General features: G+C 39.0%; 2 protein-coding genes across 4 annotated transcripts; both read left to right on the top strand.

Annotated features, from left to right (window-relative positions):
- The first annotated feature begins 36,329 nt into the window (after positions 1 to 36,329).
- On the top strand, positions 36,330 to 107,551 carry runx1 (RUNX family transcription factor 1). Of its 3 annotated transcripts, none has more exons than XM_085802639.1 (8): positions 36,330 to 36,465; positions 78,332 to 78,483; positions 79,260 to 79,370; positions 89,516 to 89,672; positions 96,086 to 96,190; positions 99,134 to 99,352; positions 104,718 to 104,864; positions 106,982 to 107,544. In XM_085802639.1, exons 1-8 carry the CDS (start codon positions 36,408 to 36,410, stop codon positions 107,539 to 107,541), a joined length of 1,509 nt encoding a protein of 502 aa, XP_085658765.1. In that variant the 5' UTR covers positions 36,330 to 36,407; the 3' UTR covers positions 107,542 to 107,544. The 3 variants fall into 3 exon arrangements, with proteins under 3 accessions (XP_085658765.1, XP_085658773.1, XP_085658782.1); XM_085802647.1 differs by lacking the exon at positions 36,330 to 36,465 and adding an exon at positions 71,438 to 71,539; XM_085802656.1 differs by lacking the exon at positions 36,330 to 36,465 and adding an exon at positions 75,806 to 76,201 and having other exon boundaries at positions 106,982 to 107,551.
- A 7,347-nt stretch (positions 107,552 to 114,898) lies between these two features.
- Positions 114,899 to 134,291, top strand: donson (DNA replication fork stabilization factor DONSON). The gene is made up of 11 exons (XM_085803635.1): positions 114,899 to 115,411; positions 117,295 to 117,369; positions 119,078 to 119,278; positions 121,518 to 121,696; positions 125,263 to 125,338; positions 126,074 to 126,176; positions 127,343 to 127,451; positions 129,116 to 129,259; positions 131,880 to 132,078; positions 132,752 to 132,821; positions 133,973 to 134,291. Exons 1-11 carry the CDS (start codon positions 114,899 to 114,901, stop codon positions 134,266 to 134,268), a joined length of 1,965 nt encoding a protein of 654 aa, XP_085659761.1. The 3' UTR covers positions 134,269 to 134,291.
- The last annotated feature ends 9,888 nt before the right edge of the window (positions 134,292 to 144,179 follow it).

Here is a 144,179-nt window from a genome sequence, read left to right as displayed (position 1 = left end):
AATAAGACAAATATTCTTGGAAAGATATTGAGTTTTTGCAGTGTAGCCTGCATGGTCAAACCCAGGCGAACCGGCCAGCGACTTTGCACATCTGTCTGGAAAAAGCCCTGAAAACTGGGCAACCAATCAGAAACAGTTGTTTTTTTTGTCTTTTTACATAAGTTGGCTTAACGCAATGACGACAAAGAAGGCACATCTAGCCGCAACATCATGGCGGCCACCGCTATCAAAGAGCAGCTATCGTTTTATGAGCCAGATGCAAACAAAAATTAGCATTATCATTGCTTTTATTAGCATTATCATTGCGTTTTCCTTCGCTCTACTTTGCGGTTCCGTATAGAAGAAGCCGTTGAGGCAACTTCCAATTGCCGGAAGAATGGGGAACCAATCAGAAACAGGTTGTTTTATTTTACATACGCAGGCTTAAATGACTACAGAAAAGAAACATCTAGCAGCAAAAACATGGCTACCGCTACCGCTACCGCTTGCTACTTCTACTTTTACTCCGTTTAGGATTGTTCTTATCAAGTTGTTGTGCTGTGCACTGTGACATTGTTCTATATCACTGTTTTATTTCTGAACTGAACCGAACCAAAGAGCAGCTATCGTTCGATGAGCCTGTCGCAAACAAAAATTAGCATTAGCGTTGCATTTTCCGTCGCTTTGCATATGACATCTGACTCGTTGCTGAAGTCTCGCCAATTGAATTAGCTTTACTGCTATGGCTGTCGGTTGCCGCGAAACGCAGATAGCGACGGGCTAATTTCTGTTAGCCTGTCTATGGAGTTTTACATTATACGTTAGCATTAAGCTAGCGGACTTTATGCTTAGTTGTGATACTGGCTAACATCTAAACATCTCTGACAATATGTTGCCTCAAATACGTTGTTGACTTAACTTAGAACAGATGTAGACATCCTTGTTAAGTTTATCCAGGTTTAGTTGGTGTTGTGGTCTACTGCATAACTTTATCCAGAGCAGACACTTCTCTCGGTTGAGATGTGGCTTAGGAAAAGGTTAAAAAATCCCCCCCGTGACCTCTCAGGATACCTAGTGTTGGAGTTGCATGTACCCCATGAACACCGTTTGACCACTTTAAACTTAAAATGTCAAGAAAAAACATATAAAAACGAATGAAAACTGACTAACTGCAATGCATTTCAATGGACGTGGAAGCAGAGAATGTCCCAGGCTAGCTATGCGCACTGTGATTGGCTCATCGCGTTTGGGGGCGTGGCTTAGCCATAGGACAATTGCGTACAGAGTTCGATCTACGTCCGTCGGTCACGCCTTTTGGAGTACCCATACTGGATTTAAAATGAGAATGCGACGTGGTCTAGCGTTAGCTAGGCTAGCAACTTCCTACAGAGGCCAAAAAAATCATGCTAAGCTAACATTGGTCTATAGGACGAATCTCCTTGTTGTTTACAACTACTTCCTGGTAGAAAACCAGCATGAGAACAATAGTGACGGACGAGAGTTTCGCTAATTTTTCATGTCACTATATCGCCGTTTAGACTAATCTGATGTTTGTAAAGTTTATAAAACCAATGATTGGACAAACATTACTATTTCTGTGTGCACATGTTTGTAATAGGCGGGTACATATATGAAAAAAAACCACCTAACCCTAAAAAAATTCTAACAAAAGGTTTCTCAGCTGTTTTTTATAGTATTAGATGTCCTTAATAACATACTAAAAGTTTACCAAAATTTGACCACTAGAAAGGTGTTATTTTCAAGATGGCGTCCAAGATAGATAGGAAGCCTGAGGAGACACCACAGGTGAATAGGGTAAAATTTTTAACTAACAGATATCACCATGAAACTTCCCAAGTTTATCACTTACATTAAGACAAATATTTTTTGTATTACAAGTTTTGTCAAATTGTATGTTTAAATATGTAAATTAGGCAATATCTCATTAAATATGCGCTAATTTGCATATCCGGAATCTGAACAATGGATAAAAGCCACTTTCAAAATTCTTGTTTTATTTTGTTGACATACTAGAGTCAGAAGTTTTTACAGAGGGGATTTTGGATATCTCTCTTTATCACTCTGTAAATGAGAAAATACTGTCACCAGCCCTAAAAATTCAAGTTGGTCGTGTTTTTAGGAGTAAAATGTTGTATAAATCAGGCTATGAATGATATATCAACAATCCCCTCTGTAAAAACCTTCAGAATATAGAAAGGGATCAAACTGGAAGGTTTGGTGTCTGTAAGTGCTGCTGAAGTGGAGATTTCGGGCTCTTATACAACATTTTACTCCTAAAAACACGACGATATTTGAATTTTTAGGGCTATAGTATTTTCTCATTTACAGAGTGATAAAGAGAGATATCCAAAATCCCCTCTGTAAAAACTTCTGACTCTAGTATGTCAACAAAATAAAACAAGAATTTTGAAAGTGGCTTTTATCCATTGTTCAGATTTTGGATATGCAAATTAGCGCATATTTAATGAGATATTGCCTAATTTACATATTTAAACATACAATTTGACAAAACTTGTAATACAAAAAATATTTGTCTTAATGTACGTGATAAACTTGGGAAGTTTCATGGTGATATCTGTTAGTTAAAAATTTTACCCTATTCACCTGTGGTGTCTCCTCAGGCTTCCTATCCATCTTGGACGCCATCTTGAAAATAACACCTTTCTAGTGGTCAAATTTTGGTAAACTTTTAGTATGTTATTAAGGACATCTAATACTATAAAAAACAACTGAGAAACCTTTTGTTAGAATTTTTTTAGGGTCAAGTCATATTTGTACCTGACTATAATTAGTCATGGTTATCATAGATTAGCCGGGCTAACGGTTAGCTACCTGTTTAACTTTATAACTCAGTGACTCAATAAACGCTCCATGAAAAAATATTTTCTCCAGCGGATATCTGAGTTCCAACATGACTGAGCTAACTGGAGTAGTTTCATGTGGTGTCCCACAACGGGAGGGTTTTAACAGCTGACGTCCTGCTGGTAGCTTAGCTACCGTTAGCTTAGCTACCGTTAGCTTAGCTACCGCCGTTAGCTTAGCTACCGTTAGCTTAGCTACCGTTAGCTGTCCCTGTCAGCTGAGCCACTGATGCTTTCTAGACACTGTGATTCCCCCAAACTGAATAAATCCAACACATAGCAACACAAAACACACACACAGAAATAGTAATGTTTCTTCAATCATTTCAGATTTGTCTAAACGGTGATAGGGCGTGAAAAATATGATATATAGCTAAACTCTCGTTCGTTACTATTGATCTCATTCAAATTACAGCTGGTTTTCTACCAGGAAGTAGAATGTAAACAACAAGGAGATTCGGTCTATTGATGACAATGTAGAAGGGTTAGAATCACATGACTCTGTTAAACCAGATTAAAGAAAGAATGCGCTGCAACCTTGGGATAAGTTTCAAAAACATAATGGCATCAACTTTGAGCCACGCAAGCTGTCCTCTGATTTCCTCTGCAACAGAGCAGCTCCTTTTCCGTCTGTTATGAAAATGATCCTGATTCAGCACAACGCCGCCCCATCTTAACGTATCTGTGTGTGTGTGTGTGTGTGTGTGTGTGTGTGTTTGCTCGATATGTTTGCTCAAACTAATTAAGAGCAGGGCGTCGGCGTGGCGTGGATGGATGTGTTTTTAATGATGTGTGCCCGCCAGAGCAGCGGCTTGATGGCGACGACTTGATTACCTGATTGATTTTTGATCCAAAGTGGCATCAGATATGAATAAATATTCACACATTAGTATGAGGGTGAGAGGGTGAGGGGGTGGGGGGGTCAGAGGAGGAAGATGCAGAGGTGTGTGATGATCCATGTGTTTCTATCTCTATAGGAACCAGACTAAACATAATAAAGTGTCGTCTGGTTTCACACATGTTTAAATGAACACATGTGGAAGTTGTATTTTTAAAATCGGATTTTGCTTTTGGGTAGATATCTAATTTGAGTTAGATAAAAAAAAAATTTACACAAGCAACATACACATCTCTGCTACAAATGAACACTGGAAGTTTGTTTCTAAAACTTACCATTCTTTTACAATTTCACCACATATGGAGGAAGTGAAACGGTACAACCTACCCCACTGGTGGAGTTAATTGTAACAGGGGGGGGTGTTAGTTGTAACGCATGCCAGAAAGATTTGTTTAAACAATTAATTCAGTATAATTTTATCTTAAGACTGATTGTTTATCCATCTATGATACTAACAGACACTCTGTAAGAAAAACATTGGTATTTAAAATAAAAGATGAAGAGGACTTTCAAAAAAAAATTTAAAAATTAATATAATTTGCGTTAATCAGTCATTAGTTCAGTTAGTTTATTGTTTATTTGAAGAGAACAGTGCATATTGATTTTTATTGTAATTAATAATAATATTTCATTGTAAATATGCCAAATTTATTAATGTTATAAGGGTGTTTGCTCAGTTTTTTCTTGTTCTAAACTGTATTCGCTTTAATATCATTGTTAATTGTATATTGGCAATAAAGGAGGACGAAAAAAACTGAAAAAAAGATGACAACAATGCAAAGAAAGGTGACAAAAATACAATATTATGGACACTAATGATCCATCTAGCATTTAAAAACGGCTATTTTCACCAAAAAGTGACAAGTTTAATGTCGCCCTAAGTTATAACTAACCCCTCATGTAGCCTGCTAGCTAGCACTGGCTACGAGCTAGCTATAGCTTTAGCATGGTACCATTTTTTAACTTTTTACTTTTTTAGCGTTTAAAGAAAACGCTGAAAAAGATGATACTGTATAAGAATGGTTTTGGTGACTTGCACACGTGCTTCAGTAGCCTAACCAAAAAACTAGCGGAAAAATTAAATGGTGATAAAACACACTTCTTCGAATATTTTTGTGAAATCGCCGTCAAATCTTCTGAAATTTCGTTAGTTTGTTCCCCGCGCTCCCCTAACTTATATTATAATGAGATGTTTTTAAATTCCTACAGTATCTATGAGTTTGATTCCAGTGCGATGCATTCAAGTTCAATTCTAAAGTGTGGGAATCAGACTGCACGAGGGCATTTTAACAGTAAAGCCTCATTTATTTGAACTGGATCAAATGAAACATGATGTAAGTGTGAGAAGTGGGTCTGTAAGAGGAAGTGTGTGTGCATTTGTGTGTGTGTGTGAGTGTGTGGTAAGCTGCAGCCGTTTTGTGTGAAACCTCAACTTCTGCAAACCGGCCGATAGAACGCATCACACACATGCAAATATATGTGTGTGTGCTGAGATGTTGAGCTGCAGCTGATTGAACATAACACTTCATTTGAATATAATAATCAATGTTTTTGTTGTAATAAACTGTTTTCATGACAATGTAAATTCTGTAAATGTTATTACAAGTGATCGGGGATTTTCCTTCTCATTTCTGTAAAAACGAAACAGTTGGAAAAGTGATGAGAGAAATTGAAAGTAAAGTAAGAAAAAAACAAGAAGGGCATGTGACGCAAATTTAAAAATTCAGTAGAAGTGTCACCGTCGCTCTCACTCTCATTGTCGTCACTTCAGAATAATGTGCGTCTTTATTTAGAGGCAGGTGCCATGTTTTTACTGTAAATAGAGGATATTCATGTTCCACTCAGGATGAACCATTAGCACTTTTCAATAATTACACCAACTCTGAATCATTAGCATGTTAGCTGACATTAAAGGGATAGTAGCATTTTTTTTAAAAGTGGGGTTGTATGATCTACAAATAGCCCCTAAGTACTTTAATTGCAGTAGAAGACTCTCTGCACTCCTCCCGTTAGCAACGCCAGCCCATAATAGCCCTGCCCAGAGATTTACAACATACAGTGTTGTGAACAGACCCAAAGAAACGGCCTATTTTCACGGCCTAAAAGAGGTTTTACCTGAAAAATAATACACAGTTCCATTGTTAGCTATAATATAATTTTTTCCAGCCCTTCAAAGTGCAGGAAAAACACAGTTTTTATTTGGACCTAACCAACTCACGTATCCCTCCGCCCAGGGTTAGCGCCCGCCGATCAGCAGTTGGTTCGGTCCAAATAAAAACTGTGTTTTTCCTGGAAAAAATTATATTATAGTGAACAATGGAACTGTGTATTTTTTTTCAGGTAAAACCTCTTTTAGGCCGTGAAAATAGGCCGTTTCTTTGGGTCTGTTCACAACACTGTATGTTGTAAATCTCTGGGCAGGGCTATTATGGGCTGGCGTTGCTAACGGGAGGAGTGCAGAGAGTCTTCTACTGCAATTAAAGTACTTAGGGGCTATTTGGAGATCATACAACCACACTTTTAAAAAAATGCTACTATCCCTTTAAGATATAAAATAAGTCTAGTGTCCTCACTAGAATAAGTAATTATTCATTTTTTTTTTTTTTTTTTTTTTTTAATATTTACATAACACATGATAATGAAATGATACCAGAATCCATCAGTGTGAGGTGTGTTGCATTTCAGAGTTGTCCAGCAGAGGGCAGCGTACGCCTGTCAATACTGAAGATGTCATTATAGAGAGAGAGTAGGAAAATAAAACTATAAAAACATGTACTTTAGCTCGTATCATTTGTAATTATCCTACGATAGCTTCCACACTGACTGCACTTTAAAAACTGACTGCTGCACTTTAGAGACTGTTGTGCAATATTGAATTTTATTGTCTAATTGTTGTTGATTGTGTGTCTTTCTTTCTTTTTTTTTTTATCTTCATTGATGTTTTTAACCACATGGAGGTTTATACCTTGGTATGAATGACAATAAAGGAATTCAGTTCAATATAATTCATAATATATTATATTATTATTTATATTATTTATAACAATCTGTAATGCATTTGTAAGATATAAGAGTTTATTACTAGCACTGTCAGCACTTTTAAATCCAGGTTAAAAACATTTCTCTTTTCACGTGCTTCTAGCTGAGAACTTAAAACTTTATCTACTTTCTTTTATTTTACTTATATTTGCTCTTGCTTTTACGTGCTTGTTTTTAGTGTTTTGTTTGTTTTTATTCTGTCTTATGCTTCTTCTTTTTTTTAATGTTTAGTCTTTATGTAAAGCACATTGAGTTGCCTTGGTATGAAATGCGCTGCTATATAAATAAAGATGCCTTGCCTTATAACTGCGTAAACCTTGAATATTTACATTGTTATCAATTTATTTAATGTAACACACACTCTCACACACACACACACACACACACACACACACACACACACACCCCCCTCAGCCCCTCCTCACCCTCCACTGCTTGGTAATCCAATGCTGAAATATGTATCTAAGGATATTTAATAAATTATGTATCTGTTATTTACTAATGGCCGTATCGACTGGAGCGAGGGAGGGAGAGAAAGAGAGAGAAAGAGAAAGAGAGATAGAAAGAGAGAGAGAGAGTGTTTAAAAGGGTTGTGGTCGTCCCACAGGGAGGACAGAGTGATGCCATCAGTCTCTCCTCCTCTCCTCCTCTTCTCTTCGTCTTCTTTCCTCTGTCACTTCTGAGGAAAGACAGCGAACGCCTCACAGCTGATTTACAGTAGGAGGAGTGAGAGATCGACACCGTCTCACCCTCTAATCGGCCCACACTGATGACATCACAGCAGGACCGGCCCCTGGCATAAACCCTCTATGTGGTTGTTTAGGGCCACAGCCGTTAGGTGGGGGGCCACATGATCAGAAAGGTACCGGGGTTCATCAAGTCATTTAAACATCCTGAGGTCTGCACGTGCAGCTATGAGCTTTATATGTAATGTGAAGTCAATATTCAGCTTCTTTTATCTCACATTTGAGACATTTGGTGAAAATAGAACGGCAGAATGACAACATTTGTGCTCAAAAAACAATCTGACAAAATGTCATTTTAGACTTGTTTTCTACACGTATCTATTACTGTATTCATATCCTATTTCAAGCACCAGAACAGTTCATTCTCATGACTGAAGGAGTGTTTTCACAAGGGATTGGACATTTTTCAAAAAGCAGACCTCAAATTTCCAGCATTTGTCCTAAATTATTTCTTTCTACAGTGTTCTAGGACAAACTGGCCTCAGTGTGCTTACAGCGGAGGTTCTAATATTTAGACATAAAACACCTGAGTATTGTTACATCTGCAAGTATCTTAAAAAGATACATTTAAGAAAATATGTAAAAGTTGAGAAAATGGCCTCAAACCTCACACAGTAGCTAGAAGAGTTGAGGGCTGAAGTACGGAGCCCCCGAGACGTCAAAACACACACACACACATGCAAAAATACTGACGACAGTGTTGGTATGTCAACGCCCAGAGGAACGAAAGGTGATGAACTGGACTGCACTGCAAAAACTCAAATATCTTATTTGTCTTATTTCTAGTCAAAACAAATCTCATTCTACTTAAAATAAGACTCATCATATTAAAAGCAGCTTGTTTTTAGACACTTTTTACTTATTTCTAGCAGATTCTCACTTGAAATAAGTAGAAAAATCTGATAGTGGAGCAAGTTTTTCTTCCTTATTACAAACACAAAAAACTTACTTTCACTGGCAGATTTTTCTACTTATTTCAAGTGAAAATTTGTTTGAAACAAGTGAAAATGATCTAAAAATACAGGTAAATACAGAGACTGATGATGAAAAACTGTCCCTGAAGGCAACGTGCATCAGCGGTTTTGCATGAATTTCCCTCTACAACAACTCTGTGTGGTAACGTTGTGTTATTATCTCATAGCGTGGTGAATGTGCAGCTCACAACTTGTCCACCAGAGCGTTGTGGAGTTGTTGGATTGTGTATTTGATGAGTTTGATGAGGGAAACCAATTAAGAAATCCCATAATGAGCCTCCATTAGTAGCGTAGCTCTGAGCAGCTCACGGCTCTGCTCCGCCGTTCTAAAAACAGCTTGCACCGACAATTAAAGGTAACGAACCTACTGCTATGACTATAGGGATTATGGCAATGGCAATTAAACACAGATTCCCTTCTGCTTGTCTTTGTATTGGAGTCAATGGGGAACAGGGATGTGGATGTTTTCTCCTTTGCATTTCATATTTTTTACAGCAGCAAGTTACATTTAGTTTTGTTTTTTTTATACATAAAGCTAATATAAGCTCTGTTTCAGGTTAGTTGTGAAACATTTTTGTAGAAATAAAACATTTGATGGTTTTGTATTGAATCTTTTCATAATATAAAATGATGCTAATAATAGAAATGAACAGGATAAAGATAAATACACTGAGATTTACGTTACAAATCCTCTTCTTCTTCCATAAGACCGACAACGTCAGAGCTTATGAACGATTAGATAAACTGCAACTACAGCTGGAGTCTGTGTGTCTGTCCTGTGTGTGTGTGTGTGTGTGTGTGTGTGTGTGTGTGTGTGTGTGTGTGTGTGTGTGTTTCTTATCTGTGCTGGACTCGTGGCTCCGAACCTGGGATCAATGGACCAGCAGACGCAGATGTTGTGCGCCTGTACAATCTGTCAATGTTTGTGTGTGTGTGTTTCTATATGTGTGTTTATATATTATATTTGAATGTGTGTGTATGTTTGTGTGTGTGTGTGTGTGTGTGTGTGTGTGTGTGTGTGTGTGTGTGTGTGTGTGTGTGTGTGTCCACAGTGGAGCCAGTGTGTGACCAGATAATGTTGCACTGGGCCAGTTGTAGAGAACTCAACCAATACACAATCTCAAGTGTATGACAAGACTCGTGTGTGTGTGTGTGTGTGTGTGTGTGTGTGTGTGTGTGTGTGTGTGTGTGTGTGTGTGTGTGTGTGTGTGTGTGTGTGTGTGTGTGTGTGTTGGTCAATATATTTGATTGTTCCAGTAGCTGTATTAGTGGGGAAAAAAAATAGATAATAGAATAGAATTTATTTGAGGTGCAGCAGAGAAGCAGACAGACTGTCTGTGGCTGCACGCACACACACACACACACACACACACACACACACACACACACACACACACACACACACACACACACACACACACACACACACACACACACACACACACACACTTTCTGTTTGTTTTGCAGCATCATATAACTGTCAGAGCTACAATAGGCCCAGTCGGCCCAGTCGGCCGCTCGCTGCTGCAGTCGTTCACCTCTTCCTGGCTGAACTGAGACTCTCAGGTCAGAGGTCAAAGGTCAAAGGTCGACTACATGTAGAGCAGCACGGTCGAGGAACAGGTTAAAGAGCCCAGTGATGCTAAAAACAAAAGTTAATATCCACCGATTCTTTAATGTCAGTTCAACACTTAGTGGTAATTGTATGGGGGTCAGCCCCATGTTCCCTCATTTGTAAGAAAAAAAATTTCACAGAAAATTTTGAAAATTAGGCCCTATGTTCCCTCAGACCTATGTTCCCTCAGCCCTATGTTCCCACAGTCCTATGTTCCCACAGGTTTATGTTGACTCATTTCTAAGATTTTTCTTATTTCTAAGAATTTTCTCAAAATGAAACAAAGTCAAGACATTTTTATTTTAAAGGGATGATCCAGGGTCTAAACTATCTTAAATTACCCCACTAATAATGTCTGGAATTCCTGGTGTACTTACTGTACAAACTTTCTAATGCTTTGTTTACTACTACTAACACTATTTGTACTACTGTAGAAGTTTGTTGTCTAAATTCTCATGGAGGTGGGTTTAAGTTCGGTATAAGGGTTCATCACTCAACCCTATGTTGGAGTAGCGGTGTTGGAAGGGGTCAGCCCTGTGTTCCCAGATTTAGCTAAAAGCTACATTACATCTGTAGTCAACTGCTACTGGATAACAGGTTGGGTGTAATTGACGACCAAATTGGGAGAAATGGGGATAAAATCTGATGCAAATTGATCATAAAGGAAATGTGGGAACATAGGGCCTAATTTTGGAAAGAAAAAAAACCTTAGAAATGGGAACATAGGCACGCTCCCATTGTATGTATCATCAGGGCTGTTGCTAGGAATTCTGGGCCCCCTTAAAGAATACTAAAGTGGGCCCCTCCCCCTACGTATGTATTATCATTTTTTATTTAGCCTACTTTGTTTTGATGCTAATGCAGCATTACTATGAGTATTAGTCAGGGTCTAATGCAGAATAATTCAGTCATACAAAGATTAGACTACTGGGGTTTTTATGGGCTCCACTGGGCGCTGGGCCCCTAGAGTTATTATCACCTTTCTCCCCTATACACCTTTTTCCAAATGTCAAAAACGTAGCCTGTTTTGCCGGTTTTGCTCTTCCGGTGGAATTTTATGTTTACGTTTCCATGGTTTCGGTAGTCGCGGTAAATGCATGGATTTTTTTTTTTTCAATGAAAATGTGCATGGATCATCACAGCAGCTTTTATCAACGGATATCACACACATTGACATCCGTGTTAAAAGCCAGCGTTAACTGATCCATGCGTTTACTATGACAACGACTGAAAACCATGGAAACGTAACATACAATTCCACCAAAACCGGCAAAACCGGCTCTGACCATAGATCACGTTCGGAAACTTGTGGATATAACGGCCCTGTGTATCATTTACACACTGTAAAAAAAAAAAAGGAACTTAACAGTTTCATTATTTTACAGTAATTTTTTTTTTTTAATGAAGAAAAGCCCAAGTGGCCCGGGTTCAAATCCAACTTTTTGGAGCATATCATATCATCCCCTACCTCTTATATCGTCCTGTCACAATAAATGCCACAAAAAAAAAATCTGTAGTCATTTTACCATTCTTATTAATGCTTTTTCTTTTTTTTTTTTTTTTACAGTGCAAAACTAATTTAGACATAAATTCAAGGAGTTTACAGATTACCCTGAGATACTGCTTCTCAAAAATACAATTGTTATCAACATTAAGTCAGTTAAGTTAATTACAATGTACCCAGAAAGGCCCCGGTCCTGGGAATCGAACCCACAACCTGCTTGTTAGGGCACCACGTACTGTATTTCCTATCCCACATTTATCATCTGTTTAACCTGAAGTTTGAGCTGCTGTTCCCTCTCTGACCTGTAGTGGTCACTGTAAACCTGACCCACACTGCTGATGTGAGTCACAGGATGTTTCTCATGGTTTGACTCAACACACACACACAGTTAAAGTGTATTCAGCTGTGTAATTCCACCACTTGGCTGCCATTAAAGTCCAAATGTTTGTGTGTGTTTCTCTCTCCTTCCCTCTGCTGGTGTGTGTCATTTAATAATTAGCCGGTAGCAGCTAACGTTACGTGATATTGAGAACAGATGTTCCAGATTACTCACAACAACTGGCTGTTCCAGTAACACATAAAATAAAGTTCCTTTTCCTGGATTCAGGAAATACAAAACAACTTCAGCATCTCAACACAACACAAGACAGAGGTCCCTGAACCTCACACGGACTCACACTGATTATTAGCAAATGTACCGGAATAAGAAGTAAAAACATCCCCAGAATGAGCATCCAGAAAACAACAGGCCAATATTTTTAGAAATATTTTTTCATTGTGACATCCTGGCTGAATAATCATGTGCAGGGCCGGTCCTAGGATGTTGGTGGCCCCCTGAACAAGGTTTTTGTTTGTGGCCCTGCACTCTAAGCACAAACACCAAATCACTGGTTAAAACTGAATACAGACGTGTTTATCCCTCTGAGGTTTGAGGCCATTTTCTCAACTTTTACATATTTTCTTAAAGTGATCTTTTTAAGATACTTGCAGATGTAACAATACTCAAGTGTTTTATGTCTAAATATTAGAACCTCCGCTGTAAGCACACTGAGGCCAGTTTGTCCTAGAACACTGTAGAAAGAAATAATTTAGGACAAATGTTGGAAATTTGAGGTCTGCTTTTTGGAAAAAAATGTCCAATCCCTTGTGAAAACACTCCTTCAGTCATGAGAATGAACTGTTTTGGTGCTTAAAATAGGATATGTATAGACCGAATCTCCTTGTTGTTTACATTCTACTTCCGGGTAGAAAACCAGCACGTAATTTGAATGAGATTAATAGTAACGAACCAGAGTTTAGCTATATATCATATTTTTCACGCCCTATCACCGTTTAGACAAATCTGAAATGATTGAAGAAACATTACTATTTCTGTGTGTGTGTTTTGTGTTGCTATGTGTTGTATTTATTCAGTTTGGGGGAATCACAGTGTCTAGAAAGCATCAGTGGCTCAGCTGACAGGGACATCTAACGGTAGCTAAGCTAACGGTAGCTAAGCTAACGGTAGCTAAGCTAACAGCAGGACGTCAGCTGTTAAAACCCTCCCGTTGTGGGACACCACATGAAACTACTCCAGTTAGCTCAGTCATGTTGGAACTCAGATATCCGCTGGAGAAAATATTTTTTCATGGAGCGTTTATTGAGTCACTGAGTTATTAAAGTTAAACAGGTAGCTAACCGTTAGCCCGGCTAATCTATGATAACCATGACTAATTACAAAAATGTGCACACGTAAATAGTAATGTTTGTCCAATCATTGGTTTTATAGACTTTACAAACATCAGATTAGTCTAAACGGTGATATAATGACATGAAAAAGTAGATATATATAGAGAAACTCTCGTCCGTCACTATTGTTCTCATGCTGGTTTTCTACCAGGAAGTAGTTGTAAACAACAAGGAGATTCGTCCTATACAGTAGGCTAATAGATACGTGTAGAAAACAAGTCTAAAATGAAGTTTTGTCAGATTGCTTTTTGAACACAAATGTTGTCATTCTGCCGTTCTATTTTCACCAAATGTCTCAAATGTGAGATAAAAGAAGCTGAATATTGACTTCACATTACATATAAAGCTCATAGCTGCACGTGCAGACCTCAGGATGTTTAAATGACTTGATGAACCCCGGTACCTTTCTGATCATGTGGCCCCCCACCTGTGGCCCTAAACAACCACAGAGAGGGTTTATGCCAGCGGTTTATGCCCTGATCATGTTGACTAGTTCCATAAAAAATGTTTTATGTTTCATTATGATGATGCATCACACTGGCAGAACAATACATCCCATATTGGCTCCACTAAGTCGAACAACCACAGTCAGACTGAGTCTTTTCCCCCATGACCACAATTGTTCCTAACCTCAACCACATCCAATTACAATAAACATCCACTGACCTTTACAAAACGCTTCACTTATATTAACCAAAACCTTTCTGCTGCCGCTCTAACTAAACCTTTACCATGTGTCTGACACATCGCACATTTTCTTCTTACACTAAAGTCAACGCTGCCAATTTGTTTTTGTATATAATTTTGTACATCACATTTTATTTTATTTGCTATTTTATTATGTATAGTTTGTTCTTTATATTTTACTATTTTATTATGTATAGTTAGGGCCACGGGCAATCGCACCGGGCACTGGTCCCAACAGCTATGAAATAGCTGCAGGGACCAGTGCCCGGGCGAAGCCCGGGCACTACTGTTATTGTGTGGATTTTTTCCTAGTTTTTATTATTATTATTTTTCCACTTCCGGCCGACTTTCGGTTCGCTACTAGTCCTGCAACTCGAAGAGTTGCAGGACATATTATATATCAGAACGTGCGGCTTGATCGGGATCGGTGTGCTATTACGTTTCTCAACAGTGTACGAATTTTTCGCGACGCAAGTCGCGAAAAACTGCGCAAAAATTTTGCATGTAAGTCAATGGGACGGGCGAAAAAAAAAGACCGAAAAAGACCAATCATTGGAGTTTAACAAAAGTCTACTGCTCAGGCATACTTTCACCTAGAGACTCCATTTAAACTTTAAACAGTAGACACAAGTCTTGTGTATTGTCGCATTACTCCACGTTTTGATAGGTCATATAGTTTTTGATCAATCCCTGATCAATGACCATGATCATTTTTGGAGAAATTATGAGTTTATAATGGGTGTGTATTGCATAGAATGTTCGTGTCAGAGTGCGTGACATCATCGGTTAGAGTGGGAGAGAGTGAAGAAACATTCTGTATTTTTTCTGGATAAATTGCCACCACGGCCACAATTTACACTCTACAGACATAATTTTTTCAGAATTTGTAAGACAAACTTGTTATCTCTCATGTCATGTGCTCAAAATATCAGAGAGACTTACAGAACTTACAGAATCAGCCTCTGAGTGCGGCCACGTCTGTCCCTGCTCCTCATTGAGTCCAATACAAATATTTTCTGAGAGGAGCAGAACGGCCTGATGTTTTAAAACTGCCAGCGTCGCCAAAATATTTACTGTAGAAACACCAAATCGTACCGAAATTTTCAGTAAGTCCTTAGAGCAACGTTGATCTGTGTTTTGTTCTGATAGGAGTTACCGTTTTGTCATGCTAAGCCTAATTGTGAGGCCGGTTTAGAGGCAGAAAATGGCTGTTTTTCTCCACGTTTCTGTCTGTCTCAGCCTGCGGGGGCCCCTATCGCCGTGGTAACCTCTTTGATCCTCAGGCCAGGGCTCGTTAACTTCATAAACAATCCACCTGGCGCTCGTTTAAATGTTTATAAACACAGACACAGCTAAATCAGACTGACACAGGATGCAGCTACTAACTAACTATGTGTCAAGTCAGTCACACACACACACACACAGACTCTAGAGCCAGCTTCATGTGATTACAGTTACACACACACACACACACACACACACACACACACACACACACACACACACAGGTAACCTAATGTGGTTACAGCTCCTCCATATCAGTGCTTATAGAAAGATGATCATGTGTCTGTCTGATCAGCTCTGTCTTGACCTTAAGATCGTGGGTTTGATTCCCATGTTGACAGAGATGGCACAACCCGCAGTAGCTCCCGTGGCCCATTCAAAATTTCCCGAGAGGAAATTTTCTAGTTTATATTCTTATTCTTTATATTCTTATACTATATGTTGTTATCGTCACTGTGTGTAATGATGCTGCTGCTGCTGCACTGTCATTTCCCAGATTGGGATCAATAAAGTCTATCTATCTATCTATCTATCTATCTATCTATCTATCTATCTATCTATCTATCTATCTATCTATCTATCTATCTATCTATCTATCTACTTATACAACTTCAACAGTCTCTATTATACAGTATATGGGGCTCACAGCATCACACTCAATCCAGTGTGGTTAAGTTGGATGACTTGCTGTTATAGGGTTGCAAAAGGGTGGAAAATTTCCAGTAAATTTCCGTAACATTTCCAGAAACTTTCCATGGGAAGTTACAGTTTTTCTCAGTCGCTTTGGTGCTTTTCTCACATCACTCTTAACATTTGCACAACAGTTAGTGCATTTCTCAGAACAATTATCACAAACTGCAAAACCTAGTGGATGACCTGCAAAAGCGCGTCACTTGCTCAAAATGGATTGTCCATCCCTCAAAAGCAAGTACTCATGTCAATGAAACTGTCAGTGTCGTCAAAATGAGAAGTCCTGACACCATCGTTTATGAACAAGATAGTCAAATGGCTTTGTCATGTTTTCATTAGGACACTTTATTCTCTAAGTGTTTTCCAATGCAAAAAGTGATGATACTACCTGCAAATGCTCAAGACAGCACTATACACTACTTGTAGCCATGTGAAAACTACAGTAAAGTTACACATTACTGTATTTAGTGGAGATACTGAATATGTATGTTTCACATTTCTACTGCATATGCTCTTTGCAATTCTGATTTGTTCACAGCATTGTTCAAAGGAAAAATACACTACAGTCATCTACAACAAACATATAGTAACTGAACCTATAGAGTACTGTAAATCATTCCTGCACATCCAGACGTTCCAGTCACATTTTCATCTACATCACTCTGTCAATTGTAGCGATTGAAACAGATTCAATATTCCCAAAGATACAGTAATGTCATCCTTACATTGTATCTCTTTCAACCTTATGCCATTGTTTGTAATGGGCTCAGTCTCTTCCACCTCTGTGAGGTTGTCTTGTAATCCTATGTGATGCAGAGTAAAATTACAGTAATGTACAGTACATGTACTGCATCAACCATTATTACTGTAGTGTACAATACTGTAAAAGTGCTTCCTACTTGTAAAATGCTGTAGTACAGTACCGTACTGTAAAGATGGGAAATCTTTACTGTGGTTGCTGTAATACATTACAACACAGTAAATCTGTTCTCTAGTGAAGCTGTAAGTCTAACTGTAAATGTAAAAAAGTTCTTGTCCCACTGTATCTTACAGTAATGCCTGACACAATGACAGCAGTGCAGATTGTTTAGTGCTGAATTACTGTCCAATACCATACATACCTATTGTTCCTTACTGTAAATGTTTGAATAATTGAATTCACAGTGCTTCTCCCAAAATTTAAAACTAGTTTGACAGATTTTGAAAACTAGTTCAAGAATTTTGTATGTAATGACTCAAGCAATGAAATGAGGACTATTAGTTTTATAGGGAAAGACCATTCAGCGTTCAAAAGTATAGTTCATTTTGACTGACATGACATAAACAAACGATAATGTTGTAAAACAGCAGAGAATTGTATGAGAGCAACTGATACATGTCCAAAAGCATTTGCAATTTGTTCAGAGGAAGGAGAAACTGCTACTATGATGTGGACAAATGACTACATGTTGTGGAGGTTGAACTAATAGTTATGAGAACTTTCATTCTGATCTGAGAATAGCACCAAAGCGACTGAGAAAAACTGTAAACTGGGGAATTTTAGAAATATTCCAAACTGGAAACTTTCCTTGGGAATTTATGGGAATTATTGGGAATAAACTGGGAATTAACTGGAAATTGGGGGTAATTTAAACAAACTGTATCATATCCAAACATAAATGCAAATATTTTGTTTTGTCATAAGCAGACATCCATGCAAAATAATACAATTAAAAAACATTTCAACTGATTTATTTGTGAGTAGAACTTTATCAAGTTTTAATTCTTGTATGGACAATCAATTCTTTTAGCCAAGATTATGCTATAATATATTTCCCCCAACTATATTTAAGTTCCCTGTTAAGAGCCAACCTTAAATTTTTGTAATTTTCGGATTTATTCACGTTTATTCCCATATATTCCCGTTAATTCCCATAAATTCCCATGGAAAGTTTCCAACTTTGAAAATGACCAGAATTTTGCAACCCTACTTGCTGTCAACTTGTTTTTACATTGATCATCTACTAGGATCTGCAAATAATAAACCTACACATTGTTGGCCACGCAGGCATGAGCAATCGAATATTAAAGTTGGAAAAATGTGCGATTAATAGAATGAAAGGAGAATACAACGTTTATTAACTTGACGTTAGATGGTAGAATTGTTTTTCTATTGCAGGTGATACATTTAACTCACTTTTATCCTGCTCATCTAAAAATATATAATTTTCCAAGTATTTTTATCTTATTTTTTAAAGTCTTATTCAATGTTCTAAACTGGGGAGTGGTGAGGCCACGCCCTCGTGCCCTTATTGGCCAGCCACCATCGATCAGAATCTGAATCAGAAGAGCTTTATCAATCCCAAAGGGTATTACTGTAAAAACCTTCAGAATAAAAGACAAAGTATGAATATGAATAAGTGTAAAAATAAAAAAGTCTATGAATAAAAGTAGTACAGGTTTTTTTTTATAGTGTATATTAACCATTATTCCACTATGGCAGTGGTTCTCAACGTGGGGTCTGGGGACCCCTAGGGGTCCTTGAGAGATTTGAAGGGGGTCCCCGATTTTTTCTTGAAACTTTACCACTTTTTTCTAGAAGTTTTTTTTTATTTTTTAATTTTACTACTTTTTCTAGAAGTTTTTTTTAACTTTTTTGTTTTAGAAATTTTACCGCTTTTTTCTAGAAATTTTTACTTTTTTTTTTTTATTTTGAACATTTTTTATGAGAAATTTTACCTCTTTTTTACTTTTTTTTATTTTTTACTCTTTTTTTTGAGAATTTTTACCACTTCTTCCTAGAAATGTTTAAATGTTTTTGGAGAAATTGGACCACTTTTTTTTTCCAGAAATTTCTCTATAATATTTCCAAAAATTCACGCCATTGGCCCTAATTTAAATGTATAAAAAAGTAATGTTCTTCAGTCTCAGAACAAATATTTGTGTATTTCTGGTCTTTACTTCTAAATTTGGTCCAATGGGGGTCCGTGGTCTAATTTGTCTCAATTTAGGGGTCCTTGATGTAAAAAAGCTTGAGAACCACTGCACTATGGTAACCTCTGAATCTAGAATTTTGGGTGATTCCTTCAAAACTTTATTGATTAAATTGAAAAAATGGCTCAACATGTGTGGTGCAGAGACCATGAACGCACCTTGAGGTCCAGTCCACATCATAGTTTAGCACATTACACCACAAAGATCAGTTAAATGAAGCCGATACGACAGAGGAACGGGACCGGGTGGTGTCTGATGACAAGATGCTGCTGGACCAGGTCCAACCAGAGGACGAGTGTTTTGCATTTGAAAAACTGTTAAAGCGCACACACATACAGTTGTGTTGAAAAGAGGAAGAGCACTTCTTCATTCTGGCTCGGGTTTAATACCGTGTGTGTGTGTGTGTGTGTGTGTGTGTGTGTGTGTGTGTGTGTGTGTGTGTGTGTGTGTGTGTGTGTGTGTGTGTGTGGCTTGGTCCAACATTGTGGCCAGCCACTCACCACAGACTTCTTGGCAGTCGCACCGTGACCTCAAAAGCCCTTTCACCACTGTGTTTGTGAACAGCAGTGTTTTTCTTTTACTGGGTTAGTGTGGGTGTGTGTGTGTGTGTGTGTGTGTCTTTTACATCCTCACACTGGTGTTGTGTTGTTTTAATGCTAAGCTAAAGCTAACCCCTCAGAAAGCGGTGCAGAAGCAGCTGTAGATGCAAATGAGCGGTGGAACAGTCCTGTGCAGGGATTCAAATGAGGAGAGAAATGGAATTATGGGAAGACTTAGTCATCGTATAACTTGGATCAGTTGATATTAGACTCATTATTGTGGATTCAGTGAATGTGTTACATCTCATATCCTGCTATGAAATAAATTATGCAGAAAAAATCTACAAAATATGACTTTTATATGTTAAACCTACTTATTTTTCATACATTTAAAGCAAAGTTGTGATAAAACTGTCCCGAGGCTGATGTTTTTGATATTGCTAACTGTCCAACAAGCTAGCTTTAGTCCTTTTTTTAAATTTGATTTTTTTTTAAATACAATAAACTTACATGTTTCTAAATTATGAAGACTGGACACTTCCTTTCTTCTCTGATTTTTTTTCTTTTTGTACAATATGTTTTATTGTGCATCAACATTACGGTAAAAGGTAAAAGACATTAAACAGTGCTCATATTTTCAAATTGTTTGAAAAATGGGAAAAAGAAGAAACCCCCATCCCTCCCCAACATCTCAATAATATTTATTTTTGGGGCTTTTATTGTGGTAGGACAGAACAACACTTACAGTGCGTTCAAACGGGGCGCGAGTAAAATATTCGCCTCGCTCTACTCGCTCGAGTTTTCCCGCTGGAATATTTGTTTTTACTCGCGGCATTCATTCATGCAAATATTTCGCTTGAGTTCAATATTTTGAACTTGCGCGAACTGGCGAATTTCGCGTGTTTGCTTCATTCGCGTTGCGCCATTCGCGTAATTTGCGCCACCGGCACAAATTCGCGTCCATTCGCGTCTTTACATTGACTTTGTATGTAATCTTATCGCGCGAAAAATTCGCCTTGCGCCCGGTGTGAACGCACTATTACAGTAATACACTCAATAAAGAGATTATATAAACTATATAATAATGTGATACAATATACCAATATGATACAAACAGATAATTATTGTAATTTCCTGAGATCTGTATGTAATATAATGAAGAAAGCAGAAAAATACTATAAAAATAATACAGTATTGAGTATTACAATGCTTGAAAAACATTAATTCACTGATGACTCGTGTAGTTTTACAGGCTTTATGCACTTCTTTTTACAGAAAATTAGGTGCAGTATGTAAAAGCAAAATTATGATTTTCTTTTTTACAGTGTAGTTTTTGTGAGAGGTTTTCACTTGTGTATGTGAGAGTATCAATTTTCAGGTGTGATTGCGCGTGTGTGTGTGATTGTGTGTGTGTGTGTGTGTGTGTGTGTGTGTGTGTGTGTGTGTGTGTGAGAGAGGAAGGGGTTTCAGTATAGGATGTGAATGAGTATAGTTTCATATGTGCCAATGCATGGTAATTCTATAATGCCTTTGTGCGTGCATGTGTGTGTGTGTGTGTGTGTGTGTGTGTGCATGTGTGTGTGTCTGTGTGTGTGTGTGTGTGTGTGCATGTGTGTGTGTCTGTGTGTGTGTGTGTTATATCAAGTCATCACATTTAAAGGAGCAACATTAAACCCCGGCAGACAGCTGCTCACAGCTTCAGTGTTTGAGTCCCTCAGGTGTGTTTAGAGGCGTGTATGATATTACAACCACCTGCTGCTGCTTATATTAGCTCCTCTTACCTGTAATTACACAGTGTGTGTGTGTGTGTGTGTGTGTGTGTGTGTGTGTGTGTGTGTGTGTGTGTGTGTGTGTGTGTGTGTGCTGATATCATTTTGGAGTTCAAGTTAGCGTGGTGGCAGCCTTTTGTCAGAAAACAACCTGCAATTAACACGCCAATGATCAGGTTGCTGCACGTGTGTGTGTACATGTGTGTGTGTGTGTGTGTGTGTGTGTGTGTGTGTGTGTGTGTGTGTGTGTGTGTGTGTGGTGCTTGGTAATTAGTCGGAGCATCAGAAATAGCTTTGATGTGGGACGACAGCGTGGACAGACGCACGAGGTGTTTTCAACGCCAAGCAGTGGTCGGCGTGTGTGTTATTGTTTGAGTGTGTGTGTGTGTGTGTGTGTGTGTGTGTGTGTGTGTGTGTGTGTGTGTGTGTGTGTGTGTGTGTGTGTGTTTGGGGTAATTACTCTACATCTGGTTGTTGCTTCTATCCATCTATCTGTTTGTCTGTCTGTATTTCTGTGTGTGTGTGTTGTAAAATCATTAGACCATTTGTGATCAGTAATAGTATAATAGTTGGCTCGTTTAAAGGGATAGTTCAACATTTTGGCAAATTGTTCCCATTGCCATAATCCCTATAGTCATAGCAGTAGGTTCGTTACCTTTAATTGTCGGCGCAAGCTGTTTTTAGAACGGTGGAGCAGAGCCGTGAGCTGCTCAGAGCTACGCTATGGAGGCTCATTATGGGATTTCTTAATTGGTTTCCCTCATCATCAAACTCATCAAATACACAATCCAACAACTCCACAACGCTCTGGTGGACAAGTTGTGAGCTGCACATTCACCACGCTATGAGATAATAACACAACGTTACCACACAGAGTTGTTTTAGAGGGAAATTCATGCAAAACCGCTGATGCGCGTTGCCTTCAGGGACAGTTTTTCATCAACAGTCTCTGTATTTCCCTCTAAAACAACTCTGTGTGGTAACGTTGTGTTATTATCTCATAGCGTGGTGAATGTGCAGCTCACAACTTGTCCACCAGAGCGTTGTGGAGTTGTTGGATTGTGTATTTGATGAGTTTGATGATGTGGGAAACCAAGAAATCCCATAATGAGCCTCTGTTGGTAGTGTAGCTCTGAGCAGCTCATGGCTCTGCTCCGCCGTTCTAAAAACAGCCAATTTGCCAAAATGTTGAACTATCCCTTACTTACATTAAGTCATAATGTGGTTTGAAGCTACTACACACACACACAGATTCTCCCAATATAAGTGGTTGTTACAGTAATGGAGTCATTAACATCCAGTGTGTTATGTCATAAAGACACACACGCTGCACCGTAAAGCGAGTCGTTACGTCGTAACTTTTACGCACAAACGCCTCTTAAATTTAGTCGTCTCGTCATAAACGTCAAAACGCGGAGTGTGTGCGCTCGTCAAGAGGCTCATCAGCAGCGTTAGGCCTCGTTACTAACGGGGGGGGGCCACGTGGGTCAGGGGTCGTAGATCCATGATGGATATACGACCGCCGGGCCCCCGGGGGCCGTAAGAGCCCGGCAGAGGAAACTACTACTGTACTTTCTACAAGAGTCAATAAAGATTTAAACTTCTGAATGAACGACATCAGCAGTGTGAGACTCAAGGGAATCGTTTTGGCAGTTAGATAGATAGATAGATAGATAGATAGATAGATAGATAGATAGATAGATAGATAGATAGATAGATAGATAGATAGATTCAATTCAATTTTAATTTATTTAAAAGGGACAATGTACAGTTAAAACATAAATGTTGCCATTTGATGCACTATACCAGATTGTAGCTTTAAGCTAATTTGCATCTGTAGTCCCTTGGCAGGTCACAAAAATACAATACAGTAACAAGACAAATAGATAGATAGATAGATAGATAGATAGATAGATAGATAGATAGATAGATAGATAGATAGATAGATAGATAGATAGATAGATAGATAGATAGATACAGAGGGGGGCGGGGAGAAAGAAAGAAAGGTAAAAGACAGATGGGGGTAGATAGAAAGAAAGAAAAAAGAAAGAAAGAAGTAAAAAGACAAAGAAACGGGGTAGAAAGAAAGAAAGAAAGAAAGAAAGAAAGGAGGTAAAGAAGAAGATACAGAGAGGGGGAGGAAGAAAGAAAGAAAGAAAGAAAGAAAGAAAGAAAGAAAGAAAGAAAGAAAGAAAGGTAAAAGACAGATGGGGTAGATAGAAAGAAAGACAAAAGAAAGAAAGAAGTAAAAAGACAAAGAAACGGGGTAGAAAGAAAGAAAGAAAGAAAGAAAGAAAGAAAGAAAAAGAAAGAAAGAAAGAGAGGGGGTAAAGAAGAAGATACAGAGAGGGGAAAGAAAGAAAGAAAGAAAGAAAGAAAGAAAGAAAGAAAGAAAGAAAGAAAGAAAGAAAGAAAGAAAGAAAGAAAGAAAGAAAGAAAGAAAGAAAGAAAGGTAAAAGACAGATAGGGGGTAGATAGAAAGAAAGAAAGAAAGAAAGAAAGAAAGAAAGAAGTAAAAAGATAAAGAAACAGGGTAGATAGAAAGAAAGAAAGAAAGAAAGAAAGAAAGAAAGAGAGGGGATAAAGAAAGAACTTGGCGTTTGTTAGCCTAGCGTTCATACAGTAGTAGATAGATAGATAGATAGATAGATAGATAGATAGATAGATAGATAGATAGATAGATAGATAGATAGATAGATAGATAGATAGATAGATAGATAGATAGATAGATAGATAGATAGATAGATAGATTAAATTACATAAATGAAAATAAAATCTAAATAGTTAAAGTAAAGGATTCAGAATCAGGATGCACACAGGACAGTTTCACTCTTTACTCCTTTATCTGATTGAACCGTCTGTCCACTGTTATTGTTTCCTCACATAAAGGGATGATTCACAGCTTATTAAAGACCAGAGCGTCTTATTCAAAGTGGCTGTGACTCATCACTTTACAGTAAAAACTGAAGACAGAACTCACTGCCAACAGAAAATTCATAAAAACATTTCCTTTCCTTTAAAAACACAACTTTTTTTTCCCGATCTGGATCTTATTTTTTCCCCCCAAGAACTTCTACATTCTGATTGGTCCCTAGGAATTACCTTGACCTCATATCTTATCAACATCCATCCATCCAGTCTATTGTCATTGTTATGAAAAATCAATGAGATAGCATTGGAGCATTTTTATACACACATTGTAGGCTACATCTTTATTGTCGAATACGAAAATTTACCCCAATACAACTTCCTTATCTTAATTTAACTCAATTTACCTTAACTCAGGTTAACTTAACTTTAACTTAAAGGGATAGTATCATTTTTTTTAAAAGTGGGGTTGTATGATCTACAAATAGCCACTATTGTGAATGGACCCAAAGAAACGGCCTATTTGGAAAAAATTATATTATAGCGAACAATGGAACTGTGTATTTTTTTTCAGGTAAAACCTCTTTTAGGCCGTGAAAATAGGCCGTTTCTTTGGGTCTGTTCACAACACTGTATGTTGTAAATCTCTGGGCAGGGCTATTATGGGCTGGCGTTGCTAACGGGAGGAGTGCAGAGAGTCTTACTGCAATTAAAGTACTTAGGGGCTATTTGGAGATCATACAACCCCACTTTTTTAAAAAATGATACTATCCCTTTAACTTATTGCAATTGTTTCTAAGGCGAAAGAAAGTCCACTTCTACTGAAAGCAAAACAAACAAACAAATAAAACATTCAACACACACGTACACACACACACACACACACACACTGCTGCTCATAACCACTTGGGACCAATTATCACATTGGCCATGGTCTGTTTGCCAGCCCCAAATCTAAGTACTGACAGAAAGAGGGGGGGGGGGGGGGGTACAGTGAACGTTCAGGCTGTCATCACCTTATTAGCCCTAAATGGCATAAAGCCTCTGTGTGTGTGTGTGTGTGTGTGTCTGTGTGTGTGTGTGAGGGACTTCCTTAGGCCATGTTAAAATTAATATATTAACATTTTGACGAAAACAAAATAAAATGAACAAGTATTTTTTTACAGTGTTGTGTTAACCCTTCACATTTTGTAATGGACAGTGTTTTTTGAGTTATGCTTCATCTCTGTGTGTTTTAACCTAAGTCTTCATCCCAGCTGATAGAAATCACTGTTGTCATAGAAACGGATTGGACCCTATTTATTTTAAAGGTACATTGTGTAGGAATTCCCTCCCATCTAGCGTTGCGGTTGTACAATATATCACAAGCAACTCAATGGTATTTTTCATGCTGCATTCACCTGAAATTGGGCGGACAGCAGACGGACGATTACTGATTAATGAAAAACAGACTTTTGAATCAAATAATCGATTTTCCAGGAGAAGTTACACAATGTCCCTTTAAGTATTAATCATGATCTATACTGTTTGTGAATTGTTGCTGCATATCTTCATGTCTGTGTTCGGTGTGCAGCTGTCCGTCTGAACAATGACGACATTTGTCGGTGTGTGTGTGTGTGTGTCTGTGGAGCTGTGTGTGACTCAGAGTGTGTGTGTGTGTAACATATTCCAACGAATCACTGCTGAACTTTCATGTATATAATATGTGTGTGTGTGTGTGCAGGGGGAGGTGTTTTACTGGTAGAATCCCCCTCCTGGCATCGCCCTCACATTGCTATGTGAAACACACAATCACACAACTCCTTTATGCCTCATCTTCACACACACACACACACACACACACACACAGATAATCTTTCTCTGATTATCGCGTGTGATTGACAAACACACACTCTGCTGTTTGTCGTACCACTCTGATGATGCCTCATCACTGACATCTGTTAGACTGACGCACACAAATATGTATCAGTTATTATCACATGTGATAGAAGGAAATGCACTTTCAAAATAAAAGCAAATCTGCAATTAAATCTAATTTCTTTTGATCCAAAAAAAAACTTGTGTAAAATGTGTCAAATGTCCAGGTCTGATTTACAGTCTGATAATCCACATTCAATGTCGTGAAGCTAGTGACTCGCTATCGGAAAATGAGAAGACAAGCCAGGGTTAGCTACCATGCTAACTTCAGTAGAAGATAAAAACGTGACTAAAATTAACATATTGTTGGTGTTATTTTACTCTGATGATGCCTCATCATTGACATCTGTTAGACTGACACACACAAATATGTACAACTTGTCTGGTAATCCACATTCAATGTCGTGAAGCTAGTGACTCGCTATCGGAAAATGAAGAGACAAGCCAGGGTTAGCTACCATGCTAACTTCAGTAGATGATAAAAACGTGATATAGACTAAAATTAACATATTGTTGGTGTTATTTTACTCTGATGATGCCGCATCATTAACATCTGTTAGACTGACACGTATCAGTTATTATCACATATGATAGAAGGAAATGCACTCCTGCTACTCAGGTGTTTCAAAATAAAAGCAAATGTACAGTTAAATCTAATTTCTTTTTAGCCAAAACAAAGAAGGAAAAAAACAAACTTCATCAAGAAAATGTGTCAAATGTCCAGGTCTGATTTACAGTCTGATAATCCACATTCAATGTCGTGAAGCTAGTGACTCGCTATCGGAAAATGAGGAGACAAGCCAGGGTTAGCTACCATGCTAACTCCAGTAGAAGATAAAAACGTGATATAGACTAAAGTTAACATGTTGTTGGTGTTTTTTTACTCTGATGATGCCTCATCATTGACATCTGTTAGACTGACACACACAAATATGTACAACTTGTCTGGTAATCCACATTCAGTGTCATGAAGCTAGTGACTCGCTATCGGAAAATGAGGTTAGCTATTTACCATGCTAACATAAGTAGCAGATAAAAAAATGATATAGACTAAAGTTAACATATTGTTGGTGTTATTTTACTCTGATGATGCCTCATCATTGACATCTGTTAGACTGACACACAAATATGTATCAGTTATTATCACATATGATAGAAGGAAATGCACTTTCAAAATAAAAGCAAATGTACAGTTAAATCTAATTTCTTTTTAGCCAAAAAATAGAGGAAAAAAAAAAACTTTGTCAAGAAAATGTGTCAAATGTCCAGGCCTGATTTACAGTCTGGTAATCCACATTCAATGTCGTGAAACTAGTGACTCGCTATCGGAAAATGAGGAGACAAGCCAGGGTTAGCTACCATGCTAACTTCAGTAGAAGATAAAAACATGATATAGACTAAAGTTAACATATCGTTGGTGTTATTTTACTCTGATGATGCCTCATCACTGACATCTGTTAGACTGACACACACATAACTTATCTGGAAATCCACATTCAATGTCATATCGGAAAATGAGGAGACAAGCCAGGGTTAGCTACCGTGCTAACTTAAGTAGAAGATAAAAACGTGATATAGACTAAAGTTAACATATTGTTGCTCTTTTTTTTACTCTGATGATGCCTCATCATTGACATCTGTTAGACTGACACACACAACTTGTCTGGTAATCCACATTCAATGTTGTGAAGCTAGTGACTCGCTATCGGAAAATGAGGAGACAAGCCAGGGTTAGCTACCATGCTAACTCGAGTAGAAAATAAAAACGTGATATAGACTAAAGTTAACATATTGTTGGTGTTTTTTTTTATCTGTAGACTAATTTTGGGGAGTAAAGGAATAAAGTTTGATGGAACGTAAACACTTCTTTTAAGGTGGTATTATTGATACGTAAAGGATGTTACAGTCATTCCACTGACCTCATGGCTTTTTGTCTCCCCAGACCTTTATTTTGAAGTTGTTCCAAAGTTCTCCGACAGATGTTCAGGAGTCATATTGTTCAGTTTTATAGAGCCCAGATCGACCAGAAGGCCCTGTCATCCTGACGCTAGAGGACTCAGTGTTATGACTCAGAGTCTGCTCATGTGGACCTTCAGTCTGTCCTGCAGCTGAATGGAGGAAGCCTGGCTGCCATTGGACGACATCCAGCCTGTTGCTTTAAATGCACTTTGTTGTTTGCTGATAAATTCAAAGGCCACTTCAACTGTTGTATTTTAGCAGCTGGTAAGAAGAACACACACAGCGATGCACCCACCCACACACACACACACACACACACACACACACACACACACACTTTAGCAGGGTCTAGACAGGGTTTGATGTCGTGGGAGCTCTGTGGGGTGTAGAGAGGGATGGAAGGAGGGAGGAGGAGGGATGGAGGGATGGAGGGAAAGAGATGAAACTGGGCCAACTCCATAGTTTATTTCTTTCATCACTTGTTTAACATTATTTATTCAAATGTAGTCATGTTTGTAGCACCTTTAAAGCAACAGAGATGATGAAGCTTTAACCACCAGGACAAACAAACACAACAAGAGACAAAAAGAGAGAAAAAGAGAGAAGAATAAATATAAAAACAGAAACTGGATGCAGAAATCGAAAGGGATAGTTCAACATTTTGACAAATTGGCCCATCACCATAACCCCTATAGTCATAGCAGTAGGTTTGTTACCTTTAATTGTCGGTGCAAGCTATTTTTAGAACGGCGGAGCAGAGCCGTGAGCTACGCTACGGAGGCTCATTATGGGATTTCTTGGTTTCCCTCATCAAACTCATCAAATACACAATCCAACAACTCCACAACCCTCTGGTGGACAAGTTGTGAGCTGCACATTCACCACGCTATGAGATAATAAAGCAACGTTACCACACAGAGTTGTTTTAGAGGGAAATACAGAGACTGATGATGAAAAACTGCCCCAGATGGGAACACACATCAGCTGTTTACCTCTAAAACAACTCTGTCTGGTAACATTGTGTTGTTATCTCATAGCGTGGTGAATGTGCAGGTCACAACTTGTCCACCAGTATTATTTTCTCCCTGGTTTGGACCACATGAACAGGACTGCAAGTCTGAAGGAGCCGGGAGAGTCTGCTAGCTAGCCATGCCTGCTGCTAGCTCTGTGACACTGTACAAGACATAGCCATGCTTTTAGCTAGTTGCTAACATTAGCATATGTACTAACATGAGTAGAGTTGCAATGCTAAAAGCAGATCTATTCACCATGTTCACATTCTAGTTTAACATCTTAGCCTGCTAGCCAGGGCCGTTGCTAGGAATTCTGGGCCCCCTTAAAGAATACTAAAGTGGGCCCCTGCCCCCTAACTTTTCCTTTTTTTTTTTCTTTGACTACCTATGTATAATCATTTTTTATTTAGCCTACTCTGTTTTGATGCTAATGCAGCATTACTATGAGTATTAGTCAGGGTCTTATCCAGAATAATTCAGTCATACAAAGATTAGACTACTGGGGTTTTTTGTGGGCCCCACTGGGCGCTGGGCCCCTAGAATTATCATCACCTTTCTCCCCTATACAACGGCCCTGTTGCTAGCATTTGTTAATTTGCAGTGAACACACACATATCAGAGGTGGCTGATGGGAATTAACTAGCTTGGCAGGAGTTTGGTCAATATAAAACCAAGAATTGGCGGACAAAAATATGAATTCATCCTGGGCGTTTGAAACTTGGTGAGACGGTTTCTACTGAAAAACCTGTGGAGACTCTGAAGTGATCCGGATGCACACTGTGGGGACAATGACTCTGTGTCTTGCTGGTCTGGTGGTCCGTCTGCTGGTCTGTCCCGTCCTGACTCAGCCCTGCGTCAGCGTCTGACCCAGGAAGTTGCAGCTGGAGGTCATGTTGTGTCTGGCAGGGGTCAGCTTCTCTCTCAGGACACACAGCAGGGGGTCTGCTGGTCCGTCCACCAACTGGTCCTGAGTCTGGTCCACGCTTCTGTGATTCAACCCCGCATTAGAAAAGAATAATTACATACTAAAAGCTGTAACTTAGCACCGATCGGCAGTGCATAAAACCAAAACAATGACGATGTGTCAACAGTAGGGATGTCACGATTACTTGTTTTCACAATTAATCGCGGTATTAAACGCCACAATGAATTGATCGTAAAGATTCCTAAATACCGTCACTTTCCAAAAAAAGATGATGTATGAACCATGTTGGCAGATGTGCACCAAAGTAAAGGTAAATGCAAAGATACTGGTCCATACGTAACGTTGAATTGGTAGGAATTTAAATGCTAGAGTCAGTGTCATTTGTAATAATAAAAAAAAGATTAAAATTAACTTAAACATTCGGTATAGATGACAATGGCTAATATATTTCAAACACTTTAATAATTGGTCATATTTTAATAGATACTTTGTGGAAATAATTAGTAATGTAATTATAAATTGACTGTATTTGATTTTACACATTAATAGTCTTTGAAATGAATAATCATGATAATCGTAGCACCATGATTATTTCTCTGACAATAATCGTACCTAGAAAATCTGTAATCGTGACGTCCCTAGTCAACAGAGACAAGAACTTCAAGGACTTACCCGCGCCATCTCCATGAGGACCGGGTTCAGGTTCGATTTGGGGGTCAGAAACCTAAACCTGCTGAGGTGTGGCAGCAGCTGTCCTGGCTTTGTGTGTCTGTGTGTGTGTTGAGGCGGCAGAGGTGGAGTTAAGGAGGGGTTGAAGTGTGTCACTGCAGGTGTTGGGGGTGTAAAGAGGCGTGGCCTTCGGGATCAAGTTGCCTGGGGGCGTGTGTGTGTGTGTGTGTGTGTGTTTGCACCCCGCCAACCTGGCAACCACACTGACTCTAGGTTTAGTTCTGAAAATGTTTTTGGTTGAAGTGCCAGAAATACAACACAATCAGTCTGGACTCTAACAATAAAATCATCAATGGCCAACTCCAATCAGAAAACCAGTCAGATGATTTTTGACATATAACTAGAGAATGCATTTCCTGAAGGAAATACGGGTGAATGGTGACAGCTGGAAGCTGAATGAGCTGAATAAATTGTTGAAACAATGCTAAATTAAGTTAAGAAAAGTTCTGAATCATAAACAATAAAATCATCAATGGCCAACTCTAGTCAGAAAAACCTGTCATATGATTTTTGACATATAATAAAAGCGTCCCACCAAGTTCAATACTTTTTAAAGAAAGGATTGTGTATCTTGTTAAATGTGACTGGATCTGTAAGCCTGGGATGTAGTGTTAATTTTGATCAGTCACTCACCAAAGACTGGATTTAGATAAAGTCACATTTTAGTCTTTTAGTTTAGTTTTGGTTAAAATTTAGTCTGTGGAAATCAGATTTAGCTTTAGTCTAATTTTAGTCTTTTGATGTAATTTGATAGGTTATACTGTAATAGATTTTGCAAAATGATGTTTGCCATGGTAGTAAAAACTCCATTGTAAGCATACCTTTAGCATACTATTTAGTCACTTAAACTAAGAATTAAGTAATTGAGTAATTTGGACCAAACAGTACAACAAGTATTTTAGTGATGTAGTTTCAGTGTCTCTTCAGGGTCTTGAGGATTGAGCAGGAACTTGATGTCCAAAGGAGTCAGCTGAGGGATACAGGGTTAGAGAATCCCTTCCTGGGGGTCTTCCAAGCTTGTCCAACAAGTAGGCGACCTCGGATCAACCCAGAACATACTAGAGAAAATATGTATCTAATCTTTCCTGGGAATACCTCAGGATGCCAAGAAGGTATGGATGGGTGGACAACACAGCTTAGGAATGGCCCCGTGGGTCCTTCCCATTCTCATGGACATGATATCTGGGTAATGTCTTGACAGAAGTTCTTAAAATAGGGGCCAAACATTCAGTTTGTAATCAAGGATGTACTGGGAAGATTCTAGTGGTCAAACATCAGGGGTGTGGTGACCTTACAAGACACATACCGGCCTTGTATCTTCAGAATTCCTGCAAATTTTGCGCGAAGAACTCGAGGACCTTCTGGCTGGGCAAAGATCAAAGGGTACACAGCAAATATGACAAACACCAAACAAATGGTTGTTATTTTGTAATCTGAAACTAGTCGTAGTAGATGCCTGTGCAGGTTCTCAGTCGTCCAAAGCATCGTAGTCTTTGAGCAAAGACGACTTCACTTCTTTTTGGTTTCTTGAAGACATTTTACCTTCCATCTGACGGGATTCCCAGGTGAACACTTTGGAGTGGGGCCTGAGGTCCAGTTGCCTTTGCTTCAGCACTCAAAAACCAGTCTGTGATTCTATTCTGATTCAGTTTTAAAGATCTTTGGGCGTCAAGTGTAGAGTCGCATCCATCCTTTAAAGGGACAACGAGGAGTTTCTATCTGGTTATAAAAAAGTCTGATATTAATGTGGATGAATCTACGTTACCACTTGTTAATGGTCCATTTTAGATAAATCTATGGTTTTGTCTCTATGGTTATTTTGTTATTATTAGTGGTGGTGGAAATGCTGGGCGAGCCGACCAGCGTTTCTTTACTTTCGGTTTCGTGGCGAGTCATGAGAATAACGCCGCCGAATCTCCGTTTATGGTGGGAACTACGACGGTATGTGATCGTCTTCCAACCTCTGACTTAAATTCTTGATGAATGAAAACATGAGTCTGTCTTGCACCGGTCAAAGAATTTCACGGTGCGGAGGCTCATAAATGTAGTGTGGAGACATTTTACCTTCCATCTGACGGGATTCCCAGGTGAACACTTTGGAGTGGGGCCTGAAGTCCAGTTGCCTTTGCTTCAGCACTCAAAAACTAGTCTGTGATTCTATTCTGATTCAGTTTTAAAGATCTTTGGGCGTCAAGTGTAGAGTCGCAGCCATCCTTTAAGGAGCAGATCAACTTGAAGACATTTTACCTTTCATCTGACAGGATTCCCAGGTGAACAATTTGGAGGTGGGCCTGAAGTCCAGTTGCCTTTGCTTCAGCACTCAAAAACTAGTCTGTGACTCTATTCTGATTCAGTTGTCACTGTGTGCATTGTTGCCACATTTTGAGATGTCTTATAGGCGTGTAACTTGTTTACATTGTAATGTTGAACCTTTGTTACCTACCTCTAGTGTTCAAAACCATGCTCAGGCTGAAATATTGCACTTTGTTGTTACTATTCTGTGCTACTTTTACCTCTGGAGTTCCCATCCAACGATTCAGCCACACTTTTTTTTGGTCCATGTCTAAAAATAAATACATTGATATGTGATTTTGATGTTCTGTTTTTTTGCCAGTGTCATAAAGCCACAATGCTTGGGGATTTGTAGTCTTGAATATTAACCGTTGAATCGAATCGTATCGTTCGGAATCGAATCGAATCGAATCGAATCGAATCGAATCGGTCTGTAATAAAAGGATATTGTTTTTGAATCGAATCGTAACCTGTGTATCTAGATGCATATCGAATCGTTTATCAGAAGTCCAGTTGGGCCTGAAGTCCAGTTGCCTTTCCTTCAGCACTCAAAAACTATTCTGCGATTCGATTCTGATTCAGTTTTAAAGATCTTTGGGCGTCAAGTGTAGAGTTGCATCCATCCTTTAAGGAGCAGATCAACTGAAAACCACATACACACACTGAAAGGTCACAGTGGTCTCGGACCTGCAGGGAGCCCTGGCAAAGCAGCGGTGATCCACACTCTCGCTCTCTCTCTAACCCCGATTCTACACACACCAAACCACAACTGCTGCATATTGTTGTTCAGAAACACACATCACAACGCCCTCTCCCTCCGTTTGACTCACTCTAACCACAGCTACTTCCTCAGTGAGAACTGTTGTTGGCTGTGAGGGCAGGTGGTTTGTCTGATTACACACACACACACACACACATACACACATCTATATGCCAAAGCCACAATGCCAGATTAATAGAAACCAAAAACTAGGAGGCTGGTTGATATGGACAGAAAGACGATCTGTTTACGCTGAATGTCAACCCAGCGCAGAAAAGTCATCAGCAGGGGGATTTGGAGAACCACAAACCAAGACCAGAGAGAGCGAGGCAGTCGTAGCACATAGCGAGCGCTCAGAGATAAAGGAAGATGAGGCGGAAGCAGAGGAGCTGTGAGTGAGTGAGTGAGTGAGTGAGTGAAGAAACCTCTGGCAGAAGAAAGAGAAAGGAGGAGAGCGAAAGGGCGGTTTGTGGATTATCGACTTTTCTGAGTCACTGGGGGACCTGGTTTTCTCGGACCTCGGCTTTGGGGGGTAAGAGCAGCACAACCAGCTCCTTCCTTCACCTGTCTCATCTTTAATCACAAAGATTCACTTCTGTGATAAATCATCCAGCTCGTAGTAAAAAAAATTAGACCTTGAGCATCCATTCAGTCGTTGCTGTCAAACTAAACTTCTGACTTTCAAAGTTGTGGGTGAGACTGAGTGTTTCCCACGGCAACAGCTGATTGAGGAAGTGTTGCTATGGGGTGCTTTGTCCTCTTCTGTGGTGCTGACTTTGCCGTGCAGCTGTTACTTTGAAGCACGAGCTACTATTACTCTGTTTGTAACTAGATTTCAGAAGCTAGCACGCTAGGCTAACTAACTCCGAGTCAGGAAGCAAAGGCTAGTTAGCCTAGCTTGCTAGCAGCACTGATTCAGGCCAGTTGTTATCTATCTATCTATCTATCTATCTATCTATCTATCTATCTATCTATCTATCTATCTATCTATCTATCTATCTATCTATCTATCTATCTATCTATCTCTTTCTTTGTCTTTTTACTTCCTTCTTTCTTTCTTTCTTTCTTTCTTTCTTTCTTTCTTTCTACCCCTTTCTCTGTCTTTTACTTATTTCTTTCTTTCTTTTTTCTACCCCACTCTATCTCTATCTACCTCTTTCTATCACCCCCTCTTCTCTGTCTCTTTTTTCTCTCTTTCTTTCTTTCTTTCTTTCTTTCTTTCTTTCCGTCTACCCCTCTCTATCTCTTTCAATCTAGCCCTTTTTATCCATCATACCTTCTATCTATCTATCTATCTATCTATCTATCTATCTATCTATCTATCTATCTATCTATCTATCTATCTATCTATCTATCTATCTATTTCTTTCTTTGTCTTTTTACTTCTTTCTTTCTTTCTTTCTGTCTTTTTTCTACCCCACTCTATCTCTATCTACCTCTTTCTATCACCCCCTCTTCTCTGTCTTTTTTCTATCTTTCTTTCTTTCTTTCTTTCTTTCTTCCTACCCCCTTTCTTCCACCTTTCTCTGTCTTTTTACTTCTTTCTTTCCGTCTACCCCTCTCTATCTCTTTCAATCTAGCCCTTTTTATCCATCATACCTTCTATCTATCTATCTATCTATCTATCTATCTATCTATCTATCTATCTATCTATCTATCTATCTATCTATCTATCTATCTCTTTCTTTGTCTTTTTACTTATTTCTTTCTTTCTTTTTTCTACCCCACTCTATCTCTATCTACCTCTTTCTATCACCCCCTCTTCTCTGTCTCTTTTCTCTCTTTCTTTCTTTCTTTCTTTCTTTCTTTCTTTCTTTCTTTCTTTCTTCCTACCCCCTTTCTCTGCAGTTTTACTTCTTTCTTTCTTCCACCTTTCTCTGTCTTTTTACTTCTTTCTTTCCGTCTACCCCCCTCATCTATCTATCTATCTATCTATCTATCTATCTATCTATCTATCTATCTATCTATCTATCTATCTATCTATCTATCTATCTATCTATCTATCTAAAACCTTTTATAACAATTCTTGTCCCACTTGTCCTTCCTGTCCCAACCCAGTAATGTCATGAATGAATAGGCCACATAAAAATATCCATTTATTCATTCATTCATTTAATATTATTGATTAAATGCACATAAAATGTCATGGTTTATAGTTCCTGCTTTATTTTGAAATTTCTGTGCCTTGTCTTCCTGTCCTCCCTCCTGTGATTACCTCATGTGTCTCACCTGTGTTTGTCACACTTGTGTCTCACTTTGCGTATTTAAAAAAAACAAAAACAATATTTGTTAAAAGTATAATAAAAAGATTTTTTTTATTGTGTACAGTCCAGTAAGTGACATTATATAGCTACAGATAAGTGATGGTCTCACATCTTAATCACTTCTTATCTTATGGAGGAGTGACTTCTAGCTACATCATGTGTTGGTGTGGAGCATCAATGATGAGTTACACACACACACACACACACAAACACACACACTCCCACACAAGACAGATGTGGTTTGTGGTTTGCAGATTGGTCATGAATGTTGGAGGATCTCTACTTGACCTTGCATTGTGTGTGTGTGCGCGCATGTGTGTGTGTGTGTGTGTGTGTGTGTAGCCTACAGATTACAAAAATCTGGAGATCTTTGATGGAATCCAACGGCATCTTTGAGTGTCTGACTTCGTATCCGTCGGCTTTTATACGAGGTGAGTGTAGTTTTCTGTGTGTTTCATGTACTGGTTTGCTCTGGTGGCTCCATGTTTTCATTCATAGGTTCATTTAGTGGTGATTTTTTCACAGTTTTCAGGATTTAATCATTAGCGGTCCAGTTTTTTTTTGTAAATTCTGGACTGGGAACAGAAGACAAGAGCTCCATATGAAACAGTCTGTATCAGCAATCCCCGATCCTCCAGGTCTAAAGGGAGGATGACAACATTCCTTCCTCCTTGATCAGGCAGCAGCTGTGAGGATGACTGTACACTCCTGCTTCACTTTCCCAGCACTGTCTGCGTTAGTCATGACCCACAGTTTCCCACGAGTAGTCCTAGTCCTAGTCCTAGACCTGGACCTGGACTGCTACCTGGCCTGTGTCTAACAGATATCACGCGGGTCAGGTGGCGGTGGGATGAATGTGAGCTTCAGTCCGCGTCTCTTCTCTGGAAGAGCAACGGGGATTTGCATTGGATTTGAATACAAACGTGTGTGTGTCTGTGGTTGTGTAGATTGAGCTCATGTGTAGACGACGCAGCTGTTTTGGTTCGGCTTCATGACCTTCAGGAGCATTTAGCAATTTTTACCTATGCTAACGTGTCACCTATAGCAGAGCTGTCGGGTTAAGCTACTAGCTTAGCATACTAACCCAGACAAAACACCTACGTCATGCTAATGATAGCCATAGTTTATCAAAATAGCGATTTCGCAAGTTCTGCAACAGCTAATAGTCATACAATAAACAAATAACCAACGATAATCAATCTAGCTAGTATAGTTAGTGGGCATTAAAATTACATGTTTCGCAAATAGTAAATGATTCCTAAATATTTTATGTAGGCTAACTGAAACTGAAATTGCTAACGTGTTACCTATAGCAGAGCCGTCGTGTTAAACTCGCATAGGCCTACTAACCCAGACAAAACACATACGTCATGACAGCTGTACATGTCAAAATAGCGATTTCGCAAGCTCTGCAACAGCTAATAGTCATAAAACAAACAAATAACCAACGAAAATCTATCAATTTGTTAGCTAGCTAGTAGCCTATAGTTAGTCGGTATTAAAATTACATGTTCCACAAATAGTAAATGATTTCTAAATATTTTATGTAACTGAAACAGAAGTCGGCTTCAAATACCATCATGATATGCAGTTAAATAATTTAATTGATTAATTAATTAATTGATTAACTGTTAAATTAATTAAAAACAGTGTGTTTATTAATTTTCACACTACAACACAGGTGGAAAACAACTATCACAGTTAAGCTCATCTTCAATAAGCTGAATATGACAGGGCAGTCCATTCAACATCTTCATTTTTGCAACAGTTGGTCTTTCATTCCCACTGTCAGTAATATAATACAGGTCAGAATGTATAGAAACAGCACTATTACAGCATTGCTTTGAGTAATGATCCTCTTTTTGCATTAGGGTTAGAGCAGTTACAGCAGCATGCTAGCATTGTCTTTAGCATAAAGCAGACGAGATAGGGACAGAATATCATAACTGTCACTGCTTGGTGTGCGTGTGTGTGTGTGTGTGCCGTTGCAGGCCTATCTCGCTCTGCAGCAGCTGTAACAGTGTCCGTCCCACATCAGATCACATGTTTCCCGCCGCTGCGCTGGGTTTTATTCTATCATCTGCAGCGCGACACAGATCCTCTCCTGTCAGCGGCCACCGGACCTCAGGCCTCGTTAGCGTTGTGTAGTGTAAAGTTAGGGTTGTGTAGTGTAAAGTTAGCGTTGTGTAAAGTTGTGTATGCGTGTGCGACGTGTATGTATGTGGTCAGAATCAATGTGACTCTCTCACCTCTGATTGGTTAACTCCCATCCAATCATCTGCACCCACAAATCTGTATGCACGTGTGTGTGTATCTATTTGGGCGTCCACCAGACAAACACTGCCGTCTTATCAATGTGTGTGTTTTTTTAATTATTGACACGATCTGCTTTGACTGACCTGAGCTCAGAACTGTCTAGAGCGAACGTAAATAAACTGATCTGAGCTCAGTTTACCAGACATGTCACAGTGTCACATACAGACAGGGCTGTTGCTAGGAATTCTGGGGCCCCTGAAAGAATACTAAAGTGGGCCCCTCCCCCCTGACTTTTCCACTTTTTTTTCTTAGACTACGTACGTATTATCATTTTTTATTTAGTGTTGTGGTATTTTTTTTTTCTTTTGCTTTGTTCTGAAGTGAATTAAAGACAACTCTACTTGAAGATTCATCTTTTCCAGCGTCGTGTTTTGAGTTTTTGAGTTTATTTTACTGAAATGGAGAAGGAAAAGTAAAGGCCCAAACAGGACAATATATACGTTCTATATATGTTATTTTTCTTCTACATTAGCCTACTTTGTTTTGATGCTAATGCAGCATTACTATGAGTATTAGTCAGGGTCTTATGCAGAATAAATCAGTCATACAAAGATTAGACTACTGGGGTTTTTTTGGGGGGGCCCCACTGGGCGCTGGGCCCCTAGAATTATCATCACCTTTTTCTTCTATACGGCCCTGCACAAATCTGAGAGAAAAACAAAATGATCATATTATTGATTATTTTTTATTAATTATATCTCTCTCTGGACCAAAATGTGTTTTTCTCCATCTCTTAACTCTCCTCCATCTCCTCCATCGACCTCCCTCCCTCCCTCCCTCCCCTCCTTCCCCTCCTCCTCCATCACTCCTTTCCCAGTCAATATATCTCACATGTTGTTTTTGTGTGTTTGTGCAACTGTTGCGTTTGCATTGTTTCCTTCCTTCTCTTCATATATCATCAACCCTGGCTGTGTGAAACTTGTTTTCTCCACTTCTGAATTTACACCACCCATCACTCCTCCATCGGCCTCCTTCCACTTCACCACATTGTTTTGCCTCCGTCCGTCGGCTTGTCGGCGGCTGATTCTGGTTATCTGGGGGTTACACCTGCTGCAACGGAGCGCTGTTGTGTATGTATGTGTGCGTTATGTGTGTGTATGTGTGTGTGTGTGTGTGTTATCAGGAGAAGGCAAAAGTTGAAGAGAGGAAACTTGGCAGGTCTGCTTCAGGCTGATTCTAGAAGAGGTGATGCTGAGTCTGAAGGAACACTTGAATATTCTCACATTCATCACTCTGGGCTGCATGTAGCTGGACCTCGATGTGGCCGACTGCATCCAGGGAACAAGTGGTCACACAACCCCCCCCGGGACCCAGCTTGAATATTAACTCACATTCATATTACTCATTTCTTTGAAATTGATGAATTTACCGAAAGTGGAAAACCCCTCAACACAAGTTCCCAAGATGATGCAACTTCAAAGCTAAACTTAGCTTAGTTAGCTAAGTTAAGATATCCTTTTTTTTTTATAACAGATTTGGAAATGACTATGTCACGGCTGCATATAACATACAATATCAGTATAAAAATAAAAATACATAGTAAAATAGAAATAAAAATTTGAATAAGAATATGCAGTATATAAAATATAAAAATTAGTATGTAGACTAAATAAAAGAATGCTATAAAATCTTCTTAATCCAGGAAAATTAGTATTTTAATTATTTCAATTCTTACTTTTTTTTGTTGTTTGTGGTATTTGGTCTAAATCCTCATGATTCTGTGGTCTGTGCTGTTGTTATGCCAACAAGTGTTTCTAATGTTGTAAAGGTTAACGCTCAACAAAAGCACATGACAAGTGCATTAGGATTTTAGCAAAACTACCAATAATAATAAGAAGAATGAGAATAATGAATGAACTGATCGACTGTCTTGGAGGTTTGTGTTAGATCATTGTTTTCATATATTATTCAGTAAGTGAAACTTGACTGGATGATTGTGGGAAACGCTTCACGCATCAAAGTTGAAAAATCAAAGTTGCTCTGCATCATGTAAAACGTAATCAACCACTTTGTTTCTATGAAGGCTAACGCCTTTTAAGGAACAGTCCAAATAAACTACTACTGTATTATTTTGCAAAATATGCAGTTTGGTAAAGTAATTAAAAAGTTAAAAACAGAGTTGAGTTACATAATCAGTGCAGAAATAGGAGTTCTCTGATGTACGGTTGCATAGAGGATGAATAAAAGTGCTGAAAAATATAAATCATTTTTACGCACTAATATTGCACTGTAAAAACTCAACATCTTTCCAAGAACATTTGTCTTTTTTCTTGTCCAAATGTCTAATTTCTAGTCAAAACTAATCTCTTTCCACTCAAAATAAGACTCATCACCAAAAAATTTACTTGTTTCTAGATCATTTTCACTTGTTTCAAACAAATTTTCACTTGAAATAAGTAGAAAAATCAGCCAGTGAAAACATGTTTTTTGTGCTTTTTCCCCACTATCAGATTATTTCAAGTGAAAATCTGCTTGAAAGAAGTAAAAAGTGTCTAAAATCAAGCTGCTTTTAATATGATGAGTCTTATTTTAAGTAGAATGAGATTTGTTTTGACTAGAAATAAGACAAATATTCTTGGTAAGATTTTGAGTTTTTGCAGTGTATGCAGAATAAATCAGTAATACAAAGACTACTGGGGTTTTTTGTGCTTGTAATAAGAAAGAAAAACTTACTCCACTATCAGATTTTTCTACTTATTTCAAGTAAAAATCTGCTTGAAAGAAGTAAAAAGTGTCTAAAAACAAGCTGCTTTTTAATGTGAAGAGTCTTATTTTAGGTAGAATGAGATTTGTTTTGAAATTAGAAATAACATTTTGACTAGATTTTGAGTTTTTGCTGTGTGGATCCAAGATCAGGAGATAAAAACAAGTACAAGAACTCATGCATATTTGTTAGAGAAGCCATAGGTCAGTTGAACATTGATCCTGAGGTGTGAAGTGTTTTTGCAGAGTTCTCATAAAAAAAAATACAGAGGATGAACCAATTAGGGGAAAAAAAAAAAAGAAAAAGTAAATGGTGGATGAAACATGACCACAAACTGAACTGAACTGTGCAGTTTACCCAACACTGCTCAACTCACACAGGCTGTTTCACTATTTCAAAATGTCTGTTGGCTCTGTGTGTGTGTGTGTGTGTGTGTGTGTGTGTGTGTGTGTGTGTGTGTGTGTGTGTGTGTGTAACAGAGAAGATAGTGAGGGAAGAAGGAAACGAGGAGGATGCGTGTGACAGAGCATCCGTTAGAAAGACAAGGGCTCACATTCAAAACACACACACACACACACACACACACACACAGCTGCTGTTAACTTGTTAAAGGAGAAACACTAAGGTATCAATGCAAATATTTTGTGTTTTGACTACGAAAAAATATTCTAATGTGTGTGTGGTATCTACTATCTACTATCCAGGTTTGCTGGTTTTGCATTTACTGTGCCTTTGGTTAGCCATGTTGGTAAACCACACACACACAAACACACAGTCCAGTCAGCCTCTCTTGTGGTTATATATTGTAAAACTCAGCTTGGCTTGTGGCTTTGGTGTGTGTGCGCGTGCATGTGTGTGTGTGTGTGTGTGTGTGTGTGTGTGAGGAGAGGAACAGAAATCGTTATTTTAGTCGTCTGGTAACAGGAAGGAAGAAGGAGGAACAAACATGAGAGGACACAACGACAGAAGGAGAGAGGAGAGAGGAGAGAAGGGGGGATGAGCACCACTAAATACTGTCATTATAGGAATAAAAGTAAAATGTTATAGTCTACTTGCCAGCCAATAGGGCCCCATTGTGAACCCGGAAATGTTGAGTACCCCAAAGTTTTATGTTAGAAATATATAGTATGGGTCCCCAGTATTCAGAAACTGCCGGATGCTAATTTATATATATTGGGCAATTAGCACAATTGCCATAATTAGCATAAATTAGCATAATTTCCTATATGGGCAATATTTCAACAAAATTGACTTGGCTGATCTGGGCAATATTGGAGTGGTTTTAGGGGTTATTGATGATGCTGAATCCATTTCTGACATTTTCAAAATTCAAAATGGCTGTCTAAACCGGTAGTGACCAGATTTAAACCGCCAGTGGGCCGATTTTGATGGATTTCATCTGGTCCCTTCCGGTTTAGACAGCCATTTTGAATTTTGAAAATGTCAGAAATGGATTCAGCATCATCAATAACCCCTAAAACCACTCCAATATTGTCCAGATCAGCCAAGTCAATTTTGCTGAAATATTGCCCATATAGGCAACTATGCTAATTTATGCTAATTATGTCAATTGTGCTAATTGCCCAATATATATAAGTTAGCATCCGGCAGTTTCTGAATACTGGAGACCCATACTATATATTTCTAACATAAAACTTTGGGGTACTCAACATTTCCGGGTACTCATTGTTGGCAAGTAGACTATTATGTCATATATATTCACGTCATACCAACAGGGCCGTATAGGGGAGAACGGTGATGATAATTCGGGAGCGTGCCTATGTTCCCTCAGCCCTATGTTCCCTCATTTCTAAGTTTTTTTTTTTTCTTTCCAAAATTAGGCCCTATATGTTCCCACATTTCCTTTATGATCAATTTGCATCAGATTTTATCCCCATTTCTCCCAATTTGGTCGTCAATTCCACCCAACCTGTTATCCAGTAGCAGTTGACTAGGGGAGAGTGGGGTCAAGTGTAACACTTTTGACTATTTTCTGAATTTCTCTGGGACTGATTCAACTAGATAAGTCATTTTTTGCTATGTTGTAGTTACACAAGTCTACTACTGTCTCATAAATTTATTCAGCCCCATATATTACACAAAGAGTTCAATGTTGATTTATTTCAGAGAAGTCAAATGTTACTGTTGAGCCGCAGGGTGGACGGTCATGTGTTAACACACTACAAAACAACCACAAATAAGAAAATAACTAAAGTTTTATTACAGAAAGTATTAATTCAAAACATTTTCTTATCTTAAGTAATCATATTAGCTCATGTAAATTTGATAATATAACGGTGTAATGAATTCTAGCTAGTGAGTTTGAAAGCTAAATGAATTCTAGCTAACGTTAGCAGTGAAGCCCACTGTTGTTGTCCCTCAGGTAGCCTAAACTTCTGCTAGTTAGTCCATAGAGTATCTATACTATGTACTAAAACACTGAGTAGGTTTGCTTCATTAAAAACAAGTAAAAACTGCATTGTGATGCAAATTGTCATTACTGAAAACAGGGTTGTCCAGGTGTTACACTTCACCCAGCCTTGTCAGATAGCGTAAACCCCAATGTGCTAGCTAGTAGAAGGCAATGAATCAGATGGCACTCATTCAGGCTGTTAGCTAAGACATCAGGCATCAAAATGATTTAACTTGAGGTTCATTGCCTCAAGAACTCAGGACACCAGTTAAAATTTACAGCGATTTTGAAAAACTTTCGACTTTCTTACCCCAAAAACAGTGTTTTCTTGATAAAACCTGATGGGGATCAGAGAATGGGCTGATTTCTTCCAGGTAGGCAGAGGACCATAGTGAGCATGTGCAGAGTGAATATCATGACTCTAGCTTGTTTCTGACTGGGTGAAAGTGAGGTGTTACATTTGACCCTCCGTTACACTTGACCCCACTCTCCCCTACAGATGTAATGTAGCTTTTAGCTAAATCTGGGAACACAGGGCCCTGGGAACACAGGGCTGACCCCTTCCAACACCGCTACTCCAACATAGGGTTGAGTGACGAACCCTTATACCGAAAATAAACCCACCTCCATGAGTTAGTGCAATTTAGACAACAAACTTCTACAGTAGTACAAATAGTGTTAGTAGTAGTAAACAAAGCATTAGAAAGTGTGTAGGTCATGGTGCAAAGGACCCTAGTTTGAAATTACTCCGAATCACCCCTTTAAAATAAAAATGACTTGACTTAGTTTCATTTTGAGAAAATTCTTAGAAATAAGAAAAATCTTAGAAATGAGGCAACATAAACCTGAGGCAACATAAACCTGAGGGAACATAGGGCCCACTTTAGTATTCTTTCAGGGGCCCCAGAATTCCTAGCAACGGCCCTGTTCATACCAACAACATGACATTATTAAACTGACACCATCTGCTATGACTGTGTATGTCAAGGCTGAAACTCAATGTGCCACATTTACAAATACAGATAAATGTAGTGAGGTTATTTTCCGCAAATAATCACGCATTCATTTATAATTAATAGAAATCCCGTTACATTACATGCTGTCATTCCAACAACATCCCACTATTCCGATAAGGAAAGTTGCATTACTCAACAGGTCACTCCCTCCTATGGACTCTCTCTATCTGGACTGTCTAGCCTCTACCTGGTGTTTTTACTAAACTTAAAGCAGATAACAGCGGCACGGCCGTTTCGGCTAATGCTGTGTTCAAGGCAGGCTTTTGAAACCGTAAGTTACAGCTTCAAGTCACAACTACGGCTTGGTAGCGTTCCAGGTAACCCGTAGCTCGTGTTTTTACCGTCCTGTTGTCTGTGAAAGTTCCCTATAACGGCCACTCGTAACTTCCGACCCGTGAACTCGTACCAGATCGAACTGGTATGACTTCACAGGAAGGAAAAACACAAAGTACGAGTTTCCTTGAACGCACCATGAGTTAGCGGCCCCCGCCCTTGTCAGGCATCAATTGGTCCTCGTGCTACGTCACCACATTCACGCGCATCCCTTGGCTGCACACACAGCCCTTCATGCCGTTCTCTCCCCTCATTGGATAACACTTGTATCCCACAAGGAAAATTTTCTCCTCGGGTTACAGCAGAGCAGAGTGACGGAGAGACTCGTGTTTAGGCTGAAATACTTCATGTAAGTGATTGCTGACGGAAAATAGGACTATTTAGGACTTATATTAACAAAAACATTCCACTGATATCTGCTTTAACCAACTCCTTTCTTCATTGCCTAAACCCAACCAGTGCAAAATGTTTTTTTGGGGGGGAAATACGCTATTAAAGCCCCAGTATGTAACTTATTTGGCTTTTTATTAGAAAAAATCAAATCTGTCTTTCATAAATGCGTATTTGACTGAAGGTGAATCACACCCTCATCCAAAGTAAAGCTTTCTGGTTCCTTAGAATGAGTTGTTACAAGTCGTTACAAATACAGAAGTGGGCGACGCACCGAACCGAGGCGGCCATGTTGCATCGTGACCGTAGGTAACCACGGAAACGGCCTGTTATAAGGGTGTAGTGTGAGGAAGGACGGAGGCACCGGTGTTGCATTCAGGTGCAGTCAGGCAGACGGACGTCTAGTTGGCAAACCAACCGGATGTCATTTTACTAAAACAATACCACATCACCATGACAACATGTTGTCAGGCCTGTATTGTTTTTGCCTCGTGCTGGCGGACCACTTGTTTATCCTGTTACATGCAGCGTCTGTTGTCTGTCTGACGTCTGCCCCATTTCACCTGAATGCAACATCAAGAATACGTTCAGATATGTAACCGCACCGCTAGATGGGGGGAATTCCTACGTACTATACCTTTAACCTTCCAAGTCTGAGTTGTTTAAATGACAGAAATCTGTTTTGATGAATGTAAATCAGCCTTAACCTTGGATTGACTTAATCCATTATAATTAAACAAGATTTTATAGCCGATACATAAAAAACAAAGAAAAAAAAGGTTTGTTTTCACTTTAAAGTTTAAAATTGTCTACAAAACAAATGAGACAGATAAAGCTGCAAAACTATAAAATAACCACTGCATTCAAAACAAAAACCCATAGACGCTTGTTTATCCTGTTACATGCAGCGTCTGTTGTCTGTCTGACGTCTGCCTGATTTCAAGTGAATGCAACATCAAGAATACGTTCAGATATGCTGCTGCACCGCTAGATGGGGGCAATTCCTACATACTATACCTTTAAAGGAATTGTCAAAGGCAAGATGTTTAAAAAAAAAAGGCAAAAATGGTCAGAATGACGGGACATTTGATAGAAAATTGTATGTCGGGCTGGTGGGATGTCGGAGTGGCGGTTGCCCCCCAAATCCCACATTCCAGGAAGCATCAAGCTAAACTCGATTAGGATGAATCAATAGGATTGAAGATTCAAAAAGAAGCCATGATATAGTTTGAGCATCAATCCATAGTTAATCATGAACTTTGTCTTCACCACACTGATCTAAAGCTAGATAGAGATACTTCAACTTTTTAATTTAGCGGTTCAAATTTAAAGGAGCTGTATGTAAGAATTTGCTGCAGTCAAATTCAAAACACTCTCTTTCCTTCCGTTTTTACAATTTTAAACAGAACAATCTGACAGTTGTTGTGGACATTTCTTTTAACTTGTGAGAGAGAAAATCAAAAGTCCAGCAAAATGAGGTTTCACTTTAAAGCTATAGTGAGTAACTTCTATCGCCCCCTAGAGGATTTCTGCGTTATTACAACGATACGTCCGGCACCTCAATATGGCGTATGGCCCGGTGTGACACAAAAGTCTGTTCGAGAGTGCAATGCACACTGAGATTCGGTTGCATCTGGTTACATAGACACAAGAGCGAGAAGGAGAAACATTGTCCAATAACATTATTGCATTCTTGCAGAATAAGTTTAGATAGCATCAACTCGTAGGAAGAGAGTGGTTGTCTGTAACTGAAGGTTTGTTGTGGTTGTTTCACACCTCAGCATGTTGACGTCTCATGGTGGTTTTGGATATGGAGACGGCTGCTTGGTTTTTAGCGTAATCATCACAAAATAACAGGAACCAAGTCGCACACCTGCATATTACCCCGTACACAGCAGAAAAGTGCAACTTGCGCTTTCCTCGAAGTTCACCTAAAGTTCACGAGCACACATCTTCAAGGTTCAATCAAGGGTCATAAACATAAAAAAATCCTGGTTTTGTTTCTGCTTTTGTCGATACGTTTTTGAGAGTCATAGTGAGTTCTTTTAATGTAGTAACGTCAGACATAATCCACAAGCTGCAGCTCAGTGATGCAAATAACATTTTTAAATGCAAATATTCCGGCTGTATTATTGTTGTCAGTTTGATCAGTATTTCAAATTAACGTGATTCCTTCTTCTCTGGTGACTATTGGGTGATTTTATCATTACTTGCCATATTTTTTTTTTTTTACATATAGCTCCTTTAAGTCAGGGTACATCTTTTTTTTTTTTAATTTCAAAAAAATTATTTGAAATTTACAGCCACGAACCAAACTATGTGACTTAAAGGGATACGCCAACATTTCTTTTTGTGTCTTGCCTCACTCCCGAGTCCATGACCAGCAGATAGACACCATCCTTTCCACTGTGCGTGCAGTAACAAGGGAGATAGAGCCGTATCGCCGTAATTAGCTTAGCTCAAACACTGGAAGTGTATGGGTAGTGTTAGCCTAGCTTAGCTCAAATGCTGGAAGTGTATGGGTAGTGTTAGCCTGCCTCCTACCTGAGCCGAAATCAGAAGTCAGAAGCTGATTTCATTTTAGCTCTAAACTCTGTAAATATATCACTTTATCCACATTTCAAACATGTTTAGGTGAGAAAGTAGCCGTTTAGATCAGCAGTGTGTCGTTAATTTGTCTAAATACCAGCTGTTTACTATTTTGTTGAATTCGGCGCTACTCAAGCTAGCCGTTGTGACCAACGCACTTCCGGTTACTTTCACAAAATAAAACACCCGTTGCCCTTTACATACAGAAAACCATGACGATAGAATTTGTGCTTTTACTTTGAAACAGGAAGCTAAACTACCCTCAATGTAGCTAGCTTGAACCAAAATAAAGCGTCTTAGCTTGAACCCTCCGTTTTGACCGATCTGGTCCCGTTAGCGGCATTTGACCGCTCAAGATGCCTTACCGGAGAGTTTTGTCAGCTCTGAGACCAAGATGGGTCCGTTTAGAGTTGCTGAAGAGTTTCTCTGATGACTTTAGGTGGAGGCAGGCTAACACTACCCATACACTTCCAGTGTTTGAGCTAAGCTAATCAGCTACTTTAGGTGGAGGCAGGCTAACACTACCCATACACTTCCAGTGTTTGAGCTAAGCTAATTACGGGCGATACGGCTCTATCTCCCTTATTACTGCACGCACAGTGGAAAGGATGGTGTCTATCTGCTGGTCATGGACTCGGGAGTGAGGCAAGACACGTAAAAAAAAAAAGTTGGCGTATCCCTTTAAGTGCAATATGTTGATTTTTAAAAACAGGACAATACACGTGAATATCCCAGTAAATAAAACAATGACTGAATGACATACAATACAAATACCAACTGTATTTTTATCATGTTTGAGCAAAATTTTATGCAATTTTTTCCATTCACTAGCTTACAAATGTAAATTAACACCAAAGCAAAACATCATCAGTCTTTCCCTCTCCACTACGTCGTACCACACACTTCCTCTCCGCTGGCACTGAACGTGTTTATAATTCTAATGTTCCATTAAAGTGTGAATCCAGGTGGAAATTCACAGTGAAACAAACACCCAGATGAGACGTGGATTTTTCCATTGAGCTGCTGCTGCTGCTGCTGCTGCCGATTTTGGGAAGTCAGTGAGACCAATGGAAAAAAGGGATGGATGGACAATTTATGAGAAGTTATAGCGGCGTTGTTTTACCAGAAACTCGTCCTCCTTCTTTCCCTCAGTTCACTGTGTTTCTCAGTGGATTATGGCTCCTCTCCAACAGCTACTTGTTGTTCCTGTGGGAGAATTAAGGATTGGTTTATATTTGACTGGTGTATTTCAAAATAAGAGTCCTTTCTGCCGTCTATGAAAAACTGTCAGGATTTGAAACCTGGCCTGCGCCATGAATCTGGTTCTGTTTTTAATTATCTCAGCCAGTACACTACAAAACACACACACCGTGTAGGACTGTGCAGTCTTGATGCTGGTTAAGGAGGGTTTATGGTTCTCAGTGATAGAAGTGCCAATGAGAGGCCAATCAGAGGCCTCGTTTCCCTATGAGGACCCCGAGTATTAGCCAAGGGGTCCACACATACCAGGCCAGACTCACCAGGTCGTTAAAATAAAATGTGCTAATCTGCCCCTTCAGTTATTACGACGGAGTATTAGGGCCACATTGACTTAAATCTTCAATTTACGACTTTATTCTCGTAATGTTTTGACTTTTTTCTCGTAGGAAATGTACGACTTTATCCTCGTAAATTTACGCCTTTATTTCTCGTAATGTTATGACTTGTTCCTCGTGGGACATGTGCAACTTTATTCTCGTAAATTTACGACTTTATTCTCGTAATGTTATGACTTTATTCTTGTAAATTTACGACTTTATTCTTGTAAATTTACGACTTTATTCTCGTAATGTTATGACTTTTTTCTCGTAGGACATGTACGACTTTATTCTCGTAAATTTATGACTTTATTCTCGTAATGTTATGACTTTTTTCTTGTAGGAAATGTACAACTTTATTCTCGTAAATTTACGACTTTATTCTCGTAAATATACAACTTTATTCTTGTTATGTTATGACTCTTTTCTCGTAGGAAATGTACGACTTTATTCTCGTAAATTTACGACTTTATTCTCGTAACGTTATGACTTTTTTCCTCGTAGGAAATGTACGACTTTATTCTCGTAAATGTACGACTTTATTCTCGTAAATGTACGACTTTATTCTCGTAAATGTATGCCGTTATTCTCGAAGTCTGTTTTGTTTTGTTTTCTTCTCAATGTGGCCCTAATACTCCGTCATAAGTTATAAATGATGTTGTCTGGTGTTTTATTGTGAAGGTGTCACCACAGGAAGCGCTTGTGGTTTAACTAAAACAAAAAGGATCAATCCTCTGGGGACCAGGAACGTGCTCAGGAAGCTTCACGACAATCTGGCCTGGAGATGTTGTGAAAGGAGAGGGGTCAAAGGTCGTCAGCGTTATTAGGCTCAACCCTCTGGGGACCACGAATGTCCTCATGATCACTTGACCAGCAGCTGCTTTGTAATAATTACAGCTCTTATTTTGGAGGGAAGTTTCCCGTTTCCTGCCAACAGCTGCAGGAATAAACAGATGGAAATTAGAAAGAAAGAAAGAAAGAAAGAAAGAAAGAAAGAAAGAAAGAAAGAAAGAAAGAAAGAAAGAAAGAAAGACCTCCTGCTGGCAAACTATTAAAGACTCAGGTTTTATACCGGTCTCACTTAGGGGCTGTCTGCTCCAATCATTATGATTCACACACACACTCACCTAACTCGCACTAACACGGCCTTACACTGCAAAAATTCAAAATCTTACCAAGAATATTTGTCTTATTTCTAGTCAAAATGTCATTTCTAGTCAAAACAAATCTCATTCTACTTAAAATAAGACTCATCACATTTAAAAAGTAGCTTGTTTTCAGACAATTTTTACTTCTTTCAAGCTAATTTTCCACTTTAAATAAGTAGAAAAATCTGACAGTGGATCAAGTTTTTCTTTCTTATTAAAATCACAAAAAACCTGCTTTGACTGGCAGATTTTTCTACTTATTTCAAGTGAAGATTTGTTTGAAACAAGTGAAAATGATCTGAAAACAAGTTAATTTTTAGGTGATGAGTCTTATTTTAAGTGGAAAGAGATTAGTTTTGACTAGAAATGAGACATTTGGACAAGAAATAAGACAAATATTCTTGGAAAGATGTTGAGTTTTTGCAGTGTAGAGGACTAGTTGGACTACAGCTAGTGTAATATCTGTGTGTGTGTGTGTGTGTGTGTGTGTGTGTGTGTGTGTGTGTGTGTGTGTGTGGTGGATCATTTGTGCAGCTGTGATCCCTGGCACTCATCCTGAAGCCTGGGAATAGCTCAGAATTCCTTCTATGGATTCATCTCCTTCTGTTTGTCTGTCTTTTTCTTCCACACACACACACACACACACACACACACACACACACACACACACACACACACACACACACACACACAGTGGCTCCCATGTGGAGATCTGGCCACACATCACACGACTCAGCTCAGCTGTTTGATCTCTGCACCTCCCACTGTAAAAGATGTCGACACTCGGCTGCTGCTTTTACCTCAAGTTCTCACTGTTCACAGCTTCATCACATCTGTGTCACAAGCTTAAACTATAGACACATTTACATCTTTTAAACATTGATTATCCAGTATCAATTGATGACCAAAAATATGACATACCGTATATTAACATGTTAGCTTTATTATGAGATGAGATAAGATAGGATAAATTGAGAAAAGATAAGATAAACTAGGATAAATTGAGCTAACCTACATGTTAGCTTTATTATGAGATAAGATAATCTAGGATAAATTGAGCTAAGGTAAGATCAGATAAGCTAGGATAAATTGAGCTAAGCTACATATTAACATGTTAGCTTTATTATGAGATAAAATAAGCTAGGATAAATTGAGCAAAGGTAAGATAAGCTAGGATAAATTGAGCTAAGCTATATTAGCTTTATTATGAGATATGATAAGCTAGGATAAATTGAGCTAAGCTACATATTAACATATGTATGTTAGCTTCAATCAATCAATCAATCAATTTGTTTATTTCGGGCATGTCAATTTAAATCATCATCATCACACTTCATCTTAGTTCAAATAATACAATACACATGGCCAAAAGGGAAAGCGAGAGAAGCAAAAGCTGATCTAGTCCCGCCCCCATTACCCACAGAATAAAAATCTTTATCATAATCTTTCAATAGCTTTACTATGAGATAAAATAATCTAGGATAAATTGAGCGAAGGTAAGATAAGATAGGATAAATTGAGCTAAGCTACATATTAACATGTTAGCTTTATTATGAGATATAATAAGCTAGGATAAATTGAGCTAAAATAAGATAAACTAAACTAAGATAAGATAAGACAAGACAGACTTTATTAATCCCAGCCTGGGAAATTACTGTATCACACCAGAGAAAGAATAAAGATAGAAACAATTTTGAAATAAATACATCACACATACAGTAATTTAAATAATGTAAAGAAAAGCATGTACAAATGCTACATTATATAGTGTTGTTACTGTACATTACTGCATTTCTGATTAATTTGATGTAAACACTGGCATGTAGTCAAATTCACCATCCGATGACTCTAGGCTGCTTTTTTCCCCCAATGCTTACAATATTCCTTCTTTTCCACATTTGTCATTACTTGCCTCTGAAAAAATGATATTGAATTGTTTCGCCAAACATTTTCAATTGTCTTCCCTCCTCTGTTATTCCATTATTCCTCACTTGCTCTGCTGGCCACTGTGCCTTCTATCCTTTCTCTCTCTTTCCCTCTCTTCTCTTTCTTTTTCTTTTTTTTGCCTCTCCTCCTCTCTCTCCTGGAACTCCTTGAGGAATGTGAACTAAACTGACTCACGCCTCCTCTTTGCTGCTCGTCTCTCAGGAGGCACATAGGTGGAAATCCCCCTCTCCCTGGTGCTTATTTCCCTGGTGTCCCATGTGTCACTGTAAATCTATGTCCTCTAAGTAATAACATGTATTTGAAGTTTGAAATTGTGAAATTTAAGATCTGTTGATCTATTTATCACACTTGGTTCAGTGTATGAATTTTTTTTGGTACCCCCTGAAACACAACATGCATATTTGCCATGCGTTTTTGTTGTGAGTTTCTCCATCTAATGTGGAATTAATTGGAAAAAATCAAATTAATTTAGTTTTTATCATTGATGTCTACATGTCTTTCATTAATTGCAGTGGGACAAGTTATGCAAGTGATATAAATGCACCTGCTCTTACCCTTCCAATTCACATGACTAGAGGGAAATACAAGAGTATATACTATTTACTGTACAATATACTGTTATAGACAAACGCAGCAATGTCATTTTTTACAGTGTCTCATCTCACTGTCCTCATCCATCAGCTGCGACAGGAAGAGGGAGCTCCTATAAAGATCCCTTCATTTCCTCCCCTCTTTTTCATCTCTCCTCCTCCATCTCCACCCTCTCTGTCCCTCACTTCCTCCACGCTGCTGTTTAATTGCTTCAGTGTTTTAATATCAGCGTCATGGTGGACAGTAAGACTTCACCACTGGACCGACACAGTTTCGCGCATAGGCCTACTTGTTTCTCGTAGAGTTTTGGTCTCAAAATTTAAAGTGATACGCCAACATTTTTTTTTCCGTGTCTTGCCTCACTCCTGAGTCCATGACCAGCAGATAGACACCATCCTTTCCACTGTGCGTGCAGTAACAAGGGAGATAGAGCCGTATCGCCGTAATTAGCTTAGCTCAAACACTGGAAGTGTATGGGTAGTGGTAGCCTGCCTCCACCTAAAGTCGCTAATTAGCTTAGCTCAAACACTGGAAGTGTATGGGTAGTGTTAGCCTGCCTCCTACCTGAGCTGAAATCAGCAGTCAGAAGCTGATTTCATTTTAGCTCTAAACTCTGTAAATATATCACTTTATCAACATTTCAAACATGTTTAGGTGAGAAAGTAGCCGTTTAGATCAGCAGTGTGTCGTTAATTTGTCTAAATACCAGCTGTTTACTATTTTGTTCGGACGAATTCGGCGCTACTCAAGCTAGCTGTTGTGACCAACGCACTTCTGGTTACTTTCACAAAATAAAACACCCGTTGCCCTTTACATACAGAAAACCATGACGATAGAATTTGTGCTTTTACTTTGAAACAGGAAGCTAACCTACCCTCGATGTAGCTAGCTTGAACCAAAATAAAGCGTCTTTGCTTGAACCCTCCGTTTTGACCGATCTGGTCCCGTTAGCGGCATTTGACCGCTCAAGATGCCTTACCGGAGAGTTTTGTAGCTCTGAGACCAAGATCGGTCCGTTTAGAGTTGCTGAAGAGTTTCTCTGATGACTTTAGGTGGAGGCAGGCTAACACTACCCATACACTTCCAGTGTTTGAGCTAAGCTAGGCTAACACTACCCATACACTTCCAGTGTTTGAGCTAAGCTAATTACGGGCGATACGGCTCTATCTCCCTTGTTACTGCACGCACAGTAGAAAGGATGGTGTCTATCTGCTGGTCATGGACTCGGGAGTGAGGCAAGACACGAAAAAGAAAATGTTGGTGAATCCCTTTAATTTTTCGCTGGATCTTTCCTGGTCCACTCATGAAGTTGAGGTTAAATCAGATCATTCTAGTCACTTCACGCATGAATACGATGATGAGCAGTTTCAACCATAGACCTATTGTTTTTCTTTCTGTCTATGTGTGTGTGTGTGTGATACACTGACTGTGGTAGTTTGAGGGGAACCACTAGTTTAACTTCACCACAGTGTTCACCAAATCCAAAATGGTGCACAACAACTGTACTTTGGTCAATGCCAAACGTACAGTAGTGTGTATGTGCGTGTCTGTGTGTGTGTGCAGTGGTTACATTTATTTTTCCAGTTGGGTTAGTGTTGTAGTGTTAAACCAACAATATCACATTATCTGATATTTTCTTCATCATTTTTCTAATGATTATGTATTTGTTTCATACAATCAAACATAACCATTTGCGGATATTGGCATAGATAGCCTACACAAAAAAAACTATAGACTATTATTCTCTCTGGATTTAAAGGGTGATTCCAAGTTGCCTACATATTTTCGCTACACTTCCCCGCTGACTTTAACCTCCCGTGAAGTTTCGCAAAAGCCACTGACAGCAAAGAGCCATCTGACGATCGATGGATGGAGCGCTCGGTTCACGCCGACTTTTTTCTTTCTCGGCGTCTCTCTCGTCTCTCCTGACCGCATCGGTTCCCCTTGTAAAGCCTTTAATGGGGCGGGAACTCTGGTGGGACGAGGCGAAGCGAGGTCCCTTCAATCCTGTGGTTAACGAAGAAGTCATGCAAAAAGTCATCTCGCCCATTTCCCAACTCCTCCTCGCCCTCTTTTCCTCCCTTCGTACCCATTTGTCGCCACATTGTGGTTAACAAGTGACTGCAAACTCCTTCCCCATGTATGTGTGTATGTGTGTATGTGTGAAGCGTACCCATTAGCGCTCCTCTATTCACTATTGTAAATTCCAACCTTCTGATTTATTCATTAGCTCATTTGGGACTGCATGTGTCCTCGTGTGGTTGGGCTTCGGGGTGTCTGATTGGCTAATCCCACCAGCTCCTTCCACTTTGATGATCCATTTGTGTTCTCCAGAACCTCCAACATTAACTTGGCACACACACACACACATACATACACACATGCACATGCAAGCTCCAAAAGAAAAAGACAAAATACCCAAAGCTTTTGTGTGTGTGAATAGTTAATTAGTTGATTGGACTGACAGGCCGTGGAATAGGCTCATTGATTTTTGTGGCGGTCGATAGATAGTGACTGTTCAAAGCCTCGTGTTTATCCTTTAGAATGCAAAGAAATCAGGAAATGTCCCTTTATTCACAATAAGAGAGATAGTTTAGGTTATTCCGCATGGAGTGTAGAAGGTCGTCACGCATCGTTTTTACGGGGTCAGCCCTATGTTGCCTCATTTCTGAGATTCTTCTCAAAATGAAACTCTAAGTCAAGTCATTTTTATTTTTATACCGCATTTAAAGGGATAGTTCAGAGTAATTTCAACCTAGGGTCCTTTGCACCTCGAACCACCTCGAATTTCTTGTCAAAATGTCTCATTTCTAGTCAAAACTAATCTTTTTCCACTTAAAATAAGACTCATCACCTAAAAATGAACTTGTTTTTAGATCATTTTCACTTGTTTCAAACTAATTTTCAATTGAAATAAGTAGAAAAATCTGCCAGTGAAAGTAAGTTTTTTCAGCTTGTAATAAGGAAGAAAAACTTGCTCCACTATCAGATTTTTCTACTTATTTCAAGTGAAAATCTGCTTGAAAGAAGTAAAAAGTGTCTAAAAACAAGCTGCTTTTTAATGTGATGAGTCTTATTTAAGTATAATGAGATTTGTTTTGAAATTAGAAATGAAAAATGAAAAATTTTGACTAGAAATAAGACAAATATTCTTGGTAAGATTTTGAGTTTTTGCAGAGTCTGCGTCCAGTCCGCAAGAGAACAGTTTTCATCATAAAACAGGACAGTTGCTGCAAAATTCCTTAAAGCCTCTGTGAAGAAAATACTGCAAAAGTTGCACTTATATTAACATTTGTGTGTACGCACCTTAAGACATACTTTGTTAATAGAGCTGTAATAGGTTGAAGCAACTGATTCCCACAGAAACAGAAAGCAGACTGCAAAAACTCAAAATCTTACCAAGAATATTTGTCTTATTTCTAGTCAAAATGTCATTTCTAGTCAAAACAAATCTCATTATACTTAAAATAGAAATCAACACATTAAAAAGTAGCTTGTTTTTAACACTTTTTACTTCTTTCAAGCAGATTTTCACTTGAAATAAGTAGAAAAATCTGCCAGTGGAGCAAGTTTTTCTTTCTTATTACAAGCACAAAAACATGTTTTCACTCGCAGATTTTTCTACTTATTTCAAGTGAAAATTTGTTTGAAACAAGTGAAAATGATCTAAAAACAAGTTAATTTTTAGGTGATGAGTCTTATTTTAAGTGGAAAGAGATTAGTTTTGACTAGAAATGAGACATTTGGACAAGAAATAAGACAAATATTCTTGGAAAGATTTTGAGTTTTTGCAGTGCAGAGCTTGGGAGAGTTGGGATCAACACATACGTCACCGTGGAAACAGCAACAAACTGTGTGACTTGTGTATATAATAGCACCGATCACTACAATGGAAAATAACGGTCTAATCAGAGCTGTGTATGTAAATGATACTCATGCAACACAGCCATTAGAGGCCAGCTGCCTGCTGCTTAGTTTAGGTTTTAACCGGTCTAGATCTGTGGTTTACAGCTTTAATGGTTTGATAGCTATCGCAAAAGATGAATGAAAAACTTTCACTTTTCTATCGTCCTTTCCTCAATCCCTTGTTTCCTCAGGGATCTCCCTCTCAATCCTCCTTCTCATCCTCCTCTTCCTCCCCTCAGGGTCTGGATTCATCTCAGTGTCGACACACCACCACACCATCCATCCATCCATCCATCTTTCCTTTACCACCGTCACCCTGGTAACTACTACAGTTAGGGGTTAGCACAGTGTTCTTCAACCTTGGGGTCGGGACCCCACGTGGGGTCACCTGGAATGTCTAGTAATTGATAAATAAATAAAAAAGACTGATAAAAATATTTTTAAAACTAATTATTATTATTTTTAAACGTATCATTAAAAACCCCACAGGCAATCAAAGTGCAGGAAAAACACAGTTTTTATTTGGACCTAACCAACTGCTGATCGGCGGGCGCTAACCCTGGGCGGAGGGATACGTGAGTTGGTTAGGTCCAAATAAAAACTGTGTTTTTCCTGCACTTTGAAGGGCTGGAAAAAATTATATTATAGCGAACAATGGAACTGTGTTTTTTTTTTTTCAGGTAAAACCTCTTTTAGGCCGTGAAAATAGGTCGTTTCTTTGGGTCTGTTCACAACACTGTATGTTGTAAATCTCTGGGCAGGGCTATTATGGGCTGGCGTTGCTAACGGGAGGAGTGCAGAGAGTCTTCTACTGCAATTAAAGTACTTAGGGGCTATTTGGAGATCATACAACCACACTTTAAAAAAAATGCTACTATCCCTTTAAACAACTGTATTCTTTACTTTCACTTTCTCAAATATAAATCGAGTTCATATAAATGCAGGATATAAAATCTGAGCTGGCACATCTTGATTGACGCGGGTCGCCAGAAATTTGTGAAAATGGGGTCACGAGCCAAAAAAGGTTGGGAACCACTGGGTTAGGGATATGGTTGGATAGTTTGGACCAGTCCTGTGATCAGGATGTCTTCACTTTATGCTGGGCTTACACCAAACGATAAACGTGTTTGATATTATCACAAGTCGCAGTGACGTAGACGATCAACAACCAATAGATTAGCAGTGACAAAAGCCGAAACAGGAAACTAGACAGTCAATAACAAACATGGACCAGAGCGACTGATAGAACAGCCAGATAATAACATAACAGCTGGCTATCGGTTGCCGTGAATGCTAATTTCTGTTAGCCCGTCTGTGAGATTTTACATTATACGTTAGCATTAAGCTAACAGACTTTATGTTTAGTTGTGATACTGACTGTGTGTTTTCAAACTATGTGGGTTTGATTGAACATCTTTGCTTAAATATATATATTCCTGCTTAATATATTGCTTTACTACTCTTTTTATTTTATGTAGGCCTATGCCATTTTTCCTGTAGGGCAGGCTAATCTTCAATTCGGAGTGACAAATAAAACCTTGAAGCAAGAAGATTTTGCCTTTTGTTTGAGAACTTTGATACAGAAATTCAGTAACAGTTGTAAATATACCTTTATACGGTTTATTTTTTAATATTTTACTGTTCAAAAGCAAGCTCACTACTGTCTGAAGAACATGACAGCAGCTGATTCTCCTTTTTATAAAATTTCTGCTGTGCATGATGGGGAAAATCTAGTTGTAGTCTTGTAAATAGTGACCCTATAAGATTCACGGTCTTTGTAAAAATTTTAGTCTGAGACTATTCTGGGACTAAAACCTCTAAACAACAGTCTTTAGATGTGAGCTGATAGTCTTTTAGAGTCTTTTCTAAATCTTTTCAAAGTCTTCTGGTGTGTGGGTAGGCTCCGTTGACACGTTCAACAGGGATGACACCCAGGGGAGGGCAGGTTTTACAGATGGGACCCTGGTCTGGGATCACCTGTGGATTCACAAAGAGCTGCAGGATCTCACCTGGTTAGGTATCAGACTCAGCTTTAACCGGGTACATGTGATACGGCAACATGTCTCTATGGTTTTAATCCAATAACTAATAAATAGACAAAATGACCAAAAGAGTAAAGCACATGGACTTCAGGATGGTGGGTGGGCAAGACCTGCTTGGCTGTGTGTGTGTGTGTGTGTGTGTGTGTGTGTGTGTGTGTGTGTGTGTGATAGATAAGAATTTCTGCTCTAATGCATCTGCTCAGCCATTCAAACTGCACTAAACACAGCCTGGGGCTTTTTTCATACTTCTCTCTGTCTTTCTGTCTGACTTGTCCTCTCTCCCTCTCTCTCTGTCTTTCTGTCTTTCTCTCTCTCCCTGTCTCTCCTTCTTTCTATTTTCTTTCCATCTCTGCATCAGTGTGAACATTTTACTAACTTGAAACGTTAACGTGTTTGATCAGGTACACTCCTCTCTTTCCTCTTTTCCTCTCTCTCTCTCTCTTCATTTCATTTCTTGTGTCAGAAAATCAATGTTGAGTTTAACCGTGATAAGACAGTCTTCTCTCATCGCAGCGGCTGGCTGAATAATTCACAACACACACACACACACACACACACTGGTCTTTGTATAGCTGTGAGGACGCCTAAATCTTAAACTTGACTTTAACCGGAACTAAACCAGGTTTTAACTCAAATTATTAAACGGCAATTTCTCAAAAAAAAACAAAAAATTCAATAAATAGCCTAATAATAAAAGGAAACTAGAAAATGCATTTCCTGAAGGAAATACGAGAGAATGCTGAAAGCTATAAGCTGAATGAGCTATGAGGGTGAGTAGATAATGAGTGAAATTTGAATTTTGGGTGAACTATCACTTTAAGTCACAGAATTACCCAACCCTTAACCCAACAAATGGGTTACTCACTGAAAAATAACCCAATTACTTGCACAACCCAGGAATTGGGTTAAATTCATAGCCCTATAACCCTGAAAATGGGTTATACTCTGGAAAAATAACCCAAAAATTTAACTCAACACCAATAACTCAGAAATTGGGTTACAGAGATAACCCAACATTTTTTAGCGTGTATATACAGTATATCTAAGTTTTCATGTATCTATATCGCCGTTTAGACTAATCTGATGTTTGTAAAGTCTATAAAACCAATGATTGGACAAACATTACTATTTATGTGTGCACAATAAATAATAATGAGTGAAATTTCAATTTTGAGTGAACTATCCCTTTAATACTTATCTGGGTTTGGTATCTTATCTGACGTTATTTGGGTTAATTATTTTTGCTGTACTTAGCTGCAATCTCCTGGAAATTATTTGGTGACATAATGGCATACAAAACAAATGATTTATTGCAGAATTTATGTTCATGATACACATCTATTTACTCAAATGTCACAAATTATTAGAATTTTTTTTACCTTGAAGTCTGGAAAAAGTAAGGAATTTAGTAATTTCAAATGAGTAGGGACCCTGTATAAACCAGACTGAAAACTGAAACTATGATCACAACTCAAGTTCCTTTCACAAATGAACAGTTGTGCACTTTGAGCAGTGGAAGATGATCCATTGCACAGATTCATTATAATCTGAATAACAAGTGATACAAGTTCATACGGCAAAAGTGGTCAAAAGTGCAACTGGAAGATGGTTGCTGCTCACACTCACTCAATTGTATTCTTATTTTCTTACCTCAACCTATATTTAGACCAATATATTTTGTAACATATTTTATATATAGCCTATAAAAAAAAATGCTATGAGAAGCCAGTGATGTAGAAGCTATAGTGGTCATAGAAAATATCATAGATGGACACAGATTTGTAAATGTATTTAGTTTGTTATATATAAATCAGGCCAATATGTAGATAAGAACATGGAATAACTGTATGAAACACATTGATTTCTGATTTCTGATCAGGATAGATTTAGCCTGCTTTTGAACAACCGACTTGAGGCTAAATTCAGCAGGATAACCAACATATCCCGGCTTCATTTTCTTTTTTTTTACCTTGAAGTCTGGAAAATGTCTGGAATTTAGAAATTTTAAATGTGTAGGAAGTTGAACTCTGTATAAACCTTAGTTGTTTCTATATTTACATGGGTCTGCGCTGGTAAACCTCTACTTTAGCTAAGAACTGTGGGACATTTCTTCTTATCTTTAATAAAGGGTTAGGGTTAGAGAGCTGAAGCAGCGTTTATCTGAGCTGCTGAACCACAGACCAGCATCAGGAGAACAAAGCAGCAGCACCAAGAACAACAGGAAGTTGTTGTGTTGTTGTGTTGTTGACTCAGTGTGTTGATTTGTTTCCTGGAACCGTTAGTCTGAGAAGTATTTATTATTATTTATGCCGTATAGATTTGCGGTTAGCCCACAGTGACCTTTGGTGACCCCCGGCAACCTTTGCTGACCATCAGCTTGTCTCCTCTTCCTCCATCTGGCTTCACAGCAGGGCCGGCCCCAGCCTCTATGGGGCCCTAAGGTGCCCCCCTATTACTGATAATAATACGTTTCATTTTTTATTAATCATCATATCCTGGCAGGTTTTTACCCAGCTATGGTTTGGCACCAAATTCAGCTAAAAGTGCAGTTTGATTTACATTTAATCTTCAAATTGATATAATACTGAATGTCGACTAAAAGTAACAAAATAAACCAACAGACAATGCATTTACTGTAAACACATCATCTGCTTTTTAAAATTTTTGGTTTTAAATATACTGCAACAGAAAAGTGCAACAACAATTTGAAATACAACAATAATAAAAGTTTTTTGTAATAACGCAGTGTTTTTTTTTTTTAAAAGTTACTTGCCTTTTGGGGCCCCCCCAATATTTACCAAGAGGGTCTGGCTGCAGACCTCCACTGTGAGGACGGAAGTTGATTCGAAGCTTTTCAAAATAAAAGCGAATAAACCGGAAGCATGTATTTGTGAAGTTTTTTTTTATTTAAACATGAAGAATAAGAAAAAGTGGTCAATAATGGCAGGGTTTCCTCTACATGTAATTGGTCGTGGCCCACCGCCACGGCAAAATAAAAGCCGCCACACCTTCAGAATGATGATTTATTTTTATTTTTATGTTAAAACAATGTAAAGCAGTGTTTCCACAACCAGTTACCATTTCCTACTTTGCACCCCTTTCCACTACACAGTTACAACTTACAACTGGCCCGTGACTCATGCACAAAATAGACCAAACGCCGAAACTCACTCACCGTTAAAAGACGTGGTAACCAATGTGCAGAGTGCCCGTTGACCTTTTGGCGAAATGGTTAGCATCGTCGCCCGCGGTGTTGGAGACCCGGGTTCGAAACCCGTTCAGGGCAGGGCACAGAACAATTGATATATACTTTATTTTTTGGGGCTTTATTTTATATAATGTAGGTAAATATCATTTAAAAGCGAGTATACCAGGAGGAACCTATATATTCTCTAGTTTACCATATGACCATACTTTATTTCTTGGGGCTTAATAATGTAAATATGATTTATGTGTTCAATCAACTTCCGTCCTCACAGTGGAGGTGGCCTCACAGTGGAGGTCTGCAGCCAGACCCCCCCCCAACAGTCTCGGGGGCCCTAGCAGGTGCTTAGTTGGCTTACGCCTTGGGCCGGCCCTGCTTTACAGCCACTGATGTTGCGAAGCTGCTGTAAAACGATTCAACAGACGAGCCGAAGAGTGTTCGCAAAGTCTCCTCCTCCGCGGAATGATAGCTTCGGTCAGTCCGCGCACATACAAAACAGATACAGCCATGTGTGTGTGTGTGTGTGTGTGTGTGTGTGTGTGTGTGTGTGTGTGTCATTTGGTGCTGTTGCTAACTGATATGTCAGAAAATCAATTAATTACTTTTAAGCGGCAGTTAACTGCATCCGCACAATACAGCTCATGAATTATTGACAAGGTGTGTGTGTGTGTGTGTGTGTGCGCGCGTGTGTGTGTGTGTGTGTGTGTGTGTGTGTGTGTGTGTGTGTGTGTGTGTGTGCATACGAGAGAGAGAGAGAGAATAACTAGAGACAATTGGTAACTCTCCTGTCACTGATCAATTGATGAGAACGCTTCAATACAAATACACTGAACTGACTCGACCACTTCCCGTTTTAAATTATTAATGGAATTTATCTGAAATATTTAATTGGATTTTATTATAATAACATCAGATTAATAACATTGATTTAATATCAAACTATATAATTTACTAATAAAAGAAATATAAGATGTTTATCCACTATAATAACCAGTATGTGATGCTTTACGGACATGTGTGATGTATCTAACACAACTCTCCTCTATCGATCCTGCAATAGTGTGTGTGTGTGAGTGTGTGTGTGTGTGTGTGTGTGTGTGTGTGTGTGTGGTATCGATCCTCGCCATGCCACTGTCCCTGGCCTCGGGGTGGCCCGAGCTCAGGGGACGTTGGGGACAGACAGCCGCTGGCACAGACACAGGGACAGTTTCCTCTTCAGCCGCTTCGTCCACTTTTAGATCATTAGATACTGTAGGACTATGTCATCACATGAAATCCAAGAACTAAAACAACTCACATGCAAAACAAGTTATTTAACAGACATTTATAAAATGTAAAGGTTCTGAAATCCGGCGATCTGATTGGTTGTTAACCGTGGTATAGACCGAATCTCCTTGTTGTTTACATTCTACTTCCTGGTAGAAAACCAGCTGTAATTTGAATGAGATCAATAGTAACGAACGAGAGTTTAGCTATATATCATGTTTTTCACGCCCTATCACCGTTTAGACAAATCTGAAATGATTGAAGAAACATTACTATTTCTGTGTGTGTGTTTTGTGTTGCTATGTGTTGTATTTATTCAGTTTGGGGGAATCACAGTGTCTAGAAAGCACCAGTGGCTCAGCTGACAGGGACAGCTAACGGTAGCTAAGCTAACGGTAGCTAAGCTAACGGTAGCTAAGCTAACAGCAGGACGTCAGCTGTTAAAACCCTCCCGTTGTGGGACACCACATGAAACTACTCCAGTTAGCTCAGTCATGTTGGAACTCAGATATCCGCTGGAGAAAATATTTGTTCATGGAGCGTTTATTGAGTCACTGAGTTATTAAAGTTAAACAGGTAGCTAACCGTTAGCCCGGCTAATCTATGATAACCATGACTAATTACAAAAATGTGCACACGTAAATAGTAATGTTTGTCCAATCACTGGTTTTATAAACTTTACAAACATCAGATTAGTCTAAACGGTGAAATAGTGACATGAAAAATTAGATAAATATAGCGAAACTCTCGTCCGTCACTATTGTTCTCATGCTGGTTTTCTACCAGGAAGTAGTTGTAAACAACAAGGAGATTCGCCCTATACCACGGCTACTATTGTAAAGCCTTATCACAGCGTAGGCTATCACTCCGCCTCAGGCACGTATGACTGGTATGAATGGAAGTTGTTGTCATGTATCCATGACAACGATGTTAAAAAACGGACTAAAGTAGTTGAATTCACATGTTTGAGGTTGACTTTCACCTCCGGGGAGGATTAACAACGGTAGAGTGGATTGAGCAGTGACATTAACCTGAAAAAAAGCGGAGGAAAAGACCAGATGCAGAGCTACTTGGAGCTAACGTCTGGAGAGGTGGGACAATTTTTTTCACAGTGAGGCTATTTTATTGGATAATATGTATTTCTGGTTGAATAAAACTACATGAAATTGATTGCGTATCCCTCTTTCATATTGCTTTTATTGGTAACCGTTTTATAAAAGCAATATATCACTCCAGTCCGTGGTCTATGCTCATTATACCACGGCTAAGGGGCGTTGTTCGGCCCGACGCGAAGCGGATATACCACGGCCTGTCGTGATATATTGCTTAATTATAAAACGTAAAGGTGAAATCCAGCGATCTGATTGGTTGTTAACCGTGGTACAATCATAGACTGTAAAAAGAATGGACGTAGCGTCCGTGACGTCACCCATTGGTTTGGGGGAGTCTGTTTTGTGCCGCTACTACGGGGGTTTGAGCTGCGCCATGTTGGATTCTACTTGCGCCGGCCGAGAACCCGCCCACTGGCCTCGTAGCAGCGGTCGCCGGACCTGTCACTCAACGGTTCTGCGCCCTAATTGGCCAGAACTTTAAACCTAATAACAGTAAAACGGTAGAGTTTAAAAAAAATTCACCCCCCTCAGAGTGTGTGCGGGGGTAGAAACTATCGGTTGAGACCAAAACAATAAAATGTACCAGGCTGTAAATATGTTTTTTAAAGCTGTAAAATCGGCTATTTTAACATGGGGCTCAATTGGAGTTGCTCCCTTCTGGAGCCAGCCCCCAGCGACAGCCGAGGGGATTGCAGCTTTTTGAACGCGGAAGTGAGCTTCACTTCTCAGAACGACAACTGCCCCCTTGGGTACAATGAGCAGTTACCACGGCTACTATTCTAAAGCCTTATCACAGCGTAGGCTATCACTCCGCCTCAGGCACGTATGACTGGTATGAATGGAAGTTGTTGTCATGTATCCATGACAACGGACTGTTGCAGTCCGTAGCAAAAGACAGTCGATGTTTTTAGGATGTTAAAAATGTAGTAAAGTAGTGTAATTGACATGTTGAAGGTGAACTTTGACCTCCAGAGGGTTAACAATGGTAGAGGGGACTGAGCAGTGACAGAGCTACTTGGAGCTAACGTCTGGAGAGGTGGGACTAGTTTTTTCACAGTGAGGCTATTTTATTGGATAATATGTATTTCTGGTTGAATAAAACTACATGAAATTGATGTGTATTCCTCTTTCATATTGTCATTATTGGTAACTGTTTTATAAAAGCAATATATCCCTCCAGTCCGTGGTCTATGCTCATTCTACCACTCTAAGGAGGAACAACGCCCCTTAGCCGTGGTATAATGAGCATAGACCACGGACTGGAGTGATATATTGCTTAAACATTCGTCGCATTTCATTTGACAGACATACATTCATCACATTCATCGCATTTCTTAATAAAACCTTAATTATCGTATATGATTTTTATGTTTTTTTTTACTCTTCATTCAGGTGGCAGGTCCTGTGTCTCCATTTCTGGATCGAGCATCCAATTCAGGTTGTGGCCAGAACGTGTGTGTGTGTGTGTGTGTGTGTGTGTGGTTTCCTGTTTGTGTTGCCATGTTCATTTTAACTAGGAAGAACTGTATCACACATATCTAAACTTACAATTAATGTTAAACCGGCTGAACGGTACAATATAGTGCAAATATTCCTACATAAAACATATATTTAAAAAAATAATAATAATTTAAGAGTGTAATTCGCAGCCATAATAACTTTTACAATACATACGCTCAGATTTAGATTCTGAAAGAAAAAAAATAAGAAGAATTTGCTGAGCTAAAACTGTACGCTTGTAAGCTTGGGATCTGTTTAAAATTTAAATGACATTTCTAGGCCAAAGAATGGTGATGATGATATTGACTTCATGAGAAGAGACAGTTTTTGAGTATTTGAACATTGTCTCCATTCATTTTTATGGGATGTTAATGGCAAAGAAACAAAGTGCACGAGTAAAAGTATATAAAAGTAACTATTTTTTGCTGTTCCATGAGTTTGAAATTCAACTACAGGGTTTATACAGCAATGTTGAAGTTAATTTTAACACCTTTTTAAGACTTTTTCAAAACCTTCTCAGCATTTTTTAACACCTCACCGCCACTTCAAGCTGTAACCATTTACATCAGTGACACTTTTAACGTACTAACAGGTTTAGTTTGTGATAAAGACTAAAGACCACTAGATACAACAGAATTCAAAATAGGTTAGGTAGGTTAGATAATAAATCAAAGACAAATTTTATCAAAAAACAAAACAAAAAAACATTGCTCCACTCTCAAAAAACCAAAACAACAATCTTCTTTTCTTTTTTTATGTACCGGTTCATCTTTGTTTTTTAATAAAATGAATAAATTCACACACTTAAACAATGTTTTTTAGGACTCAAACTCTTGGACAGCTAATTCAGAAAAAATACCTTCAAAATTTAAGACTTTATAAAGCCGTGAAAATACTTTTTAATACTTTTTAAGGGTCTTAAATTTTCCAAAATTGATTTATCACCTTTTAATACTTTTCAAGACCCCGCGGATACCCTGAACTAGATATTATGTAGTGAGGACACAGTGAACAGAGCTTCATCAGCAAGAACAACCCTTTGTAGACTTGGTTCGCTCCAGTGTGAACAACCACTGTGGCACACCATAATAACCCAGACACACACACACACACACACACACACACACACACACACACACACACACACACACACACACACAGGGAGAGTTGTGGTGATGGCAGAAGCCAGAGTTCCTCTGGGAGAGCGGCTGTGGGAAGCTCAGTGTCCACCAGTTTCATCTGTGTCGTCGTGGTCACCTTGAGGTCTGGTCGTCATGGCGTCTTGTGTTTATAGTTTTGACCGACGCACAACGACGCTAATGTACAGTTGTGTACCTCAGATTCCTGTGGATGTTGTTATGTTACAGGGACATTTTGCTGTCATTTTTTAACTTTTCATTTCATTTCATCTCATCATAATTATGACGTGTTTTAATTAGGGCTGGGTATCGTTAAAAAAATTTCGATACCAGTACCAATACCAGTACCCTTAACACGATACTGATACCAAGTGAGTACTTCATTCGATACTTTTTTTCAACTTCCTTCCATACTAATCATGTGAAAAGAAAGCAATCGGTTACATGAATGTCACCACTCCTCCACATTCAAAAGATTTTTTACTAGGGATGAGCAATGAATAGTCATTCAATTAAAAAAAAAAAAAATCAAATAGTTTTGAGACAATCGTCTTGTCTGAAAAAATGTAAATGTTTCCTTTTCACTGGTGCAGAAGGAGAAACATGGAAAGACTCAACAGAAAGTTCTGTGTGAAACTCTGTCAAATAAAAAACTAATGAAACTGAGGTGCAGCTCAAACTCCTCAAGGTGCCGATTCGGATTAGAAGCGGCCGGAAAATACTGACGTTTTACACCGGGAGAGAAGACTTCCTGGTTTAGATTGCGTGCAAAACCATAGAAACAGTCATTTTTTTCTTGATCTGAGTACAAAAAGTATCGATTGACAGGCGCAGTTTCGATACTACTTGGTACTGGGTTGTTTCGGTCGATACCTGAAAAGTATTGAGTACCGATACCCAGCCCTAGTTTTAACTGATATTTAGTTTTTCAATGAGTGTTTCTGAAATAGTGGTGTTCATGCTCCCAAAAAGCTGTGTGTGTGTGTGTGTTCCTGTGTGCTTTGAGAGACTGCCAGCAAGGTTACTCATCATCAGTCTTCATGCTTGACACAGTTTATTATATGTAGCAGGAAAACAAGCTGCTCTGTGGTCAGTTCTTGTTCCGTTTAACCATTTAAAATCACTGTTTTACCTTTAGTTTGCAAACATTACACATTATTTTTCATGGTTATATGCTGTCATAACGACATCCCACCATTCCGACCAGTCGGGACCAGGCAGGATATTTAAAAAAAGAAAAAAATACCGTCATTCCGGCCATAGGAGGCAAACATTGTCAGAATAATGGGACATTTAATAGACAATTAGAGGCCTATGTCGGACTGGTGACGGTTGCCCCCCACAGTCTTCATGCTTGAAACATGTAGCAGGATAACAAGCTGCTCTGTGGTCAGTTCTTGTTCTGTTTAACCATTTAAAATCACTGTTTTACCTTTAATCTGCAAACATTACACATTATTTTTCATGTGATATTTCGCAAATGTAGAAATGTGTGAAATTAGCCCCCAGAGACTGCTTAAAAATGAGTTATAAAGTTAGCCTTGAATTGTGAAAGCTAACAGTGTTAGCAGCATCGTAGCTAGGCAGTGTTGCCTTGACTCCTCAATAAGGAAAGTCGCTAGAAGTCGCTAAATTACGTCATTAGATTTGTCGCTAGTAGCTTTTGACAAAAAAAAAAGTCGCCAAGAGGGTTTGGAAAGTCGCCAAGTTGGCAACACTGTAGCTAGTAGCCTAATGTGGTCACTTAGTTCAGTGGTTGTCAAGCTTTTTTACATCAAGGACCCTAAATTGACCCAAATTAGACCACGGACCCCCATTGGACAAAATTTTGAAGCAAACGCCAGAAATACACGATTATTTGTTCCGAGACTGAATACATTTTTGTACATTCAAATTAGGGCCAATGGTTTGAATTTTTGGAATTATTATAGAGAAATTTCTGGAAAAAAGTGGTACAATTTCTCCGAAAACATTTCTAGAAAGAAGTGGTAAAATTATCCCAAAAAAAAAAAAAAGTTAAAATTTTTCTAGAAAAAAAGTGGTAAAATCTTCTCGGAAAAAAAAGTTAAAAAACCAAATATAGAAAAGGTGATAAAATTTCTAAAAATAGAAAAAGAATTCTCAAAAAAAAGAAAAAGTTTAACAATTCTAGAAAAAAATCAGTACCATGATAGGTGGCAAACTTTTCACGCAATGAGATTACAAACAAAACAAATGCGAATTTGTGCCGGCGGCTCAAACGACAGCTAACGGCGCAATGATGCGAAATCTGCGCGGAATTCTGCGAAAATTTGTGTGATGCCTCGCTGGGACAACCACCTATCAGCAGTGAGATTCTCCTGACCCAAAACCAAGGTGGTGACAGCCAAACCGCAAACTTTTAAAGCCTCAATACGGCAGTTCGCAAACCAGTCCGTACTACTTCCTGAGTGAATCTCTGAACATCATCCATTGAATTATAAATTGTAGGTTGTTTTGGCGGGAGCGTGCCTTTGTTCCCTCATTTCTAAGGTTTTTTTTCTTTCCAAAATTAGGCCCTATGTTCCCACATTTCCTTTATCATCAATTTGCATCAGATTTTATCCCCATTTCTCCCAATTTGGTCGTCAATTACATCCAACCTGTTATCCAGTAGCAGTTGACTACAGATGTAATGTAGCTTTTAGCTAAATCTGGGAACACAGGGCTGACCCCTTCCAACACCGCTACTCCAACGTAGGGTTGAGTGATGAACCCTTATACCGAAATTAAACTCACCTCCATGAGTTGGTGCAATTTAAACAACAAACTTCTACAGTAGTACAAATAGTGTTAGTAGTAGTAAACAAAGCATTAGAAAGTTTGTACAGTAAGTAGCTACACCAGGAATTCCGGACATTATTGGGGTACACTGCAAAAACTCAAAATCTTTCCAAGAATATTTGTCTTATTTCTTGTCAAAATGTCTCAATTTTAGTCAAAACTAATCTCTTTCCACTTAAAATAAGACTAAACACCTAAAAATTAACTTGTTTTTAGACAGTTTTCACTTGTTTCAAACAAATTTTCAATTGAAATAAGTAGAAAAATCTGCCAGTGAAAGCAGGTTTTTTGTGCTTGTAATAAGAAAGAAAAACTTGATCCACTGTCAGATTTTTCTACTTATTTAAAGTGGAAAATTTGCTTGAAAAAAGTAAAAAGTGTCTGAAAACAAGCTACTTTTTAAATGTGATGAGTCTTATTTTAAGTATAATGAGATTTATTTTGACTAGAAACGACATTTTGACTAGAAATAAGGCAAATATTCTTGGTAAGATATTGAATTTTTGCAGTGTAATTTAAGATAGCTGCTTGGTAACGTTAGCGCCATGCATTTAATAGCGGTAACTCGACAAGGGAAAACAAGCTTCTGGGGCGGGCGTTTGGCTCGAGGTCATAGTGCAAAGGACCCTAGGTTGAAATTACTCTGAATCATCCCTTTAAATGCGGTATAAAAATAAAAAAAGACTTGACTTAGAGTTTCATTTTGAGAAAATTCTTAGAAATAAGAAAAATCTTAGAAATGAGGGAACATAGGGCTGTGGGAACATAGGACTGACCCCGTTTTGGCCCTGTGCGAATGTCCGCAAACGAGAATCCGCATCATCATGTTTCGAACCAGGAAGTGGCTCGGTTATGAAATGAAACATTTGACACATATAACTGAAAGGCTGTCGGGGAGTTCAGTTCAGCGTGACCTTGATTTTTCAGATAGAAACTTCCAAACTGTGAGGTAGAGAAGGGAGGAAGAGGGAGGAAGAGGAGGGGGGAAGAGGAAGGATGAAGAGCAGCTAAATGAAATTAGCAGCTTTAAAGAGCCCGAGGGCAAAGTGGAGTGGTGTCCCCCATGGCTACGCTTTAGAGAGGGAGGGAATGAATCAAGCTTGACTGAATCCTCTCCTCCTCCTCGCACTTTTATATGTTTTTTTACAAATATGTAACGGGACGTGAGCGGAGGGAGGGGGCTGAAGAGATAAAGAATCAGGGTATAAAAGCAGATCGTAGAGGTGAAGACAGGCTGGAGCTCCTTCTTTGTCGACTCCAAATTTTACGCTTTTTTTTCCTTTCTTTTCTCTTATAATTTTCCCCGTTATTATTATTATTATTATTATTATTATTATGATTTTCCCTTGACGCCGCTCTGTTGGAAGTTTGGCCCCCATACATAGCTGTTGCCACCTTTTTGCATCCAGGACTGAAGGATGAACCCCGGGGCGTTTTCCAGCTCGGGCCCCTTGTCCTGGGCCATGTACCTGATGAGGAAAGGCCGCACAGGGAACAACAGACTCTTTGGTAAAAACAGTTGTTTTTTTTAATTAAATTCACATCATCACAGTCATCGTCACTTCTCATCTCTTCATCGTGTGTTTTCAACCACTCCGCACAGCAAAAACTCAAAATCTTTCCAAGAATATTTGTCTTATTTCTTGTCAAAATGTCTCATTTCTATTCAAACTAATCTCTTTCCACTTAAAACAAGACTCGTCACCTAAAAATTAACTTGTTTTTAGATCATTTTCACTTGTTTCAAACTAATTTTCACTTGAAATAAGTAGAAAAATCTGCCAGTGAAAGCAGGTTTTTTGTGCTTGTAATAAGACAGAAAAACTGTCAGATTTTTCTACTTATTTCAAGTGAAAATATGTTTGAAAGAAGTAAAAAATGTCTTAAAAACAAGCTACTTTTTAATATGATGAGTCTTATTTTAGGTATAATGAGATTTGTTTTGATTAGAAATGACATTTTGACTAGAAATAAGACAAATATACTTGGTAAGACATTTGAGTTTTTGCAGTGCGAAAACAGTTATGTTTGCGAACTATTCACCATACTCCCATTTTCATTCCTGTGGGTGCGTCGTTCCGCAAAAATTTCATCTCACCTTGTTCACCTGGCGCTCTGTCACCACTTTGTAAGACTATGTTTGTGCAAATACTAGACTAGATTGTGAACATTGTTGCTGATACCGATTATGACTCATTGGAGGCTGAATCCATCCTAGCTTTCAATTAATTCATTTTTTATAACTGATTTTTTGGGATGTTTGACTTTTATTGATCATGATACTGGTGTTAATGGTACTGGATTTTGGTTGGATGACGACGTCACATAGACTCACAGTCGCTGTCTGTCTGGTCCGTGATATTTTTGTAGTTTTACCTTTTTCTTAATGAAATTAATTAAGCAAAACAGTCAGGATGAAATTTTCAGGATTGGTTTCCTTTTGAAATAAAATACCGAGGAGTTTATTTTGATTTTATTAGCAGATTATCTACAGTGACTATCTGTTAACAAAATAGCTTAAACATTGAAGCAGTCAAAGTCAGTTAATTTGTTAATTATGGTAATTGATAAAAGATAAGACAGGCATCCATAATAATAGCAATAGCACCATTATTGTAGTAGAAATTTGCAGTGTTGCAGTAACAAACTGAAAAGTACAAAAAGAATTGTCAAATATTAAATTCTTATTATTCTTATTCCAACTAGATATCTCAATTTTACAACACACTTTATGCACATGATGCTGTGTCAGTCTCTTATGTAATTATTGAGTTATTTTAAGATGTTTCAGTCTTTCCACTGCCATGATATTATGCAGCAATGGTATCAATACCTTTGATAGCTGATTGTGACTGGATATTGATTCCAGATCAGACGACAGGGAGAAGCTCGTGTTACGGTGGGAAATGCTCACGGAGCGAAATCCAACTCCTCTTCAGTTCCTCCGTCTTCTTCTCGTCTCTTTAGTGTCGCCTCATTGGTCAGAGACTCGACGTCCGTCCAGTCCTGTTTATTTCAGATTTTTAATTTATTAATTGAATTATTATTATCAGTTATGTTAACCTGGGAACTCTTCACAGTGTTTGACTTGAGGATAAATGTTCAATGTTGAGCGCATGGCTTCAGCTGAAGGTTTAATATAAACATCCAGGGCCGTTGCTATGAATTCTGGGCCCCCTTAAAGAATACTAAAGTGGGCCCCTCCCCCTGTCTTTTCCAGTTTTTTTTTCTTAGACTACGTATGTATTATCATTTTTTATTTAGCCTACTTTGTTTTGATGCTAATGCAGCATTACACTGCAAAAACTCATAATCTTCCCAAGAATATTTGTCTTATTTCTTGTCAAAATGTCTCATTTCTAGTCAAAACTAATCTCTTTCCACTTAAAATAAGACTCATCGCCTAAAAATTAACTTGTTTTTAGATCATTTTCACTTGTTTCAAACAATTTTACACTTGAAATAAGTAGAAAAATCTGCCAGTGAAAGTAAGTTTTTTGTGCTTTTTCCCCACTATCAGATTATTTCAAGTGAAAATCTGCTTGAAAGAAGTAAAAAGTGTCTAAAAACAAGCTGCTTTTTAATGTGATGAGTCTTATTTTAAGTATAATGAGATTTGTTTTGACTAGAAATTACATTTTGACTAGAAATAAGACAAATATTCTTGGTAAGATTTTGAGTTTTTGCAGTGTATGCAGAATAAATCAGTAATACAAAGACTACTGGGGTTTTTTATGGGCCCCACTGGGCATTGGGCCCCTAGAATTATCATCAACGGCCCTGTAAACATCTAATCATTAGCAGAACGGCCTTCAGTCAGACACCAGCAAAGGTGATGCTCAAATCAGGAGGAAGGACGACGACGAAGAAGTGAAAAATAGATATTTCTGAAGGCGAGTGCCGTCATGTCCATCTGAGGGCGCAGGCATTTACATTTTTTATCACCCCCCTTTGGCTACGGCAGGGAGGGATGGACGTAGAGGCAGAGTGGCATCTCCCTAAAACTCCTCCGACAGCGCGATGCCTTCACTTAAATCAACCTGACGGACTTCAGGGAGCGCTCACGGTTCACGGATGACCTTTGAGTTGTGATGGACGTGGAGTTTTATCATTGTGCCAGGGTATAGAGAACTGGAAAAGTTATTATTATTATTAATTTGAGGTAAAATTTTTAAGTTATTTAAGATTTAAATAGAATCCATGTCTTTTTAAGTTGCATCTAAACAGGGCCGTATACAGGAGAAAGGTGATGGTAATTCTAGGGGCCCAGCGCCCAGTGGGGCCCATAAAAAACCCCAGTAGTCTAATCTTTGTATGACTGAATTATTCTGCTTAGACCCTGACTAATACTCATAGTAATGCTGCATTAGCATCAAAACAAAGTAGGCTAAATAAAAAATTATAATACATACGTAGTCTAAGAAAAAAAGTGGAAAAGTCAGGGGGGCAGGGGCCCACTTTAGTATTGTTTTAGGGGGCCCAGAATTCCTAGCAACGGCCCTGCATCTAAAAGCAAATTCAGTGAAATTCAAATATTCATAGTGTCCAGAACTAATAAAGACCATGTGATGTGGTAGAACCCTTATAAAAGTAAAATATAGAAATAAAAGAATGCTAAAATGTGCTCAATCGCAAACCGTATGAAAACGAACCATATAAAACCAAATCAGTCAGTTATATCGTAATGCACTACAATAAATAAAATAAAATAAATAAATATATACATCATGCAATATTGTCTTAGAGGTAAAATAAAGTAAAATAGAATTGATTGGAATATAATGTATGGATGGTGCAGCGTCACTCTCACGACTACATTAATATTTTTGCGTTCAGCTTCTTCGGAGTAACTTGATATTGGTATTGACTTATTTTTCCGAATGAAGATGAATCAACGTTAAACTGGAAACATACAAATGTTTCCGTGAATCAATAACCATCATGTGTGTGTGTGTGTGTGTTTCTGATGCTGATTCTGATTGATAATGCTGGTGTGTGACTTTAATCCAGATTTATGCTCTACATATTATATTATTTACATATTCATTCAATTAAAACTGCAGTTTTTCTGTAGTCTAGGTGAAGCGGTGGAACAAAAACACAACCTTTTTTAAATATTATACCCAAAAACATAGTTACTAATTTTTAAAAAAAACAAGAAAATATAATATTTCACCTCAGAAACAGTCAAATAAATAAGACTTGTTGAAATATCTGAAACAAATAATGTGGAATAACAGTAAAAGAGAGAGATAAAAGAGGATTGAAGTCTTCATCATTGTTCCAGGTCTGGATTCAGATCACATACTGCCCCCTATTGGTTGAATCCGGTACCGGTTTCACTTCACATTGATGGAGTTTAGTTTAGAAGGAAAAGAGCAGACGATGTCTGGTGCAAATAATGTGAAGCTACATTCAGATGAAAAAGAAGAGGGAGAGAAAACTTAAATGGATAAATGATATAAATATAAATATAGTTGAAGCTGTAAAGTGTTTCTTATAGATTTGCACCGACCACATGGTTTGGAGTTCATGCAGCAGCAGCAGCAGCAGCAGAAGCCTCTATTCCCCTCCCCTCTCCTCTCCTAAGCCCCGCCCCCCTCCGGACGGACGTGACGCTGATTGGCCAATGCTCTAGCAGCGACAGACAGCGGCGCGGCTTCCCATTGGCTGACAGCGAGATGCAAATTCCCTCTGCCGGTAAAGTCCTGGCGCTGTCAGAGCGGCACCACTTTAGTCTTCTGAAGGGGAAGAGACAGAGAGACAGACAGAAACAGAGGGGGAAGAGACCTTTAAAGTGACACAGTTGGACATTTAAAGACTTTAAATCCACAACGAGTCGCAGAGTGGGTTTTATTCTGGATGGAGAAGAGGAGAGAAACGTTTTGACCTGAGAAAAAAGAAAAGAAAGAGAAGAAAAACCTGATCCAAAGACCCAGCGCGGCTTTTACGCACGGAGCTCACAGAGATCCGCCGTGACTTTCTTTACCCACTTTGCATGGACAGATTACACAGCGCGAGACACTATTGACACACACACACAGAGGACTGAAGTGTGAGAAAAAATAAAAACCAGAAAGGAGCTTGAGGAGGTGTTTGTTTTTTACACCAGCGAGGAGCCGTGAACGCACCGTGGCGCACCAATGGTTTTTCTGTGGGACGCGAAATACGGTAAAAGTCAAAAGTCTTCTTCTTAGTGTTTCTCATAAGGTTTTTTATTATAATTTTCTTTATTTGGTCGTTTCCTCCATTAGTTTAACGCATAGGGAGCAGGTGGAGGGGAAATGAACAGAATAAGTGGTGGTTTTCTCTCCTTCCTGTGCGTTTTGACGCGCGGAGGATTTCACAAGAACATCACTGAGGGAGTTGAAGCTTTAATCTTATTATGACATAAGGACAAAGAGTGAGAATGTGTCTTTTCTGCTGCTTTTAGATGAAATCAAAGCAAAAAACGGATCATTTATTATTAATATCAGGATCAATAGGTTTATTATAAAGTGTTTACATGTACTTCCACTTCCATAATCAGTGTGTTATCAGATTTTCTGTCACTTCCTGGTTTTATTATTATTCTATTCATATCATATTATGATCTATAAGTCTGTTAACTTTTCATTCTCATCTTTTTTTTTGCTTTAAATGCTATTGTTTAAGAGTAAATCCTGATATTTGATTGATATTACTTGAATAAAAACAATATGACATGTTTTTTAGGTGTTATTTTCTGTCCTTTTGGTTTTAAACTACAATATGAGATGGCTGTCTTATTATTTATTTTGACCTTTCTTATTCAAAATGTAAAAAAATATTATTATTATCATCATTATTATTGTTGCTGTTGAGTTTCTGACCTTTTTATCTCTGCTTGGCTTAGTGTGTGTTTATAATCAGACTTTAGATTCACACATATGAATCAGATTTATTCGGATTTTTAAATATATTTCACATTTTTTTTGTGATTGAATCTAAATAAGAGTCGTTTACTGAAGCAGCGTCATTGTGCGTCTGTGTTAAAACCCCCTTTACCTGTTATTACCTGTTATTACCTGTTATTCTACATTTTATCACATGATCTGAACTAGAGGAGGGAGAAAAAATCCACTGTTTTTTATTTTTGGTTTCAAAATAAAAGCATAAAGAGCAGGAACAGGAGAACTGCTGCTGACCACACATTCCATAGAGTGTGTCATCATGCACTGTGTATATATGGGTGTGTGTGTGTGTGTGTGTGTGTGTGTGTGCATGTGTGTGTGCATGTGTGTGTGTGTTATGTCTGATTTGATACATCCTGTTTCCTCCTGTTACACTGATATTATGTTTCTATTTCTAAACTGGAATAAGATGGAACATAAAATCATCAATCATCATATTGTATTTACACTGAATCCCATTCATTCATTTGGATTTTCAGCCGTTAAAGATTTTCTATCAGTTTCATGTTTATTATAGATAAGAAATTAAGCTACAAGCTGATAGACGCCCTAAACCTTTACACCTTTACACCATACATGTAAATATATGTATATTACAGTAGCTTTACATAAACAAACCAGCATATATGCCATCTACACACATATACACACACCTACATGTACATACTCAGCAAATACCAAGCAAAAAATAATAGACATTTAACATTTGTCAAATCATTCCTACATTTAAATCGTTCCCCACCTAGATAAGAAATTAAAAAAATAACTACAGTAGAAAGAAGCTGAATAAATTGTTGAAAGAATATGGACAAACATTGGATGCGTAGGGGCAGGGAAAGGCTCTTTGAAGGTTTCGATGTTGACTCGTAGCTTTAAGGCTTTGTGTGTTTTGTAATCAAATGTGTTCATGCAAATTTACAGTTATTATAGACATGGGTGAAATTAAGTTAATCATTGTTCTTCCTTGTTTATGAAATTGCGTTAATAAGTTAGAAGAAAGCTATTCCTCATTTCTCATAAAGTGTGAGGTATGAATTACAGTATGTATGAATTTTGCCAAAGCAACCCATACTCATCGTCTGATTTTCTTATTTAACAATGTTTGTTTACTGAATCATGTCTTCCAACTTGTCTCTGTATTATATGTAAGTAGCTTAGTGATCTGGTCTCTACACCAGGATTGGTTGTAAATGTAATAGTTGTAAGGGGGTAGGTATGTATGTCATTCATACGAAATAAAACAATCAATCAATCAATCGAAACAAAGCTGAATTAAGAGAAGAAACTGCTGAATCTTAAAGAGATGAAACAATATGAATGAATATGTATATTATATAATAATAATAATGAATGTCCTGTCCCCTCCCAGACCCCGCCTCGGGCCGGCGCTACACCCCCCCCTCCACCACCCTCGCCTCGGGGGGGAAGATGACCGAGGCGCTGCCGCTGGGCGCCCAGGAGGCCGGGGGCGGCGCCGCCCTGGTGGGCAAGCTGCGTCTGGCCGACCGCGGCATGGTGGAGGTAAGACCTTCTACCCCCCTTACCCCCTTGCCCCCCCTGCCCCCACCCCCAGGGCCGTTGTATAGGGGAGAAAGGTGATGATACACTGCAAAAATCCAAAATCTTACCAAGAATATTTGTCTTATTTCTAGTCAAAATGTCGTTTCTAGTCAAAATAAATCTAATTCTACTTAAAATAACACACATCATATTAAAAGCAGCTTGTTTTTAGACACTTTTTACTTCTTTCAAGCAGATTTTCACTTGAAATAAGTAGAAAAATCTGATAGTGGAACAAGTTTTTCTTTCTTATTACAAGCACAAAAAAACCTGCTTTCACTGGCAGATTTTTCTACTTATTTCAAGTGAAAATTAGTTTGAAACAAGTGAAAATGATCTAAAAACAAGTTAATTTTTAGGTGATGAGTCTTATTTTAAGTGGAAAGAGATTCGTTTTGACTAAAATTGAGACATTTTGACAAGAAAGAAGACAAATATTCTTGGAAAGATTTGAGTTTTTGCAGTGTAATTCTAGGGGCCCAGTAGTCTAATCTTTGTACGACTGAATTATTCTGCTTAGACCCTGACTAATACTCATAGTAATGCTGCATTAGCATCAAAACAAAGTAGGCTAAATAATAAATGATAATACGTACGTAGTCTAAGAAAAACAGTGGAAAAGTCAGGGGGAGGGGCCCACTTTAGTATTCTTTAAGGGGCCCCAGAATTCCTAGCAACGGCCCTGCCCACCACCACCATCACTGGAACACCCGGCTGATGTTTGTTTTTTCCCGCAGGTGATCTCGGATCATCCAGGTGAGCTGGTGAAGACCGACAGCCCCAACTTCCTGTGCTCGGTGCTGCCGACGCACTGGAGGTGCAACAAGACGCTGCCCATCGCCTTCAAGGTGCGTGTTGCCCCGGCAACAGTTACTGCAGCCCCGTTACACACTCACCTTAACACAAGAGATGTATCATGTCACATCTTTCATTGATAAAATGTTCAAAAATACTCCAAAGAATTACCCTCAGTGCTGTTTTTAGATTATTGCACTATAAAAACATAATTAGTGACGGAACCAAAAACAAATTGATAAATCATCATTGATTAATGTTTGTAATAATGACACATAATTTAGTGTCCGTGAGCTACAACCTAATTGTTACCTGTGTTTACTATAGTCTAAAGTAATGAAAAAACTATAGGGTATACAAGTATATGCTGTTAGCACGGCATCATTCGCTAGTTACACACAAATAAATGAAAAAAAGTTAGCACCAAACATAGGATAAAACTGAAGCTGTACATGTGTTCTACATTAAATGAATGGAGAAATTTGAAATTACTACAGTTCATCCTGGGAGATTATGAACACCTCAAGTTTGAGATATTTCACTAAGAATCACAAGCCTACAGTAAGTGCACGCTAAACGGCCCGGCTGCAGCTCTGCAGCCCCGTTACACACTTAGAGATGGATCATGTCACATCTTTCAGTGATAAAATGTTCAAAAATACTCCAAAGAATTACCTTCAGTGCTGTTTTTAGATTATTGCACTATAAAAAAAGAATTACTGACGGAACCAAAAACAAATTGATAAATCATCATTGATTAATGTTTGTAATAATGACACATAATTTAGTGTCCGTGAGCTACAACCTAATTGTTACCTGTGTTTACTATAGTCTAAAGTAATGAAAAAACTATAGGGTATACAAGTAGCCTATATGCTGTTAGCATGCTATCATTCGCTAGTTACACACAAATAAATAAATAAATTTAAAAAGTTAGCACCCCGGCTGCAGCTCTGCAGCCCTGTTACACACTCACCTTAACACACAGATGGTTCATGTCACATCTTTCATTGATAAAATGTTCAAAAATACTCCAAAGAAATACCCTCAGTGCTGTTTTTAGATTATTGCGCTATAAAAAAATAATTAGTGATAAATCATCATTGATTCATCAATACATGAATATTTTAATGTTTGTACAAAACCATATTTTTTCAGATATGTCACTGAGATATAGACAAAAACAGTAACAATAGAGGAATTTAATTATTCAATCTAAAATTGTCATTTTTCAAATCACACATGTCGGAAATACACTGTAAAATTTTTCTACATATGAACGTTTGTGTTTTTCTATAAATTACAGTTGTACAGTTTATTATTGTCAATATCAACATTAATAATAATATTGTTATAATTATTGTAAGAATAAAATAATTACTGATATGATATGATAACTTAATAATAATAATCATCATCATCATTTAATGCGCTCATACGCACACACTGTTCATCTTTTGCTGTGCACACCCTCATGTGTGTGTGTGTGTGTGTTTGTCTGCTGCACTTTCAGACCAAATGCATTTATGGAAAAAGCAGCTTTTAGCAGCAGAAACACAACTGATTGATTTATTGAGTTTTACACATTAGTGTTTGCATGTGTGTGTGTGTGTGTGTGTGTGTGTGTGTGTGTGTGTGTGTGAGAGAGTTTGGTGCATAATGCATCATTATGGAGCGTCATGAGCGGATGTCACTGCCTCTTACTGATAATGGATGACTGTTATGATCCACGCACACACACGCACACAAATGAACTTGCACACTTAGTAAACTGTAGGTGCATGTGTGTGTGTGTGTGTGTGTGTGTGTGTGTGTGTGTGTTAACAGTCTTCTATAAGATAAACTGTACACACACGCACGCACACACACATTCAAACTGGCAATTGGGGCTTAAAACAAGCAGAATAAAACAGAGAAAGGAAACAATATAAAGCTGTTAGATCAGTTTTTGATCAGTTTTGTTTTGTTTTTGTTTTAGCAACTTGTACTCCATGTGTGTGTGTGTGTGTGTGTGTGTTACCGTTTGGGTGAAGGGTTGTGGTGCTGTGGTTACCGGCCGCCAGAGCTCATGGTCAAAAGAGAAACCATCAGTCGTATCTGCGGTGGTCATTTGCACACCGATGGTTTGGTGCGATTAGCGTTAATATGGAAATCAGCCGCTCCGACTGCAGAGAAGATGCTGCTGCACTCGAGTTTCTAGTTGTAAGAGCCATACTTGTATTGCTTGCAATAGTTTATAGTTTTTATTTAAAATGTGTAACTGCTCCTTTAATTATGCTGTGGATGACATCATAGCTCTCAGACCAGTTTAAGCAGCCTAAGGAGCAAGACAGTTTTTTGACAAGAATAATAAGAAGAGAATACCAGAGTGAATCTTGTAACTTTGTTTTTGTTTTAAGTAAAACTATTTTTGAACCTAGTTACTGACTGTCTTCGAAGATTCCTCTCTTTTTCTGTGTCAAGCTTACTGCCAAGAAGACTGCTTAATAGTAGTGGCAAAACGAGTAGCCTGAAGAAGAAAGATTGCCGCTACATGCGAGTCAAAAAACTCCGCTCTCAGTGGAAAGAAGAACGGATGAACCGGATTAAAGCTGTTTCTTCATGGATAAGGAGACAACCCAAGTCCTCAAACTGAAATACGTAAGTCTGTGGATGCTTTGCAACAAGAATTCAACAGCTAATTAAGCTAACACATGGAAAGCTAACGCTAGCCTGGTGGAGAGGCGCAGCACATGGTGGAGGCATTTCATGAAAGTGGATTTGGATATCAGCTAGTCATTGAAAACTGATGTGCTTATGAAGAAACTGATGGACATTAGTGTTTCCTGGAAGAACTGACTGTTTTAAGCTGAATTCTAAGTAAAGTGGCTTGTGCTGTGGTGCTGTGGCTATGGAGGAATCTGACCAGAAGAGGGCGCCAAAGCCCACAGAAAAGGCAATATGTGACAAAATAAGCAGACTTATTGCCTCAAGGAGAGGAAAATTATCCCAGCTTACAGGCATGATGAACAATATTGAAAGCCTGAAGCACGATGGTTCCAATGTGGATGAAGTGGATGCATTGCTTCATGATAATTTTCACGAAATAATCACTGAGTTTGAGGATATAAACATTGCAGTTGTTGCTCTTATGGATAAAGAGGAAGGACAAAGAGACCAACGTGAGTGGTATGAGCCAAAAACCACACCTTTCGTAAACTTTGTTGTGGACACTGAAAAATGGTGTGCTGCGATGAGGAAGAAATTAGTAGATGAAACTATCAAAGATGATGTCAAAGCAGAGGACAGTGTATCACAAGCTGGAGCAGGTCGTCATAGCAAAAAGAAATCCTCAGCTTCTTCATCAACAGATAGTAGGACTTCAGTAGCGCTAAAGGCAGCTGTGGAGCATGCAGCCTTGAAGGCACGCGCAGCAGCGTTACAAAAGAAACAGTTGCTGGAGAGAGAAGAGCTGCAGCTTAAAGCTAAAATGGAACAGCTTGCGATGGAAACAGCTATTGCAGAGTCTGATGCAAAGCTCAAGGTGTGTGAAGAATATGAGAGTGTGAAAGGAAGTATTCACAGTGATGCATCACGAAGGCGTTCACAAAGTAAATATAAAGAAGAAAGTGATGGTGCTATGCTAACCTCAAAGGTTGCTGCAGGAGGACAAGAAGCATATGTTCCTGGCATGTTGGAGCAGTCTTCACAGGACATTCAACAGAACCAACCTCGTGGCAATAGCAACCCACAAGTGGCAGACAGTGGAGGAGGACTGTATGAGGTTATGAGGAAGCAGAATGCGATCACGGAGATGCTTGTAAAACAACAATCAAGGTCTTATCTCCCTTCTAAAGGCATTCCAGTTTTTAAAGGTGACCCTCTCACTTACAAATCCTTCATCAGAGCCTTTGAGCATGCTGTGGACAGCAAGACAGACAGTTCTCAAGACAAGTTGTACTACTTAGAGCAGTATACCAGCGGGGAGCCGCAGGAACTTGTTCGTAGCTGTGAGCATATGTCTTCTGACAGAGGCTACCATGAGGCCAGAAAGTTACTCAAGAAACAATATGGTGACGAGCTGAAGATAGCAAATGCCTACATGGATAAAGCCTTGAGATGGCCTCAGATTAAACCAGAAGATAGTAAGGCATTGAATGCTTATGCTCTTTTCCTGATTGGATGCAGGAACACAATGGATGACATTGTATTTATGGAAGAAATGGATAATCCCACAAATATGCGAGTTGTCATTTCAAAGCTTCCCTATAAGATGAGAGAGAAGTGGAGAACGACCGCATTCGAGATCCATGAAGAAGGAAGAGGACGAGCAAGGTTCTCTCACCTAGTGGACTTCATTGACAGACAAGCAAAGGTGGCTATGGATCCTCTCTTCGGCGATGTTATAGAGAGTCCACAATCCTTCAAAGGAAAAGAAAAGGCTACAAAAGAGAGAAACATCAGGAAATATGGACAAAGAGAGAGCATGTTTGCTACAGGTGTACAGGACACAAACATGGAGGCAACTGTAAAGAAAAGCAGCCCTGCAAAAGTTGTTGTGACAGCCTTTCACAAACCCTGCTTATTCTGCCAGAAGAATCATGCACTTTCCTCATGCAATAAAATCAAAGAGCTGACAAACACAGAACGGATAGACTTCCTGAAATCTAAAGGCCTATGTTTTGGATGTCTAACCTTTGGGCACCTGAGTAAGAATTGCAAGAAGAGACTCAAGTGTCAGATTTGTTCTCGTTTGCATCCAGACATACTCCACGTTAAGACGGAAGATGATAGTGCGTCAGAAAAGACAGAAGAAAACAATACTGAGAACGACATAGTTTCAAGTGCCTGTGTGTCGTTGGGTCAGGAGTCATGTGGTAACACTGGGGCTGGAGAAGAAGAATGTGTGCTTGCTGTGGTACCAGTCAAACTTAAGTCCAGGAAAAGTGAGAGATATGTGGAAACGTATGCCTTTATAGATCCTGGCAGCACAGCGACATTTTGTACTGAGGACATTCAAAGGAAACTGAATCTTAAAGGAAAGAACACTCAGTTTCTTCTGGACACAATGGCTCAGGACAACTCCGACAGTCACAAATTAATGAAGAGTATTGTTCTCTCAGATCTTGAGGTGTGTGGACTTGAAGAAAATACATACATTGAACTTCCAAAAGTGTTTACACACAGCCACATCCCAGTGAAGGAGGAAAACATACCACGGCAAGAAGACATTGCACAATGGCAGTATCTGAAAGAAGTACGTTTGCCACGTATTACAGCAAAAGTGGGAATGCTAATTGGTGCCAACGTCCCAAAGGCCATAGAGCCGTGGCAAATCATAAATAGTGAAGGACAAGGGCCATATGCAGTTAAGACTGCCCTGGGATGGGTGATTAATGGACCCCTAAGAAAAGACCACGGACCAAAAATGAACAATGGTAAACTGCAGAGCTACACAGTTAATCACATACAAGTGAGGGAAATAGAAGAGCTGTTAGTGAAACAGTACAACACAGATTTCCCAGAGCGAAGTTGTGAAGAAAAAGAGGAGATGTCACAAGATGATCGCAGGTTTATGCTTCTGGTCACAAGCTCAGCGAAGTTGGTTGACGGACATTACAGCCTGGGATTGCCCCTGAGAAATGAAAACGTCAAGATGCCAAATAACCGCTGCATGGCTCAGCAGCGGGCCGACAATCTCAAGAGGAAGTTAAAGAAGAATCCAGACTTCCATAAAGATTACATATCATTCATGAAGGGCATCATTGAAAAAGACTACGCTGAGAAAATATCAGCTGAACAGATCAGTCGCAGTGATGGACGTGTCTGGTACATCCCCCACCACGGGGTGTACCACCCTAAGAAAAAGAAAATAAGAGTAGTTTTTGATTGCACAACAACATATCAGGGTGTCTCACTAAATGAACAATTGCTGCAGGGACCAGACCTCACTAACAACCTCACTGGTGTTCTATTAAGATTCAGGGAACATCCAGTGGCACTGATGGCAGATGTGGAGTCTATGTTTTATCAAGTGAGGGTCCCAGAGGAAGATACAGACCTGCTACGGTTCCTGTGGTGGCCGGACGGCGATCTAAACAGTGACGTGGAAGAATTCAGGATGAAAGTACACCTTTTTGGTGCTACATCTTCACCCAGTTGCGCTTCGTATGCTCTGAGAAGAACTGCGGAAGATGCAAGAGGAATTGTGAGTGCAGAGGCAGTTGACACTGTGTTAAGACATTTTTATGTTGATGATTGCCTAAAGGCAGTGGAAACAAGTGACCAAGCAGCCAGCCTTGTGCAAGAGCTCACAGCCTTATGCGCTAGAGGAGGTTTCCATCTCACTAAGTGGGTGAGTAACAGCAAAACAGTCTTGCGGTCTATTCCAGACAATGAAAAGGCACCTGAAGTGAAAGACCTAGACTTGAGTCAAAACACACTGCCTATGGAACGTGCACTTGGTGTGGAATGGTGCACAGAGACTGACAGGTTCAGATTTCAAATAAACAAGCAAAGTAAACCTGTCACCAGACGCGGTATCTTGTCCACAGTAAGTTCTGTCTTCGACCCTCTCGGTCTGTTGGCGCCGCTGATTTTACCGGCAAAACTCATCTTACGTGACCTGTGTAAGAAGAAACATGGTTGGGATGATGAGATTGAAGGTGGAGATGCAAAAAAGTGGAAAGAATGGTTGGCAGATTTAAAGAGTTTGGCAGAGTTCAGCATACCCAGATGCATCAAAGCAGAAGGGTTTGGATCCACACAATCAGCACAGCTGCATCATTTTGCTGATGCGAGCGAGGATGGATATGCTACTGCCTCCTACCTGTTGCTTACCAGCCGTGAGAACAAAAAACACTGTTCCCTCCTAATAGGAAAATCAAGAGTAACACCTCTGAAACATGTCACAATACCGAGATTGGAGCTGACAGCAGCAGTCATTGCTGTAAAAATGGACAGAATGCTCAAACAAGAACTGAAGATCCCGTTACAGGAATCCGTCTTCTGGACAGATAGCACTACAGTGCTCAGATATCTGTCAAATGAAAGTGCTCGCTTCAAAACGTTTGTAGCGAACAGAGTTACAACAATCAGAGATCATTCTCATCCTACACAGTGGCATTATGTCAACTCAGCGCAAAACCCAGCAGATCAGGGCTCTCGAGGAGTGAAAGTGGAGAAGTTCATGCAGAGCAAAGTCTGGATACATGGACCAGCTTTCCTGTTGAAGTCTGAAAGTGAGTGGCCAAAACAATTGGATGAAAGAGAGTTGACCACAGAGGAAGATCCGGAAATCAAAACATGTGCTAGAGTGACCATAACCATCACACAAGAGAGTTATGATACACTCAACAAGCTTATCACTTACTACTCGTCATGGCAACGACTAAAGAAAGCAGTCGGATGGTTTCTCAGACTAAAGAGGATGCTACTACAACTGAAAGACAAGAGAAAAGATCTCAAAACTACAATCAGTCAATCTGAGAACAACACTGAAAAACAGAGCAAGTTCATTGATCAGCACATGAAGAAATTCAAATCAACGATTCAACAACATCCGTTGTCACTGGAGGATCTGGTTGAAGCAGAAGTGGAGCTCATACGAATAAGTCAGTCGCAGGACTACACAGACGAAATTTGTGCTCTAAAAGAAAATGCTCCCATCAAGAAAAAAAGCCAGATTTACAAACTTGATCCCATGTTGCAGGATGAAATATTAAGAGTTGGAGGACGGCTTCATAAAGCTGCAATGCCACAAGAAGCTAAACACCCAGCCATCCTCTCTAAAAATTCACATATAGCCAACCTCATACTGCAACACATCCACCAAGAAGTTGGACATTGTGGTCGCAACTACATGCTGGCAATGCTGCGACAGAAATATTGGATCCCTCAAGCTAACTCAGCTGTAAGGAGGATTATCTCAAAGTGCACCGTGTGCAAAAGACTTCATGCTAAGGCTGGAAAACAAAAGATGGCAGATCTACCTGAAGACAGGCTACAGCCAGATCTACCCCCCTTTACCAACGTGGGAGTTGACTTCTTCGGGCCATTTGAGGTCAAACGTGGAAGGAGCCTTGTCAAACGGTACGGCGTAATTTTCACTTGTCTCACTGTGAGAGCTGTTCACCTTGAGATCGCTCACAGTTTGGATACAGATTCCTGCATTAACGCCATACGTCGGTTCATATGTAGAAGAGGGCAAGTAAAAGTTTTACGCTCAGACAATGGAACAAATTTTGTTGCAGCAGAAAAGGAGCTGCGCAAAGCATTGGAAAACCTGAATCAGACAAAAGTACAGAACGTTATGACACAAAAAGGCATCAAGTGGGTTTTCAACACCCCAGCAGCGTCCCACCAAGGTGGCGTATGGGAAAGACAAATCCGTACTGTAAGAAAGGTCTTAAACTCTGTGCTACAACAACAGTCACTAGATGATGAAGGACTCCAAACCATCATGTGTGAAGTCGAGGCCATCATCAATAACAGACCGATAACACTCTCATCAGACGACCCGGGTGATGTTGAAGCTCTCACTCCCAATCACTTGTTGCTCATGAAGACACAACCTAACATTCCACCAGGAGTCTTTGACCAAGATGACCAGTACACACGTCGCCGGTGGAGACAGATACAGTACATAGCTGATCTGTTTTGGACTAGATGGACGAGAGAATACTTGCCACTCCTTCAAGAGAGACAAAAGTGGCTCACACCACAGAGGAACTTCTCGCCAGGAGATGTTGTACTGATAGTAGATGAATCTGCCCCTCGCAACTCCTGGAATATGGGTCGAGTAATAAAGACATTACCTGACTCAAGTGGTACAGTGAGGCGAGTCAGTGTGCAGACGAAGACTAACGTACTGGACAGACCTGTAACCAAGCTGTGCCTGCTGAAACATGCAGTGTGAATTATTTGAGTGAAGAGCGCTAATGACAGTTAATGTATAAAGTTGTTCATCTTTTTTGCATTATAATGTACATGTAAGGGTAAATTAGTTACTATGTTGAATGTAACATGGCTCTCATGTGAAAATGTTTGGTAATTGTTCTGCATTTAGCATAAGCAATTAGGGGCTGGAAATGTAAGAGCCATACTTGTATTGCTTGCAATAGTTTATAGTTTTTATTTAAAATGTGTAACTGCTCCTTTAATTATGCTGTGGATGACATCATAGCTCTCAGACCAGTTTAAGCAGCCTAAGGAGCAAGACAGTTTTTTGACAAGAATAATAAGAAGAGAATACCAGAGTGAATCTTGTAACTTTGTTTTTGTTTTAAGTAAAACTATTTTTGAACCTAGTTACTGACTGTCTTCGAAGATTCCTCTCTTTTTCTGTGTCAAGCTTACTGCCAAGAAGACTGCTTAATAGTAGTGGCAAAACGAGTAGCCTGAAGAAGAAAGATTGCCGCTACACTAGTAGAGTGTTTTATTTTGGGTTGGTTTCTTTATCGGCCTCATACACAATTTTTAATATTTGCATCTTTGTCTGGACTTCTGTAACACTGCAAAAACTCAATCTTTCCAAGAATATTTGTCTTATTTCTTGTCAAAATGTCTCATTTCTAGTCTAAACTAAACTCTTTTCACTTAAAATAAGACTCATCACCTAAAAATTAACTTGTTTTTATTTCATTTTCACTTGTTTCAAACTAATCTTCAATTGAAATTAGTAGAAAAATCTGCCAGTGAAGTGTTTTGAGCTTGTAATAAGAAAGAAAAACTTGATCCACTGTCAGATTTTTCTACTTATTTCAAGTAAAAATCACCTTGAAAGAAGTAAAAAGTGTCTAAAAACAAGCTGCTTTTTATGTGATGAGTCTTATTTTAAGCGTAATGAGATTTGTTTTGACTAGAAATAAGACAAATATTCTTGGTAAGATTTTGAGTTTTTGCAGTGAACTTTGTGATGTCATTAAAAAATAGTCCCATCTGGACTTCAAAACCAGGATTTAAATTCTCTGAGTGTATTTTTCTAAAATCAACTTTCTAAAAGAAGGCCAGTCAGCCAATCAGAGAAGAGGACTCAGGGCCACATGACCAGTTAACATGTTAGCATCTATGTTAGCATCTAACATGTTAGCATCTACGTATGTCCCCTTTAATTGACTGTGGAATTAGCAGTTAGCATGAACACACGTGTATAAATCCACTTAGAAAGTATAGAAATAAATACATTGGTTGAACGTTTTGTCTCCATCACTGTTGCTAGGTGGTTGCCCTCGGTGACATCCCCGACGGTACCTTGGTGACGGTGATGGCGGGAAACGACGAGAACTATTCGGCGGAGCTCCGCAACGCCACGGCCGCCCTCAAGAACCAAGTGGCCCGATTCAACGACCTGCGTTTCGTTGGCCGCAGTGGAAGAGGTACACACACACACACACACACACACACACACACACAAGACACACAGCTTGTATAAATTAGGGGAAGTACATTTTTAGATTATTGCACTATAAAAAAATAAATACTGACAGAACCAAAAACAAATTGATAAATCATCATTGATTCATCAATACATGAATATTTTAATGTTTGTAATAATGACACATAATCAAGTGTCCGTGAGCTACAACCTTTGTTAACTATAGTCTAAAGTAATGAAATGTTGCGTGTGCAATGGTCCAGCATTGTAGATATTATGTGCGAATGTTTGTGACCGGTATGTCTGAATTAATGGAGGTATAGTTATTATGTGCGAATGTTTATGGATGGTTCATGTGCAATAATAAGTCAGGGTGCGGTTGTGCAATACCTGCAGTGCTTGAGTGAGACCGGCAATGGAAACATGGATGGATAGATTGTTTAGTTGCTATAATATGTGGATAACATACCATGTCATTCTTTAATTTTTACTTTTACTTTAATCCGATGCACTATGCAATGCAATACACCTGGCACTTTAAACTGATGTGCACTTTAGGGCACCGTGCAATACAACTTGGTACCCATGTACTCCTGCACTTTAGCACCTGTCACTTTGGCCCAGCACTTTGCACCTTGCACTTTATTTCCCAAACTGTCCAGGTTCCATTACTGGCCTGATTATCTTTTATGTTCTGGGACTCCGGATGGAAATTAGCATCAATGCTACAATCCGGCACATTTACATGTTTTTATATGTACATTGATGTGCGCTGTCCCAGTCAAATAAACAGGTAAAGTAAAGTAAATGAAACTCTAGGGTATACAAGTATAAGCTGTTAGCATGCTATCATTCGCTAGTTAGCACCAAACATTGGATAAAACACAGACAAGACACACAGACACAGCTTGTATGAATTAGGGGAAGTACATATGAATAAAAACAGTTTTCCAGTATTCACACAACTTCCTCGTACTGTAGTGCTGCGTTCGAGCCCACCCGCCCGCCCCCACCTCCCCCTGCTCTCTTTAACGGACACACTACACCACAGTTACTCTAAATCAGTTGCAGTCAAATGTCTCAACTTATCTATTTAAAACACCAGTGCTGTGTACACAAGGTCTGCACACACACACACACACACACACACATGCAGAACATGACAGGTTGCTGAATGGACTGTGAGAGTAACTGTCAATATGCGACGGGCTTCTGCTTCTGCTGCTGAGAGATGAGCGTGTTAATAATTCATGTGCGGCGTAATTCAAATGAGTGGAAATTTGTTTTCATGCAAATGTGACAACTGGGAGGACAATGAGCTTCATTCTGCCGCCATCACTACATCTCGGTTTCAGCCTGACCACATCTCCTCTGTACTCGGTTTATTAGGAACTGCTAGCTGAAGCTAATCTTCCCTCAGGGTTTTCAGTCTGGGCTATCCTCAAGCTTCTCGTTTCTGTTTTGAATGGGATGGACAAAATAACAGGAACACATAATGACACATGATTTAGTTTTCGTTTTGTTACCTTTGTTTAAAACTATAGGGTATACAAATATGCTGTTAGCATGCTATCATTCGCTAGTTAGCACCAAACATAGGATAAAACTGAGGCTATACATGTGTTGAGAATTTTGAAATAGTTCATCATAGGGGATTATTAACACCTCAAGCTGGTTGAGATATTTCACTAAGAATCACAAGCCTACACTGCAAAAACTCAACATCTTTCCAAGAATATTTGTCTTATTTCTCGTCAAAATGTCTCATTTCTAGTCAAAACTAATCTCTTTCCACTTGAAATAAGACTAATCACCTAAAAATCTACTTGTTTTTAGATTATTTTCACTTGAAATAAGTAGAAAAATCTGCCAGTGAAAGAATGTTTTTTGTGCTCGTAATAAGGAAGAAAAACTTGCTCCACTCTCAGATTTTTCTACTTATTTCAAGTGAAAATTTGTTTAAAACAAGTGAAAATCATCTAAAAACAAGTAAATTTTTAGGTAATGAGTCTTATTTTAAGTGACTAGAAATGACATTTTGAATAGAAATAAGACAAATATTCTTGGTAAGATATTTGAGTTGTGCATGAACTGCCTAACTTCTTTTTGGCCGCTAGCTAGCAGGAGCTAGCTGGTGTACTTCCACATGAAATTTGCTGATGCTAAGCCGCAGGCATCATCTTTGTGTTTTGAGAGTAAAATATCCACTCTAAGGACATGTTGCGGCTAGCCAACTGCTAAGCTAATGTTGTGCTATCGGCCAACTGCTAAGCTAATGTTGTGCTATCAGTTTAAGATTGATAAATTATCTCAATTTAGGACCCAAATCCAATATTGGGTTAGCTTGGTGCCATCTCTATAGGCTACAGAAAGAAAAAAAAGTTGAATTTTAGTTTTAGGAATGGTCCAATCAGTAGCCTATTACTGTTATTAGAGTTTCGTTGCTAAAAAAAACACATCAGGCAGCGTACGGAAAGACAGGGGGAAACAGTGCCGTTATTGGGGACTATTTTCAGCGGCGGATTAACCTACATTTGGTGCTCTGGGGAGTATTTTGAGCAGTAGGACGGTGTGGTCTGAATAAACTACAGTGTAATGTGTGTTTTAACCTGCGTGTGAGATTTCCTGAGAATAATGGAAATGTATATGCTTTGGTTGATCAACCCTCTGACCTTCCTTCTGTGTGGTTTATGGGGCCTTTGAATTGTGAATAGTCGGAGGCTTTAATGTGCTGAATGATAACAAGCCACAACAGCCCACATGTCAAGCACAGCTTCTCCTCTGAAAACCTCTAACTGTCATTAGCCGGCCATGTGGGAAGTGGTCGGTTGAGCCGTCCACACCAATGAGCGGTTTAGTGGTTTGACTGGTGGTTTCTATCTGTGTCTATGTGTTGTTGTGTGTGTGTGTGTATGTGTGGGTGAGTGGGTGGAAAGGCAAAGTTCTCAAACTTAGTCATCATTAGTCAGAGTTCCCTGTTTTGCAGAAGCGCATAGTTACAACATATACACACACACAGATAGATGGTGATGCAGTGTGCAGGATTTACATGGTGCTGCTCTGTGGATTTACATATCTGCAGTTTGAGACTGAAAACATTCTTTACACAGGGTGTCCGCGGGGTCTTGAAAGGTATTAAAAGGTGATAAATCAATTTTGGGAAAATTAAGACCCTTAAAAAGTATTAAAAAGTCTTTTCACGACTTTAAAGGTCTTAAATTTTGAAGGTATTTATTGTCTGAAGTAGCTGTCCAAGAGTTTGAGTCCTAAAAAATATTGTAGCTAAAAGTGTGTGAATTTATTCATTTTATTAAAAGCCAAAGATGAACCGGTGCATAAAAAAGAAAAGAAGTTTTTTGATAAACTTTGCCTTTGATTTATTATCCTAGCCTATTTTGAATTCTGTTGTATCATAGTGGTCTATAGTCTTTATCACAAACTAGAACTGTTAAAAGTGTCACTGAAGTGGCAGTGAGGTGTTGAAAAATATTGAGAAGGTCTTGAAAAAGTCTTGAAAAGGTTTTAAAATTAACTTCAAGATTCCTGTATAAACCCTGTTACAAAAACTGAAGGTCTTTCCAATTAATAAGTAAATATATATTTCTATATGGTGGTTTTATAAACATATGTATTTTCCTGACAAAAATCAGGATAACACCCGATCCCTAAAAAAGGATCGGGCATTGTCCCGATCCCTAAAAAAGGATCGGGCATCGTCCCGATCTCCTTGAATCTGCACTAAGATAAATTAGATAGAGCTTAATACTGCTATTTATGTTAGTGTGTGTGACATGTGCAACTACTTTTCAGTCTTTTTCTCTTTTTAGTTCCTCTTTTAAACATTAAACAGGGCCTTCGCTTCATTTTGCTCTTTCACAATATCTGACACACACACACACACACAAACAAACGCACAAACACTGACTTTTTCCGGGAAACACACGCACACATTGCTTTGTTGACTCCGATGTAAATATGAGATTCCATCTGATTGGCCGATTGTGAGGGGAAGCTGAATGACAGCAAGCCCTGGCATGACACACACAGTGGAGACATAGGGGTGGCTAGATAAAAAGTCAGACACACACTCCTTTAAGATCTAGTCATTTTTTTGTGCAAGTGTGTGCATGAGTAAGTGTGTGTGTGTTCACTGATAGACACAACACCCCCCCCCCCCCCCCCCCCTCTCTTTCTATCAGCCAACGTCTCTCACTGTAAACTCTCTATGTCAACAACCTGCACAAACTCCCTTTGCTGTGTTTATACTACACAACCTGTTACAGTGGATCTAAAGAGATGTGTACAGAGCTGAATATGCAAATTGAGCATCGTCACCCACCTGTCACTCAAAAGGGCAATGCTTTCAGTTATATCTATATACATATCGTCTATATTCTGAAGGTTTTTACAGAGGGGATTGTTGATATATCATTCACAGCCTCATTTATACAACATTTAATACCAAAAAACAGGGCGAAATTGGATTTTTTTTTAGGGCTGGTGACAGTATTTTCTCATTTACAGAGTGATACAAAGAGATACCCAAAATCCCCTCGGTGAAAACTTCTGACTCTAATATGTCAACAAAATAGAACAAGAATTTTGAAAGTAGCTTTACCCATTGTTCAGATTTCGGTTCTGGAAATGTATGCAAATTAGCGCATATTTCATTAGATATTGCCTCATTTACATATTTAAACGTACAATTTGACAAAACTTGTAATACAAAAAATATTTGTCTTAATGTCAGTGATAAACTTGGGAAGTTTCATGGTGATATCTGTTAGTTAAATTTTTAACCCATAGGCGGAGGTGGACATTTTTGTCCACCTCTAGAAATTACATTTTGACTAGAAATAAGACAAATATTCTTGGTAAGATACTTGAGTTTTTGCAGTGTAATGCTGCACTAGCATTAAAACAAAGTGGGCTAAATAATAAATGATAATACATACGTAGTCTAAGAAAAAAAAAACTGGAAAAGTTAGGGGGGAGGGGCCCACTTTAGTATTCTTTAAGGGGCCCCAGAATTCCTAGCAACGGCCCTGCATGTCTGCGAAGCTGAGCTTTAAAAAACTTAAACCTAAGTTTAGCTCGGTATTAGTCGCGGCTCTGCGTTAACAATCACATACAGGAAACACAAGCAGTTGGTCATGTCTGTTTGGGTGTCTTTGTGGTTTATGCTTCACCGATGCACAGCAGCATCAGCTTGTGGCGTAACCACGGCTGATGTTTCCCATCACAAACCTGCAAACAAAGTGGAATCATTTATTGGTCAATCAAAAACTCATTCATCACATGTGCGTTTGAATAAATGTTAAGAGAGCAGCAGAGCAAGGAAGAAGTGAGAGTAACACCTGGCATTGCCTACAAATAGTCTGTGGTGCGTGTGTGTGGCATCAGGTTGTCTGCGTGTGGTAGCAACAGAGGTGGTTTGTGCCATTACAGCAGGCAAAGTGTTGAGTGAGTGCCCCCCTTTCCCTCTCCCCACACACACACACACACAAAGTGCTATAAATGTGAAATACCAACACTTGCTATGGTGAACATGTATTTTATATCCACTCTGTATAAATAACATACAAGCCTCGTCTTCTGATTGGCAGGCAGGTGTCCCGTTAAAAGTGTACATAGCTGTGGTGTATGGTCTCTTTTAGAAATCAGAAAGTAGAAACTAAGATTGATTTAGATTGCCTGTAACCATAGCAACAGAAATTAAAAGTCGAGCTGCATCAGAAAAGCAGGTCTGAGTTAAAACATGGTGCAAGTGGTTCAGTCACAATGGCAGTTAAAACTAGCATTTAAAGGGATAGTAGCATTTTTTTTAAAGTGGGGTTGTATGATCTCCAAATAGCCCCTAAGTACTTTAATTGCAGTAGAAGACTCTCTGCACTCCTCCCGTTAGCAACGCCAGCCCATAATAGCCCTGCCCAGAGATTTACAACATACAGTGTTGTGAACAGACCCAAAGAAACGGCCTATTTTCACGACCTAAAAGAGGTTTTACCTGAAAAAAAAACACAGTTCCATTGTTCGCTATAATATAATTGGGCTGGCGTTGCTAAAAATAAAATGCTACTATCCCTTTAATGCTAGTTTAAGCATGTTTTGTGTCATGCTCAACTCTGACCTATGACCTGTTGAGCCAACTATGCAAATGCAATTGTCTCTTCAACTGTGTCAATTTATTAGCAAATGTGCAAACAAAATTGCAAATGTGTTTGTTACAAGGCCACTAGAAAGAAGTTAGCAAGTTAGCATTAGCATGTTCTGGGCTATTTAGCATGTTGTCTATGTGTAATGTAATGGTTTGGACATTTGGGAAGCACATACAGAATGGAGGAGAGCTCCAAATAATGCTTACAAAAGGACGCTAATATCGTTTTTTTCCTTCTTGTATCTTTTTTCTTTTAGGGAAAAGTTTCACTCTGACCATCACAGTGTTCACCAACCCCCCTCAGGTGGCGACATACCAACGGGCCATTAAAATCACAGTGGATGGTCCCAGAGAACCGCGACGTAAGTTTCACCAACAAACAGAAAAACACACTCACATGTCCTCATCATACAGTAGGAGGTGGCGTCCCACAGGGTTCGATTCTGGGTCCCATGTAATTCTCCATTTACATGCATTCAAATCCAAATCACTGAGCTCTAATAGTCACAGCTCCTTTCTGAATGATGCTAGTGGAAGATGAGATGTTCTCTTAGCTAAAGGCTATTGCATTTAAAAAAGTAATTGGAGCTTAAAGGGATAGTTCAACATTTTGGCATCCCTATAGTCTTAGGAGTAGGTTCGTTAAACACATCAAATACACAATCCAACATCTCCAATCCAAGACGCTCTGGTGGACAAGTTGTGAGCTGCACATTCACCACGCTATGAGATAATAACACAACGTTACCACACAGAGTTGTTTTAGAGGGAAATTCATGCAAAACCACTGATGCACGTTGCCTTCAGGGACAGTTTTTCATCAACAGTCTCTGTATTTCCCTCTAAAACAACTCTGTGTGGTAACGTTGTGTTATTATCTCATAGCGTGGTGAATGTGCAGCTCACAACTTGTCCACCAGAGCGTTGTGGAGTTGTTGGATTGTGTATTTGATGAGTTTGATGAGTTTGAAACCAAGAAATCCCATAATGAGCCTCCGTAGCGTAGCTCTGAGCAGCTCACGGCTCTGCTCCGAAAATACTGCTCTAAAAACAGCTTGCACCGACAATTAAAGGTAATGAACCTACTGCTATGACTATAGGGATTATGGTGATGGGCCAGTTTGCCAAAATGTTTAACTATCCCTTTGAAAAATCCAAGTTTATCTCTTCATCTGGATCATTATTGTGGCTATACTTAGTGCTAAACTCACAAGCCTCATGTAAAATGTAAGCACATATTTCTTATTCCTTCTCCAGTAAGTTTACAAGCTTGCTGAGTCGTCGTGGGTTTATACGATCACTTGCAGTTTCCCTCATGTTGAAGCTAATAGAGTCACCGAGGACATCAACATCTGTGATCCTTTCAAACAGTCTCAGCTGAGTGAGTCAATAAGGAACCTGATGCAACTCCGACTTCCTCTCCCACTCAGTCGTGTTGAAACATGGGGATTTCTAATGGCAGATGAAATCACAAAGAAGCATATAGCTCATAAACACTAACTAATGTGTGTCAGAGGGACGACACACACGCACAACACTCATTCATTCATGTCTGGAAACGGAGGTGAAGTGAGGGGAAAGTGAAATGAAAGTGGAGCGAGGGGGTCGTCGCCGGTCGGGAGAGAGGACGAACTCCTGCCAGCTCCATTCAGCTGTGAATAACTATCACTCGTCTCTAACTCGCCCACACACACACACACACACACACACACACAGTATAAATACACACTCGAGCGCACACTTCCCCCATTGGGAGGAAGTGCCTGTAACTGGAGCTCAGCCTCGGTGCTTTGAAGTGCAGCCAACGGCACAGACAGCGTGACAGATCACCACACCACCACGCACATAAACACACTGCAGATTCTCGAATGGACGGTGAACATGTACAGTGTAGTGTGTGTGTGTGTGTGTGTGTGTGTGTGTGTGGGGCTGTAACTTGCAGCTGTAATCCTCCCTGGGTGATGTAATCAGATTACAACGATGATGATGATGATGAACAATCTGTGACATAATCCAGTGGTTCTCACACTGCAAAAACTCCAAATCTTTCCAAGAATATTTGTCTTATTTCTTGTCAAAACGTCTCATTTCTAGTCAAAACTAATCTCTTTCCACTTAAAATAAGACTCATCACCTAAAAATTAACTTGTTTTTAGATCATTTTCACTTAAATTCACAAAAAATAGAAAAATCTGCCAGTGAAACTAAGTTTTTTGTGCTTGTAATAAGGAAGAAAAACTTGCTCCACTATCAGATTTTTTCTACTTATTCCAAGTGAAAATCTGCTTGAAAGAAGTAAAAAGTGTCTAAAAACAAGCTGCTTTTAATATGATGAGTCTTATTTTATGTAGAATGAGATTTGTTTTGACTAGAAATGACGTTTTGACTAGAAATAAGACAAATATTCTTGCTAAGATACTTGAGTTTTTGCAGTGTAATGCTGCATTAGCATCAAAATAAAGTAGGCTAAATAAAAAACGATAATACATACGTAGTCTAAGATCATTTTCACTTGTTTCAAACTAATTTTCACTTGAAATAAGTAGAAAAATCTGCCAGTGAAAGCAGGTTTTTTGTGCTTGTAATAAGAAAGAAAAACTTGCCCCATTATCAGATTATTTCTAGTGAAAATCTGCTTGAAAGAAGTAAAAAAGTGTCTAAAAACAATCTACTTTTTAATGTGATGAGTCTTATTTTAAGTAGAATGAGATTTGTTTTGACTAGAAATAAGACAAATGTTCTTGGTAAGATTTTGAGTTTTTGCAGTGCAACTGGTTGGTCGGGACCCAAAAGACCCGTTCTGGATGGGTCGCGGACAGCTGGTCATGTCTTTTATTTTGAAAAATAACTTATTTTGAAAGGCACGAGACACGTGAACACATGCAGTTGTAATGCTCCTCCTCACTTTCTGATTATTTGCTCCATTTGCTCTGAATGCAAAGATCTCATTTTCTTATTAATGTGGCCTGATGCAGTGAATCTGGTTTTGTTTTGTGGGTCTTTATTTTGTGCAATTTGATATTTATTCTCTTTAGTGAACATGCTCTGAATGCAGAGATGCATTAGAAGTCAAATATATCGTTTTGTTGGTCTCCATTTTGTGCAGTTTGATATTTTTTTATTCACTTCCGTACATGCAGTTGTCATGGTAACTCCTCAGTTTCATTCATGTGCTCTGAAATGCACTTTTTTTTTAGTTTTTAAAGGCTTTAAAAATAAAATCTCGGTTTGAATTCTATAAAAGTGAAGCCCAGAGTGAGACTAGTTGAGAATCTGTGACATAATCGTCTCTCCTCTTCCTCCAGGTCACCGGCAGAAGATGGACGAGGTGAAACCCGGGTCGCTGGCGTTTTCGGAGCGGCTGACGGAGCTGGAGCAGCTGAGACGCAGCTCCATGAGGGTGACGCCCCCCCACCACCACCATCATCATCACCATCATCATCAACCCTCGGCCAACACCCGCCAGTCCGCCGGGCTCAACGCCGCCACCTTCTCCGGCCCCACGCACACTCAGATAACTGCCGGTAAGAAAAGTTAACCCACAGGTTTCTGAGGAATGCTAGCACACTGCAAAAACACTGCAAAAACTTGTCTTCTTTCTTGTCAAAATGTCTAATTTCTAGTCAAAACTAATCTCTTTCCATCACCTAAAAATGAACTTGTTTTTAGATCATTTTCACTTGTTTCAAACAAATTTTCACTTAAAATAAGTAGAAAAATCTGCCAGTGAAAGCAAGTTTTTTGTGTTTGTAATAAGGAAGAAAAACTTGCGACACTATCAGATTTTTCTACTTATTTCAAGTGAAAATCTGCTTGAAAGGAGTAAAACGTGTCTAAAAACAAAGTAGTTAAGTATAATGAGATTTGTTTTGACTAGAAATGACATTTTGACAAGAAATAAGACAAATATTCTTGGTAAGATATTTTAGTTTTTGCAGTGCAATAGTTGTTAGCAGCTCACTTTCTTTCTAAAATACACCTGAAGAGAGGTTTGGGAAGCTAGGCTAGGCTAGGCTAGGCTAGGCTAGGCTAGGCTAGGCTAGGCTAATGTGTTTCATTCACTGACGTAAACACATTCACACAGAACTGAGATCACGTAACATTTAGCATTTAACAGCACATTTCCTCAACAGCATCCACAAAACTGTCAACGATCATGATCTCAGCTAACGCTTTTTTGCTAATTTTGCTAATGCTCGCTAATTAACGCTTAAAGGGACAACGAGGAGTTTTTGAAAGCTAAGCGTTTTCACACAACATGTCCCATGAGCCTTCTTAGACCGGCGCAAGTCAAAGCAAGTTTTTTGTGCTTGTAATAAGGAAGAAAAACTTGCTCCATTTTTTTTTACTTTTATTTTTCTTAAACTACGTATGTAGCCTATTATCATTTTTTATTTGGCCTACTTTGTTTTGATGCTAATGCAGCATATTAGTCAGGGTCTTACACTGCAAAAACTCATAATCTTCCCAAGAATATTTGTCTTATTTCTTGTCAAAATGTCTCATTTCTAGTCAAAACTAATCTCTTTCCACTTAAAATAAGACTCATCACCTAAAAATTAACTTGTTTTTAGATCATTTTCACTTGTTTCAAACTATTTCTTACTTGAAATAAGTAGAAAAATCTGCCAGTGAAAGCAGGTTTTTTGTGCTTTTTCTCCACTATAGTCTACTTGCCAAAAATGAGTACCCGGAAATGTTGAGTACCCCAAAGTTTTATGTTAGAAATATATAGTATGGGTCCCCAGTATTCAGAAACTGCCGGATGCTAACTTATATATATTGGGCAATTAGCACAATTGACATAATTAGCATAAATTAGCATAGTTTCCTATATGGGCAATATTTCAGCAAAATTGACTTGGCTGATCTGGGCAATATTGGAGTGGTTTTAGGGGTTATTGATGATGCTGAATCCATTTCTGACATTTTCAAAATTCAAAATGGCTGTCTAAACCGGAAGGGACCAGATTGAAATCCATCAAAATCGGCCCACTGGCGGTTTAAATCTGGTCACTACCGGTTTAGACAGCCATTTTGAATTTTGAAAATGTCAGAAATGGATTCAGCATCATCAATAACCCCTAAAACCACTCCAATATTGCCCAGATCAGCCAAGTCAATTTTGCTGAAATATTGCCCATATAGGAAACTATGGTAATTTATGCTAATTATGTCAATTGTGCTAATTGCCCAATATATATAAATTAGCATCCGGCAGTTTCTGAATACTGGAGACCCATACTATATATTTCTAACATAAAACTTTGGGGTACTCAACATTTCCGGGTTCACAATGGGGCCCTATGGGCTGGCAAGTAGACTACTATCAGATTATTTCAAGTGAAAATCTGCTTGAAAGGAGTAAAAAGTGTCTAAAAACAAGCTACTTTTTAATGTGATGAGTCTTATTTTAAGTAGAATGAGATTTGTTTTGACTGGAAATTAAATTTTGACTAGAAATAAGACAAATATTCTTGGTAAGATATTTGAGTTTTTGCAGCACCCCTCCCCCCAGCAGCATCAGGTGTGTTTTATAAAGGAAACAACCGTAGCGTTCTGTGCTATGACTGCACTGCAGATGTGGACTCGTCATTTTAATGATGTCTGGGTCGGAAATATTCAGCTGCTTCTGTTTTGAGTTTTGTTTTAATGAGCAGTTTAAGGTTTGTCAGTTTGAGACTGTAGAGATACACAACACAACAGGAAAGCTACTGTGTGTGTGTGTGTGTGTGTGTGTGTGTGTGTGTGTGTATGTGTGTATGTGTCCCAAACGTGTGCGTTCAGTTCACATCAACCCTGCATGTTCCTCCTTGTGGTTTTAGTGAGACCTATTGTGGTCTGTGTGTGTGTGTCTGTATGTGTGTGTGTGTCTGTGTGTGTGTGTGTGTGTGTGTGTGTGTGTGTGTGTGTGTGTGTGTGTATGCGCACACACAACACGTGTCCATGCGCACGCCGCGTGTTCGCGTGCGTGTGCGCGCACCTGTCGTTACCGTGGATGCGGCGCCGAAGCGCGGTATCTGTTCCTCTTCGGCGGTGACGTTCCGATCCGTTTTTACGCACGCATGCACACACACACACACACACACACACACACACACACACACACACACACACACACACACACACACACACACACACACACACACACAGACACACACACACACAGTCGTTATACACTTCAGCTTTTCTTCTTTTCTTTTTTTTGTTGGTGATGTGTGTATTTGCATGTGTGTCTGTGAGTGAGGAAGCAGGTTCGGCCTCCAGGAGGAAACGAGAGTCAGCTGGCAGGAAGTGCTACCATGAGAAAAAACATTTCAAACCAAAACGTTAAAAAAAAAACACAACTTCAGATCTCAGAAAACAGATTTTCTCAGACTGATGCTACTTTTAAAACTTCCATATACTGTAGTTTTGAGATACAGCGGGGAAAATAAGTATTGAACACGTCAACATTTTTCTCAGAAAATATATTTCTAATAGAGCTATTGACATGAAATGTTCACCAGATGTCGGCATCAACCCAAGTAATGCACACATACAAAGAAATCCGAACATTAATGTCCATAAATTAAGTTATGTGTAATAAAGTGAAATGACACAGGGAATAAGTATTGAACACATGAAGAAAAGGAGGGGCATAAAGGTATGGAAAGACCACACCGCAAAAACTCAAAATCTTACCAAGAATATTTGTCTTATTTCTAGTCAAAATGTCATTTCTAGTCAAAACAAATCTCATTCTACTTAAAATAAGATTCATCACATAAAAAGCAGCTTGTTTTTAGACACATTTTACTTTTTTCAAGCAGATTTTCACTTGAAATAAGTAGAAAAATCTGACAATGGAGCAAGTTTTTCTTTCTTATTACAAGCACAAAGAACCTGCTTTCGCTGGCAGATTTTTCTACTAATTTCAGGTGAAAATTAGTTTGAAACAAATGAAAATGATCTCAAAACAAGTAAATTTTTAGGTGATGAGTCTTATTTTAAGTGGAAAGAGATTAGTTTTGACTAGAAATGAGACATTTTGACAAGAAACAAGACAAATATTCTTGGTAAGATTTTGAGTTTTTGCAGTGCAGAAAGCAGCTAGAGTTTGTAATCCTGTCTCCTATCAGTGCAAAGTCATATATGCTGGTTTAGTCCTGATTGATGCCTTTTAAAAAGGTTTCTCACCACCAAGGTGTCAGACAAGAAGAATTGCATGATAGGTAATAGCAAAGAAAAAAGATAGGAGACAGGATTAGCCTACATTCTAAATACTGACAAACTCCTGCTGCTTTCTTGTCTTTCCAAACCTTTTTGCCCCTCCTTTTCTTCATGTGTTCAATACTTCTTCCCTGTGTCATTTCACTTTATTACACATAACTTCATTTATGGACAATAATGTTTGGATTTCTTTGTATGTGTGCATTACTTGGGTTGATGCCGACATCTGGTGTAAATTTCATGTCAATAGCTCTATTAGAAATATATTTTCTGAGAAAAATATTGACGTGTTCAATACTTATTTTCCCCGCTGTATGTTGAAATATGACAGGCTATACTCAACCTATGTCTGGATTTTGACATTAAGGACAATGGCTGCTCTGGATATAAGAGAACAGTTGTTCTATATATAACAAACATTGGAATTAGCAGCTTTTAACCTGCCAGTGTAAAAAAAAAGAAAAAGAAAAGCCTTAAACTTTTGAAATTAAAACATATTGAAGGTAAAAGAAGGTAAAAGGTCAAATAGAAAAGACTCAAGAAGGCCACAAAGAAAACCTCTGAACACTTCTGCACTAGTTTTCTAAAGAAAAAAAGATAATATTAAATATTATAATTCACAATGGCCAGGGCCGTTGTATAGGGGAGAAAGGTGGTGATAATTCTAGGGGCCCAACGCCCATAAAAAACCCCAGTAGTTAATAATCTTTGTATGACTGAATTATTCTGCTTAGACTCTGACTAATACTCATAGTAATGCTGCATTAGCATCAAAACAAAGTAGGATAAATAGAAAATAATAAATTCTAGTCTAAGAAAAGAAGTGGAAAAGTCAGGGGCCCACTTTAGTATTCTTTCAGGGGCCCCAGAATTCCTAGTAACGGCCCTGACAATAATTATTATACATGGCATTATGTTGAGAAGCTAAGAATTTGGTACTTTGGCGATTCATCCACATCAGTAAATCCCTTAAATACATTTAAAAGCAGACATAAACAGATTCTAATCTTATAAATTACGATCATATCAGTTAAGTTAAATTCAGATATTCCTTTATTATATTTTCCCACGATAGGAAAATTTCCAGCATCAACAAAAAAGGACAAAGAACACTAAATGATAAATACAAGCCCCCCAAAACAATATTTGTAAAAATATAACTTAAAAAAAGAGTGTGATTATGACAATCCATGCAGATAAGTGATGACAATATGTCCAGAGATCTCTAACATTGTAACAAAGAGTAATTGTTCCTCCTCTGAGATTTACATGAAGGTCTCTCAGGCTTTGATCATCAGACCTCGTCAGCCCTTCCTGCTCACTCTTCTCTTTCTCATCACTCTCAAAGTGAGAATAGCAACAGGAAGCCATTCAACACCTCTTCTCTTTCTTTTCTCTTTCCTTTCTCTGTCCTCACTCACTCATTTCGTATCTACTCTTTTATTTGTTATAAAATATTCTAAACTCAGGGTTTACTTCCTGATCCTTCCCCATAGCTCCAGTCACATGACAGATAGCTACATGTTTTGTTGAACTGGCCTGTAAAGATACGTGTGTAATGTCTAATATGGCTCATACTGATGACATCATAGTGATGTAATCCCATGGTAATGTGTACAACAGTAACTCTCTGAAGGTGTAAATGGTAATGAAACAATCTCTCTGTGTCTCACTCAGATTCCAGACAGATGCAGTCGTCTCCATCTTGGTCCTACGACCAATCGTATCCCTACCTTGGCCAAATAACCACGCCCACCGTCCACTCGGCCAATCCCCTTTCACCTGGCCGCTCTTCGCTCAGCGACTTGTCCTCGAGACTCACAGGTAACACACGTTAGCATGTTAGCATCACAACCACACACACAGATAATTGACCACTTGCACAATGTAGTGTGACGAAGTTACGGGTTGTTTACTTCCGGCGACCATCTTTACCATAGCGCTTGATGTATTTAGATTAGCCTATTTTTATTTTTTAAATAATAATTATCATTTTTTAATACCTTTTTAATATAGCTAACTAGCCATTAGCGTAATGAGCCGTTAGCGGCTAGTTACCCGTTCGGCTTTTATTTAAAAAATACAAATAAAAAACACCGTAATGTTTATGAAGAGGGCAACCAACTCTACGGAGTTTAGAAGGACTTCTTTAAGCCTCTCTTTGCTCCTCATGTCTTAATTCTCCGTGACTTTTCGCTAGCCGAGCGGCTAACGGCAAAATGCAATCAATGATTAATGATCGCAAAATGCTTCGACCACTATAAAAACGGCACCGACTATAGAGTGACAATATGTACAAACATGAATGAAGAATGAAAGTGTTGTTTGTAATTTTATTTAGCCTCTAATTTCCATATAGCCAGTATGCTAAGTTAGCCGGGCGGCTAACGGCAAAATGCGATCAATGATTAAATGATAAAAAATGCTTCGACTACTATATAAAAAAAGTACAAACTGAACCGACTATACTATTACATAACAACATGTAAAAACATAACAATGAATGTAGAATGAGAGAGTTAGGTGTAAAGTGTGCTAATGCTAATGCTAATCTAAATACAGCAGCGCTATGGTAACAATGATCGCCGGAAGCAGGGTTCAAACTTAACTTTTTTGCTCAGTGGCCAACTGGCTAGTGAGCTTCAAAAATCTACTGGCCAGAAAGATTTCTTACTGGCCAAAAATTATGTATAGCTGCTCAATGTGTTGAACTGTTATAATAGCTACACTCACAAGCAAGCACACATATCATATCAATATTAGCATATTTTTGCGTGGAATAGGGCTGCAGCTATCGAATATTTTAGTAATCGAGTACTCTACTGAAAATTACATCGATTAATCGAGTAATCGGATAAAACGTATTTTTGCTTGGTTAAAGAGCAATTATGAATACACAAGAGAAAATAACATATTTCACTCAATAATGAATGACCAATTGGTTTCCTTTTGTAGAATCAACTGTTTTTATTTCTTAAATTCACAAGCAAGTATTTTCTGGTCTTGAAACATTACTAAAGAGGCGACTGCTGCTAACATAAATAAGAATAAATAAAACACAAATAAAAATAAATTAAATTAAATTACTTTCAAGATATCAAAAATAAATAAAATTAAATTACTTTCAAGATATCAAAAATGTTTTCTGTGGAGATGCTGCAACATGGAAGACGTGCTGCTGTGGTATGCAAGGGCCGTGTTACAACTAGAGTGCCTATAGAGAGACATTTTCTGTCTTTTTGTCGCCTTTTTCTCCCTCAGTCAAACACCCACGTCCGCCCCCCCGTTAAGGTTTCTACCGAATCAACGGTCTCACCGCAACAGATGGTTCACGTCATGATAACTTCAGTATTTTGGCCATTCAAGCTTCCACAGTCCATAGTCCTTTTCTTTGTTTGATATTTCAAGAGACTTTGGTTAAGTAGCCTAACCATGGATAGCTCCTAGGCAGGATTGTTCTGCTGTGTTGTCGCCACTCGCCACCGTCCCCCCGTCATCGCGGCCATCGCCTCGCCGCCGCCGCCGCCGCCCCCCTCCCCATCTCCGCCGTCATCCGCGGCGAACGGCCGCGCGGGGGGGGGGGGGCGTGCACGGTTACGTTCATAGGTTACGTTACGGCGCACGTTGTGCCACATTGAAAGTCCGTGCGGCCGCTTGAACTACAATTAAATTAACGATTCCTCGAGGCAGAAAAAAATCCTCGGACCATTTTTTGTAATCGAGGTACTCAAATTACTCGAGGAATCGTTTCAGCCCTAGCGTGGAATAAAGGAGTTAAATTTGCCTTTTTTTCCTTAAAGGTTTATTTTAGGGATGCACATGGTTAACCGTTTAACCATTAACCTATAACAAGAACTTGACAATACTATCAGTTATTTATAGATTTTTTTTATGTGTGTAGATGCATTGATAGTAACATCTTGACCTTTGACCTCTCTCAGGCCCTGACCTCACGGCGTTCGGCGACCCTCGGATGACCTTGGAACGATCTTTCACTTCCCTCCCGGACCCGCGGGTGCACTACGGCCCCCCCACGGCGGCCGCCTTCACCTACACCCACTCCCACCACAACCCCGTCTCCAACGGCGCCCTGGGGATCACCATGGCGACGGCCATGGCGACCGCTCCGACGGGGCGGTACCACACCTACCTGCCCCCGCCCTACCCGGCCAACGCCCCCCACCAGGCTCAGAACGGCCCCTTCCCCTCCACCTCGTCGCCGTACCACCTGTACTACTCCGCCGCCGCCGGGTCGTACCAGTTCTCCATGATGGCGGGGGGGGCCGGGGGGGGAGGGGCAGGGGGGGCCGGGGGAGGGGGGGACTCGCACTCCCCCCCCAGAATCCTGCCCCCCTGCACCAACGCCTCCACGGGGTCGTCGCTCCTTCACCCGTCGCTGCCCAACCAGAACGAAGGAGGAGTGGGCGTCGAGGTGGAGTCGAGCCACAGCAGCTCGCCCACAAACATGGCCGCCGCCGAGGCCGTGTGGCGACCGTACTGAGCTAAGCTAAGCTAGCAAGCTAAGCTAAGCTAAGCTAAGCTAAGCTAAGCTAGCCAAACAGTAGAGGACTTGAACAAGCTTCTGGTCACATGATGACAAACACTCAACATCATCAAACACACAAGTTTAAAATAATCCAGAGTTCAGTAAATTCATCTAATTTGCCTATTTGGTTCAGAAATGCTGTATCCTCTGGGGACCATGACATTGTACTATAAAAACAAATATGGTAAATTAGACTTTCCCACCCTGACTGGACCCAAAATAATCCAGAGTTCAGTTAATTTATCTAAATAATTCATCTAAATAATCCAGAGTTCAGTTAATTTATCTAAATAATTCATCTAAATAATCCAGAGTTCAGTAAATTCATCTAATTTGAAAGGGATACGCCAACATTTTTTTTCCCGTGTCTTGCCTCACTCCCGAGTCCATGACCAGCAGATAGACACCATCCTTTCCACTGTGCGTGCAGTAACAAGGGAGATAGAGCCGTATCGCCGTAATTAGCTTAGCTCAAACACTGGAAGTGTATGGGTAGTGTTAGCCTGCCTCCACCTAAAGTCATCAGAGAAACTCTTCAGCAACTCTAAACGGACCGATCTTGGTCTCAGAGCTACAAAACTCTCCGGTAAGGCATCTTGAGCGGTCAAATGCCGCTAACGGGACCAGATCGATCAAAACGGAGGGTTCAAGCAAAGACGCTTTATTTTGGTTCAAGCTAGCTACATCGAGGGTAGGTTAGCTTCCTGTTTCAAAGTAAAAGCACAAATTCTATCGTCATGGTTTTCTGTATGTAAAGGGCAACGGGTGTTTTATTTTGTGAAAGTAACAGGAAGTGCGTTGGTCACAACGGCTAGCTTGAGTAGCGCCGAATTCGTCTTAACAAAATAGTAAACAGCTGGTATTTAGACAAATTAACGACACACTGCTGATCTAAACGGCTACTTTCTCACCTAAACATGTTTGAAATGTTGATAAAGTGATATATTTACAGAGTTTAGAGCTAAAATGAAATCAGCTTCTGACTGCTGATTTCAGCTCAGGTAGGAGGCAGGCTAACACTACCCATACACTTCCAGTGTTTGAGCTAAGCTAATTACAGGCGATACGGCTCTATCTCCATGGTTACTGCACGCACAGTAGAAAGGATGGTGTCTATCTGCTGGTCATGGACTCGGGAGTGAGGCAAGACACGGAAAAAAAAATGTTGACGTATCACTTTAAAGGTGAAATAATTTCATAAATTAGAACATATATTTACACACAGAGACTTTTATATTCGTCATCATGTGACCAGGCGCTGGATAAGATAAGAGCTCCAAGAAGAAGCAGCCACAGAATGACTGACAGGTGCATCGGCCAATAGGCTCGCTGGAAGAGGAGAAGCTGACTCTGACAGGTGCATGCAGCAGCACTGGACGCTCAGTTCTGCTTCAAAAACAGACATTTTCCTCATTAATGTTGTTGTTGTTGTTATTGTGAATAGATTGATTTGATTGACAGGTCCGTCTTAGCTCCGCCCCCCCCCATTGCTCGTCAAGGAAACATGATCACGTCACTGGTTGGCGGGTTGTTACGACGACCCCCTGAAGCAGAAAAAAACAAACTTTGACCTCTGACTCTCAGACTCCACACCTCATCCTGACCCTTCAAAATAAAATCACCATCCTCACAGATATTTGTGGATTAATTAATAAGGTTAGAAGCCATGTTTATTAACCCTCTATGGTACCATGTTACCACTTTCTGTCCTGTCACATCTCCACAATTCATCCCATTTAATGCTGTAATACTTTAAAAAAGAGAGGAGACCTTAGAGAACCAATAACAATGCTTTAATTTATCACATGACTTTCAAGAAGCCATACTGACTGAAACCCTTTTTTACAGACTTTTTCAAAGGAAACAGGTTTGCCATTTTGCTCCACTAAAACGGTCTGAAAACATACAGTAACTTCCTGGCCCTTTTTCACCTGGAAAAAAATATATTTACACTAATAGATTAGTAAAGTTTAATTTCTAATAGTTCCATGCAATTTATTTACTTATTAAATAATGGAAACTTGTTAAAATGCACCTGTTGCCCCAAAGCAACAACGTACCATTATAGAAAATTGCAATGTTGCCTTGAGGCGACAGTGGACCATTATGGAATCAATATTACATTATGAGACTATGGTAGTGTGTGTTTAGGTGTAAATATAATGTTCAAAAACATATAATTCGTCATAATTTTGTTTTTTATCCTTAATAAATGTGATTTTGGATGCAGTAAAGTAAACATCAGGCTATTATGATGATGATGAGGAAGATGAGGATGAGGCCAGTGAAGGGTAAAGTCTACAGAGACTGGTCGGTGTTTCTAATACAGTAGATGATGAACCGTAATGGTACAATGTTGCTACAGGAAACAAATCCCAAAAAACTTCCATCAATTTCTTTAGATTATGTTTATTTAGTCTATTTTGAGACATAAAAACACTCCAAACATTTTTCCCCCACTGGCATCATAATGCAGCGTAGCTACCATAGAGGGTTAATTAGACTGGATTCATTCTAACGAGGTTTGAATCGGATCTCAAAGGCTTCAATATGACTCGGATGATTTATTCATTTCCTCACTGCACTGAGAAATCATCACAGTATGAAGAGTGATGGGTTAACTTATTCCTACAATACCTTTTATGGTAGCATGTTGTGCGTGCGTGCGTGTGTGTGTGTGTGCGTGTGTGTGTGCGTGTGTGTGTGTGTGAGTGTGTAAGTGCTACATTCACCCATGATTCACTGCCATTGCTGTAAATAACATCTGGATTTGATCATGTTATCACCACTCCTTCCTTCCGCTCTCTCTCTCTCTCTCTCTCTCTCTCACACACACACACGCATGCGTACATACATACACACAAACGACTTTTATTTTGAAATTGTTGATAGTGCACATTTGGTTGTGATTTATATAAATACCCTTGTGAAGAAAATGCGACTGTCCTGTGGTTACTGCTCATTTTATGTGGTTTATAAACACACACACACACACACACCTCATCTGATTCAGGGCCGTATAGGGGAGAAAGGTGGTGATAATTCTAGGGGCCCAGCGCCCAGTGGGGCCCCCCCAAAAAACCCCAGTAGTCTAATCTTTGTATGACTGATTTATTCTGCATAAAACCCTGACTAATACTCATAGTAATGCTGCATTAGCATCAAAACAAAGTAGGCTAAATAAAAAAGATAATACATAGGTAGTCTAAGAAAAGAAAGTGGAAAAGTCAGGGTGTAGGGGCCCACTTTAGTATTCTTTAAGGGGGCCCAGAATTCCTAGCAACGGCCCTGTGTAGAAGCGAATTATCATAGTAGCCTACCTTTTTCAAACTTAGAATATGAAGATAATTGGTCGATTCCTACGCACATGTCACCAAGAAAACCAACCATCTTCATTCCTTCTTTATCTTTGGGTATTCCTTGAATTCTTCCTGGTCTATCAACCTTGTTCCCAGATTAAGTTAATGCTAACTCAACCACATGGCTAATGCTGGTGCTGGTTGAGGTACCTTGAAGTTCTTTTCAGTTCTTCTATCATCAATAAATATCATTAATCATTAAAAATAAATATCATTCGTCATAAATAATAAGAGTAATCTATTATCTAAGAGTAATCTCCTCTGAATCCCACATTGTCTTCCCTTCATTCATGATCATTGTCCATCAACTTCATGGCTGTCCTACCACTAGTAGCCTAATAACCCCCTTTCTCCTCCACTAATAAGCAAACCATCTTTTTGCGGAAGGACCCCCTCTAAAATGAGATAATTCATCTCAAGGGGCTATCCTGAATAAATAAATTCAAATAAATTCAAATTCAAATTCAAACCATGCATTGGGATTTACAAATTTTAGGTTTCAGATATTGATATCACTTATATAACTATCTGAAAGGATCAGAAACCCTTCTAGGACCAGGGTGAGTTCTGTTCAGACAGCCCTATCTGGTCTGTGGTGATATTAACTGTGAAAGGGACAACCTCCTGTCCACACATCTACTGATAACTCAATGAAGACATCGAGCAGCTGGCCTAACAACATGTTAACCCTGGAATTTGCAGAAATGCCATCTTTACAATTTACAACAAGAAGAATAGCGGTATAGGACTTTAGATGGACTCTGCTCGACTTCAGACTGTTGGTGTCTTGAGGAAGTGTTTGGTTTGGTTTTTGGATGAGTGAAAATCAAGAAAATCCAAAATACAGATGTGAAAAAATCTGTAAATGCCCTTTGATATCACAGCTTTGACAGCCGAGCAGCAACTGGTTTCTCCTCAGGGAAACAGAGCGCAGAAGTTCCTTAGTTGGCCTTTTTTTTTTACTTTGAAAAAGTATACAATGAATTAAAAGTCTTATTTTCCCATAATTCATCACACCACAGTGTGGTTTACTGTAAGATAGTCAAGAACTAAAGTGCTTTGTGCAAAGATGAGTTCAGAGTCAGAGTCTAAAGGCTTGTACAGTGTGGTTGTGTAGTCTTAGGCAACGCTGCCATCTAGTGGTCAAATTATATCACGACATCCCAATGTAACCTTTAAAACTTAAGGTTTAAATCATTTTACAAGGTAATATAAGATAATAAGCTAATAAATGATAGGCTACATATGTTTGACTTTACATGTTTAGTTTCCCACTGTGACAAACTTACTTAAATATTTAAGCAACACTAATAAAAAGCCTATTGATTCTATATGTAGATCCCAAAACATTTCAGTCCAAGTCATGATCAGTCATTTACCAGCCGTGAATCACTGTTCTGTTGCTAAACTCACAGTTTTCTCTCTGCAGCCGACCAGCACAGACAAGAATTGATTTCCTTGGCTGAGCTTCAGGTGATTGATGACCCAAAGTAATGACAAATTAACAGGCAGCCAGAATTTACATAATGTCCTATTAATCACTGTGACATAAGGGCTGAGGATGGTGATGATGATGAGGATGATACTAAAAAAACAACACATTTTTTATTCATTTGTGTACATTTTCATTTACTTTTTTCTTCTTTATTGCATTGAATGTGCAGACAATATGGATGTGGTTTACATACTGAGACATAGAATCAAGAAGGCTGCTTTTATTTTGTTTCTAGTTAAATAAACACCTGGTGAAAGCAGCCCTGTGCTTTTCCAAGCTGAATACATCTGAATCGTGATGCCCCCTCAAAAATGTCAAATTTGTTAAATATAGTATTACTTTTGCACAAATACCATATACACTGTTGTAAATGGAAAAATAAATCCCCGTCAATAATCTGTTTTTAAAATGAACTAAACAAATATTTTAGTTCCTTAAAGCAGAAGTAAGTGATATATTTGTGTTAAAGCAGATATCATCGGCACGGCCGTTTCGGCTAATGCTGTGTTCAAGGCAGGCTTTTGAAACCGTAAGTTACAGCTTCAAGTCACAACTACGACTTGGTAGCGTTCCAGGTAACCCGTAGCTCGTGTTTTTACCGTCCTGTTGTCTGTGAAAGTTCCCTATAACGGCCACTCGTAACTTCCGACCCGTGAACTCGTACCAGATCGAACTGGTATGACTTCACAGGAAGGAAAAACACAAAGTACGAGTTTCCTTGAACGCACCATGAGTTAGCAGCCCCCGCCCTTGTCAGGCATCAATTGGTCCTCGTGCTACGTCACCACATTCACGCGCATCCCTTGGCTGCACACACAGCCCTTCATGCCGTTCTCTCCCCTCATTGGATAACACTTGTATCCCACAAGGAAAATTTTCTCCTCGGGTTACAGCAGAGCAGAGTGACGGAGAGACTCGTGTTTAGGCTGAAATACTTCATGTAAGTGATTGCTGACGGAAAATAGGACTATTTAGGACTTATATTAACAAAAACATTCCACTGATATCTGCTTTAATCTAAGTCTTAAATAGTTGTATCTTCCGACAGCAATCACTTCTATAGAGTGTTTGGTCTGAAACACGGGTCTGTCAGTCACTCTGCTCTGCTCTGAGCCCAGGAGAAAACTTTCCTTGTATCCTACAACCTTTATCCAATGAGGAGAGAGAACGGCATAAAGGGGCAGTCCTCTCTGTGTGTGCAGCCAAGGGATGCGCCTGAATGTGGTGACGTAGGGACGAGGACCAATAGATCCATGACGAGGGCGGGGGCTGCTAACTCCATCGGCTGACAAGACGTTATGGTGCGTTCAAGGAAACTCGTGTTTTTCCGACCTGTGAAGTCGTACCAGTTGGATCTGGTACGAGTTCACGGGTCAGAAGTTACGAGTGGCCGTTATAGTGACTTTCACAGGTAAAACAGGTCGGAGAAACACGAGTGGGTTGCCTGGAACGCTACAAAGTCGTAAGTCGTGACTTGAAGCTGTAATTTACGATTTCAAAAGCCTGCCTGGAACGCAGCATTAGCCAAAACGACCGGACCACTTACTTCTGCTTTAACAATCACAACAATGCACTTAATTATTAGATTAACTGTAATTTGTTACGGTTTAAATAAAGAATTTGATTGACATCCACAGAAATCACATAATTTGGAAGATTTATAAATACATGCATAACATAACAAAACATGACATTAGCTACTCACTTTTCCATAGTAGCTTTTCATACTATTGTTCATTCTGGTGTTGCTGTTGTTGTCAAAAGGGTATTTATCTGCTTTTGCAAATGAACTCTTCATATTTTTTTATGCTTCATGAAACACTGGAACAATCGCCTGTATCTGCTGTATTGTTTTGTTGTTATTAGATAGATAGATAAGTTTATTGGTCACATGCAAAGCTAAAACCAAGGTTAAAAAACTGCAGTGAAATGCAAAAAAAACCAAGCTCTCGACTGTACCAATGAAACACAAAAGTATATATATATATATATATATATATATATATATATATATATATATATATATATATATATATATATATATATATATATATCATACCCTCACTCTCTCACACACACACACACACACACACACACACACACACACACACACACACACACACACACACACACATTTTAAAATAAAACAATTATAAAAACATCGCTGTCAGTAATAAATAAACTATAAATATTGTATTGCCTGTGTCTTTGTTTCGTTGTTTCGTCTTTTATTTTATTTTTTATAATGGATCTGAGTCTGTATCTATTATGATGCTCAGTTTTCCCATGGACGTAAACGCAACACGTCGTCTAACTCTTTACGTCATCACGCTACGCACGTAACGCGCCTAATTTGTTTGGTTCGAAAGGCGCAAACCACCAGAAAGAAACAACGGGCGAGTTTAGTCCAGTTTTCTCCTTAGTTCTGACTTCTTTTTAGCCGTTAGTCGGTGACAACATGTCTCAGCAGAAAGGATATTCACCCAGCTTCAAGAGACCGGCGGAAATCATGCGAATGAGGCGGAAAAGAGCTCGAAGCGAAGCCGGTACTGCTGCTGGTGGTGGTTTGTTCTCCTCCAGCCCGAGCGGACAGGACTCTACGGCCGGACAAAGCGCCTCTTCTCCGGCGGGGCTTCGGCCCTTCTCCCCGGGGCCGCTGTTCAACCGCCAGAGCTCCGGAGGAGGAGGAGGAGGAGGAATAAAACGGAGAAACCCGTTCGCAAACATTGAAAACACCCGCAGCCCCAAGAGGAAGTTTGTAATTCACAAGGACGATGATGATGATGATAATAACACGGAGGGTAAGAGCAACGTTAGCGACGGTTGTCAGGCGAAGAGGCCGACGGAGAGCGACCGAGAGGCGGCCATGGCGACACACAGAGACCGGGAGGAGGGAGGAGAAGGAGTTTTATCTTTCAGAGCGAGTTTGACCGAAGCAGAGAAACAGCAACACCGCGAGATCTCCAGCAAGGTCGGTAACTTAACTTACTAACAACATGTTATTGTAGTATATTACACTCTAACAGTTCCATTAAAGTCGGTGCTTAAACTTATAAGTAACATTGTGTTTTAGATAGAGGACAACATAGCAGATAGCATCACTATTAAATAGACTTTGGCAACTATCGCGATATTACCCTCTCTTCCAGATCTTTTTTTTTTCAAATTTTTATTGAAAAAGTACAAAAATAAACAACACTGGCATTTTTCATAGTGCATATACCACAAGTGTCAAGGGAATGCCAGATGAACATCATTCAACATTAGTGCAAGTTAATTCACAATAGGAACATACACATTAGTGCTTCAATAGAATACATTTAGAGCAGTTGAAATAAAAGTAAAATTAAAATAAACATCTCAAAATAAATAGTCAAAAAACAGATTAAATATAACATAGAATAAACATTGATTTCGTAAGGGGGATTCAAATCAATTTTAGTTATTCATTTCAGTGGGAAAATTCTTTAAATTATCGTATAGTTTTTGTGCCTTTATTTCTGTTACAAGTTTTAGTGATTTCATGTACAATTTAAATTCATTCATGAAGACAATAAATTTGGGAGATGACTTCATAACTCTATTCTTGTGGATGAAAAATTTAGCTAGACAAAGAATTAAATTGCAACAGAGTTCATCATATTTGTTTTGTTTTCTTCCAGATCTATAAGACATGTTGGGAGACTTTCTAGTTTAGCATTCAATGAACCCACTATCCCACCCTCTAACTAAAACATATCAATATAAAATTTGGTGTCCAAATGGAAAAAATCCCGTTTAAAAACAACATGTATGAATATCCATCTGCTCAACACTTATTTTGTCGCTTCATTTTATATATACAGCTGAGTAAAATTAAATTATTTTTTGTTTTGTTTTATTCTATCAACTACCAACAACATTTCTCCCAAAATTGAAAAAAAAATATTGTCATTTAGAGCTTTTATAGTCTGAATAACAAAAATATCAACCGCAGGGAAGTTAGTTTTAAGTTGGATATTTGACAGACATTTCTAGTCCACTATTCTAACTATAGCTAATATATATATAGTGTTCAAATGCAAAAAATCTGTTTAATAATAATAATAAAATAGCTGAAAATCAACATATATGAATATCCATCTGCTCAACACTTATTTTGTCACATTATATAGGCTACAGCTCTGGAAAAAATTAAGAGACCACCCCCAAAATGATCAGTTTCTCTGTATGTGTTTGAGTAAAATTAAATAAAAAATTTTTGTTTTATTCTACCAACAACATTTCTCCCAAAACTGAAAGAAAAAAAAAAGTCATTTATAGTCTAAATAACAAAAATATCAAGTCTTTTCAGACCTTGAATAATAATAATAATGCAAAGAAAACATGTTCATATTTATTCCTAAAGAACACAGCAGGAATATAATGAGTGTCGTACATGTAGAGATGCTTTTAAGAAACATTTTGTGAAAGATAAAAAATAATATGTATTTGTTATTTTTCTTTAGATTCCATATAATTTATTTATTTTGTCGTTTTCTTTCTTCTGACCTATCAAATGATATTATATTATGTTCTTATTCTTATTATTAGTTGTTCAGTTGTTTCAGCATTTATCCTGAATGTTGTTTTGTACTTTTTAAGGTTATAAACACATCAATATAAAGACTTGAACATCACACAATCTTAGCTTTAACTATGATATGATAGGTTCTTGATCATATTACTCAGTTTGCTAAATATTAGCTAGCTAAATGACAAATAAAACAAAATGAAAAGCACAGAACATGTTGTGTTTGTGTATTTCCAGTAGTGTGTGGTAAAGCTTTTGAGCAGTGGACATGTAGTGATGAGTGTTTGTCCTCTGTCCTCTAGAGGAGCTTGACCTTCTCTGAGGACGACTCCCTGTTTGAAGAGGAAGAGGACGATGTTAAAGCTCTACTGCTGAAGGTTTGTCTCTGTCCTTTTTATTCTAGTCTCTATTACCCAGGGGGCAAAGCAAAAAAACAAACAGACACGGAGCGTTGTAAAAGGTTTGACACCAGAAATGATATCTAGGACCTTCAAGGATTAAAACCAAAACCCCTTTCTGGGGTCATTTTGCTGGAGAAATGATGTAAATGCAAATATTTAGGTACTACAATGGCATAAATAGTCATACAACTATAACATTTGGCAGAGAGTATCTTGACACATAGGGGGAGGCAGGAAAAAAAGATTCTGGGGTTTGTTGCAGCTCAACTTTAAGATATCACCCTCAACATCCCAAAAAAGACAAAAAAAAAGTACTGTTCGCCTGACAAATTCTCATGAAAATTATTATTGTTCAGCACTTTATGGAGAATATCTATGCCTAACATGTATATAGAACATTTCCTTAATTCATAAGCTTCCATTTGAGTCCCAGATAGCCTTTCTACTAGCTACTGGAAAGCTACAGGCTGTCTCCAAACAATGCAACACCTATTGTGAAAAACTACATGTTAACTGGCCTGATCAGAAACCATTCTGTTTCTGGAACAGATAGATAGAGAAGACCGTTGGCCACAGCAAGTGGAGCTTTGGAGATAGAAAGGCTATCTTGGACTCAAATGGAAGCTTATGAATTAAGGAAGTTTTCTATATACATGTTAGGCATAGATATTCTCCATAAAGTGCTGAAAAATCATAATTTTCATGAGAATTTGTCAGGCGAACAGTACTTTTTTTTTGGTCTTTTTTGGGATGTTGAGGGTGATATCTTAAAATCCAGTTGCAACAAACCCCAGAATCTTTTTTTCCTGCCTCCCCCTATGTGTCAAGATACTCTCTGCCAAATGTTATAGTTGTATGACTATTTATACCATTGTAGTACCTAAATATTTGCATTTATAATAATAATTTCTCCAGCAAAATGACCCCAGAAAGGGGTTTTGTCCCCTGTAGCTTTCCAGCAGCTAGTTGACCAGGTTGTCCACCCAGGTTTTAATCCTTCAAGTTCCTACAGATCATTTCTGCTGTCAAACCTTTTACAACGCTCCCTGTCCGTTTTCCAAAAAACTGGGATTTTGCCCCCTTCTGGTTGTACACAGGGTTCTTACGGATCCTTAAAAAGTCTTAAAAGGCATTGAATTCATTCATCTAAAAACAAGGCCTTAATTGGCATTAAAATGTCTTAAATCAATTTTTCAAACGTCTTAAAAATGTTAACACATGGTAAGTGGTATTTTATGGTTGTAATTAGTCTCAAATCTCAAAATAATTGGTAACAATCTGACATAGAGAAGTTAGTGGCGGCCGTCAACGCTAAATCTCTCACCGCCACCAGCTCCCGAGTCAGTGTTTTGTTTTGTTTTTTTTCCAGACTTTTTATGCATTTATTTTGAAAGGACAGCTGGAAAGAGACATTTATTTTGAAAGGACAGCTGGAAAGAGACACAATCCAATGTTCATGTAGCAGTCACTTTACCTTGGATCACATAGGAAAGTGGGTCAAATTGTCCCTAACTCTATGTAATTGATGTGGTGTTTTTTTTTCTTTTTTCTGCATTTGTGTCTTAAATTTCATTTCAAGTGGCTTTAAAAAAGTCTTAAAAAGTCTTAAATTGAACTTGGCTTAAGCTGTAGGGACCCTGGTACATGTTGAGGTGTTCATCCTCCTCTCCTCCTCTCTCTCCAGAGCCCCCCGTCCCTCTCCTCTGCTGCTGTAGCTCCCTCGGTGGTGATGGAGTACCCAGCAGACTGGAGCATGAAGACTCGTCTCCTCTTCACCTCTCCTCTGTCTCTGTCCTGGGCCGAGCAGCCTAAAGCCCAGGAGGAGGCTCAGGGGCTGAGCCAGCACTGCAGAGCCCAGTTCACGCCCCCCCCTCAGGGCCTGCAGGTACGGTAGCGCTACTTTCTGTTTTATATCACATGTAGGGCTGCAAAATTGATGATTGAATGATTTTATACATTTCCAGGTCTGGAAAAGTATGGAAAATGGAAACTATTATATGGAAATATATTTTTCTGAATACTTCTCTGGGTTTGGTCTCATCTGAAGTTATTTGGGTTAATTATTTTCTATGCGCTATTGTACCTAGCTACAATCTCCAGAAAATTTGGTCACATAATGGCATACACATTCAGAATAATGAAAACAAATGATAAATTGCATGCTTTTTTTATATTCTGCACATCTATTTACTCAAATATCACAAATAATATGAATATTTTAACGAGAAGTCTGGAAATTAGGGTCTGGAAAAAGTCTGGAATTTGGAAATTTCAAATGTGTAGGAACCCTGTATGGGATAATATATAATAATAATAATATAATAATAAACAGGAATAAATCAGAAATTTACAAAAGTGAAGGTTGGCTCTTAACAGGGAACTTAAATATAGTTGGGGGAAATATATTGTAGCATAATCTTGGCTAGGGTTGCAAAAGGGCGGAAAATGTCCAGTAAATTTCTGATAAATTTCCAGAAACTTTCCATGGGAAGTTAAGATGGGGAATTTTGGAAATATTCCAAATTGGAAACTTTCCATGGGAATTATTAGGAATTTATGGGAATGAACTGGAAATTGGGGGTAATTTAAACAAACTGTATCATATCCAAACATTTAGTTTTGTCATAAGCAGACATCCATGCAAAATAATACAATTAAAAAACATGACATTTCAACAGAAGTCAAGTTGTAATTCTTGTATGAACAATCAATTCTTTCACTGAACAACAAAAACATGAATGTTGAGTAAAATATCGACCTTCAATTTTGTAAATTTCGGATTCATTCCCGTTAATTCCCATGGAAGGTTTCCAACTTTGAAAATTCCCGGAATTTTGCAACCATAACCTTGGCTAAAACAACCAGATTTAATGCAGGTACACTTGAATATCTAATGCTATTCCTCAATCACATTACTTTTTTTTTATTATGTTTTTGTTGTTCAGTAAAAGAATTGATTGTTCATACAAGAATTAAAAGTTGATAAAGTTCTACTCACTAATAAATCAGTTGAAATGTTTTTTAATTGTATTATTTTGCATGGATGTCTGCTTATGACAAAACAAAATATTTACATTTATGTTTAGATATGATACAGTTTGTTTAAACCAACACTAAGGAACCTTTCAACCTTCATAAAATATTTTCATAACTTTTGTGATGATACATCGACTTACAACAAGTTGAATGACACCTCTGTCGTGGCCTGAGGGGGTCAGTATCATTATGGTCTGTATCTCTTTCTCTGGCACTAAGCAGCTTTGAGGAGCATGGTAGGAACCTGCTCTCACTTTACTTTCACTTTCACTTTCGCGAGTCACAACAAGGAGGGAACAGGCAAAACGGCACTTTAGCAATGGATTATGTTTGTGTTTTCACTTTGAAATGATCCACTGGAAACAGAAACTTAGTTTTGATGTTTTTCTGTTAATTTTAATGCAGGATATTTACAGGGCTTCACGCTAGTGCTCATGGGAAATGGAGTCTTCCTTCAGGCAAAACACTACCGCTTTGGTCCACAGGCACCGCCAAACTCAACCAAAACTGAAAGTTCTTTAGTACTGCTTTAAATTACCCCCAATTTCCAGTTAATTTCCAGTTAATTCCCATAATAAATTCCCATTAATCCGCCCCTTTGCCACCCTATAGTCTACTTGCCTGCCCATAGGGCCCCATTGTGAACCCGGAAATGTTGAGTACCCCAAAGTTTTATGTTAGAAATAGATAGTATGGGTCCCCAGTATTCAGAAACTGCTGGATGCTAACTTATATATATTGGGCAATTAGCATAACAGACATAATAAGCATAAATTAGCATAATTGCCTATATGGGCAATATTCCAACAAAATTGACTTGGCTGATCTGGGCAATATTGGAGTGGTTTTAAGGGTTATTGATGATGCTGAATCCATTTCTGACATTTTCAAAATTCAAAATGGCTGTCTAAACCGGAAGTGACCAGATTTTAACCGCCAGTGGTTATGCTGGGGACCCATACTATCTATTTCTAACATAAAACTTTGGGGTACTCAACATTTCCGGGTTCACAATGGGGGCAAGTAGACTACTAATCACATGTGATGTCAGTGTGAGTGTTGCTGAGTGTGATCCTTGTGGTCTCTAGGACCCCCGGTCGTGCTCGGCGCTGCGCTGCTCCTTCCAGCAGAGTCTGGTCTACTGGCAGCACCCCTCCCTCCCCTGGCTCTCCCTCTTCCCCCGCATCAACGCCGAGCGCAGCTTCACGGGGAAGTGCGCCCCCTGGGCCCAGGATGCAGCGCTGCAGCAGAGCCTCATGAGCGAATGGTGAGTCCACACCAACCACACCGGAGGAGAGAGACTAGTTTCTAGTAGGGCTGCACAATTAATCGAATTTTAATCACGATCACGATTTTGGCTGCCACGATTAAATTAAGATGATCGTCACGATATCAACATATTAAAAAACGGGCTGTGCTGCACATCAAATCAAGCGCCTGTAGAGCCTGTACTTTCTGACTTTTATTTGAGTAAAGGAGTTGAATCAGCAGAGCTTCTACCAGATTTATTTTAAATTTTTTTGTTTTTTACACAAGTATCTGTGGGCTACTGTACAGAACAGGGTATCTGCAAGGTCTTAAAAAGTCTAAAAAAGTCTAAAATTTGAAAATCTAAATTTTAGGCCTTAAAATGTCTTAAATTTGTTGAATTATTGTGTTCAAGTCTTAAATAATTTTAAGACAGGTCTTAAATTTTCTTATGCCCACCATGGGCGAGCATTTCACTCGCATTTGCCCCTAAAAAAATACATGTGCGAACCGGGAAAATCACAAACAAGAAAGATCACAACCTGCGATCGTTCAAAAACTACAAACAAGCCTAACACGCAACTTATATATTGCAATCAATTTCTAATTTTGTGACTCCGCATTTCTTTTGTACATTTTTTATTTGTCATGATAGCTCTTAAATGTAATCTATAATGGCCTTAAAAAGGTCTTAAAAAGTCTTAAATTTGAGCTGGTGAAACCTGCAGAGACCCTGCAGAATGACACCTCTGCACTCTGCAATGGCATTTATTTTTCGCTAGCCCTTTGTCTTTGGTAAATTTTATTTTATTATTTATTTTTATTTTACGTTTTATTTTGAACTGAAAGCCTTGTTCACATAGCCTATTGTTTGTTTCAAATAGAAAGTGCAATAAAAACATGTTTTATCTAACATAATGTATAATCGTGATTAATAATCGTGATTTCAATATTGACAAAAATAATCGTGATTATCATTTTGGCCATAATCGTGCAGCCCTAGTTTCTAGGGATGTCACAATTACTCGTTTTCACAATTAATCGCGGTATTAAACGCCACAATTAATTATTAATCGTAAAGACTCAGAAATACCGTCACTTCCCAAAAAAGATGATGTTGGAGCGATATCGGCAGATGTGGCACCAAAATAAAGGTGAATGCTCAGATACTGGTCCATTTACCTACGTAGCATTGAATTGGTAGGAATTTAAATGCTAGAGTGTCATTTGTAATTAAAAAAAAAGATAAAAATTAACTTAAACATTTGGTATCGATGACACTTCCCCTGGCGGATTAATAATTGGTCATATTTTAATAGATATTTAAAATATTTTATAATTATAATGTAACTATATTTGATTTTACACATTCATAGTGTTGTGAAATTAATTAATGCATAATAATCGTAATAATCGTAATACCGTGATTATTTCTCTGACAATAATCGTACCAAAAAAATCTATTATTGTGACTCCCTAGTAGTTTATAACAGCTCCTTAAAGGCCCAGTGTGTAATTTATTTGGCTTTTTATTATCAAAAATCAAACCTGTCTTTAATAAATCCGTATTTCACTGAAGTGGAATCACACCCTCATACAAATGAAAGCTTTCTGGTTCCTTAGAATGATAAAACTAGACAAAAACCTTGGAATATTCCTCCACACTGCTCGTCCACTGCAATCCAAGTGCCCTGAAGGGAGATAGTCCAGAGTTTCCTCAAAACAACGTAATTTAGGACATTTTTACAGCCTAAACAGTCCTGTATTGTATCTCACCGCGTGAATGCGCACCAGGCAGATTCAATACAGGACCGTTTAGGCTGTAAAAATGTCCTAAATGACGTAGTTTCCAGTAAACTCTGGACTATCTCCCTTGCAGCGGATGAGGAGTATGGTGGAATATTAAATGGTTTTCGTGTAGTTTTATGAACGTTTTTGTGTTCGGTCCCTATATTACTCTCATATAAAGTTTTGGTTGGACTAGGAACCGGCCTCCCGGGTCTCCAGATGACCTTTGAGGAATAAAAAACTACTCTGGAGTATTCATCAGCATGAGGGGGAGGCAATAATGACTGAATTTCATTTTTTGGTGAACTATTCCTTTAATACCAAAGTGAAACCTGCCTAAATATCTTGAAAAACATCAGGAAAAGTAAGTTGGAGTTTGTGTAGGCCTGACAACATGTTGTCATGGTGATGTGGTATCGTTTTACCGTCTTTCTCTGGTGGAGTAAAATGACCGACGGCCGTCTGCCTGACTGCACCTGAATGCAACACCGGTGCCTCCGTCCTTCCTCACACTACACAGTGGTGACGGTTTTAACAGGCCGTTTCCGTGGTTACCTACGGTCACGATGCAACATGGCCGCCTCGGTTCGGTGCGTCGCCCACTTATGTATCTGTAACGACTTGTAACAACTCATTCTAAGGAACCAGAAAGCTTTACTTTGGATGCAGCTGTGATTCACCTTCAGGGAAACACGGATTTATGAAAGACAGGTTTGAGTTTTGATCATAAAAAGACAGATAAGTTACATACTGGGGCTGTAAAAGAAGCCCTAAAACAATGGGAGTGAAGTGTTGTAACATAATGTGTTAATACAAATTAAAATTCAACCAATTTTTTTATTAAATGCACACACAAAAAGCCACCACACAGGCCAGAATCCAGCTCCACAAACACTCGGGACGGATTCACTCTGAGAAGAGGATACAGGCTTCCTTTTTCCTCTCTCTCTCTCTCTTTCTTTTTTAAAAAAACACTCTTGCTGGTGGCGCTGTGTGAAATCAGGGTATCCGTGGGGTCTTGAAAAGTATTAAAAGGTGATAAATCAATTTGGGGAAAATTAAGACCCTTAAAATGTATTAAAAAGTATTTTCATGACTTTATAAAGTCTTAAATTTTGAAGGCATTTTTTCAGAATTAGCCGTCCAAGAGTTTGAGCCCTAAAAAACAATGTAAAAGCATGTGAATTTATTCATTTTTAAAAAACAAAGATGAACCGGTACATTTTTTTTTGTGATAAACTTTGCCTTTTATTTATTATCCCAGCCTATTTTGAATTCTGTTGTATCATAGTGGTCTAGAGTCTTTATCACAAACTAAAACTGTTCAGTTAAAAGTGTCACTGATGTAAATGGTTACAGCTTGAAGTGGTGGTGAGGTGTTGAAAAATATTGAGAAGGTCTTGAAAAAGTCTTAAAAAGGTATTAAAATTAACTTCAAGATTCCTGTATAAACCCTGGAAATGCATTGAATCGGCGCTGACGTTGGGTTTTTTTCTTTACTTTGCCGGTTCGGGCGGCTTCTCTTCTCTGCTCCACTTGGTGCCGTCTCTACTGTTGTGGAGCAGCACACATGCATCATCCAGTTCTACTCCGACTAAGGTGTTTACATGACGGAGAAAATCTAATTCCAATCACATTATGTGGGTGTCTTAATCAGAGTTCTCAACTCCGATTTCAGTCGGACTAAGGTGTTTACCTGCACTTCAGTCGTCCAGTTCTAGTCGGATTAAGGCAATAATTCGGTTTTTTCAAGTGTCATGTAAACGTACTGAGTGATTCTCTTCCTGTCGTCCCCAGGTCGGTGAGTCTGTCGTCTCTCTACAGCCTCCTGAAGACCAGACTGTGTCCGTACTTCTACCTCTGCTCTTACCAGGTAGCTGCTCTTTTTAGTTTTTTATAACATTTTGTCAGGTCAGGCGCTCCACTTCTTCTTCCTGTCACTGTTCGCTGCATAAAACTGCAAAAAAAACAATTATTCTGATTGGTTTTTTGACAATATATCTGGTTGTTTTTTTTACTGAATTAAAAAAAAATCCAAATAATTGTTCTTCTTAATTGGCATTAAAATGTCTTTTTTTTTTTAATCAAACACAAAAAAACGATCAGAATTTTTTTTTTTTTTGCAGTTTTATGCAGCGAACAGTGACAGGAAGAACCCACGCATCGTTGTTTTTCTCTAAATGTGGGGTCCCCAACTTTAAATTTTACAATTTTTTCTAGAATTGTTAAACTTATTTATTTATTTATTTATTTTACTCTTTTTTGAGAATTTTACCACTTCTTTCTAGAAATGTTTTTGGAGAAATTGTACCACTTTTTTTTCCAGAAATTTCTCTATATAATATTTCCAAAAATTCACACCATTGGCCCTGATTTGAATGTACAAAACTTTATTCAGTCTCGGAACAAATATTCTTGTATTTCTACCTCTGCTCTTACCAGGTAGCTGATGTTTTTAGTTTTTTATAAAATGTTGTCGGGTCAGGCGCTCCACTTCTTCTTCCTGTCACTGTTCGCTGCATAAAACTGCAAAAAAAAAACAACAATTCTGATCGTTTTTTTGTGTTTGATTTAATAAAAATCCAAATAATGTTTCTTCTTGTGTCAGTTCACCGTGTTGTTCAGGGCGGCCGGTCTCGGCGGCAGCAGCAACATCACGGCCCTGATCTCCCCGACGACGCGCGGCCTCAGAGAAGCCATGAAGGCCGAGGGTGAGGAACGAAGTCCTTAAACGCATCGTTGTGTTTCTCTAAACTAGTGGTTCAATTTACAATTTTTTCTAGAATTGTTAAACCTTTTTTGTTTTTTGTTTTTTTGAGAATTCTTTATTTATTTTTAGAAATTGTACCACTTTTTCTAGATTTATTTTTTTATTTTTTTATTTTTTTTCAACTCTCTTTATTGATTTTTCTCATTTTGAACATAGAACACAACAGACACAACCGACATCTTACACATTTACACGTTTACATAAAAAGGGTCATTTAAATTGTATTGACTTATGTATCTCAAGATGAAAAATAGACAGATGAAGGGGATTCATTTAAAAATAAAAAAAAGGAAATAAAAAAGATTATTAGATTTTGTTTTTCAACTTTTATTTATTTTTTACTTTTTTTTTGAGAATTTTACCACTTCTTTCTAGAAATGTTTTTGGAGAAATTGTACCACTTTTTTTCCCCCAGAAATTTCTCTATAATATTTCCAAAAATTCACACCATTGGCCCTAATTTGAATGTACAAAACTTTATTTAATACATAAATATTTGTGTATTTCTGGTGTTTCCTTCAAAATTTTGTCCAATGGGGGTCCATGGTCTAATTTGTGTCAATTTAGGGGTCCTTCACTGCAAAAACTCAAAATCTTTCCAAGAATATTTGTCTTATTTCTTGTCAAAATGTCTCATTTCTTGTCAAAACTAATCTCTTTCCACTTAAAATAAGACTCATCACCTAAAAATGAACTTGTTTTTAGATCATTTTCACTTGTTTCAAACTAATTTTCACTTGAAATGAGTAGAAAAATCTGCCAGTGAAAGCAAGTTTTTTGTGCTTGTAATAAGAAAGAAAAACTTGCTCCACTATCAGATTTTTTCTACTTATTTCAAGTAAAAAATCTGCTTGAAAGAAGTAAAAAGTGTCTAAAAACAAGCTGCTTTTAATGTGATGAGTCTTATTTTAAGTAGAATGAGATTAGTTTTTAAATTAGAAATGACATTTTGACTAGAAATAAAGACAAATATTCTTGGTAAGATTTTGAGTTTTTGCAGTGTTCATGTAAAAAGTATCAGATTTTAATATTTTTAAGAAAAGTAATGTGGATATAGTGTATATATATATAATAATAACTGAGATATTGACGTGTTGACCTGTGCAGGTATAGAGTTCAGTCTCCCTCTAGTGGAGGAGGAGAAGAAGAACAAGGATGAACTGAGTCTGCAGCACCAGGGAGAAGAAGAGGACGAGCACAAAGACAAAGCTGAGGAGTAAGTGAAGTCTGTTTTACGTAGCTTCCCTGAACGCAGCACGAGCCCAGATTAAAGGAGTCATCTGGCCCAGTTGTTCAAAGGTAATCCGATCAGATTTTGGATAATGGATTGGATCAAATCTTGAAAATGGGTTGTTCAAAACCAAAAACGGATTCTGAGATCGGATCAGATCACGTAATCCAATCTTGGTTCTGATCTGGATAAAACCCTCAGTTTGTGTTGTTCAAAACTTTTCAGTAGGATCGGGAAAACTTTGATCCAAAAAAACAGGATTATTCTGATCCCAGCAGTTGGGTGGATTCAGGAACAAAATGTGATTTAAATTAAATTCACACTGGTCAAATAAACAATATTCATAATGTAGTGTATGTATTGATTTATATTTTGCACCTAATTTTAAACCACAACAGTGATTAGTAATGTTAACTTTTGAATATTCTACAACTGAAAAACTTTCCCCCAAACTGAATGTAATGAAATTTGAAGTTTGAAGTTTGAAATTTGAAGTTTGAATTTGAAACACATGGGGAAATATTCACTATTTCACTAATGTAGCCTACTGTATATTTGCTTTTTTCAATGTATTTTACCAGCCCAACCAGATGGAGTCTGGCTGTTTAAAAGACATTGAAGAAACAACAAAGAGCACAGAAAACAACACATACACTACCTGTTGTTAACAGACCAATCAGCCTTCAGTGTGATGCACAGTCACATCTAGAGCATCATTATCCGGATTTGGTCATCTTGAAAATTTGGATCTGGATCAGACTGATCCAATCCAACTTTGCTTTGAACAACTGGGATAAAAGTAAAACATTACGTGATCCTGGATAGAAAAAAAAAGGGGATTTCAAAATCAGTCTGATCCAAATCCAAATTTTCAAGATGACCAAATCTGGATAATGATGCTCTAGATGTGACTGTGCATCACACTGAAGGCTGATTGGTCTGTTAACAACAGGTAGTGTATGTGTTGTTTTCTGTGCTCTTTGTTTCTTCAATGTCTTTTAAACAGCCAGACTCCATCTAATCTGGTTGGGCTGTTAAAATACATTGAAAAAGGCAAATATACAGTACATTTGTGAAATTGTGAATATTTCCCCATGTGTTTCAAATTCAAACTTCAAATTTCAAAATTCAAACTTCAAATTTTAAAATTCAAACTTGAAATTTCATTAAATTCAGTTTGGGGGAAAGTAGTTGGGGAAAAGTTTTTCAGTTGTAGAATATTATGTAGTTAACATTACTAATCACTGTTGTGGTTTAAAATTAGATGCAAAATATAAATCAATAACTGTATATATACTACTTTATGAATATTGTTTATTTGACCAGTGTGAATTTAATTTAAATCACATTTTGTTCCTGAATCCACCAAACTGCTCAGAAATCAGAATAATCCTGTTTTTTTGGATCAAAGTTTTCCCGATCCTACTGAAAAGTTTTGAACAACACAAACTGAGGGTTTTATCCAGATCAGAACCAAGATTGGATTACGTGATCTAATCCGATCTCAGAATCCGTTTTTGGTTTTGAACAACCCATTTTCAAGATTTGATCCAATCCATTATCCAAAATCCGATCGGATTACCTTTGAACAACTGGGCCCTGAGGATTTAGTGTTTTAACTGGATGTAATGGTTTGTCTGTGGCTGCAGGTGTTCTGAGCTGAAAGCAGCTGAGGAAGAGGAGGCATGCAACAACCATGATGATGATGATGATGATGATAACGGCTTCTCGTGGCTGAAGGAGATGGGCGTCCAGGACAAGATCAAGAAGCCAGACAGCATCAGTATACAACTGTATCCTTTCTGCTCCGCTTCTCTTTACTCACACTGTCACTGACTGTGTTTACATCCACTTCAGGACCCGGTTTTAATCAGGTTTTTTAAAGTCCCTGGAAAGTGAAATTGGAGTTTTGTTTCAAAATATATTAAAAGTGTTCGAAATGTATTGATAAAAACATGCAAAAAGACCCATTTTTGTGCAGTGCTTAATTTTAGAGGTTAGGGTTTCACAGTTTCACTCTGCTTCAGTGGTCTTTGTTTTTAAGGGCAGGCTTACAGAGGGGGACGCCGTGACGCACTGGCGTCCCTACTTTCATAACTCCTCCCATGTGCACAGTAATATTATAAATACTTCAAGAATGCCAACGAGCGTCTGCTGCCACTACCCCTGGAGCTACCAGCGCCGCCGGAGCTACCAGTCCACTAGCTTGGTCTCTGTCTTAATAAAATGTAATGCAGACTTATCAGGTCATTGTAAAACATTTATTTATTGATGTATATGTGGTGTTATTTGAACCTAGTCTATACAGATCCCAGAGGCAGCGCTGCTCTCATGTGAAACATGAAGCTCCACTGTTAATTCAAACAAACTAATGAGACTGCCACAGTGGGACCAGCCGGCGCTCGGTGGCAAAACTCTAAAAGCTAAAACAGCCACAGTCCAGGTGAACCTCTGCAGCGTCCGTCCCACAGCTGACAGACACAGCAACGGCTACACCGGCAACAAAACCGTGGGCCGCCGCCGTCGGCAGACCAATCTCCGCTTGCCCTGATAGCGTTAGCTCGGCAGCTAACACTAGGCCCGTCGTCCTGTGCTGACGGTGGCGGCCCTCATTGTTGTTGTGGTGTAGCCTTCAAGGCTCCCGCTGCTGTGGTGGTGAGCCGTGGGTCCGATGCTGCAGTGGCTCGGGACCATGGAGGCTCGGGGTGAACGAACGGGGCTAGCCGCCGAGCTAACGGTTAGCGCCGGGCTAGTCGAGCTAACGCGTTAGCGCCGGGCTATTAGCCGCCGAGCTAACGCTATCAGGGTAGCGGAGATCCGTGTGCCCCCAGCATATTTCCCTCACTGCTCAGTGTGTATCCGAGACATTCAGATAAGAGCTGGACTCAGACTCAGGCTCAAGCCCGTAGCTGCTCGGGTACGATGTGACAGTTAGCAGTAGGCCATTTGATTGACAGTTGAAACTTGATGAAGCTCAGCAAGTGGGCGGGGCTTATGTGCCTGCAGCAGACATCCAGAGCTGCGAGAACTGCCTCATTTAGTCATGATTTTAAAACCTAATTTCACCTACTAAACGAATTTTTCTAGCATCCAAAATTGGCAGGATGGTTAATAGGACATATGTCTGGGATGTGATTAACTCAGAAAACGAATCCAGTGTCACTTTCCAGGGACTTTAAGTTCCCCCGTTTTTTGATCAAATTCGGGGTACGGTGTTTACATGGACTTAGAGAAACCCGGTTATTCAGTATCCCTGTATACATGATAAATACAGTATCCCGGTTTCTGATTACTGCGTCTTACGTGCGTGTGTGTGTTTCATTCATGTTTATTGTTTACAACAGGAAGCGCAACTACTAGGAAATATGTAATGTAGGTCAGAAAATTTACAAATTAAAAATGCTGCCATATTATATAACTTAATAAAAGAAAGGTAAATTCAATGCAGACTGATCGGTTCATTGTAAAACATGCTTTTATTGATGTAAAAGTGGTGATTTCTGTACACACGTTAGGCGACAGAGCCTCCATGCAGGCAGCGCTGCTCCTCCAATACACACATGAAGCTTCACTTTTCATTCAAACAAACTTCTGCGACTGCCACAATTGTTAAATTTCATCAATGAGACCAACATTTATCTCCTAAAAAGAATTTAACCAGCCGGCGGTAAACCTCTAAAAACCTACACCTTCACTTCTCCGAAAAAACGTCGTAGCAAACTTGTACACAGTCGTCATTTGGATAAACTGACCGCACATTGGGGATCTAAACAGTTACTTTCTCGCATGAAAACATATTATAACTTAAAGCAGAAGTAAGCGGTCCGGTGGTTTTGGCTAATGCTGCGTTCCAGGCAGGCTTTTGAAATCGTAAATTACAGCTTCAAGTCACGACTTACGACTTTGTAGCGTTCCAGGCAACCCACTCGTGTTTCTCCGACCTGTTTTACCTGTGAAAGTCACTATAACGGCCACTCGTAACTTCTGACCCGTGAACTCGTACCAGATCGAACTGGTACCACTTCACAGGTCGGAAAAACACCAGTTACGGGTTGCCTTGAACGCACCATAACAGTCCTCGTCCCTACGTCGCCACATTCACGGCGTTCCTTGGCTGCACACACAGAGAGGACTGCCCCTTTATGCCGTTCTCTCTCCTCATTGGATAAAGGTTGTAGGATACAAGGAAAGTTTTCTCCTGGGCTCAGAGCAGAGCAGAGTGACTGACAGACCCGTGTTTCAGACCAAACACTCTATAGAAGTGATTGCTGTCGGAAGATACAACTATTTAAGACTTAGATTAACACAAACATTCACCTGACTTCTGCTTTAAGCTCTGCATGTAAACGTACTGAGTGTCACTGAATGCATCATCACCAAACCCCGGTTTCAGCTCCTTGACTCGTTCTGCAGGCGTAAAGAGGGCCAGGCGGTGAGTCTGGACCATAAACCTGAGTCTGTGGTGTGTGTGGAGGGTTCACACACCTTCACCCTCATCAACTTCCTCATCAACTGTAAGAGTCTGGTGGCGGCAGCCGGGTCCCAGGCCGGGCTGCCCCCCACGCTGCTGGCCCCGGTCGCCTTCAGGGGGGCCACCATGAACACACTCAAGGTATTATATTATTATTAGGGCTGTCAAACGATTAATTTTTCTAATCGCGATTAATCGCATTTTTTCCATAGTTAACTCGCGATTAATCTCTATTAAAAATATTATATATGGCGCTTTGGACTTTCAACACTCCAAAGTGTTATAATCTCTAGACAAACAACTTTTAGACCAGACCTAGCAGGCCTAGTACCTAATCATAACACATGATGCATGAAACTCACACAGAATTGAAACGAATTGCATTCAGTGGAAATTGCCCTTTACTTTGCTACGCCTCTGCCTGGCCATGTGCGTTTGTTGACAACAGATGCCGTCAAAAAATCAATACATGGCCACGTGCATTTGTTGACAAGGAAGCCGTCAAAAAATCAATGGATGGAGCTGTGGATATATGTTAGACTGTGTATATTTGTGTAGCAACCAACTTGAAGGTGCCTTACCGCCACCTACTGGACTGGAGGTCCCACACTCCAGTCCTCCAGTCCAGCAGACAGAGGACAAAATGGGCCGCGATTAACCGCGATTAAAAAATTTAATCGTGTTAATTTTTTTAATTAATCTCATCGCGATTAACGCGTTAACTCTGACAGCCCTAATTATTATATACACACACACACACACACACACTTGTACACACCTGTGGTTGTTGTGTCTGACTGTGTTTGTGTTTCAGGCTCGCAGCGTGAACGTGAAGAGCCAGGTTGGTTCTGTGTTTCACAACATCAGCAGTCTGGAGATCAGAGGTACAGCAGCTGCTCTCATTCTATTGCTTCTTATATATACAAAATTAGCTATATATACTTTGTGTCATAGATGTTATTTACTTTAATGGAGTGCTTGGTATCCTCTAGTTGTAATTAATTAATTAAATAATTAAATAAATTAATAAATAATTAAATACATTTAAATAATTGTTCAAAATAAGAATATGCTAAAATTCTTTGATTAAAATTGCTTACCTACACAAAGTTGTTTAAAATAACTCTCCAAGACACTAAAAACACGTCCATTATTTCTCCCTCATTGAAAAATTCATCTTCTATTAATATGCATGACTGCCTGGTCAGGGTTGCTAGGTAACGGTGGTGCGCGTCAGGGGCAAGGGAGACAGAAAGGTGATTTCAAAACACGAAGCTCACGTCAGGTTTCACGTGCAAGCTTGTGTTTCCTCCGGCGAGTAAATGTAAATTTGAATGTAAACCGAACTGTGAATAAAGTTTATAACAAAGAAAAAGAAAAAAAGACCACACCGGGACTCGAACACGGGTCTCCCGTTTACAAGGCGGCGACGCTACCGCTCAATAAATGTGGATATTAGGAATGTGCATGGTTACCCGAGGAGGCAATCTGCTAAAAAAAAAACGTCATGTTAGAGCACAAAAAGTTGTTTTGGATCAAACTCATCCAGCTGTGCAGCTTTAATGCTGTTGCCATGGTGACCACATGTGTTTTTGTAGTTGTTTTCTTGATAAACTTTGCCTTTGATTTATTCTCCCAGCCTATTTTGAATTCTGTTGCATCATAGTGGTCTATATAGTCTTTATCACAAACTAAAATGGAAAAAAGTGTCATTGATGTAAATGGTTACAGCTTGAAGCGGCGGTGAGGTGTTGAAAAATATTGAGAAGGTCTTGAAAAAGTCTTAAAAAGGTTTTAAAATTAACTTCAAGGTTCCTGTATATACCCTGTACTCAAATATCACAAATAATTTGAATTTTTTTTACCGGGAAGTCTGGAAAAAGTCTGGAATTTGGAAATTTCAAATGCGTAGGAACCCTGTAGAGCACAGAAAGTAGTTTTTGGTCATCAAACTCATCCAGCTGTGCAGCTTTAATGCTGTTGCCATGGTGACCACATGTTGTTTTTTCTCCTGTCGTCGTTCCTATTCCTCCAGGACCGATCCTCCCGTCCTCTCTCCACGCCGTCACCACGCTCCTCCGTCTGGCTCAGAGAGGAAACTTCTCGGCCACTCTGTACACACACAACCCCACCGCTGTGATGAACACGTCCAGCACCAAACCACAGCCGCAGCCGCCGCCGCCGCCCCCCGGCCCCCCCGCGGCGGTCGACCTGTCCGGCTGCGGTCTCGAACCTGCGTCCGTCCTGCAGCTGCAGCAGCCGCCGGCTCTGGGGAAGAGCGCGCTGACTCACCTCCACATGAACAACTACAGCTACAGCTGGAAGAACTGATTCTACTGCATCGATCTGTAGTTTTAACCCGTTGGTAAAGGGATAGTTCAACATTTTGGCAAACTGGCCCATTGCCATAATCCCTATAGTCATAGCAGTAGGTTCGTTACCTATGCAAGCTGTTTTTAGAACGGTGGAGCAGAGCCGTGAGCTGCTCAGAGCTACGCTACGGAGGCTCATTATGGGATTTCTTTGTTTGTTTCCCTCATCAAACTCATCAAATACACAATCCAACAACTCCACAACGCTCTGGTGGACAAGTTGTGAGCTGCACATTCACCACACTATGAGATAATAACACAACGTTACCACACAGAGTTGTTTTAGAGGGAAATTCATGCAAAACCGCTGATGCGTGTTGCCTTCAGGGACAGTTTTTCATCAACAGTCTCTGTATTTCCCTCTAAAACAACTCTGTGTGGTAACGTTGTGTTATTATCTCATAGCGTGGTGAATGTGCAGCTCACAACTTGTCCACCAGAGCGTTGTGGAGTTGTTGGATTGTGTATTTGATGAGTTTGATGATGAGGGAAACCAAGAAATCCCATAATGAGCCTCTGTAGCGTAGCTCTGAGCAGCTCGCGGCTCTGCTCCGCCGTTCTAAAAACAGCTTGCACCGACAATTAAAGGTAACGAACCTACTGTTATGACTATAGGGATTATGGCAATGGGCCAATTTGCCAAAATGTTGAACTATCCCTTTAATGTAGATAAGATAGGATGTTTATATGACTTATGAATTTTTATTTCTTCCTCTTTCAGTTCAACTTTTATCGAATTAAATTATTGTTGCACTGTGACAGGACTGGATCACTGAGGAAGTCGATGTATGAGTGCTGTGTGTTGATTAAAAACTGTTTTCTTCCGAGTTTTGTGGATTTTAATGGCGAATATGATGAATCACAGTTACCATGGAGACTTCTTCCAGCTTTTATTGTGTATTTATTGAGCACATATGCTTGTCTTTTGTCGGTGAACTGGGCTCTGCGGTGGACTGTTGTGTGTCTCTTAGGATAAACACGACTAAGGCTTCATAATATCATCACACATACCTGTTTCAAACATAGGACCTGTGTTTTGTTTCCATGCATGAAGTTAAATGACGGACTAACACAGTGTCTGGTTCATTCTGAGGACATTTCAACATGTTTTTAACAGGGTGAAAGGGATTTTTCACTTAAATCTAACACTACATAAAAAGTAAAAATGCATAAAAACTGATATTTTCCATAAACATTGTCTGGCCTCAGACAGTTGTAATCATGAAAAGAAATCCACCTCTAATCACTGAAAAATTCATTTTTGGGCTGTTTTTTTAAAGAAATTATTGTACGTCACAGAAACCGGCCTGTAAAGGGTTAATTAATTAATTTTATGGTTTGAAATTAACAGTCATTGTAGGAGAGAAGTTAAATGACATAACAAAAAAAAAATGATCTCAAAATATAAAACCATTAAAAAGATATGGCTCACCAACGTGCAGGGTGAAAGGGTGCTAATTTTTAACAGTCTGTAAGGGTTAATCAAATCAATCATTTCTCATTAGACACTGATCTAAAAAGTCTAGAAATTATGACCAGAAGAGATGGTGAAGATCTTCTGGAGCCTGTTTACTTTATATCAATGCATTTATTTTTATTTTTATATACAAAAATACAAATACAAAAATTGAATAGACAATCACAAACACATGTATTGTTGACCATATATATATACACACACACACACACATGGCTACTGAGGTCTCAAAGGGAACCCCAGAAAAACATTTACAAATGCTCATTATTTACTCTTTGTTTATTTATACTTTTATATATTGCTACATGGCCCTACTATGGTTGTTTTGTTTTGTCCCAATGTAGTTACAATAACTGTGGTTTGTCCTTGTTTGTACTATTGTTTTTGTCTTTTGGTTTGTTTGTTTGTTTTGTTTGTTTATTTGTCTGTTTGTTTTTCTATATTGTTGAGAACATGTTTGTCTGTTGAATCTATGTTTGTCTATATGTTTCGACCCCCTCGAAAACGAGATGATACATCTCAAGGGGTTTTATCCAAATAAACAAATTGCTCTTCCCCTGGCACAACAGTATTGATATGTAGGGACATAAGTGTTAATAAAGTTTAAAAAAATAAAAAAGTTGATTACCAGCTGTGTGGACCTGCTACTGATTCCACACACACAACCCATCAGGACAGTCCTAGCTACAAATACCAATCGCCAATTACAAGAAAGGGTGTTGTTTAATTTCTTAATTCTTCTGTCTTTCATTGTGTTACTGAGATAGGCTCTAACTCTAGACCTCTAGACCTCAAGGTACAGTATTATATCGAGCTATGAAGGAGTGGAATGCCCTTCCGAATTATGTTATACAACAAAGAAACATGGTTAGTTTTAAAATGAAACTAAGAGATTATTATTTTGCTCGCAATTTTGACCATTAGTAGCCTATATTTGTAAATTGGGTCCTGGTATTCTTGTTGTGTAGTGATTCAATGTAGGAGCGGGTAACATATGTTAAGTGTTTGTCTTGGATGTTTTGTTTTTGTATTGAGTATGTGTTTTCTGTATGTATTTTTTGTTTTATGTATTAATGTGTTGTGTGTTAATGGTTTGTATTTGTCATTTATTATGATGAAAAGACCCCAGGAAGAATAGCTGCTGCTGCGTGGCAAAAGCTAATGGGGATCTAAATAAACTAAACTAAACTAAACCTCTAGACCTCTAGATCTCTAGATCTCTAGATCTCTAGCTGGAAAAGGAGTCAAACTAGCTATCTAGTTTGTTCTCATGATGCTAGAAGAGGTTGAGGGGTCTGTCGGTCCCTGAACACCAGGATCCTCTCATGATCATCACTCCCCATTTTTTTTTTTTTTTGGGTATCATCTCGTTGTGGTGCAGTGGAGTTGTTCCTTGCCTGTCAACGCAGTGGTCGCGAGATCGAGACCATGCACAGTTTTCATCATCATCATCATCATCATCATCCTGCTCCAAAACAATCTGATCAACAAAGACCAACCAAACATGTCAATGAAGGAGACTGTCAACACAGCTGACAGCTTTTGTTATGTATGTTGTTGTGCAGCCGTACGAGTCAGTACAAGTTCCAACACATCTCATCTCATCTCATCTTAGATCTGGTGCTGGTGTAGTGGATCTCGTTTTGGCTTTGGACTCAAGAGATTGTTGGTTCGAGTCCTGGTGTTGGCTTCTTGGTTTTCTCCTTAAGTTGCTGCTTTGATGATGTCAGATACACTATGACCGATGTCTCTCTCACACAGATTAATGGTTGAGTGGGTTACGCTGCTGCTTTGCGTGCAGCAGGCCATGGGTTTGATCCTGAGAGCAGACAGTGAGAAGTTGTCTCCTTAAGTTTCTTTGTAGCTGCTCTGACGATGTCAAATACACTATGACCAGTAAATTGTCTTGGGCTCGGTGGTCGAGTGTGTTGCGTTACAGCTTTGGGTAGCGAAGATCATGGGTTCGAGCCCAAGTGGCTTCTTGGTTTCCTCCTTAAGTTTCTTTGTAGCTGCGTTGACGATGTCAAATACACTACGACCAGCAACTATGTCACACCGATTAATGGTACAGTGGGTTGCGCTGCCGCTTTGGGTGCAGCAGACAACGGGTTCAAGCCCCAGGGAGGACAGTGAGAGGTTTTCTCTTTAAGTTTCTTTGTAGCTGCTCTGACGATGTCAAATACACTATGACCAGTGAATTGTCTCGGGCTCGGTGGTCGAGTGTGTTGCGTTACCGCTTTGGGTAGCGAAGATCACGGGTTCGAGCCCCAGTGGGAGCAGTCCCCTCCCCTCCCCAACGGTGGGACAGAAGAAGGCCGGACAAGGGCGTTACCAACTAATGACCGGCCCCTACCGGTCACGACCTGACTCGACCCGACCTGACCGGCCCCTACCGGGCCTGACCCGACCCGACCGGATCCGACTGGTCCCAACCCGACTTATGTGTCGTTCGTCTCGTTCGTCTCTGTGTTGTGTTGTGTTGTTCGTCCGTCTGTATGAATGCGTGAATGAATGTGATTAAATAGGTCCTAAATAGGAACTAAAAGTAGAATTGACTACATAAAAGTAGAAAAATAAAAGTAATAATAAGTAACTAAAAGTAAGTAGTAAATAAAAATAAACTAAAGTAAGAACTATTATTAACTATTACTGTATTTTTAAGTAATAAAGTCAATAAAATCCCACTTATTTACTCACTTCTGATACATGACTCCAACCGGCGTTCTTCCTTTCTCTCTGTCCCCCCTGAGGATCGAACCCATGGTCTGCTACATCCAAAGCGGTAGCAGTACCCACTATACCATTAATCGGTGTGACAGAGACAATGGTCTTAGTGTATTTGACATCGTCAAAGCAGCACATACAAAGAAACTTAAGGAGAAAACCTCTCTCTGTCCCCCTTGAGGATTGAACCCGTGGTCTGCTGCACCCAAAGCTGTAACGCAAACCACTGTACCATTAATCGGTGTGACATAGTCACTGGTCGTAGTGTATTTGACATCGTCAACGCAGCTACAAAGAAACTTAAGGAGGAGACCAAGAAGCCACTTGGGCTCGAACCCGTGATCTTCGCTACCCAAAGCGGTAACGTAACCCACTCGACCACCGAGTCCGAGACAAGCCACTGGTCATAGTGTATTTGACATCGTCAGAGCAGCTACAAAGAAATTTAGAGAGAAAACTTCTCACCGCCAGCTCTTGGGATCGTACCCGTGGTCTGCTGTATGCAAAGCAGCAGCACAACCCACTCAACCATTAATCGGGGTGACATAATCAGTGGTCGTAGTGTATCTGACATCGTCAAAGCAGCTACAAAGACACTTAAGGAGAAAAGTTCTCACTGCGTCACTGTCCCCCCTGGGATCGAACTCATGGTCTGCTGCACCCAAAGCAGCAGCGCAAACCACTCAACCATTAAACGGTGTGAGATAGTCATTAGTCGTAGTGTATCTGTATCGTCAAAGCAGCACATACAAAGAAACTTCAGGAGAAAACCAAGAAGCCAACACCAGGACTCGAACCAACAATCTCTTGAGTCCAAAGCCAAAACGAGATCCACTACACCAGCACCAGATCTAAGATGAGATGAGATGAGATGTGTTGGAACTTGTACTGACTCGTACGGCTGCACAACAACATCCATAACAAAAGTTGTCAGCTGTGTTGACAGTCTCCTTCATTGACATGTTTGGTTGGTCTTTGTTGATCAGATTGTTTTGGAGCAGGATGATGATGATGATGTTGATGATGATGAAAACTGTGCATGGTCTCGATCTCGCGACCACTGCGTTGACAGGCAAGGAACAACTCCATTGCACCACGACGAGATGATACAAAAAAAAAAAAAAAAAATGGGGAGTGATGATCGTGAGAGGGTAAAGGTAAAGGTACTTTATTTGTCACATATACAGCTAGTAAGTAACACAATGAAAGACAGAAGAATTAAGAAATTAAACAACACCCTTTCTTGTAATTGGCGATTGGTATTTGTAGCTAGGACTGTCCTGATGGGTGGTGTGTGTGGAATCAGTAGCAGGTCCACACAGCTGGTAATCAACTTTTTTATTTTTTACTTTATTAACACTCATGTACATATCAATACTGTTGTGGCAGGGGAAGAGCAATATATAAAAGTATATACAAAGAGTAAATAATGAGCATTTGTAAATGTTTTTCTGGGGTTCCCTTTGAGACCTCAGTAGCCATGTGTGTATTCAGTAGGTTTATGTATGACCAGTTCATTGTAACTGTACATACTAATCTATTGGAGACCAGAGTCTGGTTGAGAACGACAGTCAACATATGGTCATTGTCCCCACCACTTTTCAAAGTAAACTGACGCCCTTGTTTTTATCTTTTAACTCACGGTGAGTTGGAGCGACGTTGACGCGTCTCAGGTGATCTTCAGGTGTGTTTACCTCACACAGGTGAACCAGGAAGTGAACCGGAAGTGGCTGCGGCGGCTTTAACGGCAGCGCCACCTGGCGGCGAGGAGGATAGATAGATAGATAGATAGATAGATAGATAGATAGATAGATAGATAGATAGATAGGGGGAGGAAGAAAGAAAGAAAGGTAAAAGACAGATAGGGATAGATAGAAAGAAAGAAGTAAAAAGACAAAGAAACGGGGTCGAAAGAAAGAAAGAAAGAGACAGACAGAGAGGGGGTAAAGAAGAAGATACAGGGGGGGGGAAGAAAGAAAGAAAGGTAAAAGACAGATAGGGGTAGATAGAAAGAAAGAAAAAGACAAAGCAAAAAGACAAAAGTAAAAAGACAAAGAAACAGGGTAGAAAGAAAGAAAGAGGGGCTAAAGAAAGAAAGAACTCGACGTTTGTTAGCCTAGCGCTCATAGTTCATTGTTTTGAATTGAAAAATGATAGATAGATAGATAGATAGATAGATAGATAGATAGATAGATAGATAGATAGATAGATAGATAGATAGATAGATAGATAGATAGATAGATAGATAGATAGATAGATAGCTTGTTTATCCTGTTACAGCGTCTGTCTGACGTCTGCCCGATTTCACGTGAATGCAACATAAAGAATACGTCCAATATGCAACCGCACCGCTAGATGGGGGGAATTCCTACATATTTAATTAATCAACCAATCAATCAATTTATTATTTAAAGTGTAAAATCACCATGGTACATGGTCTCAATACACAAAACAAACAAAACAAATAATAAAAAAACATTAGAAAAACACCAGAGGAAAAGATTTAACAGTTAAAAGTCCGTTTACAATAATAACAGCCAATAAAACAATAGTAAAACACCAGAGGAAAATGCTAAAATTAGTTAGTTTAATCCAAAATATTGGGTAAAAAGGTAAGTTTTAAGACGGGACTTAAAAATTGCGTGGATGTAGCCTAATTACTTAGCAGTTAGCATCATGATATCTGCGTTATTAGTTTCAGACAGTGGAGTTTAGTGTTATATTCAGTAAAAATGTAATTAAGTATTTGTGTATCATATAAATAATCCACCATCTTGTCTTCTTCCCATAGTGCATCTCTTCTAATGTAGGTAAATACTGTATGCGCTGTAAAAAATAAACGGTAGCCACTTGTCTTTCATTCACCAGTTATTTATTGTTTGCACACATTAATATTACAGTATATCACCAGTATATCAGACATATATGAGACTAATATCCACAACATATCAAAAGTAAAAGGATGAAAAAAACAAAACAAACAAACATCAGAGTTAAGAAAATAAGATCAATAACTATCAATAAATCAGCTGGAAAACCACGTGATTTTCTCGCACGGAAATATTCTTCACTGTCACCATGACAACAGTTACAGTACGAAGATCCATAGATTAGACAGGGCTGTAATCGATCAGCAGAGTTAAAGGAGAAACAGAATCTGACCTGGAGTCAGATTATTGAAAAGCTGCGAAATGATAATAATGAATATATTAATTAATTAATTAGTGTGTTAACTTGATACTGAACATGAAAAAAAATTCAAAATAAAATACCATACCGTGAGAAAACCAAGATTTATGAATGAAATGACTGAATCAGTGATGATTTGGATGTGAATTAATTTGAAGTGTTTATGAATAGAAATGCAGCTTTAATCCTCTTCACATGTGGTGGTTCATGTTCATCAGGTTCAGTTCTTTAAGCCTGTGATTGTCCATTACAGCTGAGCTGCGTTCAACCACGCCGACGCCTTCAAACTGTTAAAGGGATAGTAGCATTTTCTTTAAAAGTGGGGTTGTATGATCTCCAAATAGCCCCTAAGTACTTTAATTGAAGTAGAAGACTCTCTGCACTCCTCCCGTTAGCAACGCCAGCCCATAATAGCCCTGCCCAGAGATTTACAACATACAGTGTTGTGAACAGACCCAAAGAAACGGCCTATTTTCACGGCCTAAAAGAGGTTTTACCTGAAAAAATAATACACAGTTCCTTTGTTCACTATAATATAATTTTTTCCAGCCCTTCAAAGTTCAGGAAAAACACAGTTTTTATTTGGACCTAACCAACTGCTGATCGGCGGGCGCTCACCCTGGGCGGAGGGATACGTGAGTTGGTTCGGTCCAAATAAAAACTGTGTTTTTCCTGCACTTTGACGGGCTGGAAAATATTATATTATAGCGTTAGCCTCATAGCATAATTGCCTAAGTCATTTTTTGGCCAAATTGAGATATCTGCCTAACTTTCCTCTCCTACCACTGCTGCATCACCTTGCCTTATTGGCTGTGTCCTCAACCAATCAGAACACTTTTAGAGTCCAAAATCACTATCTGCCTAAGTCATCTTTTTGACTTTGCTTGCTAGAAATTGTGTTTTTTCTTTTTTTCCCGAAAATGTTCAAATATGACTTATGAGGCAATTATGCTATTAGGCTAACGATATTAGCCAACAATGGAACTGTGTATTATTTTTCCAGGTAAAACCTCTTTTAGGCCGTGAAAATAGGCCGTTTCTTTGGGTCCATTCACAACACTGTATGTTGTAAATCTCTGGGCAGGGCTATTATGGGCTGGCGTTGCTAACGGGAGGAGTGCAGAGAGTCTTCTACTGCAATTAAAGTACTTAGGGGCTATTTGGAGATCATACAACCCCACTTAAAAAAAAAATGCTACTATCCCTTTAACAAACGCGCAACACGCTCCGTTGAACGCAACTCGTTTTCTTATTAATCTATGGCAGAAACGGGCACACTGGCACTTTGATGGCTAAATCACATGACCACTTAGGGGAAACAGATAAGGCACGGGCATGCACACACACACACACACACACACACACACACACACGTTTGCTGTTGTCTAAAAAAACTTTATTTCATCAATTTTATTTTAAATGGGTTGTCAACAGGGCCGTATAAGAGAGAAAGGTGGTGATAATTCAAGGGGCCCAGCGCCCAGTGGGGCCCATTAAAAAAAACGCAGTAGTAGGGATGTCACGATTACTTGTTTTCACAATTAATCGCGGTATTAAACGCCACAATTAATTGATCGTAAAGATTCCTAAATACCGTCACTTTCCCAAAAAGAAAGATCATGTATGAACCGTATATGCAGATGTGCTCCAAAGTGAAGGTGAATGCTGAGATACTGGTCCATTTACCTAAAGTAACATTGAATTGATGGGAATTTAAATGCTAGAGTGTCATTTGTAATTAAAAAAAAAAAAGATTAAAAGTAACTTAAACATTTGGTATCGATGACACGTCCCCTGGCGGATGAATAATAGGTCATATTTTAATAGATATTTAAAATATTTTATAATTAGTAATGTATATTTAACCATATTTGATTTTACACATTAATACTGTTGTGAAATTAATTAATGCATAATAATCGTGATAATCGTAATACCGTGATTATTTCTCTGACAATAATCGAACCAAAAAAAATCTATTATCGTGACATCCCTACGCAGTCGTCTAATCTTTTTATGACTGAATTATTCTGAATAAGAATGCTGCATTAGCATTAAAACAAAATAAATAAAAAAAATAAAAAAATGATAATACATACGTAGTCTAAGAAAAAAAACTGGAAAAGTTCAGGGGGGGGCACTTTAATATTCTTTAAAGGGGCTCAGAATTCCTAGCAACGGCCCTGGTTGTCAACCCTGACAACAGCAACAATAACACACACTCACTCACCCCTATACACACACACACAGAGCCCTAGTTTAAAATCTTTTACCTATATATTTTAACCCTTGCAGTTCCAACATGCTGGGTCCACATTTACACACACACACGCACACACACGCACATACACACACACATATATACACTAATAGCATGTCAACTAGCAGGGCATTGACATGAGTGGGAGTCACGACAGGTAAACATCTGAAATTGATTTTCTTTTCTTTTTTTTAATCTTTTTTTTTTTTGGTTTTGTGTG

The sequence above is a fragment of the Trachurus japonicus genome, chromosome 2 (assembly GCF_045865225.1).
Source record: "Trachurus japonicus isolate A0001 chromosome 2, Traja_1.0".
Lineage (NCBI taxonomy): Eukaryota > Metazoa > Chordata > Actinopteri > Carangiformes > Carangidae > Trachurus > Trachurus japonicus.
The sequence above is the reverse complement of the archived record's forward strand: the minus strand, read 5'-3'. Positions and strand labels throughout refer to the sequence as shown.

Coding starts and splice junctions, on each gene's coding strand:
- runx1 (XM_085802647.1), top strand. CDS start 71,449: ATGAACCCCGGGGCGTTTTCCAGCTCGGGCCCCTTGTCCTGGGCCATG. Junction 89,673..96,085: donor CGTTGGCCGCAGTGGAAGAG/GTACACACACAC, acceptor TTTTTCTTTTAG/GGAAAAGTTTCACTCTGACC. Junction 104,865..106,981: donor CTTGTCCTCGAGACTCACAG/GTAACACACGTT, acceptor GACCTCTCTCAG/GCCCTGACCTCACGGCGTTC.
- donson (XM_085803635.1), top strand. CDS start 114,899: ATGTCTCAGCAGAAAGGATATTCACCCAGCTTCAAGAGACCGGCGGAA. Junction 115,412..117,294: donor ACCGCGAGATCTCCAGCAAG/GTCGGTAACTTA, acceptor TCTGTCCTCTAG/AGGAGCTTGACCTTCTCTGA. Junction 132,822..133,972: donor CAGCAGTCTGGAGATCAGAG/GTACAGCAGCTG, acceptor CTATTCCTCCAG/GACCGATCCTCCCGTCCTCT.